At 43.0% G+C, this 114,721-nt stretch overlaps 1 protein-coding gene across 4 annotated transcripts; it reads left to right on the top strand.

The window, feature by feature from the left end:
- The first annotated feature begins 15,861 nt into the window (after positions 1 to 15,861).
- Positions 15,862 to 110,077, top strand: tax1bp1 (Tax1 binding protein 1). Of its 4 annotated transcripts, none has more exons than XM_033047501.1 (18): positions 15,862 to 16,005; positions 34,077 to 34,268; positions 44,832 to 44,934; positions 45,714 to 45,901; positions 49,439 to 49,597; positions 51,107 to 51,255; positions 52,509 to 52,599; positions 55,536 to 55,721; positions 66,302 to 66,547; positions 67,062 to 67,217; positions 72,329 to 72,440; positions 74,371 to 74,489; positions 78,003 to 78,125; positions 83,357 to 83,452; positions 85,528 to 85,717; positions 85,853 to 86,010; positions 108,919 to 109,010; positions 109,126 to 110,077. In XM_033047501.1, exons 2-18 carry the CDS (start codon positions 34,092 to 34,094, stop codon positions 109,325 to 109,327), a joined length of 2,547 nt encoding a protein of 848 aa, XP_032903392.1. In that variant the 5' UTR covers positions 15,862 to 16,005; positions 34,077 to 34,091; the 3' UTR covers positions 109,328 to 110,077. The 4 variants fall into 4 exon arrangements, with proteins under 4 accessions (XP_032903392.1, XP_032903385.1, XP_032903377.1 ...); XM_033047494.1 differs by having other exon boundaries at positions 74,368 to 74,489; positions 83,357 to 83,449; XM_033047486.1 differs by having other exon boundaries at positions 74,368 to 74,489.
- The last annotated feature ends 4,644 nt before the right edge of the window (positions 110,078 to 114,721 follow it).

The following is a 114,721-nucleotide window of genomic DNA, read 5'->3' as shown; positions in this document are numbered from 1 at the left end:
CAGGCTGTCATGTGCCTGTTACTGAGGAGTGGCTTCTGTCTGGCCACACTACCATATAGGCCTGATTGATGTATTGCTGCAGATATAACTGTCCTTCTGGAAGGTTCTCCCATCTCCACAGAGGAACTCTGGAGCTCTGTCAGAGTGACCATAAGGTTCTTGGTCCCCTCCCTGACCAAGACCCTTCTCCCCCGATTGCTCAGTTTGGCCGGACGGCCAGTTCTATGAAGAGTCCTGATGGTTCCAAAGTTCTTCCATTTAAGGATGACGGAGACTCCTGTGCTCTTTGGGACCTGCAATGCTGCAGAAATTGTTTTATACCCTTCCCTAGATCTGTGTCTCAACATAATCCTGTCTCAGAGGTCTACGGACAATTCATTCGTCTTCAGGGTTTGGTTTTTGCTCTGACATGCACTGTCAACTGTGGGGCCTTAGCTAGACAGGTGTGTGCCTTTCCAAATCATGTCAAATCAATTTAATTTACCTCTGGTGGACTCCAATCAAGTTGTAGAAACATTTCAAGGATAATCAATGGAGACAGGATCATCCTGAGCTCAATTTTGAGTTTCACAGCAAAGGGTCTGAATCCTTATGTAAATATGATATTTCAGTTATTTATTTTTAATGACGTTGCAATCATTTCTAAACACCTGTTTTCGCTTATTCATTCTGAGGTATAGTGTGTAGATTGATGATTTAAAAAAAATGAAGTTAATCAATTTTAAAATAAGGCTGTAACGTAACAAAATGTGGAAAAGGTGAAGTGGTCCGACTACTTTCTGAATGCACTGTATGCTTTGGATCTTGGGCAGTTCCTTCTCTCCTCCATACTTTGCTCTTGCCATCTCTCTGATATAAGATAATCTTTGTCTCATCTGTCCACAAGACCTTTTTCCAGAACTGTGGTTGCTCTTTTAAGTATTTGTTGGCAAACTGTAACCTGGCCATCTACTTTTACGGCTAATCGGTGTGTTGCAGTGTAGCCTCTGTATTTCTGTTCATGAAGTCTTCTGCGGACAGTGGTCATTGACAAATCCACACCTGACTCCTGAAGAGTGTCTCGGATCTGTCAGACAGGTGTTTGGGGATTTTTCTTTATTATAGAGAGAATTTATAAGTCATCAGCTGTGGAGGTCTTTCGTGGCCTGTCAGTCCCTTTGCGATTAGTAAGCTCACCAGTGCTCTCTTTCTTCTTAATGATGTTCCAAACAGTTGATTTTGGTAGGCCTAAGGTTTGGCTGCTTTATTCTTGTTTCTCAATCTCATAATGGCTCCTTTGACTTTCATTGGCACAACTTTGGTCCTCATGTTGGTAAACAGCAATAAAAGTTTCCAAAAGTGATGGAAAGACTGGAGGAAATACTAGGTGCTGGGAGCTCTCTTATACCTGCATTAAGGAGGCAATTAAACACACCTGAGCAATTACAAACACCTGTGAAGCCATGTGTCCCAAACATTATGGTGCCCTGAAATGGGGGCAACTATGTATAAACACAGCTGTAATTTCTACATGGTGAAACCAAAATGTATAAAAAATACCCTTTAATAACATTTGGCAATGTGCACTTTAACCACATGTGATTTTTTTTCTATTACAAATCTCAAATTGTGGAGTGCAGAGGCAAATAAATAAATGATGGGTCTTTGTCCAAAACATTATGGCGGGCACTGTATATATTGTTTGAAATGTCTTTGTTTTCAATAAGAAGTCTGGTAAATATTGTGATGGTCAATGAATGCTGGGATGGAGAAGGTAAGGTGTAAGGCAATTAGGTAATGGGGAGTTGGATTTGTAGTTCCTTTTATTGCATTCCTTTAAGTTCCTCAGACAGTCCAAATATTCCTAAGTACGACGGTGGTCCTTTGCAATATAAAACTTTCATAAACCAGTTCGTGGAGGGAGTGGAAATGAAAACTACTAATGAAAGATTTCGCTTACGATTTCTGGAGCATTACACTAGTGGATATCCAAAGCAGCTTGTTGGAGATTGTCGGAATTTGCCTGCAGCTGAGGGCAATCGAACGGCGAGAATTGCTTAGAGAACATTTTGGTAACGAATACCAGATTGCTAATGCATCCATGAAGAAGGCCTATTCTTGGACAGCTATCAAGGTAGAAGACGCGAAAGCATTGCGTGTTCGCAATATTTCTTAGAAGCTGGTGTAGCTCAATGAAACATCTCAATCACATGCAAGAAATGAATGTTGTTAGTAATATGAGAATTATCATTCTAAAACTGCCCTATAGGCTGAGAGAAAGGTGGAGAGATAGAGCGGGTCTGATATTGGAAGTTGAGAAACGAGAAGCCATGCTTCCTGACCTGGTGAATTTCATGGAAAATGAAGTACAGTTAATGTCAAATCTACGACATGGGAATATTCAAGATCCTAAATACCTGTAGAAACAGCAGGTGAGAAGAAAAGAGACGCATCTACCATTAAGCCATTAGGTTTCTGTTTGTCATGTGATGAGGTTGGTCACATCATAAGGTGGTGTTGAAAATTTGAGGAAGGAATATAAAGAAAAGATGGACTTCTTAAAGGAGAAGGGAATCTGCTTTGGATGTTTGAAGACTGCAAGAGTCGTATAACTTGTCATAAGTGTAATCAAGATCATCCTGAATTACTTCATACTGAACAGAAGAATACGGAAAAGAAGCTGGAGCAAATAGAACAGAAGGAGAAGCCAGCTACTAGTGATGCTGTTACCTCACCTCAAATAAATGCGCATATTGGGGCCGGGGTAGAAACCTGTATTTTCTCCATCTTACCTGCAAAGGTAAGGAGCAGCCAGGGGAATACAGTGTTCCAAACATATGCTTCTTTGGATCATGGGAGCTCGGCTATCTTTTGCACAGAAAGCTTGATGAGAAGGCTGGACGTCACAGGAGAAAAGACTAAAATTCTATTGCGTACCATGAATGAGGAGAAATGTTGTAATAGTCATCATATTACAGGTATGGAAATATCTAGTCTGGATGAAGACAATTTTATACAAATATCTGATGTGTTTACACATGAGACCATGCACGTTTCTCATCTAAATATACCCAAGCAAGAAGACTTGAATCAATGCCTTACTTGAAGGATGTCAAGATACCTAAAATAAATTCCAGTATCGACCTACTTATTGGAACGAATACTTTGAAGGCATTGGAACCTAAAGAGTTTGTCAGCAGTCAAGGGGGCAGACCATTTGCTGTGAGAACCTTACTCGGATGGGTTATCTATGGTTCCTTGAGAAGGAACAGAAGCAGGAACAAGAATAAAAACCCTGCTGCTGCTGTCAATCAAATATCTACTGGTAAATTAGAAGAACAAGCAATACAATTACGACTTCAATGAAAGTACCAGCAAGGAATCAGAAGAAATGTCTAGGGAGGAGTTGACGTTTTTGGATATTATGAACTACTCAGTAAAGATGATAGATGGACACTATTGTCTAGACTTACCTTTCAAACAGGAAAGTGTTAGCCAGCCGAATAATCGTCGTATGGCAGAATCTGAAACACAAGTTTGGCAAGAATACGAAATTTAATGAAGAATATACATCTTTCCTAAAGGATATGATTGACAATGATTATGCTAAAATGGTACCAACATACCAGCTGAATCGAAGGGATGGAGTATTCCACACCATGGGGTGTGTCACTCAAAGAAAGGGACCTTGAGGGTGGTCTTTGACTGTGCTGCAGGAACATCACTTAACTGTCAATAACTACAGTTCCAGACCTTACCAATTCACTCATTGTTTTTATTAAATTCAGACAAGAACCGGTTGCTTTGATGGCTGATGTTAAAGCGACGTTTCATCGTCAAAGTATCAGAAAAGCATATTGACTATTTGCCTGGTGGTCTGATGGGGATGCACAACAAGATCTTGTTGAATATCGGATGAAGGTACATCTCTTTGAAGCGGTGTCATCACCAAGTTGTGCAAACTTTGCATTAAGGAAGACCGCCGAGGACAATAAAGCTCACTTTCCAGAAGAAGTGACAAAAACAGTAGAGAATAATTTCTATGCGGATGATTGTTTAAAATCCATGTCTACGGAGCAGGAAGCAATTCAAATGGTAAAACATCTGACTTCCCTCTGCAATAAAGAAGGATTCACACTTTCCAAGTGGATCAACAACAGCCGTGTGGTATTGGGGAGCATTTCACTAGATGATAAAGCTAAGGAGACCAGGGTGTTGGATTTGGACAAAGACAATTTGCGATGGAAAGAGCACTGGGATTGCACTGGTGCATTGAAACAGATGTGTTCAAGTTCAGAATCTCAATTCAAGAGCGACCATGAGGGTATCCAGAAGGGGTATCCTATCCGTGATTGATTCTGTTTATAACCTTTTAGAATTTCTTGCACCATTTACACTGCCAGCCAAGTTGATTTTGCAGGATCTTTGTAAGGAAAAACTTGGATTGGATGAGAGTATAACGCAAACTTCCTCTCAGCGATGGACAGAATGGTTAGCAGATCTCAACAAGATCTCAGAATTCAAAGTGAACCGGTGCATCAAGCCTACAAATTTTGGTCAAATCAGATATGCACAGCTGCATCACTTTTCAGATGCAAGTGAAAGTGGCTAAGGTACTGTTTCATATCCAAGACTGGAAAATGAAATCAGTGAAGTACATGTTGCATTCTAAATGGGAAAGGCCAGAGTGGCACCATTGAAGCAAATGACGATTCCTAGAATGGAACTTACTGCTGCAGTCTTAGCTGTTAAAGTTGACATAATGCTGCAAAGGGAACTGCAGCTTCACCTGGAGAAATCTATCTTCTGTACTGATCTTACTACAGTGCTTAAATACTTTAACAATGAGAACAATTGTAATATTTGTAGCAAACAGAATCTCTTATATAAGGAGATGTATCAAAGTGGAAATATGTTAACACAAGGAAAATCCTGTGGATGAAGCTTCTCGAGGATTAACAGCAGACTGCTTCTTAAGCAACAAGAGATGGATCAATGTTATTGCCCACCTCACCCGTTGAGTTTCTCCAGCATTTTTATGTACCTTCGATTTTCCAGCATCTACTGTTCCTTCATAAAACAAGGTTATTGCTGTTTGCTTGAAAAAGGAAAGAGATTGCCGAAAGTATTTCTGAAGAAGATCCTGACAAACTGAAGGAAAATGTTGAAAAGAAGATGCAAGTTTTTAAGGCATCGTACCACGTACGGGGTTTACATCTTGTAGATTAGTGTCACATGTTATGAGTCATACTTTGTAGCTATGCCCACTAGTTTAACAGAAAGCTTCTCAGCCCTTTCTCCCTCAGTCTTGAGTTACGAATTAAGATGAAGTTACCTATGCTGTAACGCTAATAAAAGTCTTTGGATCTTAATAAATGTGTTATTCCAACAGCAGAAGCCCGACATGGTGTCAGAGTGGACGGACTCACTCCTTGCTTAATTATATTGCTTTTATTTTAGTTTGTTGTTCTCTCCAGTATATTTTACTATGGCTTCTGCTCTCAGAAAAGCAGGGATCCTGGTGTTTGACGAAGACCTCGCAGAACGGTGGCGCATATTTGAAGATGTTTTCTCAATTTACATTGCAGCAGCTCACCCTACTGCTGCTCCCAGTGTTCGAGAGTCAATTCTTCTTAATCTAGCAGGCACGGAAGCTGCCCGACGTGCCAGAAGATTTCACTATGGACCGGCTAGATTTGACCCAGCTGGTGTTAAGATCACTCCCGCTGAGCCTATCCGTGACCCTGATTGCGTACTACGCAAATTCCAACAGTTATGTGAGTTACGCACTAACTTGGTCATGGGGAGACATTTGTTCTTTTCCCGAAGCCAGAGAACCTGTGGAGATGTATGAAAGTGCCTTGAAGCACATTGCCAGTCGATGCAATTTCAGGTATATATGATAGCCTAGTCCGTTTGGTCTATGGTGTCTGCAATGATAAATTACGCGACGAGTTACTGCGGGATGCTGAGCTCACTCTAGAGACTGCTGAAAACCGCTGTCGCATTGATGAAATGGCTGACGCTCATACAAATGTTTTCAGGCACTCTGCTGGTCGTGAAACTAATGTTGTCGGCATGTCTTATCAAATCTCTCGCCGTTCTCCTCAAGTGGCCGACAACTCTATCGTGAGACTAATTGACAATTGTTTTAACTATGGGGGTTGCCCTGCGTATGGAAAATTATGTCGATTTTGTAACAAAAGAAATAATTTCTTCAAATGCTGCCGCTCGCATAGCAACAGAGGCCAAACAAGACAATCTGAAGAAGGGTTTCGGCCCGAAAGGTCGCCTATTTCCTTCGCTCCATAGATGCTGCTGCACCCGCTGAGTTTCTCCAGCAATTTTGTGTACCTTCGATCTTCCAGCATCTGCAGTTCCTTCTTGAACAATCTGTTGATTCACTTGGCCATGAGAACTTGCTCTCAGAATGCTCTCAACCAACACCCACGGATTTGCAGGCTGCTGGCGAAGGTTTTGACTTGGATGTGCATTCCCTGTCTGACTCACTACACAAACAACTAGACCCCAAGGTCGCTGCTCGTTAATGGCATGAACCTTTATCTGAAAGTTGACACAGGGGCCAGATGTAACGTGATCTGTCTAGCTATGTTGAAAATGTTATGAAAAACAGAGACTGTCACTCCTACGGCTGCTCCCATTTGCAGGAGGTCCAGTGCACCATATCGGTCAAGTCGAGTTACGCTGCTGTCTTAACTCACGTGTCCACAACCTGAGTTTCTATGTTGTTCGTGAGGATGTGCCATCTCTGCTGGGTGCCAATGCTTGTCACGACCTGGGACTTGGCTCTTTCAGCCCTTCTGTTTGTCATCTGACTACAACCTGTGACTTTAGCCAACAAATCCTGACACAATACAAAACTTTGTTTGTTTGGGTGAGTCCAGAACCAGGGGCCACAGTCTTAGAATAAAGGGGAGGTCATTTAAGACTGAGGTGAGAAAAAACATTTTCATCCAGAGAGTTGTGAATTTATGGAATTCCCTGGCAGTGGAGGCCAAATCACTGGATGGATTTAAGAGAGTTAGATAGAGCTCTAGGGGCTAGTGGAGTCAAGGGATATGGGGAGAAGGCAGGCACAGGTTATTGATAGGGGACGATCAGCCATGATCGCAATGAATGCTGGCTCGAAGGGCCGAATGGCCTCCTCCTGCACCTATTTTCTATGTTTCTACGACAAGCTGGGCAGGTTGCCTGTTAAGTACACAATTACCATTAACCCTGAGATAATCCCAGTTGTACGTCCAGCACACAAGATTCCCCATGCTATGCGTGACCATGTTCAAAGTGAGCTCAACAGAATGGTGTCTCTAGGTGTGATTGCTCCCGTCGCTGACCCCTCAGATTGGGTCTCCACCATGGTTGTGGCAACGAAAAAGAATAAAGATGAAATACGGATTTGTATCAACCCTAAGGACATAAACACAGTCATTAAGCAACCTCACTATCTCATGTGCACTGTGGACGAGATTGCAGCGCAGATGGCTGAGGAAACTGTATTCACTGTACTAGATGCCAAGAGTTCATTCTGGCAGATTTCGTTGGAACACAACTCCTCCAAGTTAACCACCTTCAGCACACCGTTCATGCGATACAGATTTCTTCGCATGCCTTTTGGCATAAGCTCTGCCAGTGAAGTATTTTAACAAGCTATTGGGCAGTTGTTTGCGGGTTACCCATGCTCCATTGAAGTGGATGACATCCTCATTGCTGGACGAACTGTCGAAGAACTGTCGATGAAGTAGCTAATCTGACAAAGGTTCTGGATTGCGCCAAGGCCATTAACCTCAAGTTAATCCCTCAAAAATGCAAATTCAGGGTAAGTGAGGTGAAATACATAGGCTATTCAATTCAATTTATTGTCATTTGGACCCCTTGAGGTCCAAACGAAATGTCGTTTCTGCAGCCATACATTACAAACAAATAGACCCAAGACACAACATAATTTACATAAACATCCATCACATTGCTGTGATGGAAGGCCAAAAAAACTTATCTCTCCACTGCACTCCCCCCCCCCCCCCCCATGTCAGAGTCAAAGTCAAAGCCCCCGGCGGGCGATGGCGATTGTCCCGCGGCCATTAAAGCCACGCCGGGTGATGCAAGGTCGCACACCGGGTCTTGGTGTTAGAGCCCCCGGCGTGCGCTCGCAGTCCCGCGGCCATTCCAAGCCGCGCGGGGCGATGGTGTAAGGCACCGCTCCAGGAGCTCTTCAACCCCGCAACTCGGGCGGGAGAAGTCGCCGTTGCGGAAGCCCCGAAAAGCGGTCTCCCTCCAGGGACCCGCGGGCTCCCGGTGTCACTGTCCGCCAAACCCGCAGTTGCAGCCACCGAATCTCCGGAGGACGGGCCGCAGCAGCGTCCACCACAGCTCCACCCACTCTGGACTCGGCCAGCTCCGCGACGGTGAGGTGAGTAGTCGGCACCACAGCTCCCGGTCTTCCTGTTGGAGGCCGCTCCTCGTTGCAGCCCCAATGACAACGGAGACCCGACAAAGAAAAGGTCGGGTCTCCCGTGCAGGGAGAGATTTAAAAGTTACCCCCTCACTAAGGACGGCCTAAAAACTGATCCAGCGAAAACCAGTGCCATCAACGAGCTCCCAGCGCCATCAACGAGCTCCCAGCGCCCACAGACGTGCTCGGCCCACAAAGATTCCTTGGCATGGTGAACTACTTGAGCAAATTTATTTCCGGACCTCAGTGAAATATCAGTCCCATTGTGCCAGCTTACACACAAAGACACTGCTTGGGCCTGGCACGAGCAACAGCAGAGGGCGTTCGACACTCTTAAGTCTTGTGCTCCGACTCTCGCTTATTTTGATCCTAAATAACCGGTCACACTGACTTGTGACGCTTCACCACACGGACTAGGCGCAGCATGTCTTCAAAATGATGGTAGCGGCAATAAGCCTGTTGCCTATGCCTTGCACACTATGAATGACACAGAACAATGCTATGCCCAAATTGAGAAAGAGCTACAGGCGGTTGTTTTCGCCTGCAAGAAATTTAACGACTTTATCTTTGGACATACAGTCATGATTGAAACCGACCACCAACCTCTGATCAGCATTTTTAACAAACCGATTCATGCCTCTCCAGCGCGCCTACAGCAGATGCTGCTGCAACTTATATGACATTGTTCTGATCTACAAACGTGGTTAGGATATGCATCTGGCTGACACTCTCTCGTGTGCACCCCGGAAGACCTGTGAGGGACCTTCCTCGCCGGATGATGACTTTATCATAATGATTATGTCCTTTATTCCCTCGTCCTGTGTGGAGGATTTGGTTGCCCACACTGCTGCTGACAGTACCTTACGGTTGCTCACCTCCGTCATTAAGCGCGGCTGGCCAGACAAACACTACAACGTTCTTTGCCGTCATCGATGAGCTAGTGCTGCAGGAAAAGGACATAAGGCTGTGGTCCCTGCTTCGCTGCACAGCAAGTATTTTGATGCTGTCCATGCAGGACATCCAGGCGCTGAAGCTACCGTCCTATGGGCAAAAATCATGTTTTACTGGCATGGCATGGCCGAATACACAGGGCCGTCCTTAAGCCGATTTGACCGATTGCTCCTAATTGGGCCCCGCGCCTAAGGGGGGCCCCGCACTAATGTTCCGTATTTCGTACGGAAATACGAATTCTCTTTGTTAAATAAAGTTTTTTTTTAATTCGCCATCCGGATTTTTTTTTTAAACGAACATGTATAACCAAAGATCTTCTAGCAGAGCTCCACTATAGGATCTCTGTGTATAACAACCGCTGCACGGCCATCAGACACAAACGATTTGTTAACTAGTACTGTTAGCACTTCTTAACAGCAAGTACTTAACACGTTGTTATAGCAAGTCATCAATGCATCCATCCGCATTCCTCAGTAAATGTTATTGTGTTTTGAACAAGTATTGATGACGTTGTGTTCCTTTGAATAAAATTCACGCGGCGTCATTAATACTTGTTTAAAACACAATTACATTTACTGAGGAATGTAGATCGATGACACGTTGAGAATTTCTTTAAACTCCCCATCATGAGTGAGGGCCCCGGACTGCGAGAAGGGGCTTCTTCCTGGTGTGCAGGTTAGTCATTCACCTACCGACCCACGTTGTGTCTCTCTGTGTTTTGCTCTCTCCCTCCCTCCCTCTCTCTCTCCCGCTCCCCATCTCGTCTCTCTCTAGCTCTCTCACACTGTCGCCTCGGCATTCCCGGAATCATTGACGTTTTGCGGTAGACAAAAATGCTGGAGAAACCCAGCGGGTGAGACAGCCGCCTGGCCCGCTGAGTTCCTCCAGCACTGTGTTTTTTGTTTGGCTCTGAAGTTGTAGGTGGCTCAACGGGACGGGCAAGGGCTCTGGGGAGAAGGTTGCGTTTCTGGTCGAGACCCTTCTTCAGACAATCACAAGTACTCTCACCGACGAGAGTTCGTTTAGTCTGAAGAAGGGTCTTCTCTCCAGAGTCGCTGCGCTGCCTGTCCTGCTGAGTTACTCCAGCTTTATGTCTATCTTCAATTTCAGAGAAATACAATTTCTCACGGGGGGCTTATAACGTCTCTAAACCCCTCTGGGACCCTCTGAACACCTCTATACCCCCTCTAGCCCCTCTAAACACTTCTAAACACACCTGAACCCATCTGAAGCCCTCTAAACATCTCTAAACCGTTTAAACCCCTCTAAACTAGGAGGCTGCAAGGTGACTTGGATAGGTTGGGTGAGTGGGCAAATGCATGGCAGATGCAGTATAATGTGGATAAATGTGAGGTTATCCACTTTGGTGGCAAAAACAGGAAAGTAGACTGTTATCTGAATTGTGGCCGATTAGGAAAAGGGGAGATGCAACAAGACCTGGGTGTCATGGTTCACCAGTCATTGAAAGTAGGCACACAGGTGCAGCAGGCAGTGAAGAAAGCAAATGGTATGTTAGCATTCATAGCAAAAAGATTTGAGTATAGGAACAGGGAGGTTGTACTGCAGTTGTACATGGTCTTGGTGAGACCACACCTGGAGTATTGCGTACAGTTTTGGTCTCCTAATCTGAGGAAGGACATTCTTGCCTTAGAGGGAGTACAGAGAAGGTTCACCAGACTGATTCCTGGGATGTCAGGACTTTCATATGAAGAAAGACTGGATAGACTCGGCTTGTATTCTCTAGAATTTAGAAGATTGAGGAGGGATCTTGTAGAAACTTACAACATTCTTAAGGGGTTGGACAGGCTAGATGCAGGAAGATTGTTCCCGATGTTGGAGAAGTCCAGAACAAGGGGTCACAGTTTAAGGATAAAGGGGAAATCTTTTAGGACTGAGATGAGAAACACGTTTTTTACACAGAGTGGTGAATCTCTGGAATTCTCTGCCAGAATGTAGTTGAGCCCAGTTCATTGGCTATATTTAAGAGGGCGTTAGATGTGGCCCTTGTGGCTAAAGGGATCAGGGGGTATGGAGAGAAAGCAGGTACAGGATACTGAGTTGGACGATCAGCCATGATCATATTGAATGGCAGTGCAGGCTCGAAGGGCCGAATGGCCTACTCCTGCACCTATTTTCTATGTTTCTATGACTGCGTCCAACTGCTGTCTGGTTCGTTGATCGGTTTGCTAGATATGAACTGTTTTGGGAGAGAAAAATGCTCACGGCAGACCAAACGTGTAAAACAGAAATTGGTCAGATATTGAGCTTTACACAGTGAGAAATCATGTGAAATAATCACTGAATTTAATTTTAAATGAATGTACCTGCATGTTATACTGTTTAGTTTGGAGATACAACCAGATAGTCTACTGAGTTTGCACCAGCGATTTTTGTTTTCCTATTTGACAATTTTATTTGGCGGCCAATCAATCGCTGTCTCTAAGGGGGTTGCATCCAATCACCAACCAGCTTGCCTTAAAATTCCCGTCCAATCAACAAATAGGTCTCCTCCCGTCCAATCAGCCGCTGTCTCCAAGGACATTGTGTCCAATCACATAATTAGCAGCTACGGTAAATGTTGACAGTCAAACGGGAGGGAGCAGGAGAGATTCACATAGTGTATAATCCATAGCGCCTAGTGTACAATTTCATAATATATACTAAATAACTGGGCTGACAGACCTTGGCTGGGAATCTGGGGTTCACCAAAATTGTTCCCAATTGGGCCCCGCACCCCCTAAGGCCGGCCCTGCGAATACATCACCGAGAATGTGGCATCTTGTGCAGTGTGTAAAACTTGGCATCTCATCAACAAAAGCAACCACTTTTTTCACATCCAGCTCCTGCTCTCCCGTGGTCTACAGTGACAACTGACATATTTGAATGGCATGGCAAGCAGTACCTGGTATTTGTAAATTCGTATTTGACATTGATTTTCTAAGCAGCCCCTCTTCTCGCGGGGTAGTTTCGCAGACCACGGAGCTCCGTGCATACTGTTATCTGATAACGGCATTCAATTTACCAGCCAACACTTCAAGGAGTTTGCTGCACACTGGGGTTTTCACCACATCACCAGCAGCCCTGAATATCCACAGTCGAATGGATTAGCTGAGCTCAAGAATGCCAAACAGCTCATGGAACGATCATACAGAGCTAATACCGACGTACCTGGATCTGCTCAACCTACGCAACATCTCCCGTGACCCCATTTTGGGTTCATCCGCTCAACGTTTATTGACAATGCAGACCCGAGCCGTGGTGCCTGTGGTGGATCAGGCATTGATCCCACAGGTGGTTCCACCATTGGAAGTCCAGTCCAGGTTACAACAAAAACAATGGTATGACAAGATAATTAGGCCGCTGCCACCATTAACCAAGGGGCAGCTGGTTCGTTTGCAAACTGACAAAAGCCACGACCATATCGGTGTAATTTCTGGAACTGCTTCTGAGCCACGCTCATATCTGGTCAATGCTGATGGCGGCACTTACAGGCGTAACAGATAACATATCCAAGTCAAGTCAAGTCAAGTCAAGTGAGTTTATTGTCATGTGTCCCTGTATAGGACAATGAAATTCTTGCTTTGCTTAAGCACACAGAAAATAGTAGGCATTTACTACAAAACAGATAAATGTGTCCATATACCATGATATAAATATATACACACATGAATAAATAAACTGATAGTGCAAATAACAGAAAGTGGTTGGTAATAATCAGAGTTTAATCCTGCCTGTGAATGAATCGACTCCACCTCCATATTATCCAGACCATACAAGTGTACTGCCGTCCATGTCCAGCGGCATTGATCCGCCTACACCAGCACAACAACCCACTTCGGGAGCGGCTGCTTTGTCAGTGGCGACGCCCCCTCCGCCTGCATTGCAGTCTCTTGTTTCATCACCGGGAATCCTGGATCAATCTCCGTCACCCGTGAAGCCACCGGTTCTGTCCCCAGTGGGGAGAAACGGAGATGGTTTTTATCGCACACGTGCTGGTCGTGTTTGCAAGCCACTGTGAAGTACCCGGGCTATGTTTGACTTTCCTCCAGCTTATTATCAATTGCTATGCATGCCTTATTTAGTCAATGGTTTTGTACTGACATTTAATTCTTTAAGAGGGAGGATGTAGATCAGTGTCACTCATGTTATGAATCATACTTTGTAGCTACGCCCACTAGTTTAACAGAAAGCTTCTCTGCCCTTTCTCCCTCAGTCTTGAGTTACGTATTAAGATGAAGTTACCTATGCTGTAACGCTAATAAAGTCTTTGGATCTTAATCACTGTGTGTGACCTAAGTTATTCCAACAGCAGAAACTCAACACATCTTGATGATCTTCATAAGGCAGAAAACGTGATTATTTCTTTCTGTCAAAGACAAAAATACAAAGAAGAAACATCGACGTTAGAAGCTGGAGTACATGGTGTCACAAGAGACAGTCAATTGTATAAGCTGGAAATCAAGTTGGATGTAGGCAAAAGCGTGGAAAAGTTGGAGAACAGAAAATGGCGGACTTACCTCGGAAGAGGATTCAACCTAATGTAGCTCTCGCTACATTAACGCTTCGACTGCCAATAAGTTCTCTGAGGCTCTCATAGCTGCTCCCAATACCCGCACTATTGAAGCTTCTCCTCCCCATCTCAGCACTGAGGAACTTGATTCCTTATTTAATACCATTTGCTCTTCCATTATGAATTCTGTCGCTCCTCTTAAAGTGAAAAAGCCTAAGCCTAAAGGTCGGCCTTGGCTTAATGACACCACCAGAGCCCTGATGAGGGAGTGCAGAAAATCAGAACGTTGGGCGGCGCGACTCTCGTCAGCAGCGGCCTCTGCAGTCCGTCTGTGTTTTATTACCGCGGGACTTTGCTACTTGCTGTTTCAAATGTGTCGTGGAGTGCGTGAGACAATTTTACTAATCACACCCGACAAGTAAGTGGCTATCAAAAGTTGAACTTTGAGACGTTGTAAAAACCGCCGCTACACAAATATTTTACCCAACACCCTTGCCACTCATGTGGTCCCCTGGAGTGATATAGTTGAGGGGCGTCTCCACCAATGATTATAGAGCTCCTCTATAATAGAGCTCCTCTATAATCTTTGGTCTCCACCACACCCTGTGCCCCCAACATGCAGCAGCGAGAGGACTCTAGACCAAAGATCCTTTGCTCCATGTAGGTATGTTGCAAAGCCTACCTGAAGCGTCGCTGAAAATCTGTCGCTGCGGGTGTGCGCGATTTTGGCGCCGTTTAGAGGGGGGCGGGTTTAAAACGCGATTTTCTCTAGGTTGTTCAAATCGAAGATGTTCAGCCTAGTTAATTATTAACTAAAAATCGCTGGAAGACCCGTCGCAAAAGCTATTATTAGTTTTAAAGGCCTCGTATAATATTTATAGTAGTTTAAAAATCAATCTCTAAACCCGCGACCACCGGCAGCTGTCAGGGTCTCATAGAGCAAATAACTGAAGGTATGCTGCTTATTTTTACATTAAAAAGGGCTTCTTAAGATCCCTTTATACAAAGTTTAATATTGCGAGTAGCTCATTTTGGGCCCATTATATCCCGCAGTATTTTTCTGGGCATTTGAGGTCACAAATCTACCGCAATGTGAATGTTCTAAACCAGCGCATTCACAGGATCCCACTAGAAAGCTGATTTAAAATGGACTTTATTTTACAGCAATTGAACACTAAATTCCTTCCATTTGGCCTATAAATTAATGTAAATGAGATTTAAAAATCATGTTTTATTGTGAATTATTTATGAATATTATTTGGACACTTAGGCTATTTAAAAATGTTAATCATTTATTAAGAAATGGATAGATGTTTAGATCTAGTAATTGAAGTTTGAAATTAGCTACACTTGGGTAACTAACTAATTATATGCTTTAATTTCAGGTCATCCAAGTAAGATTATTTTATATTTGTTTCAGAATGCTTCAATCTACAATAACTGAAAATTTCATTCAGTTCTCTTAATTTTTAAGAAGGTTATGGGCTTTTGACTGCCCACGATCACAGCTTTTTTGTTATGTCCATAGAAAATCAATAGGGAACAAGATGCTAATTTCCCAGTATGAAAATGGCCATAACTTTTTAAATACTTGAGATATGAAAGTGAATTAGGTGTCAAATTAAACTTCTTTTTATGCTTTATCTGATGGGATAAATTGCAGACTTGATTTTTAAAATCTCAAAATTTTGTGACATTGCTACTCCATGGTACACAAAACAGCTGGAGAAACTCAGCGGGTGCAGCAGCATCTACGGAGCGAAGGAAATAGGCGACGTTTCGGGCCGAAACCCTTCTTCACTACGACTGAATCCTTTGCTCCAGACCGTGGTTACAGGGAGAAGGAGCTCACCATCAAACATACTAGAGCAGTATCTATCTATCTCCCCTCACTCCCCCTCCCCCTTCCCTCTGTCCTTGCCCCGCCCTCGGTGCTGGCTGGCTGCCGCCCTTTGACCCAGGAAGTTGTTGTCTGGCTGGTTTATGCCGTCACAGGCCGAGCCGAGCGGCCTCGGTGACGGAGTTGTGTAGCCGGGGCAGGAGGAGCAGGTTCAGCGGCGGCGGCGGCAGCAGCAGCGGGGACCGCGGCGACCAGGTGAGTCAGTGAGTGAGTCTCCTCCTCTCCTCTCCTCGCCCGCTCTACTCTGCTCTGCTCTGAGCGGGGCCGCGACGGGAAGCGGGCACTTGACCCTCCGGTGTCACCGGGGTAACAGGAGGCAACGGCAGGGTTAAAGTTGGTCCCGATCGCCGCTTGTCTGTCCCGAGCCGAGCTCCGGACCAGGCGTCTCGGCCGCGGCGGCCACTTTCCCCGGTGCCAGGGCCCGCCCGGTCCATAGCCCGCTGAGTCGAGTGCGGCCCTGTGTGACTCAGGCCGCCAGTTGGCACGGTTTGTACCCGGTGGCACCGTGACTAACTCCCCGGTAATCTCCCGACATCTGCCTCCGCTTCCCTTCAGTTTCGACGACCTGTCTTGTGCGCTGTTAAACGGTGAATGGTTTTCCTCGCCACTTCCAGCACTTGCTCTCAGTTGCCGTTTGTATGTCGCAGTTATTGGGACTTGGGAATCGGAGTTCTCTTGTGCTCGGAAAGGGAAGAGTGTCAATACGAGAATGAAAGCAAACAACCAAAGGTCAAACAGCCTACTATATAAATAAAGTCGACTCAATTCGAGTGGGATTCTGAAAATCCCTTGTAACTAATGTAGAGTTGGTTCTTATTGAAGTGTAGAACAGTGGTAGATTGTGAATATGGACACATCTGCTGAAAAAGGATCCGATTGCTGAACTGAAGGTTGCTTTTTTTTATAGCAATTTCTGAGTTGCAAAATATTTAGTCAAATATAGATGATATTCTCTTGCTTTGAGGAAATATGAGAGACTAGATGCTGGAACCATGAGCAAAACAGTTCTGGAGAACTTTGGGTTGTGTAACATGTGTGGAGGGAAATGGACAGTTGATGTTTTGTGCTTAGACCCTTGTCCTGACTAAAATATACATATGAGGAGGTTGGTCAAGAACCAGGGCTATAATGGGTAGATCCATGTGAGGAAGGAAATGGATGGAGTTAGTTGAAGGAAAAGGAGATGGAATGTGTCAAAATAGTTTGCAGATTAGAGAAACAGTAGATTGTATTCAGTAACTGCATTTAGATTTTAGATAGTATTTAGATTCATTATATACAACATGTAAAGCAGTTAAGTCTGACACACTTGTAACTTTACTTATTGTTTAATGATCACTCAGGTTAGACACATTCCAGCACTGACTGCTTGCAATATATTATTGGTTGCATGCATGAACCATCTACACAACACAATGGTGTTGACTATTGAATTCTCTAGATTTAAGTAACCTGCTTCTCTCTTTCTCCCCCCCCCCCCCCCCCCCCCCACCCTCCCTTGTGGAAACTGCAGCATGACAAAGGTTAAGATAGTTGTACAGCGCCACAATCTTTAGGCATTCATTGACATACACCAGTGTTCCTGATAAGTATTCCTTCACGCACACTACAAGGTTATTGATAGTCATCCTTACTAAAAATTAAATAAAGGATTAAATAGCATATTGTTTTACTTGTATTAGTATTATTGTATTTGTATTGGTGTTTTGAGAACATATTGTTATTGATGATAAGAAATTAGATAGTGCGCACAATTTAAAGGGTCAAAATCTGCATAAAACATTGACCATTCCGAGTGGAATTTTAGGGTAGTACAGTAACTGGGGTTGTGCTGCTCTCCTTGTGCACAAGTAAATAAAGTGTGTGTGGAAAATGAATGCAAGTTGTCAGAGCTCAGTTCATCGGAGATGGCACCCCTCTACTCAGATCCTCCCTTTCTGACAACAGCCTGGCACCTCTGAATATGCCCATCGCCCACACGCTCCTCCCATTTGGGTGCCCACCCTAACCCACTCCACCTTCCCTTCCCATTAAATTCCATCATCTGCAGCCTCTACCTCCTCCACCCCTTTCTTATCCCACCTGATTCCAGCCACCACCCTACCTCATTTAGATTCACCCATTGTGACTGCTATTGTCCCAGCCCATATGCTCTTTATACTGAAGATAGACACAAAAAGCTGGAGTAACTCAGCATCTCATAACAGGCAGCATCTCTGGAGAGAAGGAATGGGTGACGTTTCGGGTCGAGACCCTTCTATCTTCCCTCCATTCTTTCAGATGAGAGGAAGAGCCTCGACCTGAAATGTCGACTGTCCATTTCTCTCCACAGATACTGCCCGAACTACTGAGTTCCTCCAGCTGTTTGTGTTTTGCTCTCTGGTTTTACATTTGAATGGACCCTGAAATATAAATATTCTGAAAATTTTGTGTAGATAATGTGGTTGGGGTATTTTCAAAGTAGTACATAATACTAGGATTTATGGAGACGTCCGTTGCAGTGTATATTCCTGCAATTGTAATCTGATTGTTTTCCCATAAAAGGTGCTGCTTTCACTGATACAACTAGTTTAAAAGGAAATAAATCATAATTACAAAACATTTTTGCTAGCATTAAAATGTAAATATTGAATTGACGAGTTTCTGAATGATGACATCTCATTCTATTTATAGAATGAAATCGGCATGGTTTTGAGGTCAGTTAACCATCGTATGTCTCTGAAAGAACAGTCATGCCTTCTCAATGGCAATATTTCCCCCTGTAATTTTTTTTTTTTTGTGTTTTAGTTTGTGTTCCTGCAAAATATTTTTATCCTGCCGTTTTCAACTCTAAACTCTATTTTTACCTTATTTTATTTAATAAACTTGCATCCCTATAATCCTGTGGGCTTCAAATTTATTTATTTGTTAATGGTGTTTTAAATCTGTAACCTAAATACCCACCTTTTGTATCACTGAAATCATTTTTCTATATTTACTTTCTGGGTTTTTTGAAGATATCCGTGCTCTCCCTATCAGTTTTGCTTTTGGGAGAACACACATTGAATTTGTCTTTATTTTATTCATCGTAACATTCCAGTAAATATCTTTTGAATGCTTTGCCTTAACTCGTCGTAGGTCGTATACATTGGGTATACAAGTAAAGAATTGCACTGTGCCTTGTCACATGTGACAATAAAGTATTCTATCCATCCATTTGTTTCTAAAAACCTGATGAGAAAATGGATATCAGTATACTAGTAAGGATTGTTAATGCTATTTTAAGTCATTATTTCCCCTACCATGTACCAAATGTTGTCTACCCTTGCCTAAGTATTCATTTTGACATTGATTATTTTATTTTGTATATTCATTGTTCCTAATAATCATGACATTTCTCCTGTCTATGTCCTCCTAATGTTATTGCCTTTGTTAACTTCTACCATCAATTTAAACTTTTGTATTATTGATACACTTTGAGATTGCAATTTTATTTATACTGGACTAAGTGGGACCCGTTGGGTCCCTGTCACACAGGAGGCCTGGCCCCCCAAAGCTACTCGTTCCCCAACGTAACTCGTTCCCCAACGAAATATTCCACCACTCACCCGTTCCCCACAAGTAACCCGTTCCCCCAACGCAATATTCCACCACTCGCCCATCCCTCTCCCATCAAATCCACCCTCCCTGTCCCCCTCTCCCTCTACTCACCCCCTCTATCCTACCTTGCCCATCACCCTGGGCCCCTTCTACCCTCCACCCTACACCCCATGCACTCCACTGCCCCTCTACCCCACTCCCTCCCTCCCTTTCTTTCCTCCCTCCCTTTCTTTCCTCCCTCCCTTTCTTTCCTCCCTCCCTTTCTTTCCTCCCTCCCTCTCTTTCCTCCCTCCCTCTCTTTCCTCCCTCCCTCTCTTTCCTCCCTCCCTCTCTTTCCTCCCTCCCTCTCTTTCCTCCCTCCCTCTCTTTCCTCCCTCCCTCTCTTTCCTCCCTCCCTCTCCCTCCCTCAGACAGCAGGGCTCGGCGCAGCCCCTGCCCCATCTCGCAGCCCCTGCCCCATCTCTTTCTATTACCCCATTTCCCTCATCCTCCTCCCCTCACTCCCATTCTCTGCCCCAGCACCTATCCAGGTTGTAGAGCAGCGCCAAGGCTGGAACTCAGCCTGGTTCTCGTACTCGGCCCGGTCCTGGCCGTCGGCGGCCGAAGCACTCGCGGACCTGGGCCTCGAAGGAGCTGGGCTCGCTGTGCCGGGAGTGGGATGAGGGTGGAGGGTTGGCCGCAGAGCAGGAAGTGCAGGTTGTGCAGCAGGTTGGCGGCGGCCTGGTGGCCCCCGAGGTGCTGGTACACCTTAACCCGGGCTTGGGCACAACTCCAGCCCAGGCCCAGTCCCCGGGCTTATCCTTGGCTATAGTCCGCGGCTCCAGCGCAGGCCCAATCACTGGGCTCGGCCCGCGGCACCATCCTCCCCACCAGGTACTGCGCGGCTGCAGCTCCTCGGGCAGCGGCGCCACTCCTTCACCATGGCGACCTCCAGCCGATTGACAGCAGACGCGGCCAATCAGTGTGGCGACGCCCCTTCCTGTGTGACTGGAGAGGAGACCAATCGCGTGGCGGTGACTGACAGCAATCTGCGCATGAGCAGTTTTTACGATTTTTAAACCTCAATAACTTTTACATATACCATCGATCGGAACGAAACTGTTGCACTCGCAGCACAGAGGGCGAGAAATCGTCGCGTTGAGGCGTGACGGTCCCACGAGATTCGCTCGCGTCATCATGCGCCCGCACAGCCGTCTGGAGCGCATGACGTCATTTGAAGATGGACACAAAATGCAGGAGTAACTCAGCGGGACCTGCAGCATCTCTGGAGAGAAGGATTGGATGATGTTTTGGGTCGAGACTCTTCTTCTGTCTAAAAGAAGGGTCTTGACCCGAAACGTCATCCATTCCTTCTCTCCAGAGATGCTGCCGGTCCCGCTGAGTTACTGCAGCATTTTGTGTCTATCTTCAATTTTCTTGGTCCCGCTCTGGGAGTAGAAGTGGGGGCGGATCCGGATCCGCAACGGCCGTGAGCCCCAGGCTGAGTTCGACGATCGTTTGCCTGCTGCTGCTGTTGGAGGTGAGACTTGCGTCACGCCAGGGTCTTGGGCCTGTCCCACTTTGGCCGTCAGTTACGTGACAGGCCGGTGGCGCGCGAAGATTTTGTGCAGGACGAAGTCCACACTCCTCCACGCCACTCCACACTCCTCCACACCACTCCGTGCGCCCATCCCCGCGCTATCCACGCGCTAGCAGGTCGCGTAAATGGTGCGCGAAAGACAGCCAAGTGGGACAGTCCCTTTACCCTCCTCCACTATTTGCAGAGGTGTGGAGGGGTGGAAAATTGTGAACTGAGCCTGTTTTTCAACCAAATCAGGACCAATTAGACACAGCCTTATCAGAAATTTTACTTTTCATCAAATGTCTCCATTACCACCTAATTTATAGGTAGACTAAAATGCTGGAGAAACTCAGTGGGTGTGGCAGCATCTGTGGAGCAAAGGAAATAGGCAACGTTTCGGGCCAAACCCTTCTTCAGACTGATTCTGACATTCAGACATCAAACCCAGGACATTAATGCAGGAGTTTCGGTATGCTTCGGTCTTAAGATCTTGACGTCCATCACAGTTTGTCCCACTTCTATCTCTGTTCAATTCTGTTTGCAACCAGTTGCATGATAAAATGGTTTGTGCATGCAGGCAGCAAAACAGAGATAATAGCCAGTCTTGGACTGATAAGGGTCAAGTAATGTTTATGCTGCACAAGTGTCAGCCAATGATTGTCTTCAAGAAGAGTGCATATAGTCTTTTATCCATGACATTCAACAGTATTGAACATAGAACAGTACAGCACAGGAACAGGCCCTTTGGGCCACAATGCCATGCCAAATATGCCTCTATAAACTCCTCTGCCTGCATGTGATCCCTATCCCTCCATTCCTTGCATATCCATGTCCTCATCCAAAAGCCTCTTAAATGCCACTATCGTATCTGCCACCACCACCACCCTTAGCTGCACATTCTGGCCACCCACCACTGTATGTGTAAAAAAAAAACGCCCTGCTTATCTGTCTGTTTTTATAAACACATCTCCGTGATTGTGTTTAAAAAGGAATCACCATGCACATCTCCATGTTGTGTGTGTGTGTGTGTGTTTATATTTTTTTTTTAAAGTTTGCCCTGCACGTCTCCTTTTAACATTGCCTCTCTCACCTTAAAGCTTTGGCATTTCCATCCTTGGAAAATGGTCATGACTGTCTCCCCTATCTATTCCTCTTATTTTATATATTTCTATTAGGTCTCCCTTCATACACACCTCCAGAGAAAACAATCCAAATTTATTCAACATTTCCTTACAGCTAATGCCTTCAAATTCTGTTCATCTTTCCAAATCTTTGTTTACTTCATCAATGAATTGCTGTGATTGCAGTGCATCTTGGGGATGCATACTTTAGTTCCTTGCTGGGACCGTTTTGTTAGAAGCTCCCACACTTGCAATTTCCACTGCTGAGATGGACAATAACAACTATTAATTTTCAAATCATGCTCCATCTAGCATCTGAAATATTATTCTGTTTCATTATCACTGTATCTTCATCCTGAAATTTTACATCCTCCCACTCCACAATGGGAGTACTTTCACCAGGTGGACCTGCAGTTGGCCTTGCAATGGACAACCATGATCCATAAGCAAAAGAAAATGGGTCTTTTATATTTGTCATGCGCCCTATTTTTCCAGTAGACTAAAAAGCACTAAGCAACCTGGTTTTTAATGAGTAATTAAGTGTTTCTATTTGTAGTGCATGCATAACACTGAAAATATTTCACTTTCTTAAATTTTCTTCATGTACTCGATGTGACTTAATCTGACAGTCACTCCTTTAAAGCAGATGATTCGGTTCAAGCCCAATATGGATCTAATTCTTAGACAAAATTAAGAATGACTAGAATTGCATGTAACTTTAATAGGTGCTTATCTATCTTCTCTCTCACTGCACTCATCTCTGCAACTGGATCCTCGATTTCCTCACTAACAGAAAATCATCCTCTACCATAATTGTCCACATGGGTGCTTTGCAAGGATGTGTTCTCATCCCCCTTCTCTACTCCTCATTCACCCACGACTGTGCAGCCAATTACACATCCAATTCAATCTACAAATTTGCGGATGACACGTCCGTTGTGGGGTGGATATCAAATAATGACGAGGCGAATTACAGGAAGGAGATTGAGAACCTCGTGACCTGGTGTGAAGACAACAATATTTCTCTCAATGTCAGCAAGACAAAGGAGATGGTGATCGACTTCAGGAAGTGATGCTGTACACATGCCCATTGATGGTGCCAAAGAAGAGATGGATGAAGGCTTTGAGTTCCAAGGAGTAAATATCACCAGCAAATTGTTCTGGACCACCCATATTGAAGCAATGGCCAAGAAAGCACACCAACACCTCTACTTCCTTAGAAGGCTTTGGAAGTTCGGCATGTCCCCAATAACTCTCACCAACGTCTGCGTAGAAAGCATTTTATTGGGATGCATCATGGTATGGGTTGGCAACAGCTCCATCCAAGACCACAAGAAATTGAAATGCAAATGTCTCCAAATGCAGTATAACACGTTATTGATTAAAAAATATTTGGTGTAGCTGAATTTGACATATTGATCACCCAGTCTAAAGAGAAACAGTTTTAAACACAGTACTACAATGTTTTTTACACGTGGTTAGCATTTTTTCTTCAAAATGAGGTGATAATTATTCAACCATCACATTGGATGTACAGAATTTATGCCTATGATTAAATAAACAAATTCTGCAAAAATAGTCTGTCACATCCGCCACAACAGAATATGCCATTGGCTAATGTGGTCTTGCTAAACATACTGGCGTCCACGATTAAGCTTTTGAAACCACTGTTTATCTGTCAATGTTGCCATTCTGTCGGTCATCAATAAAAACCTCCCAGTTACCATAATCATCGTTAAAGTCTTTCAAGTTATTAATATCCTTAAAATGTTACATTGGCACATTGACAATAGCAAAAACAAAATTGCAGAGATTAATTAACTGACATGGTCATATTCCTAAAGAAACATCCTTATCCACTTTTAGAGATTGTCAACATTAAATAATGGTCAGTGGTAAAATGGATGATAAACAAAAAGAAATAGCTTTAGGATCGAATAGGTAGACATTCAATTAATCAATGTTGCATACAACATATAATCCTCTGACATTTTTGCCACCTCCAACGGGATCCTACCACTGGCCACATCTACTCCATCTCCTCCCCTGTCTGCTTTCTGTAGAGACCGTTCGCTCCGTAACTCCCTAGTCAATTCATCACTTCCCACCCAAACCCGGGTACTTTTCCTTGCAACCGTGGGAAATGCTACACTTGTCGCTTTACCGCCCCCCATTCGACTCCATCCAAGGACCCAAGCAGTCTTTCCAGGTGAGGCAGAGGTTCACCTGCACCTACTCCAACCTCATCTACTGCATCCGCTGTTCCAGGTGTCAACTTCTCTACATCGGCGAGAACAAGCGCAAGCTTGGCAATCACTTCGCCCAACACCTCCGCTCAGTTCGCACTAACCAACCTGATCTCCCGGTGGCTCAGCACTTCAACTCTCCCTCCCATTCAGAATCTGACCTTTCTGTCCAAGGGCCTCCTCCATTGCCAGAGTGAGGCCCAGCACAAATTGGAGAAACAGCACCTCATAATTAGCTTAGGTAGTTTACACCCCAGCGGTATGAACATTGACTTCTCTAACTTCAGATAGTCCTTGCTTTCTCCCTCCTTCCTCTCCTGCTTCCCATCTCTCCCACAAGCCTACTGTCTCAGCCTCTTCTCTTCTTTTTCCCGCCCCCCCCCCCGACATCCGTCTGAAGAAGGGTCTCGACCCAAAGTATCGCCTTCTCTCCATAGATGCTGCCTTACCCGCTGAGTTCCTCCAGCATTTTTGTCTACCTTCAATTAATCATAGATTTGCATAGGCAGTTTTGATTCTAAATTTAGTGGAAAAGTTGATAGCAGGTTTATGTATATGTAGATTTATATCTGAATGCTAATTTACATCTGTAAAATATTATAAATCTTAGTTAATTTTAGTTACGCTATAAATGTGTGTTCATATTGTAATTGAAATGATCTATATAAATGAATAGATGAGCAATCACATGTTTTCTTATAACATGAAGAAGCCTCGGTGATAAAACTAATGCAAATATTCAGGTATGCTGTTACAAAAAATCGACTTTGTTAGATATGACATAATTTATTTTGAGATTTAGATAAAGCAAAATGATTTCCAATTATTTAACTAGCTTCGAGTCTGTCTTGGACACATACATTGTAATAATGATGCCTACATTGACCAATATTCAATTATGATTATATCATCCAGGATGTTATCATGTGAACTGAACTGGAAATCGTGTCGTCTGTCAGTACACTGGTTTGTAGGTACACTGAGAAAGTAAAAGACATGATGCCTAAAGTGAATTACTAAATATTTTTAAAGGTATATAATGTGTAGAGTAACAATGAAAAGAAAGTCACACCATTCAATCTCACTGTGGGCAGCACGGTAGCGGAGCAATAGAGTTGCTGCCTTATAGCACCAGTGACCCAGGTTCGATCCTGACTATGGGGGCTTGTTTTCACGTTCTCCCCGTGACCTGCGTGGGTTCTCTCTGGGATCTCAGGCTTCCTCCCACACTCCAAAGACGTACAGGGTTACAGGTTAATTGGCTATGTATTGGAATTGGAAAACTGCAGATGTAATGTCCCAATTAAAAAAAAAAAAAAAGAGGTGAATGAAAAGTAGCATGCTGCAGACCAAATTAATCTGTAGGAAGGAACTGCAGATGCTGCTTTAAATTGAAGATGGTGGGACCGGCAGCATCTCTGGAGAGAAGGAATGGATGATGTTTCGGGTCTGAAGACTGGTCGAGACCCGAAACGTCGCCCATTGCTTCTCTCCAGAGATGCTGCCGGTCCCGCTGAGTTACTCCAGCATTTTGTATCACTTATCTGGTTTGCTCTTCCATTTCTACCAACTGCACCCCTTCTCATGTCATTCGTTCATCCAGCTGTAGGAGATACAACATTTGTCTTTTAACCTCTTCCTTACCCACAATCCAGGGACCCAAGCAGTCATTGCAAGTGAAGCGTCAATTCACTTTTGCACTTTCCGGTTTAGTGTATTTTGCTCTTCACTACGTAGTTTTCTCTACGAAACTGCAAATTTTAAAATCGCGCGCACTTATATCCATGACGCGTAAAAGGCGGGCCGACTGCGTATGAGCAGCGCGCAGCGGCGCATGGTTATGCACGGTAATGTAATCATGCGTCACCACGCACTACACATACGAGGTCAGGATGTCATCATGCGACCGCAGCGCGTCCGCGTGCATAAGCGATATGCCACGCCGGTGCCGCGCGGAAATCCTGGAGCACCACGCGGTACCGTGCGCAACACCACACTCCAAGCCTCCATGCGCCCGTCCAGCGCTACCCACACGCTACCCGTGCGTCACAACACGACGACCAAATTTTTGGAGGTCGCGTAAATGGCGCGCAAATGACGGCCAAGTGGGACAGGCCCTTGAGGGTGAAACAAAAAACCGACGCCCCATTTACACTCTCAGTTGAATATTCCTGCATTATTTTGGGAGAAACAATAATTTCTCTGCTGTCCTGCCCAATGGCTTACTCAAGATTATTGGAAATATCGTCGATGAATGTGTGGAATCTTCAATAACGTGGAACAATAAATTTTGTATATATTGTTCAAGACAGGTTTTTGAGATTTTGCACTCTCTATCTCTGAATGCAATTTCTCATTTCAGTGTAAGAAGGAACGTTAGATATCCATTAATATCTAAAATCAATGACCAAAATAAATGATTCTAAGTTATTTATTGGCCAATATTAAGATATTTGGTGCACATTTACTTGCCGGTTCTCTTCACCTCATGTTTAAATGTTGTAGATGTATCGTTCCACTGGTTTTGGTCATGAATATTTCATGTGATTATTTTTCATGCTTGGTAGGTTGTGGTAGAAATGTGATTCAGGGTAGTGTATGTAGTAACAAAGATAAATCCTGGCTTTGTGCAAGTATGCATCCAGACCAGATATGTCACCTATCCACATTATCCAGTGATGCCGCTGAGTTACTCCACCCCTTTTGTCTTTTTTTTTTTTGTAAACCAGCATCTGCAGATCCTTGTTCCTAGATCTCTCTCTATGCATGTATTTTTCCTTAATAGCAACTAGAAGTTCTAAACCCAAACCTGCCGACAAGGGAGGTGCCGTGCTCTGGCTGAGGTCAGGCGATAACTCTCAGACATCTCCTCCTCCTACTTATCCTTGGACCATGATCCCACAGACGAGCATCAGACCTTAATATCACACACCATTTCTGATTTTATTATTTCCGGCACTCTGTCCTCTAAAGCCTCCTACCTTATAGTTCCCCAGCCCCGCACGGCCTAATTTTATCTTCGCCCCAAAATCCACAAACAGAACTGTTCTGACAAACCCATTGTTTCTGCTTGTTCATGTCCCACTGAATTAATTTCCATATACCTCAACTCCATTCTATGCCCCTTGGCCCAATCCCTCCCTACCTGTCCAAGACGCCTCATACGCTCTTTGTCTCTACAATATCTTCCGTTGTCCAGGCCCCCCACTCCTTCATCTTTACTATAGATGTCCAGTCACTCTACACCTCCATCCCCCATCAGGCAGGCCTTCAACCCCTCCAGAACCAACCAATTTTCGTCTACTAACACTCTCCTCCACCTATCTGAGCTGGTCCTTACCCGTAACAATGTATAATTTGACTCCTCCCACTTTCTCCAAATCCAAAGCGCAGCTATGGGCACTGGCATGGGCCCCAGCTATGCCTGCATCTTTGTGGGGTGCTTCGAACAAGTTCACTGTTCAAGGCGTACACTGGCCCTCTCCCCGAACTGTACCTCCGCAACATTGACGACTGCATCGGTGCTACCTCCTGCACCCAAGCAGAACTCACTGAATTCATCAACTTCACAACTAATTTCCATCCTGCACTCAAATTCACTTGGACCATCTCCGACATCTCCCTACCATTTCTAGATCTCGCCCGTCTCCATCACAGGAGACAGACTATTGACTGACATCTATTACAAACCCAATAACTCCCATAGCTATCTAGACTACACTTCTTCTTCCCACCCTGTTTTCTTTAAAGACTATATCCCCAACTCCCAATTCCTCCGTCTAAGCCGCTTCTGTGCCCAGGATGAGATTTTCCATACCAGGTCAGCGGAGATGTTCTCATTCTTTAGGGAACGGGGGGTTCTCCTCTTCCATTATAGTTGTCATAATCATAATCGTAATTTAATAGCCGAGTATGTTTTGCAACATTCGAGGAATTATAAACATTATAGTTTTAGTTTTTATTAGTTTAGAGATACAGCGCGGAAACAGGCCCTTCGGCCCACTAGGTCCACACCGACCAGTGATCCCCGCACATTAATACTATCCTAGGGACAAATTTTTCATTTACCAAGCCAATTAACCAACAAACCTGTACGTCTTTGGAGTGGGAGGAAACCAAAGTCAAGCCAACATGTCACCAATCATGATATCGAGAGTGAAAGCATTCTATTTGGTTCATTGCCGCCCATTCATCAGACCAAGTCTAATCTGGCCAGTTCATTTCATAGGCATCACAATGCCAGTAATGTCCAAGGAATCATGGAGCCTAAATTGGAGGATAGAAAGCCAACTTCAGCCTTTAACCACAATGGCTTTATCGACCCTCCTCGAACCAACAACAATATCGATCCCACCACCATAGACCTCGCCAGATACCTCGCCCGCAGCCAGCTTGTTATAACGGCATTGACGGCCGTTAATGACAATCCCGAGAATTACTGGGCTTGGAAATCCTCCTTCCAAAGCGCCATAGCAGACTTGCGCCTTTCACCCAGAGGAGAGCTAGATCTTTTGATAAAATGGCTTCGAAAAGATTCCTCGGAGCAGGCAACAAGAATTAAGGCTGTCGACATGAGAAATCCATCAGCAGGTTTGACGATGGTTTGGCAGAAGCTTGAAGAAACTTATGGTTCACCTGAGTATATTGAGCGTGCCCTCTTTACCAAGCTTGAGAACTTTCCCAGGATCACCATCAAAGAGCCATTGGAGCTACGTGAGCTCGGGGACCTTCTGTCAGAAATCGAAGTTTGATGGGTACTACCTGGTTTGTCTTACCTTGACACCTCCAGGGGAGTTGCACCGATTGTTGAGAAGCTTCCTTATAACATCCAGGAAAAGTGGACCAACTTTGGATCTAATTATAAACGCCGCCACTGCATCCCATTCCCCCTATTTAGTGCGTTTGCTGACTATTGGAGGCAAAAACCAGAACGGACCCCAGCTTCAATCTATGATTCTCTCATCCAACAATTGTCAAGAGAGAAAAAATAGAGAGACAAGGTAAAACTCGTCTCCATCCACAGGACACAAGCATCTCCAACAACCCCTGAGACACAGAAATCCAGTGACCCATCCAAGCTGTGTTCCATTCATGCTAAGATTCATCCATTAACGAAGTGCAGAGCCTTCAGAGAAAAGAGCCTGGAAGACTGCAAACACTTCCTTAAGGAACATTCCGTTTGTTTCCGCTGCTGCTCCTCCACAAGTCATTTTGCCAAGAACTGTAAAGCAGAAGTGAATTGTACTGAGTGCGACAGTGACAGACACCTCTCTGCTCTACATCCAGGCCCAGCCCCTTGGCAGTCCAAGCCATCTCCCCCCGCATCTGAGCATGGCGGGGAGGAAGAGGTAGCGTTAAACCAGGAGATCACCTCCAGATGCACAGAGGTGTGCGGTGAAGGGGTCAGCGCGAAAGCATGTGCTAAGATGTGTCTCATCTCAGTCTATCCAGAGGACGTCGTCCAGAGGCACGCAGGATGTACGCCATCTTAGATGAACAGAGCAACCGCTGTCTCGCAACATCTGAGTTCTTCAATATCTTTGAGATCAAAGGAAATCTTCATCCATATACACTGCGGACATGTGCCGGGCTCAAGCAGACTGCAGGTAGAACAGCCTGCGGTTACATGTTGGAGTCTGGATGAGAAGACATTGCTCCCTCTTCCTCCACTCCTAAAATGCAATCAAGTGCCTAACAACTGTGCCGAGATCCCCACTCCCAATGCTGCGCGTCACCACAGTCATCAGACACATTGCCAAGAGATTGCCAATGAGATTCCTCCACTGGATCCAAAGGCCGAAATACTACTCCTATTGGGAAGAGATATTCTGCAGGTGCATAAAGTGAGGAAGCAAATTAACGGTCCCAACAATGCCCCGTTCGCCCAGAAGAGGAGCCATCTTGGGGAACGGCTGCTAACCAGCAGCCGTCCGTTTAATTCACTTTTTTTTTTGAAGTTTTAGTGAGTCCTGTGCTTTGTTGGAGAAATAGACTTTTTAATGTGGGGGGAAGGGGGTAACTATATTTCTAGGTCCCAACCTGGTCGGTGTGGCAGCTTTTTCTCCGGGCTGCCCCATTGACCCGTCCTCGTGGCCTACCAGCGGGCATGGAGCGCCGTTTCCTGGCGGGGACCGCCCAGCACCTCGGCTTCGGTGGCGGCACAGCGCTGGAGCGCTATCGCGGAGCGGTGCAGGCGATGCCTTGCCTGGGTCGCCGCACTGGATCGACGCGCTGGAGCTCCGGTGAGCTGTGACCGCCGAGTTCAACACCTCCGGGCTGCGGGTCTGCGGAGCGGTGCGGGCGGCGCCGACTTTAACATCGGGAGCCTGGGAGCTCCAAACCGGCGCGGCCTTGTCGGCTTCGGAAGCTGCGGTCTACGGTTAGGAAGCGGCCGTTCCAGATGGCCCAGCCGCTGAGTGGACTCTCCCGTCGCCGGGGCAACAGCACCCGGCCAGAACGGCCAGGAACATCGGGCCTCCGTAGAGGCAATAGCGGAGGCGTCAATAGGCCTGACTTTGGGAGAACTGGGGTTGGGGACTGGACATTGTGCCTTCCCCCACATTGGTAACCATTGTGGGGGGATGATTTTTGTGAGTGACTGAATATTTTATTCTGTGTCCAAGATGGCTGTCGGAAGGGAGAGTGTACGCTGGCGCGGTTTGGCTGCCGCTGCTCTCTCTTCACATTGTGTTTTTGATTTTTTGTCTTTGGATCGAATTCTGTCTTTAATTTGTGTATTGGTGATGTCTTTATTATTTATTTTATTCCGATTATATGTTTTATTATTCTTGTTAATTTCTGTAAGGTGTCCTTGAGACATTTGAAAGGCGCCCACAAATAAAATTTATTATCATTATTATTAGAAGCTGGATCTGGGATGGGTGGTTGTCGGCGATGTATGTCTTCTAAGCCTAACCAAGGCGACAGCTGCCAAGGTTGGCACATTTGTCGTTCAGGCCCTACTGTAGAAGAGTTGCAGAAAGCAGAGATGCTCATTATGAAGGGTGTCCAACAACAGTGTTATTCGCAAGAGTTGGAGCGCACCACTGCAGCACGCAACCTCCCCGCACACAGCCCTTTGTGCAAGCTGTGTCCAATATTGTGTGGCAGTGGATTGCCGCATCACTCAGGCAAAGCTGGGAGCAGAGGAAACCAATCCAGTAATCATCCCAGGACGTCATCATCTGGCTACCCTACTTGTGGGTCACTATCATGAAGCTGTGAAACATCAAGGAAGGCACTTCACTGAGGGTGCTGTGAGACGGGCTCGTTGCTTGGTGGTTGGAGCGAAGAGGTGCATCAGTGGTTTCCACTTCAGGTGCGTCATCTGCAGGAAACTCCGTGGTAAGAATGAGTACCAGCAGATGGCCGACCTTCCAGTTGAACGACTACAAGTGGCACCACCCTTCACTTACGTGGGCGACGACGTGTTTGGCCCTTGGGAGGTGACGTCACGCCAGACCAGAGGAGGACACAGCAACAGCAAGAGGTTGGCTGTGCTGCTCTCCTGCATGTGTACCAGAACTGTGCACATCGAAGTGATAGAGAGCATGAGTGCTAGCAGCTTTATCAATGCCCTGAGGAGGTTTTTTTTGCCATCAGAGTTGCCAGTAAAGCAGATACGATCAGACTGTGTCACTAACTGTGTTGGTGCGAGTCATGAGCTGAAGATGGGTGATTCAAGCACCAGCTCCGACAGCGTCGAGAAATACCTCCAGGATCAGAAGTGTACATGGGTATTCAATCTGCCCCATTCCTCCCACATGGGTGGAGCGTGGGAGCGGATGATCGGTGTCACCCGTCGTATCATCGACTACATGCTCCACCACAATGGAGCAGCCTGCCTCACACATGAGGTCTTAACGACATTTATGGCAGAGGTCACAGCTGTGATTAATGCAAGACCCCTCATCCATGTGTCTTCGGACCCGGGGTCACCTTTCATTCTGACTCCAGCTACACTCCTGACTCAGAAGACAGACGTTCCCCTTCCTCCTCCTGGTGACTTTGGGAAAGGAGTTATTCTCAAAGAAGAGTGGAAGCGTGTTCAAAGCCTAGTGGAAACCTTTTGGAGCAGATGGCGTCAGGAGTATCTTGTTACTGCAAAGTCGATACAAGTGGTTGGACACAAGGCAAAATCTTAAAGAAGGAGACATCATCCTCCTGAAGGACAAACAGGCCAGAAGAAATGAGGGGCCCATGGCAATCATCTCAAAGATTTTTCCAAGTCAGGATGGGAAGGTTCAGAGAATGGAAGTCAGAATCTTCAAGGATGGAGGCCAGAAGCTCTACATCCGCCCAATCACTGAAATGTTCCTCCTCCTGTCTCCCGAGGATTCTGGGGGTTAAATGGGAGATTTGCGTGGGGTCTGGGAGACCCCAGGCGGGGAGTGTACTGGACTGTATTTTGTTTACATGCATTAATGCCACCTGCTGGAAGTTCTGGTACAGCAGCTTTAAGTTACGCTTCCTTTTATACAGGAAGTTGTCAAAAACAAGGAAGGGTCCAGCTCAGATAGGGTACCTCATGGTGTTTAGACAGTGTAATTCACAGTGTGTAATCCATTGCCATCCCCCCCCCCCCCCCCCCCCCCCCCCCCCCACAGAGTTTGTTAGACGCAATGCCTTTTCACAGTTGAATACAGTAAAGCATCATACGACAGCTCGTCTCTACTGGTCTTTATTGGATTCATTGTTTAGCTTGCCGGATAGCTGGATAGGGACATTCAGCGAGTCCAGTATGCCACCCCTTTCAGCTTTCCGCCGAAACCGTTCCCACCGCAACTCCCTGGTCAACTTGTTCCTTCCCAACCCCTCACCAGGTACTTTCCCCTGCAACCGCAGATGATGCAACACCTGTCCCTTTACCTCCCCCCTCGACTCTATCCAAGGACCCCAACAGTCTTTCCAGGTGAGGTAGAGGTTTACTTGCACCTCCTCCAACCTAATCTACTGTATCCGCTGCTCCAGGTGTCAACTCGTGTATATCGGCCAGACTAAGAGCAGGCTCGGCAATCGTTTTGCTGAACACCTCCGTTCAGTTCGCCTTAACCTACCTGATATCCCTGTTGCTCAGCACTTTATCTCCCGATCCCATTCCCAATCTGACCTTTCTATCCAGGGTCAGAGTGAGGCCTGGCACAAACTGGTGGAACAGCACCTCATATTTTGCTTGGGTAGCTTGCACCCCAGCGGTATAAACATTGATTTTGTCTAACTTCAACATTCAATAGCGAGAGCTTTCCCTCGCTCTCCATCCCCTCCCCCTTCCCAGTTCTCCCACCAATCTTGCTGTTTCCGACCACATTCTATCTTGTCCCGCCCACTCCCCTGAGATGGTGCCTGTCCCGCTGAGTTACTCCAGCATTTTATGTCTATCCCAGACTTAGATCCAGGCATCCAACACAAATGTAAAAGGCAATGTTTGGGAGGTCAGCGAACTGGTGTTTGAACTTGGAGACCTTGCAGTTGTATAGCAACAGAGCTGATAGATCAGAAATAATTGAATGCCAGAGTAAACACAATGCACTGAATGGCCTGATTCTGTTCCTATGTCTATTGGACATCTCCAAAAGTGCTGCATAAAAATGAGGTGAAATGCTCTTACTTTTGTATGTAAGAACTTTATATACTCGCTGAATCTGTCATTATTTCTTTGTTATACTTAAAATGTTGTTTGATCCTCGGTTGTATTGCGGGTGATATAAATTGGAAACTAAAGCAATTTGAGTAACTTGCCCATTTAAATTTTTTTTACAGATATTGTGCTAAAGAATGGATATCGTTCATGTTCCACTTCCATCAAGCAGCACAATGCTGTCATCGAATTTTGCCCATGTGATCTTTCAAAATGTGGCAAAAAGTTATCTCCCTCAATGTCCACTTGAGTGCCATTACACGCTGACTCCATACATTAAGCCCCATCAAAAGGACTGGGTTGGCATCTTCCGGGTGAGTTCCATGATTTACAGTAACATTTGAGTTTTTTAATTGCTAGATTCATGCTACAGTGCAACTGTACAGTCTACTATTTCTGTAAGATGTTTCTGGAAGTAGTACATAACTGAAGGTATAATTGATGTGCATGAAGCAAAGATTTTTTCCTGTGGATTGGATAAGCTGAATCAATAATTATGTTTACAAAAAATAAATGGAGGGAATTGTCGAAAGGGGAGTGGGACAAGAGGGATGTGGGAATTGAATAGATCATTTAAAAAAACACAATGGCTTTCCCTTTTATCTTTTTTTATTGCATTTTCCCATCTCATCGTTTTGACTTTCAAAGCGAAGGATGATGCGTACAAATTAGCCAGAAAAAGCAGCATACCGGAGGACTGGGAGAAATTCAGAGACCAGCAGAGGAGGACAAAGGGCTTAATTAGGAAAGGAAAAATAGATTATGAAAGAAAACTGGCAGGGAACATAAAAACTGACTGCAAAAGTTTTTATAGATATGTGAAAAGAAAGAGATTAGTTAAAACAAATGTAGGTCCCTTGCAGTCAGAAACGGGTGAGTTGATCATGGGGAACAAGGATATGGCGGACCAATTGAATAACTACTTTGGTTCCGTCTTCACTAAGGAAGACATAAATAATCTGTCGGAAATAGCAGGGGACCGCGGGTCAAAGGAGTTGGAGGAATTGAGTGAAATCCAGGTTAGCCGGGAAGTGGTGTTGGGTAAATTAAATGGATTGAAGGCCGATAAATCCCCAGGGCCAGATAGGCTGCATCCCAGAGTACTTAAGGAAGTAGCTCCAGAAATAGTGGATGCATTAGTAATAATCTTTCAAAACTCTTTAGATTCTGGAGTAGTTCCTGAGGATTGGCGGGTAGCAAACGTAACCCCACTTTTTAAGAAGGGAGGGAGAGAGAAAACGGGGAATTACAGACCAGTTAGTCTAACATCGGTAGTGGGGAAACTGCTAGAGTCAGTTATTAAAGATGGGATAGCAGCACATTTGGAAAGTGGTGAAATCATTGGACAAAGTCAGCATGGATTTACAAAAGGTAAATCAAGTCTGACGAATCTTATAGAATTTTTCGAGGATGTAACTAGTAGCGTGGATAGGGGAGAACCAGTGGATGTGGTGTATCTGGACTTCCAGAAGGCTTTCGACAAGGTCCCACATAAGAGATTAGTTTACAAACTTAAAGCACACGGCATTGGGGGTTCAGTATTGATGTGGATAGAGAACTGGCTGGCAAACAGGAAGCAAAGAGTAGGAGTAAACGGGTCCTTTTCACAATGGCAGGCAGTGACTAGTGGGGTACCGCAAGGCTCAGTGCTGGGACCCCAGCTATTTACAATATATATTAATGATCTGGATGAGGAAATTGAAGGCAATATCTCCAAGTTTGCGGATGACACTAAGCTGGGGGGCAGTGTTAGCTGTGAGGAGGATGCTAGGAGACTGCAAGATGACTTGGATAGGCTGGGTGAGTGGGCAAATGTTTGGCAGATGCAGTATAATGTGGATAAATGTGAGGTTATCCATTTTGGTGGCAAAAACAGGAAAGCAGACTATTATCTAAATGGTGGCCGACTAGGAAAAGGAGATGCAGCGAGACCTGGGTGTCATGGTACACCAGTCATTGAAAGTGGGCATGCAGGTGCAGCAGGCAGTGAAGAAAGCGAATGGTATGTTAGCTTTCATAGCAAAAGGATTTGAGTATAGGAGCAGGGAGGTTCTACTGCAGTTGTACAGGGTCTTGGTGAGACCACACCTGGAGTATTGCGTACAGTTTTGGTCTCCAAATCTGAGGAAGGACATTATTGCCATAGAGGGAGTGCAGAGAAGGTTCACCAGACTGATTCCTGGGATGTCAGGACTGTCTTATGAAGAAAGACTGGATAGACTTGGTTTATACTCTCTAGAATTTAGGAGATTGAGAGGGGATCTTATAGAAACTTACAAAATTCTTAAGGGGTTGGACAGGCTAGATGCAGGAAGATTGCTCCCGATGTTGGGGAAGTCCAGGACAAGGGGTCACAGCTTAAGGATAAGGGGGAAATCCTTTAAAACCGAGATGAGAAGAACTTTTTCACACAGAGAGTGGTGAATCTCGAACTCCCTGCCACAGAGGGTAGTCGAGGCCAGTTCATTGGCTATATTTAAGAGGGAGTTAGATGTGGCCCTTGTGGCTAAGGGGATCAGAGGGTATGGAGAGAAGGCAGGTACGGGATACTGAGTTGGATGATCAGCCATGATCATATTGAATGGCGGTGCAGGCTCGAAGGGCCGAATGGCCTACTCCTGCACCTAATTTCTATGTTTCTATGAATGTATGAAAGTTCCAGTTAACCTGCAGGGAGGACTTTGCCTCTGATATTTTGTGGAACCACTTGCAAAAAGTTAGTATGTTTTATCCTATTGTACATTTTGATCCACTAGAAAATATGTTTAAGCAACATTTAATGAGATCAATCTGTAGTCATGAAAGCTCAAATCAGGACAGCCTATTCTGCTTTAGAAGATGCTAATGAAGAGGCTAACAGAAGGTCGATTAATTCAACATAGTATGGCCAGCTGCTGATTATCATTGTCTTCCGTGGCTGGTTACTAAATGGATTTTATGCACAGTTTTGATTAATAACTGGTGAAAACAATTGCGGCCCATATAAGTGATAACTTTAAAATTTTAATTGAGTGCCGCACCAGAAACCTGCAGGGAGGAAAACTGTGCTGCCATCTCCTGGTGCTTTTTGCATGTTGCAGGGCTGAAGGATTATTTGGTTGTATATTCCTTTTAGCAGAAATAAAATACATTACAAATAAATTGTACATAAAATTTGCTGATTCTTATATGGGATGAGGGTGTTGCCCATAAGGTCATTATTTATTGCCCATCTGTAATTGCTATTGTGAGAAAGATATTTTGCACTGCTGTAGGATCCAGTCGCAAGATTTATAAGGCCTAGCAAGAATAAAGAAATAGTATTCCTCTTCAAGTTAACTAGATATGTTGCTCAATTTGCTGTTACCAGAAATTAGTTTACAACAATTCAAAGGATAGCATTAATATTTAGTACAAATGACAGTCTGAAATGTTCTAATTATGTTGTATAGTATATTGAATTTGATATGTTAGTAGACGTTTCATTTAAATTTTCATCCATTTCTCTCTGTGTCTTGCTTTGTATTTCCTTTTTTAATTATGTAATTGTTTTAATGTATTAACTCTGATCAACTAGGCTATGAAAGTCAATTCAGGCAGCACAGGTAATGATCCCACACACAAACAGATGCTTCAAGATGTGTCTTGTTTCATTGACATTAGCTCCCATTCCTTTGTTGTTGACACCAGTGTGCCAGTAATCACTCCTAATTTTCAGAATTGGTCTAATTAACCTATATTGCATCTATTTCTATCAATAGCATATTTCCATAGTTGGTGACTAAACCTGAAGAGAACTTTTAACAGGTGCTGGTTCACCAGTGCCCTATTTAACTGAAATTATGTTATCAAGTTAAGCTCTAAATCTAGGAACTCTGTACCCATTATTGACCGATTTAATCAGAATGATTGCAGGTTCAAAAAGGCATATCTCATGGGATGGATAAATGTAATAAATAAGTAAATAAAATATATCGTCTAAAAGTGAAATGCATAAAAAGGCCATATATCAATGCTTAGTACTGATGATTCTAAAATCTGAAGCAATTTAAGAAATATCAAGTATGATAGATAAAATGTCATGTTAATTTTATTTCTGTACTATCAATTACATTTTTCCACCAGAAAAGTTGTTTATAAATAATATATTGGTAATTTAAGTCTCAAAAATGATGTTTATAAAGAAATGCTGCTGTCTTGGAGTTAATTAATAGAAATTGTTAAAGCTTTATCTTTTGGGTATTTAAACACATCAAGTATATTAACTTTATAATAGCTAGAATGGTTCTGTGGATCCCAACATGCTATGTGACTTGCAGACTTTGTTTCTAATGAAATGAAACCCTGGTCATATTTCCTTGTGGTTGGTGATGCTTGTTTGTATTCACAGATGCTTTGTTTTTTCAACTGACTAGTTTTTTCTTCATTTGCTAATAGAAACATAGAAAATAGGTGCAGGAGTAGGCCATTCGGCCCTTCGAGCCTGCACCGCCATTCAATATGATCATGGCTGATCATCCAACTCAGAGTGCTAATAATGTGCTAATTATATACATAATTTCTTAATATATAACTCATGACAGCATTCAACGCATTTGTTTCCTTCACTTCTATTTTCCTGTTTTCTTTTAATAAGGATGTTGGTAGATTATTGGTCTGTGATGCAGTGCAGCAGTTAAAACTGCATATTAAATTATAGGTCGATACAAAATGCTGGAGTAACTCAGCGGGATAGGCAGCATCCCTGGAGAGAAGGAATGGGTGACGTTTCGGGTCGAGACCCTTCTTCAGACTGATGTCAGGGGAGTGGGCGGGACAGAGATAGAATGTAGTCGGAGACAGTAAGACTGGTGGGAGAACTGGGGAGGGGATGGAGAGAGAGGGAAAGCAAGGACTATTTGAAGTTAGAGAAGTCAATGTTCATACTGCTAGGCTGCATGCTACCCAAGCAAAATATGAGGTGCTGTTCCTCCAATTTGCGCCGGGCCTCACTCTGACCCAGGACAGAAAGGTCAGATTGGGAGGAGTTAAAGTGCTGAGCAACCCCCGTTCCCTAAAGAATGAGGACATCTCCGATGTCCTGGTATGGAAAACCTCATCCTGGGCGCAGTTGAGGTGTAGACGGAGGAATTGTGTGAGTAGGGGATCCCTGGAGGGGAGCTTCGAATGCCGGCCCTGCAGTCTGTGGTGCTTCTGGCTGCGGCGCGGCGGGAATTTTAAATCTTCGACCGCTGGCCTGCGGCCTACACCAACCTGAAGCCGTGGTTTCTGGTAGGGAAGCGCCGATTCTGGACTTACCTGGACTTTTTACCTTGTCTACTCATCTGGACGCCCGCTGCGGAGGGTTGAGGTCCCGGCCACGGGGGAAAATGGAGGAGGACTGGCCAATTTTTGTGCCTTCCACCACAGTGATGAATGCTGTGGTGGATGTTTGTGTTAAATTTTTATTGTGTTTTTGTGTGTTCTTTTTAATTGTACCGCTGCTGGCAAATTCATTTCACTTGCACTTTATGTGCAAGTGACGAATAAAACTGATTGATTGATTGATTGTATGCCTGGAACAGTGATTGTTCGACGTACCCTACAAAGAGGCAGGCATAGCTGGGGAGGAAGTGAGATAATCTTAGATTGTAGGTATAGTTCTTGGCAGAGGGCGGCTTTAACAAGCAATCATTTTTGACAAGCTTACCACTGTGCTGATAGGCTCCAACAATGTTAATGTGACATCTGTCCTTTCATAAAAGATCCCCCTGTATATTTCACAGCAATGCTGGATTAGCAAGTTGTCGTTGCCTCTTATCCTGCAGCTAGCCGTTGTAAATTACACATTGTAAATGTGTAGAACAGGATGCAGGTGGGGGTTTCGGTAGAATTCAAAGAGATGTTAAAATGATCCTATTTAAATAAAAGGTGGTTGAGACCTGGCAGCAGTCGATTTAAGAGTCAAGCTATCAAATGCATTGAAAATTGACTGCATTTATGAGTGTAAATGTTATTAAAATCATATTTTCCATAGCCTAGACTGACCAATGGCATAAATTTAAAATAAGCAAGTGGAAGATATGTAGGTATAATTTACTGTTGAATTGGCATTGGTAACTAATGAAAACTAGTGTGTAAAATTGATGATAATACCACGTCACAGAGTCATCAGAGACACCACCATCTCCATGCTGACTTTCAAGAGATTAATGTGCAAAATTAGAGCAGATGGTATTGGGGTAGAGTATTGACATGGATAGAGAACTGGTTGGCAGACAAGAAGCAAAGTAGGAATTAACTGGTCCTTTTCAGAATGGCAGGCAGTGACTAATGGGGTGCAGCAAGGCTCGGTGCTGGGACCCCAATTGTTTAAAATATATATTAACGATTTAGACAAAGGAATTAAATATTATATCTAAATTTGTGGATGATACAAAGCTGGGTGGCAGTGAAGCTGCGCGGAGGATGCTATGAGGCTGCAGGGTGACTTGGATAGGTTGGGTGAGTGGGCAGCATGACAGATGCAGTATGATGTGGATAAATGTGAGGCTATCCACTTTGGCGGCAAGAACAGGAAGGCAGATTATTATCTGAATGGTGTCAGATTAGGAGAAGTGGAGGTGCAACGAGACCTGTGTGTGTTTGTACATCAGTCACTGAAAGTAAGCATGCAGGCAGTGAAGAAAGCCAATGGCATGTTGGCCTTCATTGTGAGAGGATTTGAGTTTAGGAGCAAGGAGGTTGTACAGGGCCCTGGTGAGACTGCACCTGGAGTATTGTGTGCAATTTTGGTCTCCTAATTTGAGGAAGGACGTTATTGCTATTGAGGTAGTGCAGCGTAGGTTCACCAGGTTCATTCCCGGGATGGCGGGACTGACATATGATGAAATAATGGGTCGACTGGGCTTGTATTTGTTGGAATTTAGAAGGATGAAAGAGGATCTCATAGAAACATATAAAATTCTTATAGGATTGGACAAGGGAAATGCAGGGTAAATGTTCCCGATGTTGGGGGAATCCAGAACCAGAAGTCTCAGTTTAAGAATAAGGGGTAAGGACATTTAGGAATGAGATGAGGTAAAAACTTTTTCACCCAGAGAGTTGTGAATCTGTGAAATTCTCTGCCACAGAAGGCAGTGGAGGTTGATTCACTGGATGTTTTCAAGAGGGAGTTAGATTTAGCTCTTAGGGCTAAGGGAATCAAGGGATACGGGGGAAAAAGCCAGTTACTGATTTTGGATGATCAGACTTAATCGTATTGCTGGCTCGAAGGCCGAATGGCCGATTCCTACACCTGTTTTCTATGTTTCTCATTTGTACTATGCCCATTTTCCAATATTTGGCAAGTTCATTCAATGCCTTGGTGATTTGAGTAGATACTTCTAAAGTGTTGTAATGATCTTGGCCTCCACCTACTCAATTGGCGAGTTCTAAAACGTTGTACTGTAAATACGTGCCAATTAGCTTACAGCTGCCAAAAACTAAATCAATTTAAGCACTCCCCAGTTTTATATATAACTAGACCAAGTGCAGACCCGTTGGGTCTGTATCCCCAACGGTGTTTGCGGGGGTGGGGGGCTGCGGCATCACACTCACATTAACCACCCCCCAAACACACAGGTGGGGGAGGGGGATGAGAAGATGGGAGAGGAGGAGGAGGAAATGGGACAGATTTGGGAGGGAAAGGAGAGCGGAGTAGGGGGTGAGAGAGGGGGATGGGGAGAGAGATGTGGGGAAGGGGGTGGATGGGGAGGGGGGGAGAGGGGTGGGGGGAGAGAGGGGAAAGAGGGGAGGGAGAGTGGAGGGGGAAGGGGGAGAGGTGGAAGAGTGGGGAGGGAGGAGGAGAGGGGTAGGGGGAGTGACGGAAGAGGGACAGAGGGGTAGGAGGAAGGGGGCGGCTGGAGAGAGGGAAGGGGGTGGGGGAGAGAGGGATGGGTGGGAGAGGGAGAGGGGTGAAGAGAGGGAAACATAGAACCATAGAAATTAAGTGCAGGAGTAGGCCATTCGGCCCTTCGAGCCTGCACCACCATTCAATATGATCGTGGGGGGGTGAGAAGAGGGGAGGGAGGGGAGAGGAGGAGGAGGAAACGGGACAGATTTGGGAGGGAAAGGAGAGCAGGGTAGGGGGTGAGAGGGGGATGGGGAGAGAGATGTGGGGGAGGGGGGATGGGGTGGGAGGGAGGGAGGGGGAGAGGGGAAAGAGTGGGGAGGGAGAGTGGCGGTGGAGAGAAGTAGAAGAGTGGGGAGGGAGGAGGAGAGGGGTAGGGGGAGTGATGGAAGAGGGATGGGGAAGGGGGTGGGGTAGAGAGGGAAGGGGGGTGGATGGGAGAGGGAGAGGGAGAGGGGTGGGGAGGAGAGAAGGGGGAGAGAAGTGGAAGAGTGGGGAGGGAGGGGTAGGGGGAGTGGTGGTAGAGGGACAGAGGGGTTGGGGGAAGGGGGCGGGGGGAGAGAGGGAAGGGGGTGGGGGAGAGAGGGATGGGTGGGAGAGGGAGAGGGGTGAGGAGAGGGAAACAGAAATTAAGTGCAGGAGTAGGCCATTCGGTTCTTCGAGCCTGCACCACCATTCAATATGATCATGGCTGATCATCCAACTCAGTATCCTGTACCTGCCTTCTCTCCATACCCCCTGATCCCTTTAGCCACAAGGGCCACATCTAACTCCCTCTTAAATATAGCCAATGAACTGGCCTCAACTACCTTCTGTGGCAGAGAATTCCAGAAATTCGCCACTCTCTGTGTGAAAAATGTTTTTCTCATCTCTGTCCTAAAGGATTTCCCCCTTATCTTTAAACTGTGACCCCTTGTTCTGGACTTCCCCAACATCTGGAACAATCTTCCTGCATTTAGCCTGTCCAACCCCTTAAGAATTTTGTACGTTTCTATAAGATCCGCCCTCAATCTTCTAAATTCTAGCGTGTACAAGCCGAGTCTATCCAGTCTTTCTTCATATGAAAGTCCTGACATCCCAGGAATCAGTCTGGTGAACCTTCTCTGTATTCCCTCTATGGCAACAATGTCTTTGAGCATTGGGCATTGTGACATCACACGATGGAACGCTCACCAGGGGCTGGGGCTCCTGCAAAGGCATATGTAAATGAATCCATTCCGATTGAACAAATGTGAACATTGGGCATTGTGACATCACACGATGGAACGTTCACCAGGTGCTGGTGCTCCTGCAAAGGCATATGTAAATGGATCCATCCCGATTGGACATCTGTGAGCATCGGGCATTGTGACATCACACGATGGAACGTTCACCAGGGGCTGGGGCTGGTGCTGCTTCTATGGGTGAGAAGCCAGTTTATTTTTGAAATATTGGGGGGGGGAGAAGGATTTGATTAAAAACGTGTACTTAAACACGACGAAATGTAATGAGGTGCGGATACTTTGAAAGAAAAGTGAAATCTCTACCGAAATGGAAAAGATGTCGCCGATTCTGCGTCTGGTTTCGGAGTTGCAGGGAATCAAAGGAAGAAAGGCGGCCGGCAGCCGTCCATGTAAATGGATCCATTCCGATTGGACATCTGCGAGTATTGGGCATTGTGACATCACACGATGGAACAAATCAAAAGGCAGAAAGGCAGCCGGACGGCAGGCACACAGTTTTATATATTAATAGATAGATTGCAATAATTCTTGATTTGAAGTTAATTTAACTAGTTGGGATTCATTCCAGTTGAAGACCAGTTTTCTTTTGTAAATAAAGAGTGTTTATGATGGGAGTTTTTACATGATTAAATATGAAATTAAATAATGTTTCCTGTAATAAATATATACCAAACTAAATCACTCAGACCTGTATCACAATCCTTTCGTATTGCAAATGAAACATTTTAAATAATCGTTTGGGTTTATTATTGGTGGAGAACTTTACGTAATTTTAAGAAGTAATGAGTAGTTTAATACAAATGGTTTTTAATATGTAATAACAAGGACCAGCATATGCTGGTTTATACCAAAGATAGACTCAAAAAGACAGCCAAAATCATCAAGGACCCACACCATCCTGGCCATACACTCATCTCACCATTGCCATCAGGAAGAAGGAACAGGAGCCTTAAAACTGTAATGTTCAGGTTCAGGAACAGCAACTTCCCCACAGCCATCAGGCTATTAAACACAACGAATAAGCTCTGATCTCTGAACTGCAAAACATTATATTATTATTTGTTATTTGCACTATATTTGTTTTTTATTGAACTTTTCTTTTTTCCCGTTTATGTACAATGTTTACATATGCACATATTCTGTTATGCTGCAGAAAGGAAGAATTTCATTGTCCCATCCGGGACAATAAAACACTCTTGACTCTTGACACAAAATACTGGAGTTTTCTCCAGAGATGCTGTCTAACCTGCTGAGCTACTCCAACATTTTTTGTCTATCTTTGGTTTTTAGTTGCTTTTGTCTTAATTGATGTTGAGTTCTGTCATTGAGATTATTTAAGCAATAGATTTTGAATAGGTTTTTAATGTGTTTTTAAAGCATTCAATGAGAATTATCTTTTGTATATAAATTGAATTTGCTTTCCCAGTGCAATATGTTTCTGCATTAATTTATGTTAACTGTAGTTCTATTCTAATTGGTCTATCTCAAGTGATCTTTGTCATATCAACACCTCGACACCTGTCACTGTGATTCACGTGGCATTTTAATTTAAAACATTGGTTGTATCGATTAACTGGCATTCTTCACACATGCAAGACTAATTTCTATTTTAAAATGTTTATTTGATAGTTTTTATTTATATTAATCAATTTATTGTGAAGTAATGCACCGCTTTATTATCAGAATTTTGAGAATAAAATAATCTTTAAAATGAACATTTTTGATGTACGTGGAATTTAGGATACAGTAGGATAAAATATGAATATTGCAAATGCTTCATTATTTATGTTTTTTTCAATGTGTAGGTTGGCTGGAGCACCGCTCGTGACTACTATACATTTCTGTGGTCTCAAGTACCAGAAGATTATGTGGAAGGAATTTTGTATACTCGTCTTGTGGTTTTCCAAGGTAAAACAATTAGCTACCGTATTTCCCGGCAATGAAGACGCTATTTTTTACCCTAAAATAAGGCCCGAAAATTTACCTGCGTCTTGGAGCCCCCGAAGGCTAGATTGTTAGCCAAGAAAGATAGACTTGGGCCAATTCACTTTTAAAACATTGGGGGGGGGACACAATGAGGCCTAACACGGGTCGGCAACCTATGGCCCGGATCCGGCCCGTAACCCAAACTCATCCAGCCCGCAGGCGTTTTTTTTTTTGTTTTTTTTCAATTAGTATTCGCGACCTGGGAACTGCAGCCAGTCCCGGGGCAGCAGGTGACCTGGGGCAAGCGAGCCGACCTGGAAACTGCAGCCATTCGCGGGGCACGCAGCCAACCTGGGTGTCACCGCCAGACCTCTCTGTCTCTCTTTTCTCTCTTTTTCTTTCTCTCTTTTTCTTTATCTCTTTTTCTTTCTCTCTTTTTTTTCCTCTTTTTTTCTCTCTTTTTTTCTCTCTTTTTTTCTCTCTCTTTTTTTCTCTTTTTTTTCTCTTTTTCTCTCTCTTTTTCTTGCCTCCCTGAGCCAAGAAGTCCCCGTCCCTCAGACCTGAACCGCACAGCGCATTGTGGGACAGGTGAAGATGGAGGCTCCCCGGTCCACATTGCCTCCTTCAAGGAGTTTTTGTAAAGTTATCTTAAATTTGCATAATTTCCATAGATGCTGCCTCACCTGCTGAGTTTCTCCAGCATTTTTGTCTACCTTAAATTTGAGAATTTTTTAATTAAAATGTAACATTTAAATCCTTAGGTTATTATCTTCCCAATGATGATGGAGAGTTTTATCAGTTCTGCTATGTAACACACAAGGGGGAAATCCGAGGTGCAAGTACACCTTTCCAGTTCCGTGTGCCGTCACCCATTGATGATCTGCTTACCATAGAAGATGACACAAACTCTGACATGCTCGTGGTAACAACAAAAACAAATTTTCTTGAGGTGGGATATCTTCAACTTTTAGTGTTTTATGTTGTGTTCAAAAGATCCAGATTCCTAGCTGCTTTGGTTTGGTGAGACCATTCTGAAACTACTGTAGGTCCCCGATAAAAGTTTTACCATTACTGGGCTAAAGAGGGGGAAATATAATGATATTTCCTGGATTTGATTGTTGTCAAGATTTCTGCTAAAAAAAGACCAGGTCACCAAGGGTTGAAAGCTCATGTGGTTGAATGACTAGACATGCTGTAAAAACTGCATCCAGACATCTGGAGACATTAAGAACTGCAGATGCTGGAATCTTGAGCACAACCTAATGTGCTGGAAAAACTTTCAGCAGGTCAGGCAGCATCTGTGGAAGGAATGCTTCCGACCCGAAACATCACCTGTCAATTCCCTCCACAGTTGCTGCCAGACCCGATGAGTATCTCCGGCACTTCATATTCTGTTCATAAAGGTGTAGATGGTGTATTATACCATAACAATATGCAGACCAGTATCCAATATTTAGGGGGAGCAAAAAGGCTATAATTTACAAGAGTTGAAAGTAATTAACCTAAAATAGAATTTCTGTGAGCCATTGCCAAATGATGATCTGATGTACATAATTTATCTAAACAAACTGGCTGCTGGCTTTATGAGAAAAATCAAATAAGGTTGTCAAACCTCCGCTTAGTTTAGTGTAGGATTACTGCTTGATGGTTAGCGTGGACTCCGTGGGCCAAAAGGTCTGTTTCCATGCCGTATTTCTCCAAGTCTAAGATCGTGGATTTATGAAGGGGAAATCATGCTGAACTAATCTTCTGGAATTTTTTGAGGATGGAACTAGGAAAATGGACAAGGGAGAGCCAGTGGATGTAGTGTACCTAGACTTTTAGAAAGCATTTGATTAGGTCCCACATAGGAGATTAATGGGCAAAATTAGAGCACATGGTATTTGGGGGTAGGGTACTGACATGGATAGAAAATTGGTTGGCAGACAGGTAACAATGAGTAGGGATAAACGGGTTCCTTCCAGAATGGCAGGCAGTGACTAGTGGGGTACTGCAAGGCTTTGTTGGGTGAGTGGGCAGATGCATGGCAGATGCAGTTTAATGCGGATAAATGTGACATTATCCAAATGTGGCAAAAACAGGAAGGCAGATTATTATCTGAATGGTGTTAAATTGGGAAAAGGGGAAGTACAACGCGATCTGGGGGTCCTTGTTCATCAGTCACTGAAAGTAAGCATGTAGGTACAGCAGGTAGTGAAGAAAGCGAATGGCATGTTGGCCTTCATTTCAAGAGGAGTTGAGTATAGGAGCAAATAGGTCCTTCTGGCGGTTGTACAGGGCCCTAGTGAGACCATACCTGTAGTATTGTGTGCAGTTTTGATCTCCAAATTTGAGAAAGGACATTCTTGCTATTGAGGGAGCGCAGCGTAGGTTCACAAGGTTAATTCCTGGATGACAGGACTCATATGTTGATAGAATATAGTGGCTAGGCTTGTATACTCTGGAATTTAGAAGGATGAGCGGGGATCTTATTGAAACATATAAAATTATTAAGGGTTTGGACATGCTAGAGGCAGGAATCATGTTCCCGATGTTGGGGGAGTCCAGAACCAGGGGCACAGTTTAAGAATAAGGGGTAAGCCCTTTAGAACAGAGATGAGGAGAAACTTTTTCACACAGTGGGTTGTGAATCTGTGGAATTCTCTGCCTCAGAAGGTAGTTTCGGTCAATTCCCTGGATGCTTTCAAGATTGAGTTAGATAGAGCTCTTAAAGATAGCGGAGACGGGATATGACGAGAAGGCAGGGGTACTGATTGTGGATGATCAGCCATGATATTGAATGGCGGTGCTGGCTCGAAGGGCCGAATGGCCTATTCCTGCACCTATTGTCTATTCCTAATTTTCTACCTCAGTGCCATTTTCCATCTGCCCCAAGATCCCTTAATTCTCATAATGTCCAAAAATCTATATCTTTTTGAATGAACAATGAGCTTCTGGGTGGAAAATTACAGTTTCACCAAAAACAATTCTCTCCAATCTAATCTTAATGGTTTACTGCTTATTGTCAAACTGTATAAATTTACTCTTCATATAACAAACTCGCCGTCTTTGGAACCAGTCTAGCAGGTCTTAACTACATTCCTTGTATGTTAAATAGATCCAAGACTACATAGTAGAGTCGGTGCAGCCTTCTCCAGGTCTTTTAGAATTGCAACTTTTTTATACTCCTGTTTTCTCATATTAAAGGCTAATGTAGTCTTTGCAATCCTTTTTGTTTGCTGTATCTGTGTGTAAATCTTCAATGACATGCATGCGTGCATATCAAAACCCCTTTGAATATCAACACCACTCAATCTCACAACCTATAAAATATGCTCTGCTTTTCTGTATGGAAATGGAATATAATGTGGGTAAATGTGAGTTGAACCACTTTGGTACCAAACTGTGCTCCTAGATCACTCTGCTCTATAATACTTCCAAGGGCCACACCATTCACTGTGAAGGTCATGTCATACATTAGTATTATCTGCAAATTTTCTAATTATGCCTAATCAAACAGCAATATGCCCAGCAACAATTCCTGAGCCCCCAGTCTGAAAACCTTCCACCATCACCCTCTGCTTCCTTCCATGAAAACAATTCTCTATCCAGTCGACTATTTCCTCATGGATCTAACCTTCCGGACTATCCTTTCATACAAACCTTATCAAAGACTTTGCTGAAATCCATATAGACTATGTCTTTAACTTTGTCAACCTTTTCGATTACCTCTTCAAAAAAACTCAATCAGATTTGTAAGATATTATCTCCCGTGCACAAAACTATCTCTAAACAGCCCCTGTCTATTCAAGTGCATGTCTGTCTTATCCCTCTGAAGCCTCTCCCGTCATGAGTTTATAAGGAGGATATTAACAGAGTGAGAACATAGACTTGCGGGGCACCAGTGATGAGAAAGATGGCGGAATCTAGGTGCATTATCTCACAATAAAGACTGAAATTATGAGAATTTTCTCTTAAATTATTGTGAATCTAGAATTGTCCATATTGGAGAATTGTTGATATTGTGGAACTATTGTTGCTGAGTCATTAAGTAAATTCAAGGCTGAAGTAGACTTCAGATTCTGAGCACTGGCAATGAAATAGGCAAATAGAGTTTAGGCCAATGATCAGATCAAAAAGTCATCGAGGACATCATGGCCTGTTCCTGCTCTTGTTATGTTTCAACCAAAGTGTGTTTGGGTTTGGGCTGCGACAGACCGTGCAGGTTTAGGTGAAGACCAGAATGATACACTAACAACTGACAGCAACTGTGGAGATCAGTTCACAATATTTAAGTCACCTTGATGCTGGTTGTTGCATATGTTTATAGAAATGATAAACAGTAGTAGTTACAATAAAATGTTCTTAATGTTAAGAAATGTCATGTTTGATTTGTTGTTTCTGTTGTAAAGTTTGTTGTAAGTATCCAACTGTTATGGGTTATTTTAATGTTTAAATTAGATTTTTGACAGTATTAAAATTAGTCTCCTGTTTTCTGTGTATTCAGCAAAAGATTGAAATGTTGCTCAAAGAAAAAGAGGAATTTTTGAAAGTTAAATCTGGACATGAAGAGCAACTTGGTCAATTATATGAACGCATAGAAAAGTTTGATAAAGAAATTCATCATGAGAAAGAAATCTCCGATCAAATAAAAAAGGATAACAAGGTATGAAGATAAATGCATTGCTTCTGTGAAAAATCAATAGTTTATTCCACATACTTCCTCTATTATTGGCTGAAAAGTATAGTAAAGAATATTTTAAAGTCAAAGTTCAGTTTTGTATGAAATTAATATCCATAGTTTTATTTGGCTTTTAACTTTGCCAGGCTTGTTGAAGCTGATTAAATAGGAGGGCGTGTTGGTTTTATCTGCTGATGTGGAGATGCACCTTTGGATTCAGTGGTTTGGATTTACACAATAACAAAATCTTTCCAGCTACTGAAAATAATTCTTGGCTGAATACCTCTATGTTTGGCCAGAGGCGAGGCAAGACCAGACCAATCGGAGCAGGAAACAAATTACCTCGGGCAGGTGGTCAGCCCATTATTAGGTAGGGAAGGTGTGATCTCATGAGGGATACAAGGTGGTGAACTGTGCATCTGGTTAAATAACTAGGGTAGAAGAAGGGTGCTAGGGGAGGGGAGTGTAGGTAGAAGTTACTTAAAATAAAATAATTCAACATTAACTTGGTATGGACTGGCCCCATGCAAATGGGAAGAACAACATATCTGCTGGGTTTGCTCATGCAAAGTCTAAACCAGGGGTCGGCAACCTTGGTCTGCATCGGGGCCAGGACGCATGTCTGTGAGCGGATGGCGGGCCACATCTATCACGTGTACACATGGATCCCGCACTGGATGGCAGGCATCAAATCACGTGTCCACATAGATCCCGCCCCTTCGAGGACACCACCCGGAGCACTGGCCCCCAGTTACGGGCGCTCACCAACCTGGCGTACCTATGGACCATTGCCTTGGCTCTGTCCTGAAGGCTCAAATAATCACACTCACTCGTCCCCGGCCTATTGACAACCCCGATCCCGACAGTGAAGCCCAGACACACAGAAGGTTGTGGCCGTGCCGGCGGCTTTGTGCAGGATGCGGTACAGCCAGAGCTCGGCGCTGCTCAGGCGGCTCCACCATTGCAGCCGCCAGCGCAGGCCTCCTTGCGTCCTTGCATTACTGTGCCTGGGAGCCGCGGCTTTGGGGCCTAGGAGGTACCGGAGATGATGGAAGTCTGCGGGACGGATAATTACGGGGAGGAAAAAACGCCTGCGGGCCGGATGATTTCGGGTTATGGGCCGCATTTGGCCTGGGGGGGGCATAAGTTGCCGACCCCTGGTCTAAACCCATAATGTTGACTGTCCCTCTACCTCTGCAGATGCTGCATGATCCACTGAGTCCCTTCAGGTTATTTCACTAGAAAATAACTGCTGAAAGAAATGTACCTATATTACAGAGATGAAGGTTTTGGTAATAGAAAGAACAAAAAAAGTAAATTCAGTATGGTTTGAACATTAGAGAGACCAAATTTGGAAGATTGCAGCAGTTAATGCTCTTGTGCATTGAAGAGCAACTATGTTCACATGAAAATATTTGTTGCATGTATATGTACAAAATATAAATTTTGCCTTCAAATTCTTACTAACACTTTTTTTATAATTTGTACGAATAGGATCTCTTTCAGAGTTCAGAAACATTGAAAATCGAGAAGGATAATTTTGAAAAGAAGTATAAGGAAGTTGCTACTAGAATTACACAACTTGAAGAAGACATAGTAACTGCCAATCAAAAAGCGATTGCAAAGGAAACTGAATTGGATAGGTTAGAAAAATATTGATATGCTCTTTAGTTACTTTCCCATTTTGATTCATAATTATTACAGGAGTCTGATTTGCATGGGCGTTTTGCATTAAATTCTTTAAATTGTGTTGACTTTTTGTCGTTTACAAATTTTGGCTAGAGCGTGCTGAGAAGTGCTATACAAAGTAGGGACTGTCCATTGCTGATGGCAAGTTCTGGCCCAAAGTAGTATGAGCACCACATTCATGTTTTTTTGTTTTTTGTTTTTTTTTCACAGCACCATTCTGATATCCCTTTTCATCCAGCTGCTTTCGCCAGCAACACATTTTTCAAGCAGGTCCTTAAAGAACGTAGGGTGTAAGGTTATTCACTATCATGAATGATACAATACCTCCGTTTTACTTTCCTGTAAATCCCATATCAAATTTATTTCCGTGGTTCCAAAAACCTACTCTATTGAACTTACCATACACTTGATTGAGCATCCAAAGCCATCTGGTGAAATAAATTCCAATCATTTACAATTAAATAAAGGCGTTTAGTATTTCAGTCTCAAATGATCAATGCTTAAACTATACCTACCCCCATTTGAGATTTTTAATTGTACATAATTGGTTACCCCTCATTGTTCTATGTATTTCAATGAGATTACCTCTTGGTCTTCCACTTGCAGTGAGCAATGGTCTAACCCACTCCGTTTCTATTCATGGCACAATCTCAATTTAGAAAAAAAATCTATTGAATCCGCAATGCACCAAAGTCCAGTATAATTACTGCAAAGTGAGAAGGACATAGGACTCTGCAATCAAATGATCAGAAAGTCAGTGATATTTTACTTTTATTGCAAAATGTTAGGTGTACAGATGTAGGGAGATTTGTCAGGGCTCTGAGATTCTGTTTGGAGTATGGTATGCAGTTTTGGTCATTCTTACTTAAATAGGCAGGACCTAGTTCTGCATAAATTCACTACATTTATTCCTGGTAAGGAAATCAGTCTCGTAGGAGATTGAAACTACACTCAATTAAATTTGAAGCACTTGAGGTGATATCTATCATTGAGTAATATGAAATTTTAAGAATGAACGACAATGTACATGCTGGGAAGGGAGTTGTTTTAATGATTTTCAGGAAATGAATGAGGATTAGGTAGCCAAGTGGACAACACACAGTGAAGCAGACTTGAGAGCCATAAAATCTTCTATAACTTATGTTATATTCTTTATTTTCTTGTAATGCATATTAACGTACAACTTGATGTTAAATTGTTTCACCAGCATAAGGCACAAACTGAGGAGATTAATTGCTGAAAAAGAACAATTAGAATTACAATTGAAGAATGAAAAAGACGAGAAAGAGCTCTACAAGGTAAAAATAGTAATAGCTTTTGATTTTATTTGAATAATTTGTCTTAAATCTTAGTCATGCAAACGATTGTAATGATCATGTAAAGGCCATCTCACAATGTGTAAAAAAAAAAAAATGGAGTTCATATTGATTAATCGACCTTGTGTTCATTCAGTTTTTTTGGTAAATATTGAATGAATCTATTACAGCCTAAAATATAAAGCAACACAGATCCAGATTCAACTTAGTTTATTGTTATACACATCAACAAAATGAAATTTCTCATTGAACAATAAATGCAAGTGTGACCGTAAAATAGCAGAATGCTGCCAAATTGGTGCCATCTGAAATTGAAGAATAATTTTTGGACTAACTAAAAAGGAATCAATCAGGCAGCCTTGACGATACTTGCAGCCTTCCTCATGCTATGCACTGTGAAAATGGACGAGGTGGAAGGAAGTGAAGAGGTGGAAAAAAAGTTGGATAGGGCTGTGTTCACCACTCTTTTCAGGTTCAGGCAGTCGAGAGCAGAGCAGTTGCCATACCAAGCTGAAATGCATTCAGAATATTTCCTATAGCACATCTGCTATTTCTAAAGAATCCTCGTGAACATGCTGTATTATCTCAAACACCAAAAAAAAAGTAAAGCTTCTGGACTTCCTCCCATTGAAAACTACTGAATAATGAAAGGCCTAGATAGAATGGATGTGGAGAGGTTGTTTCCTGTAGTATAAGAGTCGAGGACCAGAGGGCACATTTCTTTAGCCACAGATTAGTGGAATTCATTACCACAGACGGTGGTGGAGGGCATTTAATTGGGTATTTTTAAAGTGGATATTAAAGGTCGTCAAAGGTTATGGAGAGAAGGCAGAAGAATGGGGTTGAGAGGGAAAAATAGATCGGCCATGATAGAATGGCAGAGCAGACTCGATGGGGGCAAATGGCCTAATTCTGCTCCCATGTCTTATGAACATAAATACGCTGAAGCGCTTTCTTGATCCCCGCTTCAGTGTAATGACCATAGACCATAAGACATAGGAACAGAATTAGGCCATTCTGCCCATCGAGTCTACTCTGCTATTTAATCATGGCTGATCTACTTTTCTCTCTCATCCCATTTTTCTTGCCTTCTCCCTGTAACCTTTGACGCCATTACTAATCAAGGACAGGGACTAGGTTTGGTTGCTGGTGAAACGGATACCGAGGGACATGGCGCTGTCGATCACATGAACACATGATTATGTTTAACCCTTTGCTTCCTTAGGTCAACAACTAACTCTTTTGTCTTGCTGGCATTAGGGCTAATTTATTACCTTGATATCATGACTCAAATGTTTGTTATCTCATTCCTGTACTTGGTTTCATCGTTGTTGTTGATCCGGCCAACAACAGTAGTACAGTATCAACAGCAAATTTAAAATCAAGTTGGGGTATTTTGCCACACAATCATACTGGGAATAGACCAAGGGACTGAGCATACAACCTTGAGGTGTACCAGTGCGGAGATTCAGGGTGCAAGAAATATCATGACTAATTCTAACAAACTTAGTTTTGCTAGTCTGCAAGTTCAGATGCCGGTTGCAGATGGAGGCCCTAAGGCCAAAGTTTAGGGATGAGCTTATTCGCTTTATGTAGTTGAAGGTTGAAAGAACCCAAAAAGAATGATTCAAATAGAGCAAAATACACTGACCACCATATTAAGCATTTGTTCCTGTCATAAAAAATATTCACGTTACCTACCTGGACTATTCCAAAACTGATCCTCCCAACCCTACAGCTTGCATCATCCCTTGATGGGCAAGGGCAACAGCTGTGTAGGAACATTACCACAGTAAGATTTGTCTCTAAGTTGCACACTAACTTGACCAGTAAATATAACTTTTTTAATTTTGCAATATGGTTTAAATCTTCAAACTTCCTCCTCACAGTAGTATTGATTGTCAATTAGAAGTATTGATTATTCAATCACGCTTGATTGAAAAAACAATTAAAGAACGGCGCAGCGGTAGCGTTGCTGCCTTACAGCATCAGAGACCTGGGTTTGATCCTGATTACGGGTGTTGTATGTACGGAGTTTGTACGTTATCCCTGTGACCACGTAGGTTTTCTCCATGTGCTCCGGATCCCTCCCACACTCCAAAGACATACAGGTTTGTAGGTTAATTGACATCTGTAAATAGTGTGTAAGATAGCACTAGTGTGCGGGTGATCGGTGGTCAGCACCGACTCAGTGGGCCGAGCGGTCTGTTTCCATGCTATATCTCTGAGTTCTAAAGCCAAAGGACTGTAAGATGTCTGTGGTTCAATAAAGTGATCATCATCACCTTCCCAAGGCCATTACACACAGGCCTTTCCAGCAACTCGTCAATCCCAATAACTAAAACAAAACTGCTGCCATCTCACATTTCCACAAGCACTTGAACACTCAAAAATAAATAAAATTGCTTTGGGTGGGGAATGTTCTAGGCTTGATAGATATCTAAGAATTTCATAAGCATTTGGATCCCTAACCCTATGTATCTTCAGCATAATTCTCCCTATTTATAGTTTCCTTTATCTTCAAAGTAAAAATGAAGAAATATAGTCATTGAGGAGTTCGAATTACTCTTTGAATTTTCAGTCAAACATTTTAACAAAAATCGCTCACATTAAGTTCCCCATAATGGAATTGGTTTAGTATGAGCAAATAGATATTTTCAAATTTCCTCTGATCTTTCTGTGCTTGCTAAGCAAAATCTACATTATTTTAATGTTCTTGATAAATCAACCATCTCAGAACATCTCTACTAAAAATCAATTATTTTGGGATTTGTAACAAACTTGCAGGTGGTTACTTTTGCAATATGTGCATGATGCAACATTGCATAAGATTTAGCAGAACCCAACTATTCAGTAGTAATTTGTACTTGCTATCAAGCCATGTAATTACCCTTTTAACAAATTTTAATTATTTTCAGGTTCATGCAAAGAATACAGACATTGAAAACACAAAGCTGGTAACAGAAATGCAGTCATTTAAAAATCTTGATGTAAATAAAGAGAGCATGCTGACCCATTTCAAGGAAGAAGTAGGAAGATTACAACAGTGCTTGTCGGAAAAAGAGAAATTGCAAAAGGAAATGCTAGTTCATTCTTCCAACATGGTAAGAACTGTTATTTCAGAAGGCAAACTTTTCAGTACCATGAGTTCTTAAGTTATTTATGTCTCGACAATCAATAGATTATTGGCAGTATTGTTTTTGACTTTGCTTCGTATGTCTTCATTGTTATTGTATATCAGGAGAAAAAATTATGGTATTTCATACGTTTAAGTCAAGTCAAGTCAAGTTTATTTGTCACATACACGTACGAGATGTGCAGTGAAATGAAAGTGGCAATGCTCGCGGACTTTTGTGCAAAAGACAAACAATCAAACAACCAAACAAACTATAAACACAATCATAACACACATATTCTTTTACATAATAAATAATGGAAGGAAAAACGTTCAGTAGAGTTAGTCCCTGGTGAGATGGGCGTTTACAGTCCGAATGGCCTCTGGGAAGAAACTCCTTCTCAACCTCTCCGTTCTCACCGCATGGCAACGGAGGCGTTTGCCTGACCGTAGTAGCTGGAACAGTCCGTTGCAGGTGGAAGGGGTCTCTCATGATATTGTTGGCTCTGGAGTTGCACCTCCTGATGTATAGTTCCTGCAGGGGGGCAAGTGAAGTTCCCATAGTGCGTTCGGCTGAACGCACTACTCTCTGCAGAGCCTTCTTGTCCTTGGCAGAGCAATTCCCAAACCAGATGGTAATGTTCCCGGACAAGATGCTTTCCACCGCCGCTGCGTAGAAGTACTGGAGGATCCTCGGAGACACTCTGAATTTCCTCAATTGCCTGAGGTGGTAAAGGCGCTGCCTTGCCTTACTCACGAGTGCTGAGGCGTGTGATGCCCATGTCATATCCTCGGAGATGTTGACTCCCAGATATTTAAAACAGTTCACCCTATCCACAGGATCCCCATTTATCCTCAATGGAGTGTACGTCCTCGGGACGACAGATGGCACAATGGGCTAAGTGTTCGGCTGGCAACCGGAAGGTAGCCGGTTCGAATCCCGCTTGGAGTGCATACTCTCGTTGTGTCCTTGGGCAAGACACTTCACCCACCTTTGGCTGTGTGTGAATGTGTGTGAGTGATTGGTGGTGGTCGGAGGGGCCGTAGGCGCAGATTGGCAGCCACGCTTCCGTCAGTCTGCCCCAGGGCAGCTGTGGCTACAGAAGTAGCTTACCACCACCGAGTGTGACTGAGGAGTGAATGAATAATGCGATGTAAAGCGCCTTGAGTATTAGAAAGGCGCTATATAAATCCCATCCATTATTATTATTATTATGTGCCCTCCTAAAGTCCATGATCAGCTCCTTCGTTTTTTTGATGTTCAAGAGGAGGCTGTTATCCTGGCAACAGAGTGCTAGACCAGCCACCTCCTCCCGGTAGGCCTTCTCATCGTTGTCTGAGATCAGGCCCACCACCACAGTGTCATCAGCAAACTTAATTAATGAGTTGGAGCTGAACCTAGCCACACAGTCATGTGTGTACAGGGAGTACAATAGGGGGCTGAGGACGCAACCCTGGGGTGATCCTGTGCTCAGGGTGAGGGACTTCGATGTATTCCCTCCCATCTTGACTACCTGGGGCCTGGCGGTGAGAAAGTCCAGGACCCAGGCACACAGGGAGGTGTTGAGCCCCAATTCCATTAGCTTCCCGGCCAGTCTGGTGGGGACTATCGTGTTGAAGGCTGAACTGTAGTCTATGAACAGCATCCTCACGTAGCCCCCCTTCTGGCTGTCCAGATGGGAGAGAGCGGTGTGCAAGACCTGGGAGACCGCATCGTCCGTGGAAGGAACTGCAGATGCTGGAAAATCGAAGGTAGACAAAAATGCTGGAGAAACTCAGCGGGTGAGACAGCATCTATGGAGCGAAGGAATGACTGAAGAAGGGTCTCGACCCCAAACATCGACGTCTGAAGAAGGGTCTTGACCCCAAACGTCGCCTATTTCCTTCGCTCCATAGATGCTGCCTCACCCGCTGAGTTTTTCCAGCATTTTTGTCTACCATGGTATTTCATACACTGCGTTTACTTGCTTTGCTGCCACAATTTGTGTACATTTAATAAATGTACAAGCGGGTTAAGTAATTAAGCCATATGATTGTTCCCATTCAATTATATATCACTTGTTATCAAGTGGGTGATGAGGGCTTTAGAAAGACACAGAGAATACAACACTTCAAAGGTAATTTGTAGTTTGCCCAATTTGTCCAATAATAATGCTAATGTTCAAGAACTCTGAGGAGATGACCTAGTATTACAAGCCTGTTATGGCATTTATCAAGATATTGCCTCAGCTCCATTTTCCGCACTCTTGTTATTTCCTCGGATTCCCTATCTCTTCAGTAATGTTTCAATCCTGTTTTTAAAGAATTAGGAGCCTCCACCATCCTCCAGAATTCCAAGGAATTTCCTCTGCACAGGAAGAAATGTATCCCCATCTTAGTTCTAAACAGCCTTTCCAATCTTCTGAAAAAAGTTCCAGTCTGCTCACCCTAGAACACCATTACCCCCTGCATCTATGTTCTTGACATATGCAGGACTTTCTTAAGTTTCAATTAGACCACCTTTCATTCTCCTGGAGCCGGGGAATAAAAGACACTGATGTGTAAATTTAGCTGCTGGAGAAGATGTTTAATTCCCTGATTTCTCACCCTTCTAATCTGGCACCAAACTGATAAGAAAGTGACCTATAAGGGACAATACCAGATATTCTTATCTGTCTAGACAGTTTTGTCCATTTATTTGTAAGATTTTACAGACCAGTCAATGTTTACTTATCTTGAATGTTAAATTAGAAACAGCTGGTAGTTACAAAAAGTGTCTGCTTACTCTTTTTGGCATTCTTTTATGAACTTGGCTTTTGCAGGCTAATTGTTTTCAGAGATAATACTTGGCTATACCTAGTGGCTGGCTCTGATCTGACATAATTACAGTTAGACCGTTTCTAACTTTTATTTTACTTGCTAGATGGCAAGTGATAAGATTATGAGCATGTGGTTTAGTTGTTAGAATTGCTGTTCTGTGTCAGAGGTTGGGCTTAAGTCTCATTACAGAGACTTGAGCAAAGAAATATCCAGCACTCCAGTATGATGACTGTAGTGTTGAGGAATGTCATGTTGTTGTAAATGCTGTCTTTATCATGAGATGGAAAATCCTTTGCTCTCATGGAATACACAAAAAGATCCCATGATGCTTTAGACTACCTTTAGCCCCACAAATTGGTCCTTGTAATTATATTCCTTGTCCTTTTTTAATGTTATTAAAATTTCAATATATGCAAAACTGAGTTATTAATTGAAGTTTTGGCCAAGCCTTTTACACTGCAATAATTTTAAGTGTTCTTAAATGCATATTTACAATAACTTCCACATCTGTAAACTCATTACAAGTTGCACCACTAAGCATTGACCATTTATACTATGGCATAACAATCAAGCAAACTAAAGGAAGGTGCTACCCAAATACTTTTGCATGTTTCTAGCCCCACTGAGGGTGTTCACATTCTCGACCTTCACCTATTGCTAAGCCTTAATCGATTCTCCCTATATCTATTTCCTTTGCCCTTGTTTTTGGGCAGTTTGATTATCTGTTGCTGCTGCAATTGCTGGTTTACAAACAGAATAAAATAAGTGGCATCAATAAAGCATGTAATACAGTAGTGATCCATGGATGCTGAAGATCTACTTCAGGATTGTCCTGAGTCTGTGGATTAAGACATGTTCAAGATTACTTCATCCAACCTGAATGAATATACCTGTGTTACCAATTTCATCAAAAAATAGTTGACAAAAAGAGTATTAGGGTCTACCCTAACCAGAAACCTTGGACGCCAGAGAGATTTACTCTGCTGAAGTCCAGCAGCTTTAAAAAAGGATGACCTCCTATGATACAAGAAGGTCAGTATGATCTCAATAAGGCACAGCACAATTGCTGGAGAACCAGTGCCAGGAGATTCCAATTTCTATCACCAATGAGATAGAAAATTGGAGGCATAAAATCAGAGGGAAAATCAATTTTGTTCCAGTTCTAAATATGTTCAAACCAATAAGTTGACATTTTAAAATGAACAGGTACTTTGGATCTGTCTTCACTAAGGAGGACACAAACAATAGTTGTGGCCAGAGGATCTGGGGTGACAAGGAACTGAAGGAAATCCACATTAGGCAGGAAATGGTGTTGGATAGACTGATGGGACTGAAGGCTGATAAATCCCCAGGGCCAGGGATAGCAGTAACAGGATCGGTCCGAGTCAGCATGGATTTACGAAGGGGAAATCATGCTTGACTAATCTTCTGGAATTTTTTGAAGATGTAACAAGGAAAATGGAAACTGGAGGGCCAGTGGATGTAGTGTACCTGGACTTTCAGAAAGCATTTGATAAGGTCCCCACATAGGAGATTAGTGGGCAAAATTAGGGCACATGGTATTGGGGGTAGAGTGCTGACATGGATAGAGAAGTGGCTGGCAGACAGGAAACAAAGACTGCCACGTTCAAAGTTGTGCCGTTGACAGCTGAAGTTAAGTTAATAAGGTGAATAGAGGACATGTGGAGGCATTGGGTCCTTGTGAGGTCAGTTAAGTACACACGAAAAAAAAAAATATGGCAATGTGAAAGTCGATTGCAAGATGGTTGCGGGCCAACTTCGCTGGGGGCGGACCCGTTGGGATCCCATTGTAACGTTGTTGTGACGTCGAACGTGGCTGACGGGCAGGGCAAGTGGAAAAGCGTTTTTTGTAAAGTTTAAAATGTCAATAACTTGTAAAACGTAACTTCAATCGTAACGAAACTTGGCTAACGCACACCGCAGGGCAATGGTGAGAAATGTGGGCCAAAAATTGTAGCGCTATTATGTACCGTTTTAGCTGTTTTGGAGAACACACACATACAAACAAGCAAGGTGAGAGTTTTAGTAATATACAAATGGGACCCGTTGGGTCCCGTCCCCCAATTCGGGGGGGGTGCGCGGTGTTACAGGGGAGGGCTGGTCCCCGAATGCAATATCCCACCACTCACCCATAGGTCCCAATACTCACTACTCCCTAGAGATGGAGAAGTGGTCGAGAGGGAGGGGTGGTAAAGGGGGAGGGGGATAAAGAGGGAGAGGGTGGTAGAGAGGAGAGGGGGGGGGGGACTTGGGGGTAGAGGGGGAGGGGTGGTGGTAGAGAGGGAGAGGGAGGGGAGTAGAGGGTGAAGGGGGGTAGAGAGGGAGACGGACAGAGAGGGAGGGGGTAGAGACCCTACCCCATCTCCCCCCCTCCTCATTTCCCTCATCCTCCTCCCATTCCCTGCCCCAGGACCTACCCAGGTTATTGAGCAGCCCCAGGGCCTGGACCTCGGCCTGGTTCTCGTACTTGACCCGGCCCTGGCTGTAGACCCTGGCTCGTCCTTGGTTCCAGCGGCAACCTCCAGCCATCAGCTCGGCCGCCACCTGGGCTCCAGTCCAGGCCCAGGCTCGCCCTTAGTTTCAGCGGCAGCCTCCAGCCATCAGCTCGGCCGCCTCCTAAGTTCCAGTGCAGGTTCCGACTTCACCGTCCCTGACCCTAGACCCAGGCTCCTCCTTGGTTCCAGCGGCGGCTTTTTTCTCGACCCCGGTCACGGTCCCAAGCTCGGCCCTCGCTCAAGCTCCAGGCTTGGCTCCGGCCCAGGCCCAGTCGCCAGGCTCGGCCCGTGACAGCAGCCTCCCCACCAGGCACCAGACACTTCTTGTTCATTGCGAGCGCTGGAGTGCCCCTCCCTCCCGGAGTGTCCCGTCCTGCCTTGTGAGTGCATTGTGACGTCACTTGGGCGTCGGGCGCCGGACCGCGAGCGCTGGAGTGCCCCTCCCTCCCGGAGTGTCCCGTCCTCGCTTGTGAGTGCATTATGACGTTAGTCAGATTTTTTTGTTTTCTCAAAATGGTTGAGTTTGGCTGTTTTAAAATTTTAAACGATTAGAAAGTTCGGAAATATAGGTGGGAATGCAACTGGAAGATCGCCTCGACGGGAAAATGTGAATAGAATGTATGAAAATGGGAAGGCTGTGGCCTAGCATTTGGAAGAAAATAGGAATTAACCAGATTGTGCCCAGATGTGTGAGGCACAGGCACACCCACGTGCGCACACACAGACACAGACACATACACAGACACAGACACACACACACACTCTCCCTGTGACTGCGTGGGTTTTCTCCAGGTGCTCCAGTTTCCTCCAACATGCCAAAGATGTGCAGGTTTGTAGGTTAATTGGTTTTGGTAAAATTGTCCCTAGTGTAGGATAGTGCTAATGTGAGGGGTAATCGCTGGTGGGCTGAAGGGCCTGTTTCCACACTGTTTTTCTAAAGTATAATGTACCAGACTTTCCGTTATGCTTTTCACCAGCCTTTCCACTACAAAATGTCACTATGCAAATTATTTTCCAGCAAAGCATCCCTTCTGTAAATCAAGAAATCAATGTCAAGCCTTTAAGGGGCTGTCCCACTTGGGCAACCTAATCTGCGAGTTTAGAAGAGTGTCTTCGACCTTCAAACTCGCAGCATGGTCGACAGGTGGTCCTAGGAGGTCCTATGAGGTCGCTGGAACTCTCCTTCATGCTCGAGGGAAGTTCCCGAATACTCGTGGCCTCAGCTAGGTCGCGGAAATTTTTTCAGCATGTTGAAAAATTTTCCGCAAGTAAAATTTGGTCGACATGGTTATTTTTAACTCGTAGTGCAGTGGTGTGGGGTTGCTATTGAGTTACAGGCAGTCGAGGGCAGCCGTAGGCAATCTCCTTCGCTTACCGGGCATTTTGATTGGCTCATCGGAGTTTTCAGGAGCAAGGAAACCCGACCGGTAGGTTAAATGCCCGCCGAACTTTATTATCTATCTATATACTTTTAAAAGTGTGTGTGTGTGTCCGTCCGTCGAAACAACACGCTGAAACGGCGAGATCGTTACCATGTCGCTAGCGGTGGAACGTTTTATCATAACGTTTTGTCATTTGTCTGTACACATCATTAATAAAATCCGCCCCCCCCCACTCATCTTTCCGCCTCCTGCTGGCCAGCGACCATAACGGCTGCTGCCGCCCGGCTCCTCCAAAAACGCCGACATTTTTCACATTTTGCTAGCGATTTTACTTCCTCCACTCCCTTCTCGACGACCCCCCCCTTCTCGACCCCCCCCTTCTCGACCCCCCCCTTCTCGACCCCCCCTTTCGACCCCCCCTTCTCGACCCCCCCCTTCTCGACCCCCCCCTTCTCGACCCCCCCTTCTCGACCCCCCCCTTCTCGACCCCCCCCTTCTCGACCCCCCCTTCTCGACCCCCCCCTTCTCGACCCCCCCCTTCTCGACCCCCCCCTTCTCGACCCCCCCCTTCTCGACCCCCCCCCTTCTCGACCCCCCCCTTCTCGACCCCCCCCGTTCTCGACCCCCCCCGTTCTCGACCCCCCCCGTTCTCGACCCCCCCTTCTCGACCCCCCCCGTTCTCGACCCCCCCCCTTCTCGACCCCCCCTTCTCGACCCCCCCCGTTCTCGACCCCCCCCGTTCTCGACCCCCCCCCGTTCTCGACCCCCCCCTCTCGACCCCCCCCTTCTCGACCCCCCCCCTTCTCGACCCCCCCCCCTTCTCGACCCCCCCCCCCTTCTCGACCCCCCCCCTTCTCGACCCCCCCCCTTCTCGACCCCCCCCTTCTCGACCCCCCCCCCTTCTCGACCCCCCCCCCCTTCTCGACCCCCCCCTCTCTCGTCCCCCCCCCTCTCTCGTCCCCCCCCTCCCTTCTCTCTCCCCTTGCAAATGGCAAGAAGGCAGCAAAAAAGTCTGAATTGAAATGGCAAGAGGAATGAAGAAATGAATAAAGTATTGATTGTTTGTGCCATGTTTGACACCGTTCAGCAGTATGTTTTAGCTAGCTGCCAGAGCTGCTTTCATTGTTTCATATGTAACACTTGTTCTGGCCCGTTCATGTGATAACATTACATTGTGTGAAGCCCTATTTCAACACAAGGTTTTGCCACTGCAGACTTTAGCAGATCTCAGGATAATTGCCTTGCTCCAGGCATCAATTCTGGCTGCAAATTAATGTTTCAACTTGACAAAAAAGGAATTTTGAATTAAAATAAGTTTATCTCTTCTGCTACACTTAAACTAACATTTATTTCAATTAACATTGCGTTTTTGGGTCCCCTTCGTTAGACAAATTCTACTCATCATTCCTGAGCTGCGTCAAATGTCTCTTTTTGAATCATTGCTAAAGTGCCTTTGATCTAAATGGTGATTTGTCTTTGTATAAGATTGCATGCTTTGTCTCTTAAAATCTTGAACTTCTCAAAGTTTGAAAAGGTCAAGTACTGTGAGTAGTTCCTTGGAAATGTAGCGTAGATCTTCTCTTCCATCTCTGAGCAGTGAATCTCTGGAATTTTCTGCCACCAAAGAGGGTAGAGGTCAGATCATTAGTTATACCGTTAAAGTATATCTTTCCACTCTTTGTCTACTAAACAGAAAGTAGATATATACAGTGCCCGCCATAATGTTTGGGACAAAGACCCATCTTTTATTTATTTGCCTCTGTACTCTACAATTTGAGATTTGTAATAGAAAAAAAATCACGTGGCTAAAGTGCAGATTTGTCAGATTTTATTAAAGGGTATTTTTAAACATTTGGTTTCACCATGTAGAAATTACAGCTGTCCCCCCATTTCAGGGCACCATAATGTTTGGGACACATGGCTTTACAGTGTTTGTAATTGCTCAGATGTGTTCAATTGCCTCCTTAATGCAAGTATAAGAGAGCTCTCAGCACCTAGTCTTTCCTCCAGTCATTCCATCACCTTTGGAAACTTTTATTACTGTTTATTAACATGAGGATGAAATTTGTGCCAATGAAAGTCAAAGCAGCCATTATGAGACTGAGAAACAAGAATAAAACTGTTAGAGACATCAGCAAAAATTTAGGCTTATCAAAATCAACTGTTTGGAACATCATTAAAGAGAGCACTGGTGAGCTGATTAATCGCAAATGGGACTGGCAGGCGAAGGAAGACCTCCACAGCTGATGACGAAATAATTCTCTCTATAATAAAGTAAAATCCCCAAACGCCTGTCCGACAGATCAGAAACCCTCTTCAGGAGCCAAGTGTAGATTTGTCAATGACCACTATCTGCAGAAGACTTAATGAACAGAAATACAGAGGCTACACTGCAAGATGCAAACCACTGGTTAGCCGCAAAAGTAGGATAGCCAGGTTACAGTTTGCCAAGAAGTACTTAAAAGAGCAACCACAGTTCTGCAAAACGGTCTTGTGGACAGATAAGACGAAGATTAACATACCAGAGTGATAGAAACATAGAAACATAGAAATTAGGTGCAGGAGTAGGCCATTCGGCCCTTCGAGCCTGCACCGCCATTCAATATGATCATGGCTGATCATCCAACTCAGATGGCAAAAACAAAAGTATGGAGGAGAGAAGGAACTGCCGCAGATCCAAAGCATACCATCTCATCTGTGAAACACAGTGGTGAGGGTGTTATGGTCTGGGCATGTATGGCTGCTGAAGGTACTGACTCACTTACCTTCATTGATGATACCTCAGATTCAGATTCAGATTCAACTTTATTGTCATTGTGCAGTGTACAGTGCAGAGACAACGAAATTCAGTTTGCATCTCCCTAGAAGAGCGACATAAATATGAGCAATAAATAAATCTATTTACGTGCAACTGCTGATCGTAGTAGCATAATGAATTCTGAAGTGTATGGACTCATCCTATTTGCTCAAGTTCGATCAAATGCCTCAAAACTCATTGGCCGGCGGTTCATTCTACAGCAAAATAATTATCCCAAACACACTGCTAAAACAACAAAGCTAAAAAAATGGTAAATTCTTGAGTAACTGTCAATCACACAATCTGAACCCAATTGAGCATGCCTTTTATATGCTGAAGAGAAAACTGAAGGGGAGTAGCCCACAAAACAAGCATAAGCTAAAGATGACTGCAATACAGGCCTGGCAGAGCATCACCAGAGAAGACGCTATGTCCATGAATCGCAGACTTCAAGAAGTCATTGAATGCAAAGGATATGCAACAAAATACTAAACATGACTACTTTCATTTACATGACATTGCTGTGTCCCAAACATTATGGTGCCCTGAAATGGGGGGACTATGTAAACCAAAATGTATAAAATGGCCTTTATTAAAATCTGACAATGTGCACTTTAACCACATGTGATTTTTTTCTATTACAAATCTCAAATTGTGGAGTACAGAGGCAAATAAATAAATGATGGAACTTTGTCCCAAAGATGGAGGGCAGTGTAGATATTTTAAATATTGTGGAATTGTGGGGTGTGGGGAAATGGCACAGAAGAGGAGTTGAACTAGCGTAGATCAACCACGAGGGGCTTGGTGGCTGTCTCTTACGCCTTGTTTTCTTAGCCATTTTGAAAACATGTTTTACTGTGGGATTGCTGTGGTAACAGGAGACTATTTTATTGCCTAAGCACTTTAAAATGCTTTTATTCTCAGTATCTTTGCTGGTTTATTAAACTCGTCATAGAATTGTTTCTAGCCTATTGATGATGGGTCCTTCCAAGTATTTAATGTGTGCAAGAGTTCATACAAGAATGTATGCCATTATGAGATCTAAAGCATGTTCCTTTCTTGCTTTGAATGTTAGGATGAAGTATCTATTCTTCGTGAATCGTTACGAAAAGCTGAGGAGCACCTGCAAGCGAGTGAGCAGAGAGTTGTCTTGATGGCTCGGGAGCTTGCTGATGCTTCTAATGTTCGCGACAGGACAATGGGTGATCTGCATAGCGCAAGAATAAAAATTGATCTGCTAAAAAAGGAGTTTGCCGATGCTGAAAATAAGTATACAGCAGAAATACAAATGCTAAGGGCTGTTTTATCAAAAAAGGAGAAGGTATATATTTCTTTTTTGATGAGGTTGGATTTTTTGGTTGGTTAGTTGAGATTTAGTTTCTTCACTCTTTCTCTTCTCACTATTTTCTTAACCCTTTCGAATATGTATATTTTCTCCTGCTCCCCCTCAAGATTATCTTTCTCCCTCCATATCTTCATCCAATCTCATTCTTTTGTCCCCATTTGTCTCTGCATTCTCGATCTGTGCCCCTCCAACCTACCTCCTTCTAACCTCCCCCTTTCCAGCCCCCGCCCTTTCCTTACCTGCCATCCTCTTGACATCCTGTCCGTTTTCTTCCTTTTTCATCTCCAGTTGTCTTTTGCCATCTTAGTCATCATACTCTCTTCTCCTGGCTCCCTTTTAATTGAAAAAGGCTTTGGGGATTGTTATTTAATTTACTGTGTTTTAGAGGGTAAATACGATTTACCTCAAGAATAAAAACATCTTTGTGGACAAGGTTTGAGAGTGTATGATAAGATGTTAAGTGACATCATATTATGAAATTTATAACTAGGGTTTTTCTGTGGCTGGCTGTACTGTGGAACAAGAACTACATAAAGAGGTTGAAGATTTAAAACTTAGGCTTCAAATGGCTGCAGAACATTACAAAGACAAATACAAGGACTGTCAAAAATTGCAGAAGCAAGTTACCAAACTCACAGAGCAGTTGGTGAGTTGAATATTTAGAATTTCTCATTGGGCGATGCAAAACAAAATTAAAGATTGTAATATAAAGTTATTTTTCCAGATTTATTTATTTCAGTAGATTAATTAACATGATCATTTGTATTTCAGATTTCTTGTACTTCCTTAAAATTCTAATTTTATTGAAAGTTTTCTGAAATAACTATGTAGGGGTTATCGTTGTAATCTTTAGCTTAAAGGCCTATGCCTAGAAATTGCAGTTTATATTTTTTGGCTTGCTAATATATAATGTAACCCATGGTGCCTTGTTTACCTTTATTTCTCTCCCATCCAAGATTCTACCAACAGTATATATTGAGTATTACCTTGTATGGCCTTGTTCCATTCAGTTCATGAGAATTCTCAAGCAAACAATCTGTTTTACTTGATATTAAGCAAAACCATTCAGTGCTAATGTAGTTGGGAATCCCATGCATATGCTGATTTATAGGAGTAGGGCTCAATAATTACTCTTAGATATGGTTTGGCAGTGTCATTCTTGCTTCTGAGCTGACAGTTTGTGGGTTGAAGTCCAGTTCCAGAAGCTCCAATAAATAATCTAGACCAGCCTTTCAGAACACTCTTAGTGTTCTATTATCAGAAATGCAATCAAATAAGGACACAAAGCCATTCTCCCAAGTGGATGTAAGTGGGCCTCATTCATTATTTTGTAGAACAAGGGGTTACATTTGGTGTCTTCATAAAATATTTCTTAATCGACAACATCAATGCAATCTGACTGGCCTATTACATTGCCATTTGTGGGACTTTGCTGTGCAATTACAAAATAAGTAGTGCGCACCTTTGAAGTAATTAATTTGCTGTCAAACCCTTTGGATCATCCTGAAATAATGAAAAAATAATTCATGAGTCATTTCTAGAATGGGAGGGGAAAATCGCACAGTATAAATATTGACCGAACTCTGTGGGGAAAACATGAATGAGTAGTTGAGATATTGTTATTCTGTAGCCTGGCAATGCTCATTGTAAAACATTCATCTCGTATGCCATGTTCATTTGAGGGAAAGTTACTGGAGGTTGTTGGCACCCAAGAAGCCAGAAGGGTGTCTTTCAGCGAGCAGTGAGCATTTTATCGTGCATGATTAGTGCTTTAAAAAAAATTAAATGCTACCCACGCTTCATTATTTTATTAGTATGGGAATTTCACATTTGAAGAAAAAGCACAGACACTCTCCGACTAAGGAGAGGTTTAATGTTTTCTACAGAGCACCAAGAGTACTGGCAATAAAAACTTTCAATTATGTAGATCCTTTTAAACCCTTTCAACAAGCTCCCATAAACAGCGTGTGATAATGACCAGATAATCCACTTTGGAAATGTTGATCACAGAGTAGATAGTACCTTGTTCACGGTCCCTTCTCATCTTTGAAGTACTGCCATGAGATCCTGAGTGTGCTTTGGTTTAACGTGCCATTCAATAGACATCTCTGATGTTGCAGAGGGCTGACAATAGTGCATTAAAGTGTCAAAGTAGATTTTTTGCACTGAAGCTTGTTGATCAGGACTTGAACTAAGCTAAGTCAGAAAATGCTGGAGAAACTCACCAGGTCAGGCAGCAACCATGGATAGGCTCTGGAGGTCCCAGAGCTGAACCATTAACAGTTTATCTTTCCATAAATGCTGCCAGATCTGAGTTTATCCAGTATTTTCTGTTTTTATTGCAGGTCCAGCATGTGCAGCTTTCTTGATAATTAGTTTAGTTTAGAGATACAGAATGGAAACAGGCCCTTCAACCCACCGAATCCGAGCCGACCAGCGACCACCCATATACTATTTCTGTCCTACACACTCGGGACAATTTACAGATGGCAATTAACCTACAAACCCGCACGTCTTTGGAACGTGGGAGAATCCGGAGCACCCAAAGAAATCCCACACGGTCACAGGGAGAACGTACAAAACTCGGAGTCAGGATTGAACTTGGGTCTTTGGCGCTGTAAGACAGCAACTATACAACTACACCACCGTGCCACCCTCTGGAACTGTACTAAACTTGAAACTTGTCTCTTATGGGCCTGTCCCACTTCGGCAGGTGGTTGCCGGGTAGTAACCTTCATAGTCGTGAGGAGTTCCCGCATTGTGGGAACTAGTCGCGGCCTCATTATGGTCGCTGCAAATTTTTCAATATGTTGAAAAATTAGCAGCGACCAGAATGAAGCCGCCATGGAGAGTAGTGAGAATTCTCGTGCCGTAGGTGCAATGGTAGTGCGTTGCCAGGAAGTGTAAGGTTGTCGTAGGTTCTCGTAGGTTGTACCCGGTACAGCGAATTTCATTGGCTCATTGGGGAAAAAAAAGTAGTTTTCAGAACCAAGGATAACCGACCGGTAATGTTAATGTCCGCCGAGCTTCACAGCTGTGCATCTCTGGCTTTTTAAAAGTTGTCTCCACTCCTTCTTTGCACCGTGTGAATTTCACTCAGACTACGCTCCTCCCGCTTGCCCTGTCCCTCCCTGCATAACCGCTGGTGAAGGAAGCGGTGTGTTTGTGTGTTCCACTCTGACAGGCGCCGTTCCAGTCGCCGGTTTTTCAGACGACTGCCGGCAAATTGACAGTCGCCTGAAAAATCGTCTAAGTGGGACAGGCCCCCAATTCACCCATTCCTTCTCTCCGGAGATGCTGCCTGTCCTGCTGAGGTACTCCAGCATTTTGTGTCCATCTTAATGAAAACCAGTACATATTCCTCCTGGTTAAATCCCTCCCTACCTATGTTCAAGACACCTCACACGCTCTTCATCTACTCCAGGACTTCCGTTTTCTAGGCCCCCATTCCCTCATCTTCACCATGGATATCCAGTCACTCTACACCTCCATCCCCCACCAGGAGTGTCTCAAAGCCCTCTGTTTCTTCCTCCAAATCAACCAATCCCCGTCTACTGATACACTCCTCCGCCTAGCGGAGCTGGTCCTTACCCTTAATAACTTTTCATTTGACTGCTCCCGTTTCCTCCAAATACAAGGCATAGCTATGGGCACGTGCATGGGCCCTAGCTATGCCTGCCTCTTTGTAGGGTACGTCGAACATTCCTTGTTCGAGACGTACCGTGGCCCTATCCCCGAACTCTACCTCCGCTACATCGACAACTGCATTGGTGCTACCTCCTGCACCCAAACACAACTCACTGACTTCATCCATTTCACCACTAACTTCCTTCCGGTACTCAAATACACCATTTCCGACATTTCCCTACCATTTCTTGACCTCACTATCTCCATCACAGGTGATAGACTACTGACCAACATCCACTATAAACCCACTGACTCCCATGGCTATCTGGACTACACTTCTTCCCACCCTGCTTCCTGTATGGACTCCATCCCCTCCTCCCAATTCCTCCGTCTACGCCGCATCTGCATCCAGGATGAGGCGTTCCACACCAGGGCATTGGAGATGTCCTCATTCTTCAGGGAATGGGGATTCCCCTCTTCTACTATAGATGAGGCTCTCACCAGGGTCTCTTCTATACCCAGTCACTGCTCTTACACCCCATCCCCCCCCCACTCGTAACAAGGGCAGAGTCCACCTTGTCCTCACCTTCCACCCTACCAGCCGTCACGTACAACAAATAATCCTCCGACATATTCGCCACCTCCAACGTGATCCCACCGCTTGCCACATCTTCCCATCTCCTCCCCTGTCTGTTTTCCACAGATACTGCTCCCTCCATAACTCCCTGGTCAATTCCCTTCCCACCAGAACCACCCCCTCTCCAGGAACGTTCCCTTGCAACAGCAAGAAATGCTACACTTGTCGCTTCACCTCCTCCATTCAAGGACCCAAACAGTCTTTCCAGGTGCGGCAGAGGTTCGCCTGCACCTCCTCCAACCTCATCTATTGGATCCGCTGCTCTAGATGTCAGCTGCTCTCCATCGGTGATCGCTTCGCCCAACACCTCTGCTCGGTTCGCAATAACCAACCTGATCTCCCGGTGGCTCAGCACTTCAACTCCCCCTCCCATTCCGAATCCGACCTTTCTGTCCTGGGCTTTCTCCATGGCCCGAGTGAGGACCACCGTAAATTGGAGCAGCGGCACCTCATATTTTGCTTTGGCAGTTTGCACCCCAGCGGTTTGAACCTTGACTTCTCTAATTTCAGGTAGTCCTTACTTTCTCCTCTCCTTCTCAGCTCTCCCTCAGCCCTCTGGCTTCACCTCTTCCTTTCTTCTTCCCACACCCCCCACCCTCACATCAGTCTGAAGAAGGGTTTCGACCCGAAACGTTCCTTCGCTCCATAGATGCTGCCTCACCCACTGAGTTTCTCCAGCATTTTTGTCTACCTTCGATTTTCCAGCATCTGCAGTTCCTTCTTAAATGCATATTCTTTCATCATATCTTTTGTAAAGATGTTAATTGCTGTTGAATTGTGAACTAAGCCAATTGAAAAGACTCTTGGAATCCATCTCGATAGGATCTCCCAAACTCAGTGCATCTTCAGATCAAATTAAACGGGACACGATTCAGTATAATTTCAATAGCTACATTGATATGTTTAATTTTGTATTTTAAGTCTGACAAATGGTACATTTGAATTACACTTTTACATTGGAACTGACAATATGCCTTTGAATGTTCAAACTCCTTTGCTGGGACAAACTAATTCATATGGATGGTCTAAAAGCTTCTGAAGTGGGATAGGGGGTGGTTTGTGAGGGCTGACTCTCTTGAGTACACAAATACTCTTAATTATTGATAAACAGACACATGTGCCTATAACCATTTTAGATGTGCCAAATTACAAAATAAGTCTGGTCTGGCAGTTTCCTTCATCTCTGCCATAATGGCGCAAAATAACTTGGGCTGAAGATGTAAGGTTTGATGTAGGCCAATTAACAAACCGCATTATCTTGCATTTAGCTGATACATACAAGAACTTCCCATGGTCTTGTCAGTAGACAGCCCAGTTTGTTTACAAAGCTGTCCTTTTTAATTTCAGACTGATACAACCTGCAATGTATGCTAGAACAGGTTTTCTGTTTCTTGTTTGAATTAATGCCTGCTTTATCCACTTATTTATGACCCCTGAATAATCCCTAACAATTCCTTAAAGAGGTCAATCTAATCATGTAATTATATTAATAGGAAGAGAAAAAAGATGGACCATTCTCTAACAAGCAGAAACTAACTGATAATGAAACAAATACAGATTCACCTCCAGTGTCTGCAGCAGATTTTACTCAAGACACTTTTCCAGGTACTGTGCACTTTGTTAGCCTCTATCCATAATGGTAAACAAGCAATTTTAGGTATCCTGCATTAATTAACATATATACTTCTAAAAATAGTTTGTCTGCATACTTTTCTCTTTGTAAAATGCAAATGAAGTCTGCATATCCTCTGCATTTTTACATAATTTAGTTGTTGCGTGAATTTGTATATTCGTTTGTAGTTAATAAAACAACAAAAAATAGTATGTATTATAGCTTGAGTAATGATGGAGGAACTACTGGTGTTATCTGCCATCACCCCATTAAATTAACAACAGCCTGAGGATTTTCAACACATCCAATTTAATATGGAAATTCAAGTGTTGCTGTCAGCAATCCAGGGCACTTTTATAGACTGCAATCTTATCCACAATTATCGAGGTGAAATCACATGAACTTGAAAGGAATATAATGTATATTTGAACTAATCCCTATGGAATATATTCTGAAAATCTAGTGAGATTTTAATGATATACCAAGACTTCATAACTGCTCAATAAACTGGACGCATTTTGCAAATTTGCAGTTTCATTATAGAAATATTCCAAAATATAATTTATTGTCTGAATTTCTTCTGATGCTCCAGTATCTGCTTTAATCATATAACCATGTTTTGATCCATCAACTGTAATTATTTTGGAACAAAAGCAAATCACTGTGCACTATTCAGAAATTGCTGGGCACAGATGATACATTTGCATTTTAAATTCACTTAATGAATTGCGAGTCTCTGCGCTGATTGGATACAAAGTTTGACATGTTAGTAATCATAATCAGGCATATGTCTAACACAAATCCTGCACGGTGGATAATTTCTGCTATTTCAGGTCAACTCTATCAACCCACTTAGCTTTGACAGGAAGGTGCTGCTGGAACTAGCGGGGCAAGCAGTATTTGTGGAGGGAATGGACTGGACATTTGATTCAAGATCCTTCTTCAGTGATTGGAGTAGGGGGAGAAAGCTGGAAAATAGATGGGGGTTGAATAAAGACTGGCAAGTGATGGGTGGATTCTAATGGTAGGGAGAGTTTTGTTGGCAGATGGGTGGACTAAACGGTAAACGAGAGGAGAAAAAGAATGAAATGTAAAGCTGGAGAGGGGAGGTGGGTGTGAGAGGACAGGAAGGCGGGAAAAGAGGAGGGATAAAAGGGAATGGGAGACTCGGGATAAGAGAGAACCATACAAAGAAGGGGAAAGGAGGAAACAGGTACGTGGATAGGAAAGGTTTAAAAGGCCAGATGTGGGCAGGTGGGACAATTGTGGTTGGGGCATCTTGGTAGGCATGGACAAGTTGGGCTGAAGGGCCTGTTTCCATGCTTTATGACTAAGATGTAATAAATTGATCAAGTAAATCTTTTACCTGCTGGAGCTTAGATAAATATGGGATGACCAGATTGAACATAAGATATCATGAGAAAATATTTCCAAAACTAACATTTAAAAATAAGGATTTGCCCATTTATGAAAGATGTGTAAGAAGGAACTGCAGATGCTGGTTTAAATCAAAGATAGACACAAAAAGCTGGAGTACCTCAGCGGGACAGGCAGCATCTCTGCAGAGAAGGAATGGGTGATGTTTTGGGTCGAGACCCTTCTTGTTTGTTTTTCTCAAACAGTTGGAGTCTTTATAACCCCTCCTTGGAGGCAGTAGAAGCTTATTATCTGCCTATTTTAAGGCAGAATGTGATCGATGCATGATAAACAATATATGGAATTTTGGGAGAATGGTAGCAAATGGGAAGTTGATGTAACAATCTGATCAGCCATCATCTTATTGCTCAGGAGAACAGACTCAAGGGGATGTATTGCCTACTTATTCCTATTTTTTTAAGGTTGCACCCTTCATGGTTGTTTAGTTATAACATAATTTCATTGAATAACTTTTATGTTAACGTTCTGCTCTTTTCACAATAGCGGCCATGCCTGCTCCATTCGACTACACATTTGATCTCTTGGTGCAAACGAAAATCAGTAAAATGAGTCAAGAAATAAATGAAAAAACAATGAAGTTCAAGAAGTGCAAACAGATGTTTGATGTAAGTGAACCTATTGTCAGTATGCTTCCTATGTGTTGGTTTCTTTATGAACGTCATACGGGGTGTGGAGAAAGTAGTAAAGAAGACGTACAGCATGGTTCTCATAATGAAGAGATGGAAGAAATTTCACTTCATATAATTTGTTTTCTGGCAAATCTTGTTTGCTTGTCTTTTATTTATGATCATAGAACTTAACCCAAATATGAACTTACCTTGCATTTAGTGTTTCCATTAATCCAAACTGAATTAACAGGAAAGATTTGCAGCAGGCAAGTGGGTCACATACTGCCTGGCTCCTCCATCACTTGGGCAGTATGTTCCATATTTCAATCATCCTCGGGTGACAAAGTTCATCCTCTGGTCACCTCAACACCTCTTATCTGCATCAGGGCTCTCACTTAACTTTTTTTCTCTTTTGTCAGCCGGGCAACCTAGGCAGCTTTTTAGGTTGCCAAATGACAGTTTAGGTGGTCATTTAAGACGGCTTGCATGACGCGTGCGATAATGTGCTCGGCCGAAGTGCGTAGTTACCAGTCGGAATTATGCTCAATGAAGCATTCACATATTATTTCTGCTTCAAATGAAGTCACAAACTAAACATATTCATCAATCAAGACATGATATATACCACAATGACATGCAGCAAAATTATAATACAGTTTCTCACCTCTTTTTACACGTTGCAATGAATGCAATTTCTATTATTTCTTTCCACTGCCAAACAAAAATGTGGTTGGGTTATTCAGCGTATGATCAACCTGTGTCAATAAATCCTGGACCATGGTAACATATATGCTTAACAATGCACACTACAGATTGATGCAAGCATGTTTTCTGTGAAGGACCGACAATTATGATATAGCCATAGCATGGGTCGTTATTGCTATTGGTACATAAACACTCTCGCTTCCCACATAATTTATCCACAACAAAATATACAGGTTGCAAGGAATTTTCTAAAGGCATTTTATGATAATAGCTGTTAAAACCGACTATACCCATCTGACCAGTTAAACATTACACTAACTGACAAGAGATGGCCAAAGGACATAACTGCAGCAAATGTTCTTTTGGTAATATGTTTAAACGTGTCAAAATGCCACATTACTGGACATTCAGATTAGTTGTATGTGTTGTGAACAGCAATGAAGATACCCAGTTTGTAAGCAACAAATTAACAAAAAATTATTGATAAATGCTGTTTCCACCATTCCCACTTCAGAATTAACGTTAAAATTTCAACTGAAATATCTCCTGACCAAATCTGTGATGTATATGACCGACTGTAGAAGTAAAACATGGATAACGAATAAAAACGAATAGTTGTGAATGTTGCTCATTAAATAACTACAGTACTGATACTCCATATTAAGAGCATTGATTTGCCATTAAAATGAATTAAAATGAAAGTGTAAATGGCAGCAGTAACAATCGAACACTGCGGTTTTAATGTTTCACGTGTTCACGATTTAATTAATCCATCTTTATGGATTAAAACAAAAAATAACATCTGGAATTAAAACACATTTGATTGCATTCCGCCGTTGGCGGAGTGGCACGCAACGGCTGCTATCAGGGCGCGCCGGGTGCAGGAGGAGGTGGAGCCGCCGCCGCTGCTGCTGTGCGGGGCTCGTCATTCGCTCCGACACCCCGCACCACAGCCACCGCTCTGAAGACATTTCCAGCGCAGCAGGGTCGGAGGGTGGGGGGGGGGGGGTTGAATCAGTGCGGGATGGATAGGTGGGGGGGGGGGGGGGGGGTGTTGAGAAGGCAATCGGTGCGGGATGGATGGGTTGAGGCAGGGGAATTAGTGTGTGTTGGTTGGAATAGGTAAAATTGTGAGGGGAGAGCGCGGGGGATGTCTGGGGATTGATTGGGGGGATCAGTGCAAGATGAATGGCGGGAATCAGTACAGGATGAATGGAGGAATCAGTGCAGGATGAATGGCGGGAATCAGTACAGGATGAATGGGGGGGGAATCAGTACCGGATGAATGGAGGGATCGGTGCAGAACAATGGAGGGGATCAGTACAGGATGAATGGGGAGATCACTACAGGATGGATGGGGGGGATCGGTGCAGGATAAATGGAGGAGGGGGTCAGTACAGGATGGAACGGGAGATCAGTGCAGGATGAATGGGTGGAGCAGTACATGATGAATGGGGGGAGCAGTGCAGGAGGGGGTGGCGTAGATGGGGAGGGGAGCACAGGGGATGTTAGTGAGGACTGAATAGAGGCGGGAATGGGGATCAGTGCGAGATGGAGAGGAGGGGTCCCAGGATGGGGGGGGGGGAGAGAGAGAGGGAGGGAGGTCAGCGCTCCTCCGACAACACCGGCATCATCGCCCCGCTGCCTTGGCCGTCCCAGTCCACCGCCAAGTGCAGCCGCCAAATGGGGAAGCAGTTGAGATCTCCTCCCCACCGCCTCCCCTCCTCTGCCAGCCAACAGGAAGGTGCGGGGCCGAGCGGTGCAGGTGCTTCAGACAGCGGAAGGGGGCCTCCCCCTTCCTCCCACCTCTCGGCGTGCGGGAGGGTTTGTTTTGAAAGCGTTTATCGCCGTTGGCGGAGTGGCACGCAATGGCCGCTATCAGGGCGCGCCAGGAGGAGGTGGAGCCGCCGCCGCTGCTGCTGTGGCGGGGCTCGTCATTCGCTCCGACACCCCGCACTACAGCCACCGCTGACCTGAAACGTCACTTATTCCTTTTCTCCAGAGATGCTGCCTGACCCGCTGAGTTACACCAGTTTTTTGTGTCTCTTCAGTATAAACCAGTGTCTGCAGTATCAAGCCGGGCAAAATGACCAGGCTTTTAGGTTGCCCAGCGGGACTTTCGGTGGCCATTGGCACCCGGGCAACCATGAATTTCGAGCCCTGTGCATGTATGGAAACGTTTTTTACTTTATATCCTATCTGTGCTCCATTATGTTGTAGTCTTATCATTCCCCTCCCTCAAATTTCCTACTCTAAGGAAAACAAACCCAACCTATCTACTTTCTCAATGTAACTGCAATATCATCCCGGGCAACATGTGGTGGATCTTCTCGGTGCCCTATCCACTGTAATCTCATCTTAAATACTGGGAGGGGGTAGGGGCGGGGGGAAGAGAGAGAATTGGAGGTAGGATAAGGCCAGAACAAAGCACGGCAGGCAACAGATGACCAAGGAGGAGTGGAGCCCATTGTTGGCTGTAGAAGTGATGATAAGAAAGGGACACAAGGATTCAAACAGTGGAACTAGTAGGAAGAGTAGGGTGGGAGACGGGCGAAAGAGGGAACACAGGATTACTTGAAATTAGAGGGAAAAGATCAATGGACTTCCTCCACTGTCAGGCTACATGCAAATTGGAGAAACAGCACCTCATATTTTACTTGAGCAGCTTACAATGCAGCGGTATGAATGTTGATTTCGCGAGATGGAAAGAAATTTAGAAGGAATTTCATTGAAACATAAAATGAGAAATGAAATAAGATGTAAATGTTCTTCTTTACTGACTAATTTTGTCTAATTCATCTTCAGGAAGAGAGTGAAAGAAGTCAAGCTTTTGCTGAAGAACTGGCTCATGTAAAAGAAAAATTGAAGCAGCAGTTAAAAATAAACAACGACCTAAAGCGAGAAGCTGTGGACGATCTTCAGTACAAGGTAAAACCATTCAGCAATGATTAAATCAGAGAGAAAAAGTATGATATGGTATTCTTTAACATGGGTATCTTCCAACTTTTGTTAACCAGGCTGTAAATGATTCAAAAGTGATAGGGAACAAAGATGAAAATTGTCAATAGAGTTGATGAATTGTTCTAAATTCTACATAAGATCAAAAGTAATAGGAGTAGAATTAGGCGATTCGGCCTATCTTCTACTCCGCCATTCAATCATGGCTGATCTATCTCTCCCTCGTAACCCCATTCTCCTGCCTTCTCCCCATAAACTCTGACACCTGTACTAATCAAGAATCTATCTGTCTCTGCCTTAAAAATATCCACTGACCAATCCTCTTGCTTCTCGCTCATCTTTGCTATGTTGCACTTCTCTTTTATTTTTATACTGTCCCTGACTTCCCTTGTCAGCCACGGTCGCCCCTTACTCCCCTTGGAATCTTTCTTCCTCTTTGGAATTAACTGATCCTGCACCTTCTGTATTATTCCGAGAAATACCTGCCATTGTTGTTCCACTGTCATCCCTGCTAGGGTATCTTTCCAGTCAACTTTGGACAGCTCCTCCCTCATGGCTCCATAGTCCCCTTTGTTCAACTGTAACACTGACGCCTCCGATTTACCCTTCTCCCTCTCAAATTGTAGATTAAAATTAAAACGTCATATTATGGTCACTACCTCCTAATGGCTCCTTTACCTCAAGTTCCCTTATCAAATCCGGTTCATTACACAACACTAAATCCAGAATTGCCTTCTCCCTGGTAGGCTCCAGTACAAGCTGCTCTAAGAATCCATCATGGAGGCACTCCACAAACTCCCTTTCTTGGGGTCCAGTACCAACCTGATTTTCCCTGTCTACCTGCATGTTGAAATCTCCCATAACAACCGTAGCATTACCTTTACAACATGTCAATTTTAACTCTTGATTCAACTTGCACCCTATATCCAGGCTACTGTTTGGGGGCCTGCAGATAAGTCCTATTAGGGTCTTTTTACCCAGGGTATTGAAGCTTCCGCTGTGAGAAGTGGAGGTAAGATAGGTGGGAAAGTTGCACCATTGTTTAGGAACATCACAACAGAGGATATCATGGGGGGGAATATTCAGGTCGAATATAGAAATAGGAAACACATATCCCTTTAATCACATTGATGGCATTATAAAAGACTCCCAATAGTCAGTAATTAGAGGAACAAGCAGAACAAAATCACTGGTAAGTTTAGGAATAAAAGGGTTCTAAAAGGGTTATTTAAATTCCCCTAATATTGACTAGGACTGTGTTAGTGCTACAAGGATTAGATAGAACAAAATTAATTAAATGTGTTGTGAAAGTTTACTGAATCAATAATTAGATGGTCCATCCAGAGAAGGAGCTACACTTGATCAACTCGTAGGAAAAGAGGTTGAACAGGGCATTGATGTGTCAGAGGTTGGGGGAGGGGGTGGGGGGGGGGGGGGCACTCTGGGACAAGTGACCATAATTCTATTGTTTTCAAGATAGTTTTGGAAAAAGATAGCAATGATCCTAGTTGAAGTCCTCAACTGGGGGCGAGGGGGTGTAATTTTGATGACGTCTGTCAGGAACTTGCAAAAAATAACTGGTAGAGGATGTTTGGTTCTAAAGGGATATTAGAAATTTAAATAACACTTTTGCCTGACCATTTTCTGGATTCATTTATTTCCTCGTGATTACTTCAGTTTTTAAATATGTCTTTACAAAAGGTCTTACAGCTGAAGTCATTGCACTTTTAAAATAAATAATTTTCATTGTTTCCTGTTTCACAACACTCACGGTGTACAAAATTGTTTGCATGCTCTGGAAACTCTTTAGTATGATCCAGGATTAAAAACTAATCCAATGCACACTAACATTTACAATAGTTTGTACTGCATTTTAACTGGATTGACATAAGATTTGAAATCATTTTAGCTGAAAGCCTGAGGTGGATTATACAGATGCAGCTTGAATTAGTGTTTTTAACAGCACATTACGGAAATTTTCAATCGATGTCTTTCAATATAGATACTTGCCAATTTCAATTAATTTTCTGCATGCTATGATTCAAAACAAATTAGAGCACTTATCATACTTTATTTTTCAGCACTTAATGGATTGTGCTTTTGCATTTATATTGCTTAAGACATGCTCATAATCATCAAGATATTTACTCACAATTCTTCTGGGAATTTCCCAATAATTCCTCTTTGTGATCTAATATCCAGTGTAAATTACTTAGATAGTTGCATTTGAAATATTCACAAATTTTCTCGCTGCTGGTTTTCTTGCAAACTCCCTTTTTAGAAGAACTCAAATAACTGGGTTTGTTTAACAATACCATCAAAATGCTGCACACTGGTGTAATTCATTAAAAATTCCATCTCAAAACTCAAAACATTATTGTGGTTTTGTTTAAAAGATTTCTGGAGAATTTTAATTTGCTGAATAAATTGCTGCTTAATTACATGCAAATTAGGCACTGTTCAAAGTAAAGAATTTGTACAGATCTCAGGTCAAGATTATTTAAAAAACGACACATGCATAGAAGTGCTCCAGATTAATTCTGACAAATCTCTTATTTGTATAAGATCACACAGAACATTTCTTGCACAACATTTATTTTCTGTTTTTAACCTTAAGTTATGTATACTTTGAAGAACAGGTGTGACTTTTGTATAATATAAATAATTGGGTTCAGAAATAGATTGATTTGGACAAAATCCAATTTTCCAATATTCACCATGCATTCCGAAATATTCTAAAATACACAAAGTACTGGAGTAACTCAGCGGGTCAGGCAACATCGTTGGAGAAAAGTAATAGGTTTCATTTTGGATCGAGACCTTGGAAATGAGCTAATAGAAGGTACAAGGAACAAATGAATGGAAGATATGCAAAAAGCAACAATGATCAAGGAAGGGTGGAGCTCACAATGGTCCATTGTTGGCTGTGGGATACTTATACGGACAGTGATACTAACATGACGACTAGGGTGGGGGATGAACGGAGAGGATGCAAAGGTTATTTAAGGTATAGAAATCAAAATTCATACCGCTGGATTTACAAGCGGTAAAGCCCAAGCGAAAAATCAGGTGTTCGTCCAATTTGCATTTGGCCTCAATCTGACAATGGAGGCGGCCCAGGGACAGCTAGGTCATTATGGGAAGAAGAGTTAAAGTGTTTGACAACCGTGAGATTGCGTAGGCAAGGACGGACTGAGTGAAGATGTCAGCGAAATGATCACCCAGTCTGCGCTTGGTCTCACCGATATACAGTACACAGGTAGACCAGTTAGTCGAACATCGGTGGTAGGGAAGATGCTGCAGTCAATCATAAAAGATGAAATAGTGGCACATCTGGATATGTCACAGGATCGGTCCAAGTCTAATCTTCTGGAATTTTTTGAGGATGTAACTAGGAAAATGGACAAGGGAGAACCAGTGAATGTAGAGTACCTGGACTTTCAGAATGCATTTGATAATGTCCCACATGGGAGATTAGTGGGCAAAATTAGGGCACATGGTATTGGGGGTAGAGTGCTGACATGGAATGAAAATTGGTTGGCAGACAGGAAACAAAGAGTAGCGATGAACAGGTCCCTTTCAGAATTACAGGCAGTGACTAGTGGGGTACGGCAAGGCTTGGTGCTGGGACCGCAGCTATTTACAATATACATCAATGATTTAGATGAAGGGATTCAAAGTAACATTAGCAATTTTGCAGATGACACAAAGCTGGGTGGCAGTGTGAACTGTGAGGAGGATGCTATGAGAATGCAGGGTGACTTGGACAATTTGGGTGAGTGGGCAGATGCATGGCAGATGCAGTTTAATGTGGATAAATGTGAGGTTATCCACTTTGGTAGCAAAAACAGGAAGGCAGATTATTATCTAAATGGTGTCAAGTTGGGAAAAGGGGAAGTGCAACGGGAATCTGGTGGTCTATAAAAGTAAACATGCAGGTACAGCAGGCAGTGAAGAAAGCGAATGGCATGTTGGCCTTCATAACAAGAGGAGTTGAGTATAGGAGCAAAGATGTCCTTCTGCAGTTGTATGGGGTCCCAGTGAGACCATACCTGGAGTATTGTGTGCAGTTTTGGTCCCCTAACTTGAGGAAGGACATTATTGCTATTGTGGGAGTGCAGCGTGGGTTCACATGGAGCGGCTGGGCTTGTATACTCTGGAGTTTAGAAGGACGAGAGGGGATCTTATTGAAACATATAAGATTATTAAAGGTTTGGACACGCTAGAGGCAGGAAACTTGTTCCCGATGTTGGGGGAGTTCAGAACCAGGGGCCACAGTTTAAGAATAAGGGGTAAGGCATTTAGAACTGAGATGAGGAAACAATTTTTCACAAAGAGTTGTGAGTCTGTGGAATTCTCTGCTTCAGATGGCTGTTGAGGCCGGTTCTCTGGATACTTTCAAGAGAGAGCTTGATAAGGCTCTTAAAGATAGCAGAGTCAGGGGATATGGTGAGAAGGCAGTAACGGGGTACTGATTGTGGATGATCAGCCATGATCACATTGAATGGCGGTGCTGGCTCGAAGGGCTGAATGGCCTACTCCTGCTATTGTCTATTGATTATTGAACTGCCAATCCAGCTTATCTCTCAACATCACTTTCATAATAGGTTAAATATAAAAATCCCATGAGCTGATCCATATCCATATTTGAAGCTTCTTCTATTAAAATAAACGTAGTTTCACTTCTCTTCCATACTACCTGTATTTCTCCTGCCTGCTGGACTTCTGTTGTTCTACAGCAAGTAAGAATTTCATTGTCCCGTCCGGCACATATGACAATAAAACACTCTTGACCTCATTAATAATCACTTTCTCACTATGTTTAATTTGGCATGGCACTCAGTTGGACATATGGGCAGAGAAATGGCAGGTGAAGTTTAATGTGGTCAAGTATAAGGTGTTGCACTTTGTAGGGTCAAATGTAAGGAGAAAGTATACGTATATAATAGGACCCTAACAAACATTGAAATATTGAGGGTCCTTGGAATGCAAGTCCATGGCTCCCTGAAAGAGATAACACAAGTAGATGATGGTAAAGAAGGTGTATGACATGTTTGCTTTTTCTGGGCTGCACTGTTCTGTTGTACACATTACGGCAGATACAAGTACAGTCATAAACACAGCACCATTCCTATGATTGAGTAATATTTTAATGAAAGTAAAAGCAATATCATTTCTTGCTGTCCAACTGTTTCTTCCAGGTTTTACTCTTGGAGAAAGAGCAGGAAATACAGGAACTCAAAGCAAAATTGACAAAAATTGGCAAAGAGAAAGAAATGCAGGAAGAGCTGAAGAAGGCACGTGTTTCAAATGTATCCGCTCTTTTTTCTGATTTTTATTATATAACTAGACCAAGTGGGACCCGTTGGGCCCCGTCTCCCAACGCAATAATCCACCACTCACCCATAGCCCCCCGCAGGGGAGGCCTGGTCCCCCAACGCAACCCGTTCCCCAACGCAAGTGTCCACCACTCGCCTGTTGGGTCCCTATCACATGGGAGGCCTGGTCCCCAATGCAACCCGTTCCCCAACGTAAGATTCCACCACTCACCCGTTCCCCCAACGCAACCTGTTCCCCCAATACAATATTCTGCCTCTCACCCATAGTCCCCAACTGTGCAGGTCATTTTAAACTTTAAAAATAATGCAATTGCACCAAGATTTAATGTGATGTAGGTGCCACTGACAAGGCCATCTTTTGTTATCCAAATCTAATTATTAAACTTTGCTGTGCTGGGTTAGGCTGGCAGATTATTTCCCTGAAGGACATTTGCTGTGACGGACTCAGTGTTCTGGGATAGAAACATTGTAGCCAGTAGGGAATTGTGATGTCATAACTGCCTAACTGCCAGTGTACATTTGAAGAAATCCAACTTTAAAATGTCACTTTAAAACTTAAATATCCCCCACTACGTCCCTCTCCTTACAATAATGTAAAAACACTCTCATAGCTTGGGTATTGATAGCAGAGATCACATTGTGATGCAATTTTCGGTTGTTGCAATGTTCACTGCAGCGTGTGCCTGAGATCCCATTGTGATGCCATTTTCAGTTTTCGGAATCTTCACGGCAGCTTGTGTGAATGAGATCCTATTGTGACATCATCACTGGAAGCTGCTGGAAGAGTCTCCCTCTCAAAAGCAGTTATTATTTTCAAAGTTGGCTTTTTAAAACTTTAAATATCAATAACTTGTGAAAGATAACATCAAATCTGAAGGAAACTTATTAAATCGACGACTGAAAAAAGTTGAGTAAGGTTCTGCAAAAATTTTCGCGCTATTTATTGTGTACCGTTTTCGCGAAAATACACATGCCCCACACACACACCACACACACCAGACTTTTATAAGTATACTAGACCAAGTGCAGGCCCGTTGGGTGTATGTCAGATTCGATTTTCAGATTAGATTTTTTGGCCTTTGATTCCTTTGATTCCAAAACCACACGCAGAAACTCCGAGATTTTTTCCATTTCGGTAGAGATTTTCACTTTTACATTCGCAAATCCACACCTCATTAAATTTTGTCGTTTTTATGTACACATTTTTATTAAAATCCTTCCCCCCCCCCCAAAAATTTCAAGATGTTAAAAAAAATCAAACAGCTCTCACCCATAGAATGTTGGTGAACGTTCCATCGTGTGATGTCACAATGCCCAATGCTCACAGATGTCCAACCGGAATTGATTCATTTACATATGCCTTTGCTCCAGCCCCAGCCCCGCCTCCCCCGCCTGATGTTGCAGCACATTCCATTGTGTGTCACAATGCCATGGAGGGGAGGAGGAGAGGAGAAGAAGAGGAAGGGTGAAGGGGGGGGAGGGAGTTCTGGGGGATGAGGGGAAATAAGCCGTGCCTGGGCAGCTGGGGGCTAAGAGTGAGTGGTGCAATATTGGGGACAGGTTGCATTGGAGGAACGGGTGAGTGGTAGAATATTGCATTGGGGAACGGGTTGCGTTGGGGGACCAGGCCGCCCGTGTGACAGGGACCCAACGGGTCCCACTTAGTCTAGTTCTGTATAAAACTGAAGAAAGACAAGAATACAAGGTGTAATGCACTGGTAAAATATATAATCTCAGTTGATCAAAAATCTCATGGTATTTATACTATGTAATAAGGATTATTTAAAATCTGATGGCATAAATTATGATGAAACTTTGTAAAATTACATATTTTTTCCTAAGCACTGTAACTGAAATATCTTTTTGATTTATAATAAAGTTACCGAAAACAAGTAGATTACCTAATTTTGATATGTTATTTTCTGGACAAAACATAGCTGTATAACAAATATTTATAGCTTTGTTAATCTTATTTATTTTTGGCTCTCAATGTATACATTATTTCACCACTAACTGCATTCTCTGTTTTGCAGGAATTTTCACAAGAGGTGAGCAGGCATGATGGAGAAAGAGTCCCTGAAGAGGTCATTTTACAAAATTCAAAACACCAAGATGATCAGGAAATACTTCAATATCCAAATCCATATTCTTTGGACCCTCCCCTGGTGCCCATTAAACATCCTGGACTACTATTTGGAAATCCTTATGCCGAGCCTGGAAGAGGTTGGTGTTATTAATCTGATACATCCTCTTGGTATATGAAGACAGATCAACATGAAACTATTGATCAATGAGGTACCACTAAAATATCAGCCATTTTTGTCACTGAACAAATTGACACGTTTTCCTTATGCTTAGGTTTAGATGCAGCAGCTGCAACACTTTATTCTGATGAGATCCATAAAGTATCTGCAGGAATCCACCCATGGGGATCGGATAGTGCCGTGGTCTGCAGCCAACCCTCTCGTAACTTCAGTCGGCCAGATGGCCTTGAGGACCCCGAAGAGCTTATTAATGCAAGTTCTAATTGATTTTCATTTGCTTTTAAAGAAAATTATATTCAGTTTGTTGCAAAAAAAAGGCTTTGACATGTCATTATTTCGAGCCACCTGTAGTTCAGCAACAAAGTTTACTCATTGTACAATTGAGTGTCAGAAATAAGTTTTCTCACAACCAAAATTATAAGTAAATGCGAGTAATGCGAATAATACAACTTGTGCAACAACCATCTGAATACTGAAGGCAATGAATTCCTTTCATACTTACATGATATAAGTGTTTCATTGACTCATAAAATACCCCTTTTTCATGTTTATCTTTTAATTGTAATAATTATGGCAGTATTTCAATTTCACGATGCAGAAATATCCCTGTCCTTCTGATTAATTTTACTGATTGTATGTCTCGTTGTCACCTTCCCCTCAGATAACAATGGACCATTCTACATTTCCTTTAGCATTGTCTGCTTTGATCTGTCGTTTTCATACCTTACCCTTCCATTTCTCTAGTCCCCCTTTACCCTGACAGTCTAAGGCAGGGTCTCAATCCGAAACATCACCCATTCCTACTCACCAGAGATGCTGCCTGTCCCTCTGAGTTACTCCAACATTATGTCTATCACAGAAATATTCAAACATATATTATGCTGCATTTCAAAATGAACAGTGGAAGGTTTTGCAATCAAACCAAGTATTTTTCACCTCTGGTAAATGCACAGAATTAAATGTACTTCATTGCCATCTCTACCTTAAGATACTGTGTCTCTAGTGGGCATCATTTGCAAAATAATACCAAATGTTTATGTTTGTATAAGGGTCATTTAACTCTCCCTTAAAATATATTGATGTGGGAATCATAACAAACACAGTGTGGAGAGTGCAGTAGTTAGCATTTCAGGTTGATGAGTTTTCAACAGAAATTTGAACAAACAAAATGGGGAGAAGGCAGGAGAATGGGGTTGAGAGGGAAAGATAGATCAGCCATGATCGAATGGTGGTGTAGACTTGATGGGCCGAATGGCCTAATTCTGCTCCTACAACATGAATTTATGAACTTTAAAACTAGACTTTAAGAAGAGTTTTGAAGTTTTAATGAACACTTGACGCAGTGGGACCCGTTGGGTCCCAGTCACACGGGAGGCTTGGTCCCCCAACGCAACCCATTCCACAACGCAATATTCCTCCACTCAACCGTTCCCCCAACGCAATATTCCACCACTCACCCAAAGCCGGTAACTGTGCAGGTGTGGCTCATTTCCCCATATCCACCAGCACTCCCTCCCCCTCCTCTTCATGTGTGGGAGGGAAGGGGGGCAGGGGGGAGGGGGTGTGTGTGTGGGCGAGGGAGTGTTGTAGGGGGGGAGAGGGTGTTGTGGGGGGTGGGGGAGAGTGGTGCGTGGGGGAGAGGGTGGTGCGTGGGGGAGAGGGTGGTGCGTGGGGGTGCATGGCGGTGGGGGGCCGTGGGGGTGTATGTGGGCGGGAGTGGTGTGGGAGGGGGTAGGAGGGGTGTGGGGGGAGGGTGTGTGTGTGAGGGGAGGGAGGATGGGGGAGGGGGGCGATAACCAGAAGATAACAAGTTCAGAGCTTTAGTTATGTACAGATTGAAGATAGACAAAAATGCTGGAGAAACTCAGCGGGTGAGGCAGCATCTATGGAGCGAAGGAAATAGGCGACGTTTCGGGTCGAAAGCCTTCTTCAACCATTGAAGATGGTAATTTTGGATGTATCGAGATTGTGCTGCATTGAAGAAACATAGAAAGAGTCAATAGGAAATCTCAAGCTCATTAGCTTTGTTTAAACAATTGAACTTATGATTTAAGACCATGAGACATAGGAGCAGAATTAGGCTGAACCATCGAGTCAACTCTGTCATTCACTTATGGTTGATCTAGGCTTTCAAGCCCATTCTCTTGACCTCCCTGCAATCTTTGACACCATTAGTAATCAAAAACCTATCAGTCTCTGCTTTAAAAATACCCAATGTCTTGCCCTTCACAATCATCTGTGGCAACGTTTTCTACAGATTTACCACCCTCTGGCTGAAGAAATTCCCCATCATCTCTATTCTAAAGTTACATTATTTTATTCAGAGGCTGTGCCCTCTGTTTCTAGGCTCCCCATAACTGGAAACATCCTTTCCATATCCACTCTATCTAGGCCTTCCATTATCGGGTAGGTTTCAATGAGATCCCCCCCCCCCCCCCCCCCTCCCCTCCACACTATGTTCTTCAAAACATAGAAATAAAACCTTCTACAACCTAATATGTTTTTCTGAAAAGCAATTGGAATTGGTCAAAAGATGTTTAAATGCCTAGGAAATAGTCTTGCATAACTATTTGTGTCCACGTTAGTGCAGAATTGGAGTATCATCCTGAAGAAGCTATGAATTACTGGTGCCTTGGAAATGGAAATTCTGCCAGGAATTTAAATTCTAAAACCCAATAATAAATGAAGATGGTTTGTAGCAATGGGTCGCAATGAAGTGCAAGGGAGAAATTAGTGTAGTGTGAGTGGAGAAATGTATATGTTTACCATCGTGTCCACTTGAGTTTTGAGAGGAATGGTATTAAGGAAAATTGGATGGAGGATGAAGGATGGACGACAGAGATTGCAAAGGGTTGCTGCGTTGGTTCAGTTTGCAGACAGGAGGGAGCTTGTTAACAGGAGGGAGTTGGGAGACGAGACTGCAGAGGGATGTGAAAGTTAATTTAGAAATGCTGCCAGTTTGAAGACCTGTGTAACTTAGCTGAGGACCAGTGTAGATCAGCGAGCACAGACCTTCGTAATTATGCTACAGTAATTAAATAATGTTTGTATAAAGTGCCAACCTATATTTAACATAAAGGTAGACACAAAATGCTGGAGTAACGCAGCGGGACAGGCAGCATCTCTGGAGAGAAGGAATGGGTGCGTTTCGGGTTGAGACCCTTCTTCAGACTGAAGAGTCTCGACCCGAAACGTCACCCATTCCTTCTCTCCAGAGATGCTGCCTGTCCCGCTAAGTTACTCTGGCATTTTGTGTCCACCTTCGATTTAAACCAGCATCTGCAGTTCTTTTCTACCTATAATTAACATGTTTGCTGAAGCATGAAGGTGTATGGGTCATATAAATCAACCGCAAGACTCCACCCCTGTACACCTTCATCCTCCAACAATAAAGGTTCATAGCAAACTCTTAGAAAATATCGACCAGTTCCTATGTCTCAAGACCAATTGCTCAGCAAATGCACACAATGATTATGAAATTTCCCCATTATCTTTAATAAACCATCAACAACATTTGGTGCATTGAGGAAAAGGGCATTTTAAAATCAAAACCTCACACTGAGTACAGAACTCAAGGTCTACAGGTCAGCAGTTATCCCTGCCGTTCTAAGACTTGGACTTTACACAGCAGGCACTACCAGGCACTGTCACTGCATAATCTTCCTCATTCACTGGAAGGATAAGAGAAACATTGTAATTATCCTCTCGCGGGCTAATATTGACAGAATTGAGCGTCTAGTTTTTCTCAATGGCTCCACTGAGGACTCTGTCACTCACATGCCTGACATCAGATTCCTGAAGCAGACATGTTTAGCTTAGAGTTTAATTTATAGATACAGTGTGGAAACAGTCCCTTCGGCCCACCGCACTAACCAGTGATCACCCATACACAAGTTCTATCCTACTCACGAGGGGCAATTTATAGAAGCCAATTAACCTACAAATCTGCACTTCTTTGGAATGTGGGAGGAAACCGAAGCACCCAGGGAGAATGTATAAACTCTGTACAAATAGCGCCTGCAGTCAGGAGCAAGCTCTGAAACTGTTAGGCAGCAACTTTGAGTTTAGTTTAGCGTGGAAACGTGCCCTTTGGCCCACCGAGTCCGTACCGCCCAATGATCTCTGCACATTAACTACCCTACACACACCAAGGACAATTTACATTTATATCAAGCCAATTAACCTACAAACCTGTATGTCTTTGGAGTGTAGAGGGGAAACCCACACGTTCCATAGAGACAGCACCCGTAGTCAAGATCGAACCTGTGTCTTTGGTGTTGTAAGGCAGCAACTTTACTGCTGCGCCACCGTGTCTACTGCTACTCTACTGCTTAACTGCTACACTGCTGTTCTGCCCTACCTGGTGGATATTATTCCGAGCTCTTTCATATGCATAGATTACACCCCAGGCAGACAGAAGGAATTATTCAAGAATGTACACAAAGCCTCTTTTGTATTCCATGACCCATGACTGCAGAGGTTGAAGGAACATTAGGGCTGGGTATTAAGAATGTTGTAAAATGTTAAGAATGTAGTAGCTCTCAGTGGCCTTGAATAAATGGAAGAAAAATTGCACCACCTCAAAAGCTACTCATCCACCTAACCTGTTAAGCACCATCTGCTCATCAGTAAGAAAAATGTGTGCTTTCTACATTGGCTTCATTAGTCACCTCAGAACCCACAAAAGTGGAAGTAAATCGCTCTTGATCCCGTAATTGCCCGAGAAGAAAAGATTCATGGGAATCTTCAGTAGAATTTTGTGTTGGCTGTTTGTGAAATTGTGAAGTTGAGAAAGTCAAATCTAAGGGTTATATTTGTATTGGCAAGGATTTAAGTTGTAGATGAACTGGGCACAATGTTATTGTAGATTAATGAAAATTAATATCTCCATTTATATATCTAATCAAGTATTTGGTGTCTGTTCTTTTAATTGTTTTTTATTTTCATGTAATTGTTGTATAATCATTTCTAATTATTGATTGGAAGGGTTCGAAGAAAAGATGAATGAGAATTTATTTTTCAGTGGTAATTCTTTTATGCTCTTGGCTAATTTCAAATTGCAGTGTTCCATTGTTTGGAATTTTGTTCACAATGAGTACAGCAGTATCATGACCTGTTTCTCATTTGATCTAGTTTGCTGCATTTAATTGCTATTAACCTTTGTGGAAGCTGAACAGTGTACAGACAGAAATGATTTCAAATCTATGGCTGAGCATTTGAGAAAAGGAGAATGATTTTCACCTTCCTGACTTTTATCCTTTTCTGCCTGTTATTGCATATAATTAGAGAAACTGTCACGAGTACATTGAAAGAATAGAAATGCGCACTTGCGATGTTACCTACCATGGTCTCATTCTGCATTGCTAATATGACCATCCCCAGTGCAAGTGTTACATGTGACAAGTTCTTTTCGTCATCTGCTGCTGTTTAATTAGCACTGTATTCACTCTGATCTGAGTGCCTTTGATCCTCTTTGCCCTTCTGCAAACCCACGAGGAAGAACGCTTGTGTCTTGTGCTCATTTGCTGACATAGCTCAGCTTTTGTAATGAGACAGAGGGATTCTAATGTGTACCAATGAGCACATTGTCTGTGGGTCATAGGTTTTACAGAATTGCAATTCCTTAAAGAACATGAAACTATTTAAATGTTTCAGAAATTATAGATTATTTTGTTTTCTTTGTTTTTGAGGGTACTTTCAATTCAATATACCTCTACCAGACTATTTTGTTCTGATGCAAAAGACTAATTATGTACAATTCAATTGATTCTTCAATTAATCAAATGTGCATTTATTTGAAAATCATTTAGATTGAATCTTGGAGCTTAATTTCAGCCAAAATGTCATTTTGCTGCAGCTACAACGTTTACATTTGCTTTAAATATTTAAGATTAATATTCCAAACAAACCTTTTGTATGCGCAAATGTTAGTTTATTGTAACTAAATTGTCACGATTGTAAATTTACAAATTTTTCATAGATACTTATTTAAAATTCTATATCACTTGTATGAACTTACTAATGTAGAAGTGACTTTATCAATGCAATTTTAAGTATTCAAAACACTACAGTTTCATAGTCTTTGACTATTATGTTTCTATTCTCCTTCTTCACATGCAGTTTATTTTATATTCCATCCAGTTTATTTTATATTTACATTGTTAAAGCTAAAACGTTGGATGCTTGCGAAACAGTACCATGCAGTAACGTGCTGTTTCCAGTGCTGTTGAGCTCAAAATGTAGCTTTGTGACCCATTTGCATTGGCAGTCCCCATATCTGCAAAGCTATTTTAACATTACAGAATTTGGAAAGATTATAGTGGCCTAAATGGTGGTCTCGGGTTGTTCAAAATAAGATGCATTTTTGAGTAAATAATGCATCTTATTTTGAATACACCACAAATGAATTAAGCTCCTAACACCAACCATGCCAATCAAACTTTAAACATAATTTTGCATAGAGGACATCAGACTCTGAAGTTGGTGACTGGCATAATTTGATAGATTACGATGTGAAATCATATTTTTATATGGCCAATTTATAGCGAAGCTATATTGATCTGAAAGGTTTTGCTGAAATTTAATTTACCTGCAATGTTAACTCAGCTATTTAAAGATTAGCTGTTTTTATTTCAGATATACAGCATCTGCAGTTACTTATTGTTTTCTTCTAAATCTGCATTGTTCATGTTTAATGCATTCCTTTTTGAAGAAAGGTCATTTTTGCTTATTGAAACATGTTCATTATTGGTGGCTAAGTTTATACAAATCAGCTGTGATTACATATTTGCCTCTTTAGATAGGCCAGGGAATAAGTCTCCATTATCAAGAAAAATATTGCAAACTAAGTCAATGACTAGTCTGAAGTACATTGGTGTGTTCTTACCCAGTCTTGCTGAGGAAAAACAACAAAACGTCTGATTTCTTAAAACGGTTCAACAGATGGCATGGTTTTTCTGTTTTTCATTCATGACAAGTGATGCTCAATGAGTTCATCCTGTATCCAGGCTCTTTAACAGCATTGATTAAATTACAGGATCTTTTTGTTTAGAATATCCAAAGTAGATGAATAAATTAATAAACTAAATAGATAAAAATAAAAATATTAAGACTTACATTTATTATGTTCAAATCGATAAATTTCACATTCATCGTTTTATTTTTTTTGTTATTGTGTTTTATGAATATCTATTTTGATCCATCACTTGCAATGTTATTGCTGCACCTGTGATCTTGCTTATAATCTTATCTTAATTGATTACATCAATGATAGTCCTGTATCTGGACAAACTATATTAAACTGCTAAATTTATTGAAACGTAGGCAATACTAGAGGAAATTGGCCAAGGTCCATCTAATTTACTTCTACATTCTGGAAGTCACATGAACCCACGGATATAAATAAGAGTATTCTTATACTAATAGTATATAATAATAAATATAAAATAAATAATAATAAATAAATAATGGCAGTTCTTTGTGGTATAACCAAGACTTTATGCTAATGGTAAAACAAATAAAGGCGTTTGTGTTATTTTACCAATTCCACTATTGGCAAGTTAGAATCGCTAACCTTTAATTGATTAAACTGTTGAAATAGGAAGGATCATAACAAACACACAACCACTGCAATTCATAGTCATAGAGCCGTAAGCCTATGCTCTTGAGGTTTAGAATCTTCTACCTTGGGGGAAAAAAGTTACCCTTCAACTTCCCACACACCAACGAAAATGGTTTTGGCATTTTACAAAAGTGGAGGTATTGACAGTTTTAAAGCACATTGAGTAGAAAATCCCCAGTGCTTGACTGTACATCCTTGAAACTTGTAGGAAAACTAAAGTAATTGCAAGGTCCTTGCCGAGATACGAGTATCACATTTAACCATTGGTAAAGTTCCAAAACTAGCGGGTGACTAATGTTATACCATTATTTATTTAAAAGGGGCAGCAAGGACAAGCCAGATAACTATTGGCCAGGGTGTGGCAGACATCAGTGGTGGGAAAGTTGTTGAAGGGTTTGGAGGGCAATGGGCCAAATGTGGCATATGGGACTCGCCCACAATGCCAAGTTAGTTCTGTGCTGTATAACTCTGACTCTATCCATCCTTACCCTATAACTCATGCCCAATAACATCTGCACTCTTTCCAACTTAATGACACTCTCCCTATAACTGGGCAATCGAAACTGCTTACAGTAATCGAAGTGTGATCTCACCAACGACTTGTACAGCTGTATCGTGTCCCAACCTTTGTACCAAATGCCCTTCCTTTTTCTCCAGAGATGCTGCCTGACCCGCTGAGTTACTCCAGCGCTTCGTGTTTCCTTCCCAATGAAGCCAACGAGCCAACATCTCCTGCATCATCATGTCTATCTGAATGCCATTTTCAAAGAGCTATGTGCCCCAACTTCTAAATCTCTTTGTAATTCCTGCACTGGTTTGATATACCAATACCTCACACTTGTCGTGATCTTTAATTGAGACAGTATCAATAAAATTAAGGTGCAACGCCATGTATGTGTTATAATTTGCTTGAAATTAAACCACAGACACATGATAGAAAAACGTCAATAGGTGATTCGGCCAGCCCCTTGAGTTTGTTCTCAGTTCCACTGATCTTTCAGGTAATTCATACCATGCCCTATCTTCATGTATTCATGAAACAATTTTTTTTACCCCCCCAATATCCCTATGGGAGAGAAGTGCACTCAGATATGTGTTTCTCTGGCTACTATCCTGAAAGATCTGCCCTGAATTATAGTTGTGCTTGTTTTTCCACATTTCCTAACTACGGAAATGAGTAAAGTATGCCTTGCCCCCTTTATCAATACTTTTCATAATTTCCTTAAATCACTATCTCAAAATTATTCCTTAGTCTTCTACATACTATGAATAAAAACATGAAGGTGTGTGCATTGTTGTTAAATTGAATTGTTAAATGATGATGTGTTTTGAGCTGATTTCTACTTTTGTCATCTGAAATAGCAGCATATTTTGTTGCTTAACAAAAGTGCTAACTGCTTGATGGAGGGAACAACCAGCTACTTATTTTGAATGCGATTGAACAGACAGCATCTATTGTTACTCCTGATAAATGAGGCAGAACAGGCTAGAGTAGAAATCACTTTTGATGTTGCAGACCATTCAGGCTGTTCCTCCGCGTTTATTTTCTGAAGCCAGCTGTTATAGTGGCACTCTTGCGCTGTCAAAGTTTGCTGTTTAAACATCTGTACAAGAGATTGAAGAACAATGTGTGTGGCTGGCACATTAATGTTGTACTAGAGTAGATAATTTGTATTGTATGAGGTGTTCAACAATTGGACAAAAAGCATTTTGGGAAATGAAAATTCCATACCCCTGTTTTAAAGAAGTGGTCAGTTCTTCACCAATATGGTAGATGATATTTATTCTTCACCCAGAATCATTTTTGAAAAACAGTATGGTCTGAACCATATTGCTGTATGTGAGCTCTTAGTAGCTACATCACAATTAATGGTAACTGCATTTCAAAAAAAGCATTTAATTGGCAGACATTATATGAAACCTACAGCCTTTGTAAAATATGCTATACAACTGCAAGTATTTAGTGGATGATCAATTGATGCAGCAGCAAAACTCGCAAAAAACTTAATCGGCAAGCTTCATCGTAATTGAGTAAAAATTTCAGTTTAAAAATGAGTGAAAATTTATTGTTGAAAATTCTGTATCCATAATTTACAAATTTGAAGTAATAAATCAGTGCTTGTATTTCCCATGACACCATGTTTATATCTTCCTAAAACATTTTTTACTAGTGTCTCTGGAATATTTAGCCTAATCAAATGGCACCAGCTGAGACTATGCACACGGTGTATTAAACTTTCTTGACATGGTTGCCCATGCCACCTAGCTCTAAATCCAGTCCTTGCCCAAGCTGAGTAAGATTGTCCTTGCATGTTAATTGACAATTGTTTATTAAGATTACAATTCATCCAAAAAATTCCCAGAATGACTTCCATTTTACTCTTAAACCTGCCTCCATTCTAGTCCGCGTCTCATCCAATTGCTATCACTCAGCAATGTTTGTTAAAGGTATGATATTAGACCCCATGTGTACGCAGCCAAGAACCAGTTCAACAGTTCTGCCACTTGCCTCTCCCATCCCACCATTTATGATGCTTGGATTGTACTGTAATCTGGATAATTTCCAATCTCTATTAATTGTACCTCAAACATGATGATTTAATTGCCTGATGTTTCCAACTTTGCTCTTTGCTCACAAATCAAATTGATTCTTAGTTCATCACCACCTCATTCAATCCCAACAATCCCTTGATTTGCAGCATTTCTGTAACCTCCTTTCACTTAAGAAATCTTTGTTGCTCAAACTCTGACTTCTAACTTATCAGTACTCCCTGCTTGGCAAATCTGGCACATGTGCATTTAACTCTGGAACTCAAGGGCCTGTCCCACCAACATGCGATAGCATGCGTCTAGCGCGACCAAACGTGGTCGCTTGAGTCATACGGCCTCGCGGGGCCGGTCCCACTTCGATCGGCGGAGGCGTACGAAGATGTGCGAGGCTGGTCCCGACATCGTGCGGGGCTCCCAAAATCTTGCACCGTCGAAAATCCCGTGCGACAACGGCCTGTCGGCCCGCAGCCGCATTGAGGCTGTACGCAGCGCCTCGACGGGTGTATGCAGCGTCTTGACGGCGTACGCAGTGTCTTGACGGCTAACGCCTAGTGCGTGGCGTTGCGCGATGACGTCACAGCCCGGCGTGCCGTTGCGTGATGACGTCACCGCCCAACGCCGTGCGACGTCCAAATACAGTCGGCCTGCCTCCTGCCCAGCTGAGTGGTGAGTATGATGTCGAGACCAGCCCTGCACAACTCCATACGCCTCCGCGGTTTGAATTAGGACCGGCCCCGCGAGGCCGTACGCCTCAAGCGACCACGTTTGGTCGCGCTAGACGCATGCAATCGCATGCTGGTGGGACAGGCACTTTACTGCTTGGACCGTACTAATTTCATCAAACATTGTCACCCTCCAGATTATTTTCCCCTCTCTTTAGTCTGTGTAAAGTACCTTGGAATATTTTACAATAAATGCACGGAGTGAATTCAAATTACTCCTTGTATGTAGAAGGGAACTCATGTCCATGGACTGTAGGTGCTTAGATGGTTACATTGACCTTGATTTTAGAGTTACAGAGAGCCATGCAGCGTGCCTTAAAGCCCAGAGTCTGTGCCAGCCATCTCACATCCCCATTTACACTAATTCGGCACTAAACCAATTTTATTCTTTCACACATTTGTGAAAAACATGCCCTAGATTATACCACTCAGCTATAATCAGCCTACCAGGGTATTTGTGTGTTGGATGTGGGTGGAAACCAGGGAACCTGGACGAAATAAACCTAGTTATGAAGAATGTGCAAACCTCACTCGGACAATATTCAAGGTCAGGATTGAACGGTCAATGGACCTGAAAATAGCAATACATTGGCCACAGTTCAAGGGCTAGTTACCATTTCTTTATCACAATATAAATGTAAGTATGTCTGAAAATATATTCCATACTGGACCCATTTAATGAACAGATGAATTATTTTTTTAATAGAATTAGCTCTCTACAACACACATTTACAAGCTATCTTAGGGCTGTCATGCTGCTTTGTGGCAAAATGCTCATTTTTTACATTGTCACTGAGGAACTATGAAAGATTTAAAATGTTCACTGCTGCAATTTGGTTTTGTTTATTTTACATTGTAATTTTAGTTCTAGAATTTATTTTGAAGTCTCCTCGAATCTCTGGAATTTGCCTTTCACCATTTAACCTTTGCTTTTGTAATTTTGTAGTGACCAGTTAATTAATAATTTTGTCTCGTGCGAAAAGGAAGGTGAATAAGAACTGCTATTACATGGCAAATTAATTTGTATTGCTGGAATATGATCTGTATTATCGCATGGGAAAATGGCAAGAGAACTTCTTTAAGGATAGGATTATAAGAAATGTTGCTTCAACTGTCCTGATCCAATAAAATGTATGTTTTTTTAAGGATTTCAGTAGACAAGCTTGCACCTGTAAATCTTGGTGTGCTCTACGCTCAGCTAGTACTCTTAATTGCACTGATGCTGAAATATGGATTCCCCTGGTCAGGAGGGAGATCTCTACATGCACAGTTGCACACATACAGTAATCCACTTCCAGATGCTGAAATGTAAATATGAAGACGGCATCAATGATCTACATAAGTATTTAAATTTAAAATATCCACATTAAAATATTTTACATATTGCAATTCAAAATAATTTTACTGTAATCCTAAAGCAGTAGTGTTAGTTCAGCAATAATGTTTAAATAGTTATTATCTACCGGTAATTGCTGGTAATTTTTATTTGTTCAGTGCATCTCTGCTCATTGGTGCACGTGATCCCTACATAACTTTGTCGGCAGATGTTTTCTCAAATTGCAAGCAGATTTGGCCACGTCCTCCAGTGATGCAGCATCTCATTGACTGTTGATGGGTGCTTTGAGGCCAACCTTGCTGTCCATCAGAATTGTGATCCTCATCAGTGCCTGCTGCAGCTATTTATGCACTGTTAGTGCATATGAAATGAGAGCACTACTGACAGAACTGATGAGAGGAACAGCCCAACTGGGCAATTTAGCTGATACATCTGACTGCACCGTGACATGTGTGTCACGCTTGGCTAGCTTTACTTGGATATACAAATCACTCAGAACTGACCGCTGGCAAGCGTAGTGCAGGGCTGACCAATGTTTTTTCTTGTGGAGATCATTATTGACAGATTTTGCAGAATTAGAATTGACAGCTCTTCTGTTTTTAAAGGCTTCTTTTCCATGTGGAATGCTTTTTTTTCCCTTTTCGGTAATATGGTGTTTTGGCTGCATCATTCTTTTTGTGGGGATCATTGTTGCTTCTATTGTGCCAGATTATATAATTGCTTGGTTTTATCCTTGTCACCTTATTGAATAGTCCTTTTTTCAAGAAAAACATTATTCTTTAATTTCTCAAGTTGTAAAAATGAGTAAACAATGAAAATGTGCATTTATATCACTTCACTTACAATATCAAGGCATTTCAAATCGCTTCACTGTGATTGCTAGTCATTGTCTTAATGTATGAAACATGGCAGGCAATTTGTGCACAGCAATCTCCTGCAAAAAACAAGGTTTTGGTGACAGACACAAAATACTGGAGTAACTCAGTAAATGGATAGGTGACATTTTGGGTCAGGACCCTTACTCAGTCTGTAGAATGGTCCCAACCCAAAATGTTACCTATTCATTTTCCCCAGAGATGCTGCTCGACCCACAGAGTTACTCCAGCATTTTGTGGCTATCTTTGGTATTAACCAGCAGCAGCAGTTCCTTTTTATTACGTTAAAGTTTTGATGATGCTGGTCAGGAAATAAATATTGACAAAGTCTCTGGAATTCTCCCCAGTTATGTCTCAGATGATGACATGGCATATTTCTCATTGTCTGAAAAGGTTTGGCGTATCATCCACAGCATGTCACCTCTGGCAGCATGCCCTTGGTATGGCACTGGAGGATGGATTTCATTTGGTTAAATATCTATTTGCATGCTGCTGATATTGAAAATGTATTGTCAATTATTGGTCAGTACGTTAATCTGCTGCCCACCACCGTGCGAGAGAGAATGCAGGTATTCTCTTCAAATTCCCTCTGGGACAACACTCCATCTTGTGTTGAATTGGCAGAGGAAGTTTAAAAAAATATTATTTTTCTCTCATATTTGGAGGCAGGAGAAGAAAAGTCATGAATTAAAGCTTATTTATCATATCTATTTATTAATTCAATCCTTAATTCTTCATAAAACCAGCTAAATTCTAATGTATAATTTATGTAAGGTATCACTGCAGCTTGTTTGTCTACTGCACAAAAATAGTTGCTTAAGTTTTTGTTTTAACTGGGAGGATATTGCCCTTCTATTGGATATGTTAAATCAGGAGTTAAGTGGCTGATTACACGGTTGAGTATAATGGGGTGTAACAATCTCCCAAATATAACCTTAAGGGTAAGCTATCTTTCATAGAGCAAAATAAATTTCATTTATATAATGCCTTTCACAACCTCTGGACATTATATGCCACTTCATATTCACTACACACTTTTGTGGTTTAAACTATCACAGACTATTATGATTTATGAAACATGACAGCCAATTTTGCATACAGTGCCCTACCATCTGCATTTATGTAACGACTGTGATCTTAATATTTATTGAGGAGTGAAAAGATGGCAGGAGATATTCACATAGGATTTTATTCATCTATTGCAAAGACATGGTTTCAATTTAATGCCTCACCCTAAAGGTAATTGTTCCTTGTGCAATAACCTCTTCAATTTAAACTAGGTGTATACATTCCTGGAAAAGGATTTAAATCTGCAACTTTTGCCCTCCACCATGATTGTTACCACAACACTGAGGTTGAGATTTTTGAAGTCACATACATTTAAAAAATAGATTGTTAGAATGTTAATGGATATTTTATAAACCTTCTGTTTTCTTAATTCCTTATGTTGTGAATTGGGGATTAGTGTCTTATTAATTAATATTTCAATGGTTGTGATAAGCACAGGGTCTGCAAATCTAGAATCCAGTTTAATTTAGGCAGGTTTAAACAAATGTGTTTTCACTTCTTCAATTGGCAGTCACTTCTTTTTGCGTATGGCATGCACAGCTTAAAGTTGTAGGACAACTTGTTTTATTTGATTGTGCATGCCAGGTTGATTGCATTAGTTGAAATAGGGCGGACAACGTGAAGGTTGCAATCTCCCACACAGCAGTCACTGACAGAGACATGCAGACAGGATTAAATTAACCTCCATGTTCAAGAGTTTATTAAATTCTATACAGTGCATTCAGAAAGTATTCAGACCCCTTCACGTTTTCCACATTTTGTTACGTTGCAGCCTTATTTTAAAATGGATTAAATTATTATTTTTTATCATCAATCCATACACAATACCCCAGAATGAAGAGCGAAACAGGTGTTTAGAAATTTTTGCAAAGTAATTAAAAATAAATAACAGAAATATCACATTTACATAAGTATTCAGAGCCTTTGCTATGACACTCAAAATCGAGCTTGGGTTCATCCTGTTTCCATTGATTAACCTTGAGATGTTTCTACAACTTGATTGGAGTCCACCAGTGGTAAATTAAATTGATTGGACATGATTTGGAAAGGCACACACCTGTCTATATAAGGTCCCACAGTTGACAGTGCATGTCAGAGCAAAACCCAAGCCATGACGATGAAAGAATTGTCCGTAGACCTCCAAGACAGGATTGTGTCGAGACGTATATCTGGGGAAGGGTATAAAACAACAGGTCCCGAGGAGCACAGTGGCCTCCGTCATTCTTAAATGGAAGAACTTTGGAACCACCAGGACTCTTCATAGAGTTGGCCGCCAGGCCAAACTGAGCAATCAGGGGGAGAAGGGCCTTGGTCACGAAGGTGACCAAGAACCCGATGGTCACGCTGACAGAGTTCCTCTGTGGCGATGGGAGAACCTTCAAGAAGGACAACTATATCTGCAGCACTTCACCAATCAGGACTTTATGGTAGAGTGGCCAGACGGAAGCCACTTTTCAGTAAAAGGCACACGACAGCCCACTTGGAGTTTGCCTAAAGGCATGAGAAACAAGATTCTCTGGTCTGATGAAACCAAGATTGAACTCTTTGGCCTGAATGCCAAGCGTCACGTCTGGAGGAAACCAGGCATCGCTCATCACCTGGCCAATATCATACCTACGATGAAGCATGGTGGTGGCAGCATCATGCTGAGGGGATGTTTTTCAGCGGCAGGGAGACTAGTCAGGCTCGAGGGAAAGATGAACAGAGCAAAGTACAGAGAGATCCTTGATGAAAACCTGCTCCAGAGCATTCTGGACCTTAGACTGGGGCGGAGGTTCACCTTCCAACAGGACTACGACCCTAAGCACTCAGCCAAGACAACGCAAGAGTGGCTCCGTGACAAGTCTGTGAATGTCCTTGAGTGGCAAGCCAAAGCCCGGACTTAAAATTGATCGAACATTTCTGGAGGGACCTGAAAATAGCTATGCATTGACACTCCCCATCCAACCTGACAGAGGTTGAGAGGATCTGCAGAGAAGAATGGGAGAAATTACCCAAATGCAGGTGTGCCAAGCTTGTAGCGTCATACCCAAGAAGACTTGAGGCTGTAATAGCTGCCAAACGTGCCTCAACAAAGTACTGGGTAAAGGGTCTGAATACTTATGTAAATGTGATATTTCGGTTATTTCTTTTTAATTACTTTGCCAAAATTTCTAAACCTGTTTTCGCTTTTTTGTTATGGGGTATTGTGTGTAGATTGATGATAAAAATAATTTAATTCATTTTGGAATAAGGCTGTAACATAACAAAATGTGGAAAAAGTGAAGGGGTCTGAATACTTTCTGAATGCACTGTGTAAACTTTGCAAGTGAACGCTTTCAGGAAGTGGAGCTTGGTCTCTATAAAGATAACATATGACATGATTTAGTCATTGAGCTACACGGCACAGAGACGGGCCCTCTGGCTCAGCTTGTCCATGCCAAAAAAGTTGCTGACCTGAGCTGGTCCATTTGCCCATTTTGCTCATTTCCCCCTCAATCTATCCCAGTGTTTGCACCCCCTCTACCATTTCCAATGGCAGTTTCACATCCCCACCATGTGGGAAAAAGTTGTCCCTTCAGTCCTCTTTTTTCCCCCTCGCCTTAAATCTATGCCTTCTATTTTTAGACCTCTCTATCCTGGGGGGGAACATGTTGTGATCATTCACCTTATCTATACCCCTCATTATATCTCTGAAAGGTTACTCATGAGCATTCTACGCTCCCAGTCTATCCAATTTCTTCTTATAACTCAAGCCTTCCAATCAAACAGTCTCCTGAATATTCTTTGCAAAACTAAAATATAAAGTAAAAACTACAACTGTTGAAATCAAGAATGTAACTAATAGTATTAACGATTACTGGTTTGTTGAGCTTCCATTCACAGGCAACATGTCTTCACAACATATAAACTGAATACATTGTGGGGCAATATGGCACAAAAGAAAGCATTCTTGGGAATTAATTATTTAACAAGAATCGTCTTTGAAAGCCAAAAAATGATTAGAGAATGTTAATGTTTTTAATATATTCTGGTATAATTGTGCTGTAAACTGAAATATAAAAAAATATTTTGGTAGCATGCAGCAAGTCAGACAACTTTTGTAAAGAGACATAGTGGACTAATATTTCAAGTTGCAAATGTTTCAATGGGACAGGAAGATCCAGGCAAGGGGTAGGGGTGGTGAAAGTGGTATCGCTAAAATATAAGGGCAGAAGGAAAACATGGGAAATCTAGCTGAGAAGACACTGAAGATGTGGCAAAAGAAAAGTGGGCAAATCCTATTAATGTACACCAGTCGTCAACTACTGATGGGGTATCCCCATCTAAATACCAACACACATGTTTCCCACTCTCAGTGACTTTCAGTCAGCCATGCTCTTATGTTCTGCTGAGAGAAATTGGGGAGATAGTTTAGCTCTAAGTTCAATTATGAAAAAGTGTTGTAAATAAAATGTGTGCACAATGAACTTCAATAATTACAGTAACTTCATCTTTGTGAAGCAGCAAATTTTAAAGAGCCATCATCGATGTATGATTCTTTCAAACCTGTACTTAAAAAAAAATATAGGTTATGCAATTTTTAAAGTGTTGGAGCAACTTATCAGTTCAGTTAAATGCACTGAATCCCTGCCCTTCATGTCATAGATTCTAAACAATCATCCTCTATCTCACATTTCAAGTTGCACTGCTGCCATTAAAAAAAAATTAAGGTCCATAAGAATGATAACTCGCCAATAAATCCAGTATGACATTCAGTAGGATTTTTTTTTGTGTCAGAATGTAGAACTTGCAAATAAAGGGAGTGGTTGAAACATATTATAAATGCATTTAAGAGGAAACAAAATAAATGCACAAGCGAGAAAGTGTATGCAAGCTGAAGGCTCTTGTGGAACTAAATTCTACCATAACATAGTCTTTCTGTGACATAAATTCTATTTAATATGCAGTTTAAATTTATGTGCTGCGTGATTTCAGTAATAATCATATTGTTCTGTTGTTTCCTGGAGTGGTGAAACACTAATTCACACCTGTAAGTCTTAACCAGATGACTTTCTGATTAATATCCCTGTTAAAATATCAAAGTCCTGGTTAATCTGAGGTATCACAAATCCTGTTAGTGTTTTCTTGCTAGCAATTTGCATATGGTTTTGATAGCATTTGTTGCATACACTGCCTTGTTCAGGTATACTCTGGACCCATTATAAATTCAGGTATACTCTGGATCCAAGAGAATATGTGGCCGTCATGAGTATTGCCCCAGATCGCAAATTAATGATAGAAATAATCTTGCCAATCTGGGTTTCTATCAAGCAGAATTAAGTCATACTTCATAAGAAAAGAAACAGGGCTGCAAATCTGCCAAGATATACTGTGAATGGACCACCAGTATGTATTATTCGTCTGAATACATTATAGATACTTAAGTACATCTTCAGATTGTATTTTTATAGATTTACAACATAGTAAATCCCTAAAGTGATTGACAGATGTCACATCAAAGTCAGCCAAGAAATAGAACAAATGACCAAACAAATTGGTCAGAGAGATGGAATGTATGGAGCATCCTACATGGAAAAGAGATTTTGAGGTTTTGTAAGGGACTTTCAGAACTTCATGTCCTGGCATCCAAAGGCATTTTTCCTATAAAGATGAATGAAATTATATGGGTCTGAAAGTGAGCATGGATGGACCCACTGCACTTAGAGTACCGGTGACCCCAGTTCAGTCTGATCTCGAAGCTGACTGGAATATGCAAATTATCCCTGTGATCACCTGAGTGTGATCTATGAGTAAGAGCAGAATTAGACCATTCGCCCAATCGAGTCTACTTTGCCATTTGATCGTGGCTGATCTATTTTTCCCCTTCAATCCCATTCTCCTGCCTTCTCCCCGTAACCGTTGATGCCCTTACTAATCATGAACCTATCAATCTCCACTTTAAAAATACCAAATGGTTTTGCCGCCACAGCCACCCATGGCAATGAATTCCACAGATTGACCAGCCACTGGCTAAGAAATTCCTCCTCGTCATTTTGAGGCTGTGCCCTCTGGTTCTAGACGCTCCCTCCAGTGGAAACATCCTCTCCACATCCACTCTTAGGTCCTTCATTATCTGATAGATTTCAATGAGATCTCCTATCATCCATCTAAACTCCAGCGAGTACAGGCCCAGAGCAATCTAACGTTCCTCCTAAACTAACCCATTCATCCCAGGAATTATCCTCGTAAACCTTTGGACCTTCTCCAACGCCAGCACAACCATCCTTCGATTATGGGGCCCAAAACTGCTCACAATATTCCAAATGTGGCCTCACCAGTACCTCATAAAACCTCAGCATTACATCCATGCTTTTATATGGTAGCTTTACATTTGCCTTTACATTTACCACTGACTCAACCTGAAAATTAGCCTTTTGGGAATCCTGAACCAGGTCCTGCACCTCTGATTTCTGAATTGTCTCCCTACTTCTGTGGAATTCTCTGCCTCAGAGGGTGGTGGAGGCCGGTTCTCTGGATACTTTCAAGAGAGAGCTAGATAGGGCTCTTAAAGATAGCAGAGTCAGGGGATATGGGGAGAAGGCAGGAACTGATTGGGGATGATCGGCCATGATCACATTGAATGGTGGTGTTGGCTCGAAGGGCCGAATGGCCTACTCCTGCACCTATTGTCTATTTGGAAAGTAGTCCGTTTTTATTCCTTCTGCTAAAATGTATAGTTGTACACTTTGCTGTGCTGTATTGCACTTGCCTATACTTTGCCCACTCTCCCACCTGTCCAAGTCCTTCTGCAGACTCCCTGCTTCCTCAACACTATGTGCCCCTCCACCTATCTTCATATCAGACAAACTTGGCCACAAAGCCATCAATTTCATCATCCAGATCATGAGCATATAACGTTAAAAATAGTTTCCTCCAGGCACTCCAGTTTCCTCCCACATCATAAAGTCGTGGTTTGGTTGATTAAGTCTTCACTGCAAATTGTCCCGAGTGTGTAAGTGAGTTGTAGAACCAGTGGAGTTGTTTATAAGAATGAGGAGAATAATACAAAACTGGAAGTAGCATAGCTTTAGTGTAAATGCTTGGAGGGCTGAAGGGCCTCTTGCCTTGCTGCACATTTCTATGATTCTAAAATCAATATATCACTTAACTGGTAGTGAGGTCTTTGAGTAAAGTGAGCAAACACAACTTGTTTGGCAGCAGTGCTTTGGCTGATCAAGTTACAAGGTGTATAGAAAAGGATGCCAGGCATATGGGATAGACATGATGGATTTTCATGAGGGCTTCATCAGCACATGAGCTGTTGGCAGGGATATTAGATGTTACAAATGTAGAGAAATAGGTGGTCTATGTTCTGTCAAGTATGTGTATTTGGAAGCTCATCACTCATTGCACTGAGTCCAGAACCAGGAGTCACAGTTTAAGAATATGGGGTAGGCCATTTAGGACTGTGATGAGGAAAAACCTTTTCACCCAGAGAGCTGTGGAATTCGCTGCCACAGAAGGCAGTGGAGGCCAATTCACTGGACGTTTTCAAGAGAGTTAGATTTAGCTCTTAGGGCGAAGGGAATCAAGGGATATGGGGGGGGAAAGCAGGAACGGGACACTGATTTTTGGATGATCAGCCATGATGATATTGAATGGCAGTGCTGCCTCAAAGGGCCGAATGGCCTACTCCTGCACCTATTTTCAATGTTTCTATCACTGGGTAATGTATTACACCAATGATGCAGTCAGGTTCAGCCTTGGGCAACTGACTGGAAGTGGGGTGAAGTCTGTGATTAGGGAATGGTGATTGTGGGGTAGGAAAAACAATGACCTAATTTATTTTGTTAGTAGAGGTTTCCATTTATGTTATTGATGTCAGAAAAGCATTCTAGCAATTTGGAGAGAATGGAGCAGTACAGACGTTCTCATGAGTTAAATGTTTTGAGTATCTTTCATTTTGAGGAATCGTTAATTTTTCTCTGAAGCCACACCTACAAAATGAGGCATAATGGTTGTGATGCTGCTATGTTTTTCTTTTTCACAAATTATTTAATCATTCTCAAAACAAATCATAAAATGCAGTGATATTTGTTGCCATTTCATGATATTAATTAGTTAATTGTTACATACAATTGGGCCTATATTGTAATGCATTCTTTAATCTGGAGAATGGATCTGCATGAATGGGAAATTGATGTGAAGTAATCTTTTCAAGTTTGTCTAGAGTCTTAGGATTTGTTCTCTATTTGATGAGTATTGAAGGTTGAATGAACCAGGCTTCTTGGCATTAAGAACATTGATGGTGATGGGAAAGTAGAGTTAGCATTGAAGTTCAGACATGATGCTATTAAATGACAAAATATATTTAAAGGACTTAATTGTCTACCGATGATTCCATTTTTTAAAATGAAATCTAATTGTGAGAACATACATCCATTACCCTACATTTTTAAGTAAGACAAGACCAAGTGGGACCCGTTGGGCCCCGTTCTCCCAACGCAATATTCCACCACTCACCCATAGCCGCCAACTGCGCAGGCGTGGCCCGTTGTGGGGTTCCCATCGTGACGCCAGAGATCCCCGTTGTGATGAGAGTCACGGCAACCCTTCCCCAACTGCGCCTCGCCATCCCTCTTCCTACCACTATCCTCCTCCATTCCCCCTCATCTCCCAGCACTCCCTCCCCTCCTCGTCACCCTCTCTTCTTCTCCCTCTCCTCATCCCCTCCCCCACTCCCTCCCTCACCTCTCCCTCCCTCTCCTTTCACCTACCCTCAGTCTCTCCCTCCCTCCATAACCCCTCTCCCCTCCCTGCCCTACTCCTCTCCCTCTACCCCCCTCCTCCCCCACTCATCACCTCCCCCTATCCCACGCTCCCTCCTCACCTCTATTGCCCTCCTCTCCCTCTATTCCCCTCCCCCCTCCTCCCCCACTCTCTCTCCTCACCTCCTCAGGATCTCGATGTAAACCACCGCCGACCCCATTTTCTCCACGACATCGGTGATGAAGTTGTATTTGAGGCAGAGGCTGTCGGGGGAACGGACTGAGTAGCCAGGAGCCGGGGGAGGGAGAGTCTGAGGCTGCGGCCTGGTCCTTGCCCCGGGTCCCGCTCTTCTCCTTTCCCGCCACCACCCCCAGACCTCGCCCCAGCCTCAGCGCCGTGGTCGTTTCAAATTTTGCACGTGCGGAAACTGGGCCCACTGCACACGCGCGGGGAGACTTTCAGTTATTTTTAAATCTGCACGCGCGGGTATCCCGAGTCACTCCCTCTATCCACCTGCTTCCCCACTCCTCACCTCCCCTCTATCCCACCCCCCACTCTCCTTCACCTCCCCCACTGCCCTCCTCGCCCTCTATCTTCCCCTCCCCATTCATCTCCCTCTATCCTCCCCCCTCCTCCTCCACTCTCCCTCCTCATCTCCCCCATTTTCCCCTCCTTCTCTCCGCACTACCCCCTTCCTATCCTTCTATCCCACTTCTCACCTCCCCCCTATCCCACCCCTCCACAATGAAAATCGTGTATTTTTTTGTAAATGAATCCTCCCCCCAAGAATTTGATTAAAACTGAGTTTTTTTGAAAATCGACATTTTTTTGTCATACGCTGCTAACGGGCAGGTCAAGTCGTTTTTGTCAAAGTGTTTTTTGTAAAGTTTAAAATGTGAATAACGTGCAAAATATACCATCAATCTGAATGAAACCTGCCACAGCACACCACAGGACAATGGTGAGTAAGGTGGGCCAAAAATTGTAGCTCTATCGTGTACTGTTTTGGCGTAGTTTCAGGATCACATACACACACGCATACAAGCAAACAAGATGAGAGTTTTGTAATATAATATATAGAAGATATAGATAGATAGATAGATAGATAGATATTGCTTGGCAATTTAAAATATGTTGGTATTACGTATTCCACTGACAAAATTACATAGGAATTGTGCGTGCATTTCCATATCAGCTATACAATCGTTATTTGTTCATTTTCTTATTTATACTATGATATTTTTGTTCTTTTGACAGGAGGATGATGATAATATGTCACCGCCAGGCATTTCTGATCCTCCAAGTTTCCTTCTACGTGAGCAAGGTGCTCACTTCTGCTTTACTTCAAGGTAATTTTATTTCTACAATTCACTGAAATTTATTTGCCATCTAACTTTTTATCCCTTGACTAGAAATAATTACAAAGTAATTCTTCATTAATCTGATATGCTTTTTATTTTGTAGCATTGATCTTCACAAGAAGTGTCCACTTTGTGATGTGGTGTTTCCCCCGAGTTATGATCAGAGCAAATTTGAAGAACATGTTGATAGTCACTGGAAGGTGTGTCCCATGTGCAGTGAGCAATTTGCGCCAGATTTTGACCAAAGTATTTTTGAAAGACACGTCTTGACACATTTTTCTGAAAACATTCAGAGCTTTGATTAAATTGCAAAGCATATTTACCATTTTTTGCTCTATAACTAAAGTTGGTTAATGTTAATAATTTAGCAAATACACTATATCTTATCACTGAAGGCCACTTTTAAGCAAGTAGTCTGCTGTATTATTTTAAATAATTTTCAAGCTCATGATTACATTGCATCATATAAATATAATTTAAATATGTTATTAGAAGCATGAGAATAATCATTACAATGTTACCTATTTGCATAGTTACATAGAAAACAACAGTAACTTTTTTGAACTCTTCTTGCAATACTATAGATGATAATCTTGAATTTGATTGCAGTTTATCTTTGTGTCAGCAACCAGAAGTACAATTCCAACATTTAATCTATTAAGGATTCTGAATTATATCGTGTTTCAGCTTTCAAAACCTCTGTATACAGATACTTAGTAGCCAATTAGTTTATGCTTGAGTTTGAATTTTTTCTTTATTCTAAATTTATAAAGGTTTAAATGAAGTTTGAATCTATGAACAATTGTAACTGAATACATATTCTGTAAAACAATTGCATTTCCACTAAAATATTACAACCTCCTGTACCATGAATGTGAGATTGAATAGCCCTTTTCTGTAAATGTCTACTGATAAATATTTTACAAATAATTTTGCTATGGTGTTAAGTCTAAGCATATAACTGAATGTAAGTTTCATTTCTCAATAGTAATGATGTATCCAGCTTTGTTTCGGTGAAATTTCTCTTTGCAATAAAGCCAGGTCTGCCTAATCTATCCAGTGATCATGGATTACATCACAGCTGCTCAAGACAAAATACCCATTATCATTTCACCAGGGCCGGCCTTAGGAGGTGCGGGGCCCAATTGGGAAAAAATTGCGTAGAAATATATAAATAAATAATTATGATTGAGTCACGTGTCATGAGTAACATGTCAATTCGGGGAGAGTTCCTTTCACACCGTGTGGGGAGTCTAGCCAGGGGTAAAGTTGCGAGGAGGGAAGGAGCGATGAGAAGGAGGGGTTCGGGTTCATGCCAGTAACACTCACTCACCGCTCCGGGCGCGGAGCCACCGCATTGTGGCCGGGGAGAGAAGCAGCTCGCATGGCTACGAGTGGCCTCCATCACCGGATAGCAGAACCGACTGCCATCTCAACGCAAGGCAACACACGCGCCGCCACGGGCCAGGACTCTTCTCTCTCTCCCCCCCCCCCCCCCAACAGAAAGGAACCGCAGATGCAGCCATCACTGCAAAACGTCTAAGAATTAACTGTAGATGCTGGAAAATCGAAGGTAGACAAAAATGCTGGAGAAACTCAGCGGGAGCGGGTGTGAGGCAGCATCTATGGAGCGAAGGAAATAGCCAATGTTTCGGGCCGTGTCTAAAGAAGGGTATTTCCTTCGCTCCATAGAGGGGGGGGGGGGAATGCAGGGAGTCAGATAGACTGCGCAATGACAGGGGGGATCCCAGTGTGAGAGTGAGTCACCACCTGCGTACAGCGTTCCCACATCCCTCTTCTCCACCAAGCAAGGCACACTCCTCTCTCCCCTCCGCCCTCTCCCCCCTTCCTTCCCTTATCCTCCCCCCTCTCTAAAGAAGGAGGCAAGGGGAGGGGGAGGGAGGTAGGGAGAGGGAGGTCTAAAGGGTAACTGGTTCTGGTCTCCAATCACCTCACAAAGGGCAGCCAACAGTGGTAGTGAGGCAGAAGGGAGAACTCTCTCTCTCTTCTGCCCCCTTCTCTGCAACCCCCTCTCTCTCCCCCCTCTCTCTCCCCCCTCTCTCTCTCCAACTCCCTCCTTCCTCTCTCTCTTCTCTCCAATATCCCCCTCTCTCCCCCCCTCTCTCTCTCTCCCCCCCTTCCTCTCTCTTCTCTCTCCAATGCTCTTCCTCTCCCTCTCCCCCCCCACTCCTCTCCCCCCCAGCCACGTTTATATCGACAGTTCACTCCACCAAGAGAGAGAGCCGAGCAGTGTTTCTCATTCTGACCCCCCCCACACACACAGACAGAGAAACACACACAGACACACACGCAGATAGAGAGAGACACACACACATACAGCCACAGAGACACAGAAACACACAGCCACAGAGACACACACACACAGGAACACAGAGACATACACAGACACAGAGTCACACACATACACAGACAGACACCAATGTTAACACAGACTCAAACCTCCAACCAGGTCTGCTGTTGTACGGCACCGAACGAGTTAACACAACACCCCCCCCCCCTCACACACACCCTGCCTGCCCGCTCCCGGTGTTTAGCGTTGAATACTCACAGCTGAGTTCGCTGCGGTGCTGGGGCTTGCTGCCCTGTAGACTCCCACCCCCCCACCCGGGTCTGCTCCGGCGGCAGCGAGTGACACAATATAACGCATTTACTGAGGAATGCATTGTTTAACCACTTGCTAACTACTGCCTGTTTACAAGTGTTACAGCAGCAGTTAACACATCGTTTGTTATCCATGTTCGTTTTGTAAAAAAATCCGTATGGCAAATGTTTTTTTTAATCTTTATTTTACATAGCGAATTTGTATTTCCAAATGAAATACGGAAAATTAACACGGGGCCCCCATTGGGCGCGGGGCCCAATTTGAAAAAATCGGCCTAGGGCCGGCCCTGCATTTCACAATAATCCAGTGGGAAAACAGCTGAGTGTGGCTAACGGGTGCATGTTAAGCTGCAATCTCAAATAGTTTTCCATATATATGTCTAGTCCCTGTCTTCTCTATCTACACGTCAACAAAGTATATGAGGCTCATGACTTGTATTAATATAATTTTGGACTCGCAAAAGACTGCAGATGCTGGAATCTGGAGCAAAAAAAGCACAACTAAATGCTACTCATTCCAGCAGTTTGCTTTGTAGTATAATCTTTCTCCTCCATTTCTTCATTTGCATCTTGGCACTTTCTATCTTAGAAACCCATTTGCTGATCTGCTACTGTATTCTCACCAAGAAGTTGCCTACGTAAGTCATGCCCTCATCAACTTTACCAGTTCCCCTGCCTAGGGTGCTGCGCCTTTTTACTTCATTTCTGCTGTCATCACTCCTCTCAACACTAAATCCTCAATCCCTGCAAATTACCTGTCTGTCTCCAAATTCCCTTTGTATTGTATGTCAACTCTCTTCCCATCTTATATACTAATTTTGAATCCTTCCATTCCAGTTTACATTACATCTCAATATCAAAAGTCTTTCATTCAAGTCAAGTCACTTTTATTTCTATAGCACATTTAAAAAACAACTCTCGTTGTCCAATGTGCTTTACATTGGTGGAGGTACTAACGTTATACAACATTGGTTCATAGATTAAGTACATACATAAATACATACATATAGCCCTCCCTCAGAGGACGTCAAGAAAGGCTTGAAAGTAAAGATGTTTTTAGTCGATGGAGGGGCATTTCTGATGGGAAGAGGGGTGCTGTTCCACAGTCTAGGAGTTGCAACTGCAAAGGCGCGGTCGCCCCTGAGCTTATGCCTAGACTTTACCAGTTCAGTAACCCCAAGTCGGCCGATCTGAGGGACCTGGAGGTGGTGTGGTGGGTAAGCAGACTTTTGATGTAGGTGGGGGCAAGCCCATTAAGGGCTTTGTAGACATAAAGAAGGATCTTGAAATTTATTCGGAACCACACAGGGAGCCAGTGGAGAGAGGCCAGGATCGGGGTGATGTGGTCCCTTTTTCGGATGCCCATCAGGAGTCTCGCTGCGACGTTTTGGACCAGTTGCAGGCGGGACAGGGAAGATTGGCTGATGCCAGTGTAAAGGGAGTTACAGTAATCGAGGCGGGAGGAGATAAATGTGTGGATGATCTTTTCTAGGTCATCAAACTGGAGGAATTGTTTTATTTTAGCTATCGTTCAATGCTGGAAGAAGCTAGCTTTTACCACGGCATTGATTTGTTTGTCAAATTTCAATGCTGAGTCAAATATCACGCCAAGGTTTTTGACGTGAGGTTTGAGTAATGGGCTAAGGCTTCCAAGGCTGCCTGCTATCGTTTTGATTGAGTCCGAGGGGCCGAGAAGGATGACCTCAGACTTACTTTTGTTTAGTTGGAGGAAGTCCTGGGCCATCCAACACTTTATATCCTCGAGACAGTGGATACGGTTAAGTAGATTTGATCGGTTTATGGGCTTCAGGGGGAGATAGAGTTGTGTATCGTCTGCATAGCAATGGAAGGAAATGCCGTGCCTTTGAATGACTTGGCCTAAGGGGAGCATATACAGGGAGAAGAGAATGGGGCCAAGGATGGAACCTTGTGGAACCCTGCAGCAGAGGCTAGCTGGGGAGGAGAAAGAGTAGCCTATAAAACACGAATAATATCCTATGTGGCTGACCTTAAGGCAGTATATCTCTCCATATCCCCTCTGCTTGTTTCCCCTCCAAAATTACAGCATATGAGCATCAATTATAGACATTTATCATACATTGGATGCTGTGACCCCAACCATGTGATATGTTGGGGGAACTGTGGGAGACCCCAAAGATTCATATAAACATCCAAATATACAATAAACAGTGGATCGCCTTATTTGTAATATTTTGTTTTCTCAAAAAAGGTATTCCTGTACTGAATATCGGGTGCTCACTCTTACCTAAATTTGACAAAATAATGATCACCAGACAAGTTATTATTGTGACTGTTTAGTAAATCTACAATTTTGTTCTTAAGAATTGGTCAAACTGAGAGGGGCAACAACCTACTCAATCACAAACCTTCCATCCTTCAATGCCTGCAAAATACTTCTCTCTTTCCTAGCTAACAAGGTAGTTAGGAGGTCTCCTGCTTCATTTAGATTCAATCCAACCTTATGTAATTGATATCTCACTATCCCACTTCCCATCCACTTCATCCCATTGCCATCTTTGCAATGAAACATTAGATCAGTTGATTATAAAACATCCCATGGCAACATTTCAAGCTGGAGATCAAGAAACAGGTTTCCCCTGCTTGAGAAACCAAAGCGCATCATGTTTGAGAAAGAACTGCAGAAGCTGGATAAAATTGAAGGTAGGCACAAAATGCTGGAGTAACTCAGCGGGTGAGGCATCTATGGGGAGAAGGAATGGATGACGTTTCGGGTCGAGACCCATCTTCAGACTGATGTCGGGGGGGGGGGGGAAAGATATAAAGTGGGCAGAGACAGTAGGATTTGAAGCCAAACTGGGAAGGGGAGGGGAAGGAGGGAGAAAGCAAGATCTATCTGAAATTAGAGGTCAATGTTCATACCGCTGGGGTGTAAACTACCCAAGCGAAATATGAGGTGCTGTTCCTCCAATTTGAGCTGGGCCTCACTCTGCCAATGGAGGAGGCCCAGGACAGAAAGGTCAGATTGGGAATGGGAGGGGGAGTTGAAGTGCTGAGCAACCGGGAGATCAGGTTGGTTGCGGCGGACTGAGCGGAGG

This window comes from Amblyraja radiata, chromosome 2 (genome assembly GCF_010909765.2).
Source record: "Amblyraja radiata isolate CabotCenter1 chromosome 2, sAmbRad1.1.pri, whole genome shotgun sequence".
Classification (NCBI taxonomy): Eukaryota; Metazoa; Chordata; class Chondrichthyes; order Rajiformes; family Rajidae; genus Amblyraja; species Amblyraja radiata.
This window is presented reverse-complemented; position numbering and strand designations above follow the sequence as displayed.

Bases quoted from the DNA above. Each gene is read 5' to 3' on its own strand.
- tax1bp1 (XM_033047486.1), top strand. From the start codon at position 34,092: ATGGATATCGTTCATGTTCCACTTCCATCAAGCAGCACAATGCTGTCA. The intron at 55,722-66,301 runs GTAAGAACTGTT...TTTGAATGTTAG, and splicing joins TAGTTCATTCTTCCAACATG to GATGAAGTATCTATTCTTCG. The intron at 86,011-108,918 runs GCAAGTTCTAAT...TTCTTTTGACAG, and splicing joins ACCCCGAAGAGCTTATTAAT to GAGGATGATGATAATATGTC.